At 48.8% G+C, this 118,461-nt stretch overlaps 1 protein-coding gene across 14 annotated transcripts; it reads right to left on the bottom strand.

Annotated features, from left to right (window-relative positions):
• Positions 1–4,987: 4,987 nt before the first annotated feature.
• On the bottom strand, positions 4,988–91,082 carry NLRC5 (NLR family CARD domain containing 5). Of its 14 annotated transcripts, XM_058709204.1 has the most exons (50): positions 90,950–91,082; positions 65,780–65,896; positions 64,413–64,954; positions 62,420–62,726; positions 61,547–61,606; positions 57,456–57,524; positions 54,698–56,372; positions 53,600–53,683; positions 53,370–53,453; positions 51,917–52,000; positions 51,707–51,796; positions 50,906–50,965; positions 49,110–49,170; positions 48,572–48,660; positions 46,693–46,776; positions 45,653–45,742; positions 43,529–43,597; positions 42,679–42,747; positions 41,112–41,195; positions 40,603–40,686; positions 38,993–39,082; positions 38,197–38,241; positions 37,241–37,330; positions 36,242–36,325; positions 32,186–32,269; positions 29,746–29,835; positions 29,496–29,558; positions 26,953–27,039; positions 25,235–25,318; positions 24,490–24,579; positions 24,102–24,167; positions 22,419–22,502; positions 22,255–22,338; positions 18,855–18,941; positions 18,283–18,360; positions 17,398–17,481; positions 16,979–17,062; positions 15,414–15,497; positions 14,700–14,783; positions 12,905–12,988; positions 11,381–11,464; positions 10,894–10,977; positions 10,510–10,593; positions 10,280–10,357; positions 9,468–9,551; positions 9,311–9,382; positions 8,974–9,057; positions 7,219–7,302; positions 6,886–6,969; positions 4,988–6,059 (listed from the first exon to the last, which is right to left on the bottom strand). In XM_058709204.1, exons 4-50 carry the CDS (start codon positions 62,712–62,714, stop codon positions 5,948–5,950), a joined length of 5,607 nt encoding a protein of 1,868 aa, XP_058565187.1. In that variant the 5' UTR covers positions 62,715–62,726; positions 64,413–64,954; positions 65,780–65,896; positions 90,950–91,082; the 3' UTR covers positions 4,988–5,947. The 14 variants fall into 14 exon arrangements, with proteins under 14 accessions (XP_058565187.1, XP_058565174.1, XP_058565176.1 ...); XM_058709191.1 differs by lacking the exon at positions 11,381–11,464 and having other exon boundaries at positions 57,444–57,524; positions 61,514–61,606; XM_058709193.1 differs by lacking the exon at positions 11,381–11,464 and having other exon boundaries at positions 26,953–27,036; positions 57,444–57,524; positions 61,514–61,606.
• Between the last annotated feature and the right edge of the window lie 27,379 nt (positions 91,083–118,461).

Genomic DNA, 118,461 nt, shown 5'->3' with positions numbered 1-118,461 from the left:
AACACCTACCCACGACCCTTCCGTGCGGCCTGAACTTCCACATAATATGGCAGCTGGGTTCCAAGAGTGAGCATCCCAGGGGAACCAGGTGGATGCCTTGTTATCTTTTATAGAACCTAGCCTTGCAAGTCACATCATGTCACTTCTGCCATAGTTACCAGCTCCCTCCATAGACCCGCCTCTCAGTGAGAGGACTGTCACTGTCACATTGTAGGGAGAGCATGTGGGATGGGAGGAATTGTGGTGGCCATCTTTGGAAAATACCGTCTGCCACAGGGAATTGATATGGAGATATATTCATGATGGAGACAGCCCCTCGAGAATCTCATGGCTGACTCCAGTGCCAGGCTTCAGGCAGCGTTATTGCCTGGTGAGATCACTCAGTTCTCTGGGCCTCAGTTTCCTCCTCTGTAAAATGTAAGGATAGACTTGTATTGGCTTCTGGGGATGCTTGTGGGAATTCAGTGAGACCCTTTGTGACTAGCACAGTACCAAGCACGCTTAGACACCAGGGCTGGTGCATTGTTCTGGCTATTTTTAGGTCCCAGGGCTGTGGTCACTGTAATGCAGGGATGCCCCCTTCTCCGGTCAGGATCCCCGGGCTCCCCTGCCCTTTCAGTCAGCCCCAGACACCTCCATCGGACCCAACCTTACACTGAAATATTTGTGTGGGGGTGGGGAACCACAGGAGCAGCTGGGGAAACCGATGCTTCTGTCCTAGGAACTCAACCTGGGGACCCCAGTTGGATTGTTCTCAAGTGAAAGCTCCTTTTTTTGGTGGCCTCCTCCTTAGGGGAAAGGTCACTTTCTGGGCAGCCAGGGCAGGGCTGGAGTTTGTGTGGGATGAACGACAAGGTATGGTTTCCAAGGCCCGGGGGTCAGGGAGGACGCCAGCTCTGGAAGCTGGGAGACACACGGGGTAGGGGTGGGGTGCTTCATCAGGGTGGCTGCGGCGGGAGGGCGGACCAGAGGACCAGCTGTCCCCAGAACTTCCTGAGACCAGCCCTGGGAGGAGCTTTACCAAAGCAGCCACTGTCAGGTCTTTCCCAGGAAGCTCTGGATGTGTCCAGAGGGTGTGTCCAGCTCTGGGCGTGTCCATCTCTGGCTGGGGTCACCACCCTCTGGCCTGGCCTTGGCCATGGGAGGGGGTTGGGAGCACAAGGTAGGCTGCACAGCCCTCCAGACTGGGGTGGGGGTCGTGGCGGGGGGTGCTCTCTGAGGAACACACAGACCTGCAGACCAGTTAAATCCCCAGCCAGGACCACCTCAACTTCCTGCTTGTTCCACGACTGGAATTGAAGCCCCACTGAATACTCCCTGTGTGACCTTGGCAAGTCTCGTTCCTCTCTGGGCTTCCATTTTCTCCTTTGTAAAACAGGGTAGCTTGTTGCTGAGATTACGGCTTTGGGTCTAGAGGACGTCATGGATGGTGGAAACCCTACAGGACAATAACCTGGCAAGGCAGGTGACAGAGGGTTCAAAACCCTCCCCGAGGGAGAGTTAACCATCAGGTCACCTTTGCAGCACTTGTGAAAGTAGGTCTTTGTGCCTTGTCTCAGTTTGCTCATCCTTTCACCGTACAGATGGGGAAACTGGGGCTGCACCTGTGGAACTGAGTCACAAAATTTGGAAGTGGTTAAGGGAGTGGATCCTAGGAGCTTTCATCTCAAGGGAAAAAGCCATTTTTTTTCTTTCTCGGTTTTCTTTGGTAACTATATGAGATCCTGGGTGTTAAATAAACTTATTGTGTTGATCGTTTCACAATGTATGCAAGTCCTTAGCCTACGTGTTCGCACTCATACAGTGCTGTGGCACAGTTGTATCTCACTGAAACAGGAAAGGGGGGAAAAAGTCATGAAACGTAGGTTTGATTCCCGGTGCTACCACTTACTAGCTATGTGCCTTTGGACAAGTCAGGAAAAATCTCTGGGTCTCAGTGTCCTCATCTGGAAAGAGAGGGCCCTTGGGACAAAAGAAGGGGTCCAGGTACAAAGTCTTGTCTTGCCTTCCACACCCACAACTGCACATTAGCATTGTCTGGGGACCTTTCTAAATAGTGTGTGTGTGTGTGTGTGTGTGTGTGTGTGTGTGTGTGTGTGTGTTTTAAGGTGTATTTATTTATTTTGAGAGAGAGAGAGAGAGAGAGAGAGAGAGAGGTAGAAAGGGAGAGAATCCCAAGCAGGCTCCACACTGCTTGGAGCACGGAGCCGGATCAGGGGCTCGAACCCATGAACCATGAGATCATGGTCTGAGCTGAAACCAAGAGTTGGATGTTCAACTGACTGAGTCACCCAGCTGCCCCTAAATACTATACTCTGTTTTTTTAAAAAGGCATTTTAGGGGAGACTGGGGGCCCAATCGGTTGAGGCTCTGACTCTTGGTTTTGGCTGAGGCCATGATCTTGTAGTTCATGGGTTCGAGCCCTGTATCGGGCTCCACGCTGACAGTGGGGAGCCTGCTGGGGATTTTCTCTCTCTCTCTCTCTCTCTCTCTCTCTCTCTCTGCCCCTCCCCTGCTTATGCTTTCTTTCTCTCAAAACAAATAAATAAATTTTTAAAAAGGCATTTAAAAAAAGTTCCCCAAGTGATTCTAATGCACAGACAGGGTTGAGACCCACTCACTGGCTGATAGCCTTGCAAAGCTGAGTGTGGTCCAGCAGTATAGACATCACGTGGGGGCTCTTAGAAATGCAGCATCCTAGGCCCTGCCCAACACCTGCTGAACCAGAATCTGCTTGTTAACAAGATCTCCAGATGATTCGATGCACATTACAGTTTCTGTAACTGTGATTTTATAGTTCAAGAAGTAGTGGCCTGGACAGTGGATTTCAGACGTGTGTGTTTGGGGCCAGGATGGAAGGGGCAACTGGGGAGGATTTGAGGCCTGTAGGGATAGGAAGGGAGATTCTGTGACGCCCATCAGAAAGGTGGATGTTCAATCTGTAAAACCATAGGACAGAGGCCAAGTGACAAAGTAGCAAAATGAGCTTCTCCCAGCCTTGCGGACAGACGAGAGTACTTACCAGCCGGCTCACATTCTTGGGGAGAAAATTCACGTACAGAAATCGGGAGCGAGCTCCATGTTCATTACCCTGCTCACTTGGCCACAGCCTCACTTTTCTTTGAATTGAATTTGTTTCATGCGTGTATTTAAACAGCTTACTTTTTGGAGGAAGGGGGCAGGGAGACTGGACCTCATCGGTGTTGGGTAGAAAACAGTCCAGGCCTCCAGCAAGCAGGTGGCTGCAGAGGAAGATTAATAAAAGGAACGAGGTGCCTGCACACCGCCCGTAGCGGGCCCAGCCAGCTCTGCAGTGCCCAACATACGGTTTATCTCAGGGCAGCTGCTGAAAGTTTCTTGGGGTTTAGAACTTGGCCGGAGCTGAAAGGGAGAGAAGAAGGAAAATGTAAAACGAATAAGCAGCAAATGAAGAGCATCCCTGAGCTCCGGGCTCTCCTGGTGTGCATTTCATCTGGCCTGGAGCTTCTGGTTGGTGCCCTGTTCCTTCCTCAGCCATTACTTCCTGGGAAAGTCACCTTCAGGCTTTGAGGGACTCATACTCCAGTTTTGGGCACAGAGAGAGGACAGTACAAGCACCCCTCCCCCGCTTGGTATGAAGGATCCAGAGTCAACTTGGCATCATTTCCCAGGGAGGAGAGATAGCATTTGGGGTTCCAGTTTTCTGGGTAAACTTGTTAGAACCTCTGCCTGCCCATCCCCTCCCCCATGACCAGGATCATGGCCCCATTCGGTGCCAGGTGTGCCCTGACTCTAGCCCGATAAGAGTGTCCTCGTGTGGGGTGTGGGTGCTTGGCACTTGGCCGGAGGACTTTCTCCTCGTGCTTGGCGGGGGACCGGAGACAACATGGAGAGCGGCAAAGGTCAGGGCTGAGCCACCCAGGTGAACCGCTAGTAGGCAGAGTATCCCAGGATCCTAGGCCAGGTGGGACAGGCCCCTAGCATCACCTCTTAACTTCATTCTGGGTCCAATAGGAAGTAATCTCAGGAATCACCAGTGGGCCAACCTGCCCTCTAGTGGTGCTAAGCTGTAACTGCACCCTGTCTGGCTGCTTTTTCACAATGGGGTGCAGCTCTGGGGGAAGGCGCCCTGTGATCAATTTGTTCAGCCCACAGGCAGGTGACAGAGAGTGGGTGCCGTTCTCCTGTCATTTCAAGCATCTCTTCACCTCGTATATATTCAAACCTAAAAGGAGAAGGGAAATGGCGATAAACCATTACCCACTGCCTATTAGGGATTTTGTATATATACCATGCTTCCTGGATGCCTCCAAAGGTCCTTCCTGGGTGTTGGGGGGCGGGGGTGGTTACTAACCTTTGTCCAGAAATAGTTCTTGTCTTCAAAGACCAGCAGCAAGGAGTCAAGTCACAGTCCATTCCATGCCCATCTGACTTCCAAAGCCATGTTTTTAATGTTCCACCCACCAGTGGACCCCTCTAGGCCAGGAGATTCTAGGCTCTCACAAGGACGGCCAGGCAAGCAGCAAAAGGGAGGGGTGATACATCAGAGAGTGGTGGGGACTGTGGCAAACTGGGAGGTGTGTGTCATATCCAAAGGGCATGGTCATATGACTCCCCGGATTACTCTTGAGTGAGAATGTGGGACCAACACCTAACAAAAGCTGAAAATCTAGATTTTCATGTACAAGTTCCCAATTTTAAATACTGACAATTGATTCTGAAAAGAGTTTAAATATAATGCAGGTCCAACAAAGAATGTTTCTAACACTTCGAGCTTCTATAATACCCGCATAGTACAGCTGAGTCAGGAGAGAGAAGGCAACTTGCCCATGAGCCCGTGACCATATGGAGACAGAGTCTGGAGTTGAGCCCATGTCTCCTGACTCCCAGGCCAGTGCTCCTCTCAGTTCATCTCTCTGTCGTCTGTCCTGCTCTCCAGTCCCTGGGGCAGGGGGTGAACCACTTCTGACCTTGGTGAGTTACCAGGATACATCAGACTCAGGGTAGAGGCTGTTAACACGATCCACATTTATTGGTCAAATTTGGCTTACAGTGTAGCAGGGCCGTCCTTGGAAGCAACAAGAATATTACGTAGCACGTGCAGCCCCTGGGAACTCACCCGGATCCTGCTGAGGTAGTGACTGGACCCAGTGACCTTGCCTGATTATCTTGGTAGTGCCTATCCCCACACCCTTAGACCTGGCTTCTTCCCTTACATAGGTCAGAGTAGGCCTGTCCATTCCCACGGACTGTACCTAGCCCTGGGCCCAAAGTCCTTGGAAGCCAGTGTTTAAGAGGAGGGAGTCATCCCATTCACAAATGGGAAAACTGAGGCTTGAGGCAGGAGGGGACTCATCCAAAAGCCTCAGGGCTGAGTCCTTGGCTTGGTTCTCAGGCCACTGGGCTGATCAGTGCTTGGACACCTCTCCCCATCCCCAGTTCTGGGTGGAGGACATTCCCTAGCTTAGATGCTCTGGAAATGCAATATATAAATACATACTTGCCTTTAAAAAGTAATAAATTAGATTTTGTACCAGCCTGAGGGTATCCAGCCAGCACATATCCTACAATATGAGCAGCTAGCACATGCCATCTATGAGCCACAAATCATATGTCCTGCCACGTGTGGTGCTAGGACCCATGACACTGACCCCGAGGCCACACCGCAAGCTCTATGTAACGCTGCATAGAATTCTGCCATGGGCGACCTGTGTCACCCATCACATCACGACACTCTCATTGTGCGACATGTCCCCGACTGCTCATGAATATGACAAGTGATGCAGGGTAGTCTATTGGCCACACCAGGCTTTGGGCCCTTCTTGAAGACTGTAGCAAGACAAATAGGCCCCGCCCTCCTAGGGCAGCATACAGGGGGACCCAGCTGCGGCTCTTTTCCTGAGCCCTCAGTCCTGGTGGGTGGAAGCTGGCTTCACTTGGCTGTATTCGAAGGACCTTGAGGGGGCCATCAAGTACCCCAAGGGGCTTTCGGCTGCTTGTCAAAGAAAGCAAAGTCCAGCCTGGGCTCCTGCCTCTGCAGACGCCGCACCGTGTCGGGGGGAATGGGGTTGTTCCAGAGGCTGCAGGGCACAGAGGCAGGCACTCAGGTCTAGGAGTGGCTCACTCATTCTCTTGTCTCCATCCCCCGTTTGATCTACAGATGGGGAGACCCAAGCCCACGAGGGGGAGAGCCATGCCCAGGGCTACCTGGCAGAGGCAGGTATTAGACGAGCACGGCCACCCTCGGGAGAGGGTGTCCTCCACACCCACCTCCCGACTTCTCCCACTCGGTCTCCATCTCTGGGCGCTAGCGATCCCAGCCGGGGCCGTGCTCTTATGACACATTTGGGCGAAGAGGGAAAAACTATCTCCTTCAAGACACTCTACTTCCATCATTTGAAACTGTCATAAGATATCGATTTCCATAGCACAAGACACTTCACTACCATTTACTAGAAATTCAAATGTCAACTATATAAATGATGTCCCTTAGTGGCAATGCCCTTGTGCAGTGCACAGCCTCTAAAACTGTATGTGGTGACTCTGATTACATAATTTTAAGTGCTTACTACGTGCTAGGCATTGTGCTCAGTGCTTCATATAATTGTTTAGTCCTCCTAGAAACTTTCTGAGGCAGATACTATCGTTGACCCCATTTTACAGATGGGGAAAACTGAGATGAAGAGAGGTTGAATTACTGACACAAAGTTGCATAATTGGCAAATGGCAGAGCTGGGATTTGATCGAGGTCTGCTTGCTGTCTAATTCCTGGTGGAGTGATGCAAGTCCCCTCTGATAATCCCCAGCCCGGGTCTTGCCCCCTCCCACAGGGAGTCAGTCCCCTTACATTGGAGAGGTTGATGTGGCCTCCCACCCACCATCCCTGCCCCTGTGAGCCCTTGTTACCGAATGACTTGGATGCCAGACCCTTGCGCCAACCCTTCAGCCAAGAGCCAGGCTCCACAAGCTGTGATCCGATTCTTCTCCAGGCTTCCCAACAGACAGCAGAGAGAAGGGAAAGAGAGAAACTGGCATGAGTGTGGGGGATGGGCTTCCCTATATCCCCCCCACCCCAGGCCCAACGGAACCTAACAGACAACAGTGCAGCGGGAAAGCCAAAGGCGGGGACCCAGGGAGAGTGAAAGTCGGCACGGGCTTGGAGCAGGGTGTGCAACTCAGTGAGGGCTTCCTTGCAGGCAGGGGCCTGACCCAGTGCCTCCCAGGAGGTGCCCCTCATACTCCATTCTCTTCAGCCGGCCCATCTGCGGCAGGACCCGGGCCAGCTCAGCAGCCGCCTCGTCCCCGAGCACATTCCAGGACAACCTGCAGGGTAGGGGACCTAAGGTCAGTGGCAGGAGAACAGGGAGGCCAAGGGGTAGAGACAAGGCGGCAGGTGGGGCGGCCTGGCGGCCCATGATGGGGGGGCTGTCACGCAGGTGCCAGAAAGGCCAAGATGGAGTGCTTGTGTGGCCTCCCCAAAGACTTCGGAGCACAGGTAGTCCCTTCCACTCCTGAACCCCGTTTTCCAACTGGTCATGCCTCAAGACCCCAGACAGCTCAGGAGCTGGCTGTGCAGACAACTCAGAGCACACGGTCTGCAGCAATAACGCCAGGGTCCAAACCTCCACCACGCAGGTGCCTCTATCATAATTTTTGCTCTATCCATGCACCTCCTGTATTCTATTTTTCTTAAAGCAGTCCTCACCCCCATCCTGCTTTTTTCACTTCAAGAAATTAATCTTAGGGAATGGTTATCACCACCATCAATGGAAAACCCATGTTCACAACCCTAAATAGGAGGTAGTTATGGGGCGTCTGGGTGGCTCAGTCGGTGAAGTGTCCAACCTCGGCTCTGGTCATGATCTCACAGTTCACGAGTTCGAGCCCCACATCGGTCTCTGTGCTGGCAGCTCAGAGCCTGAAGCCTGTTCAGACTCTGTGACCCCCTCTCTCTCTGCCCCTCCCTGCTCATTCTCTCTCTTTCTCTATCAAAAATAAACATTAAAAAAACAAATACATAAATAAAATAAAAGGAAGGTAGTTATAAGGATAAACACAGTGCAGACAACAGTATTAACTTCCAGCTGGAACCTAGGTTCTTTTTGAGGGTGATGAGCCGGTGGCCTGCCCCCTGCTGGTTAAAAAGGGAGAATCATGAAGAGAAACCGAAGCAGAGAAAATTCCAACACTGGGAAATTTACTCTCCGGCACAGTAATATTTCAAGACCATGACAATGAGGCTAACTGGCTAATCTCTGATTTATCTTTGGTATGAAGTAAGTATCTGCTCCATGGTGATATACAATATTTCTTGACTCATTAAGCAAAAAAATAAATAAATAAGGGAGAATGCCTTAGCACTGATCTGACACTTTGTCTTTAGTGTCATGTAATGAGAAGGATTAAAACCTTTACGATGCAAACCTAAAATCGTCTTAGAATCACTTGTGTCCTGTATTTCAGGAGACAGCATTTTCTCCCATTGTGTGGTCAGGGTCCCAGGCTAGTCCTGGCAGTGTAGTGCTCCCCAAGGTCGGAGAGCTTCTGATTGCCAAGAGCAAGGTGCGCGTGGCCCGCGGGCAGGTCAGGGGCATGCTGGTTTGGGCCATTCTTCACTACGAACCGGTGGTTTGTAAATGAAGGCCCTGTAAACCGGGTGAGGTGTTCGATCCAGCCACCTCCCAAAGGGAAGGTCAGGGGCAAAGAGCCTTTAGAGAGGAGCTGGCCTCCCTCCCTGCCCCACCCAGCCCCACCCCCACCACTCCAGAGGCTGGGAAATGGGCAAGAGAGGCTGAATGAATTTGCCCAACATCATTCACAGCCCACATGTTGAAACTTCCTCCAGAAGAGGTTTAAGCAAGAATGGCCTTCCCCGTTTATAGACGGGGACCGGCCAGGGAGGGAGGGGCCAGCTCTAGGCTGTACAGTGACTGGCAGGCAGGCCAAGCCCCCGATGCCTGCTTTTCCCAGCTTAGGCTTCTTGTAAGTACTCACAGAATTTCTTCCAGGGCCGGGCAGAGAAGCAGGCTGGCAGCGAGGGGCTTGGCAGTGTGGTCGTCAACATCACATGAAACCAGGCTGGGGACAGAGAAGGGGATGGGATGGAGGGTGTCTGAGTCGGGGGCACCTGCAGTCAGCCCGCTTCTGCCCACCTTGCAATCAGAACGGGAGGGAGAGGAGTGGCCAGGGTGCGGGGCAGGGTGGGAGTCTTAGGAAGGTGCCCCTTTTTGCTCCAGACTCCCCTACACCTGAGGCCCCTGTCACTTCAAAGGCCTTCCCAGGTGCCAGAGAAGGGCTCCCCCCACCCGGGTAGTCAGGAGAGGCTACTTACTCTATCCGCCTGAGCAGTGGGAGCCCCTGACAGAATTGTGGGATCCCTCTGGCCAGACTGTTCTCTGCCAAGCTGTAGGGCAGGGAGACACCTGTGAGAGGAGTCCCCAGATCTCCCTGGCCTGTCCCTCTGCCCAGGCTCCATGGTCCCTACTCACCTGACCTCTTCCACATATGGGCATCCGTCCAAGGCCTGGCTCAGGCTCAGCGCCCCCTCTGGGCCCAGACGGCTAGATGGCAGGCTGGAGAAAGGGGAGGAGGTGAGTAGAGCGTGGGGGACCAGTGTGGGAATTGGGAACCTTCCCAGATCCCCCACACTCAGCATTGTTTCAGGCCGCACCATCAGACCTTACATGGTCTCTGGGTGCCTGCCACGCCCCGACCGCCTCCCCATCCCCATCCACACAGGACCTGGGTGGGTATTAAGGGTCCTGGCTTTGGGGTCTGAGATCCCAAGTTCAAGGCCTGGCTCTTTCTTGTGTAAGTAAGGTAAGCTCTCCATGCCTCTCTTGGCTTTAGTTCCCTTGCCTGGAAAATGGAACAACTAGAAACCGCGGCCGCGGGGCTGCTGTGAGGCTCAAACGAGACCGTGGGCACGAACCGAGGTTTTTCTCCTGAGTCACCCTTTGCCGACGCGCCCTCACTCACCCTCACAGGCTGGCTCAGAGCTGAGACTATTACACTTCTTTTGCAGATGAGGAAACCGAGACTCAGAAGGGGTAGTGGCTAGGCCAAGGGCCAGGAAGGGGCTGGTGGCGACCCGGGACTAGGCTAGGTCTCCTGACAGCCCTGCCCCGGACTCCAGAGCCAGGCGAGGAGCGGGCAGGGTGGGGACAAGCAGCCCCAGTACATGTACCACGGTCTGACCTAAGGCAGGGCAGCTGGGCCAGTGGGGGCCTTGGTCCCCCACTGCTCCCAGGGAACCCCTCCCTGCTAGCCCTGCACCAGCCCCAGGCAGAGGGACACTCACTGCAGGATTCTCAGGTGTCGAGGCAGTCCCTGGGCCAGCCCCAGGGCTGTGGCATCCCCCAGGGCATTGCAGCCAAGCCTACAAGAGGAGAGGGATGAGTCTGAGCAGGGGGCTGGTCTGCTCCGGACCCCTGCACTGCCCTGTGCCCACGTGGGGGACACAAAGGCCAGGAGGGCGGTGGGGACGCAGAGGGCAGAGGGCGGAGGGCAGCCACTGGCACTCATACTCACATCAGCTCCTCCAAGTGCCTGCAAAGGGCGAGAGATTCTGCCAACTGCACTCCCCCAGCTGGGCCAATGCCATTTCCTGAGAGGCTGAGGGCGGGGCAGGCGTTAGGCTCTTGGACACCCCATGTCCCCCCACCTGCTTAGGGCCCCAAGAGCCAGCATCCCTGCCACACACCTTCCCAGCCTGATGGGGGCAGAAAGGACCAGAGAGGAACGGGGCCTGGGCCAACTAAAGGTCCCAAAGCTGGCAGGGCCAGGAGGCCACCCAGCCCCACCACTTGCACACTGAGGTCTGGGGGAGGAATGTCAGCCCGAGGCGGGGGCCAGTGTCCACCCCGGCCGTGGTGTGGCCACTGAGGGGCCCTGTCAGCAGGACCAGCCACTCACTCTATCTTCCTGAGCTCCGGCAGCCACGGTAGGACGGCAGCTAAGAGCTGGGCACCGGTGTCTCCAATCTGGTTGTGGCTCAAGCTTGGAGAGAGAACAGGAGATGATCTGGAACCAGCAGCCTGCCACCCATGTCATTTTGTCCGTGCCCCCGCCCCTCCCAGAACAGAAGAGGAGGCTGAAGTCTGGAGAGAGGCCTCAGCTCACACGGAGAGAGTCCCCTCACTCTGTGTTGGGTGAGGACTTCAAACTCCTGTCTTCTGTTTAGAATGTTCTCCCTGATGGCTGACCTGAATCCCTCCGGCTGCAATCCACACTCTCATCCTATCTCGGGGTCTCCTGGTGGTCTTGGCCTGGGGTCATGCAGTGGGGAAGTGGGTGAAGGTCATGGGACTAAGCAGGGAAGCGTGCTCTCAGGGAGCCCCTTGCTTTTATCATCTGACCCTGCCAAAGTGGTCTTGTGTTGGGGGAGGGACAGGCAACTCATTCCAGCTCCTCCAAGCTGGTGGCAGCTCTGAGAGCCTCGGAAAGCGGGTGGCAGCCGACATCACAAACACCGTTCCTGCTCAGACTGGAGAAGCAGAGGCCTTAGTGGGGAGCAGAGGCCTTTGCAGGTGCTGCGCTAAGAACTCTACAGTTTACAAAGCTTTTACACATCCAGGGGCGCCTGGATGGCTCAGTCGGTTAAACAGCTGACTTCAGCTCAGGTCATGATTTCACGGTTCGTGAGTTCGAGCCCCACATCAGGCTCTGCACTGACAGCTCAGAGCCTGGAGCCTGCTTTGGATTCTGTCTCCCTCTCTCTCTGCCCCTTCCCCACTCATGCTCTGTCTCTCTCAGAAATAAATAAAACATTAAAAAAACCCCAAACAAACACAAAGCTTTTACATAACCAGGAACCCATGTGCCCGTCACTAAACCTCATGGGTTGGGGAGGGGGACAGGCGAGGTGGGCATGACTGTACCCAAAGTCCGGATGAGAAAACAGAGGACCAGGGAGGAGCCATGACTGGCCAAAGTCTCCTAGTGACTCCCAGGCAAAGTGGAAATGAAAGCCTGGAGCCCCCCACTCCTGGAAGCAGTGGCCACATTCTCTGGTTGGGTCAAGCTTTGCCTCAGCCTCCGTACCAGGGATCTCCAGCCGGCTGAATGCCAAGTTCACATGGGCTCTGCAATTCAGGCAAATCATTTCTCTAGGGCATAGGTGCTCTAATCTATGCAAATGCTGGGCTTTTCTATAAAGCCAGTTTATTGTCTTTTCTGCACCCTGACCTTGCCCTGCCTCCATGAGGGGGGAGAAGCAAAACGAAACAAAACAGCTGAGGCAGACTGTCTTGGCCCCATGTTGAGTCTTTGAAGATTGTTTTGTTTTCTTTCATTTCACAAAATCAACTTCAGTGAAGTGCCTTTCTAGAAATTAATTTTGGATGGAATGACCTAGTCTCATCTGATATGCTTCCAGAACTCTCTGACCGTGCATTTACCACCCACTCCATACCGCTAGCGTCGGGGGTGGGGACTTGGGTGAAAACAAAGCACTGTTTTGTGCTGTTGCTGGGGTTTGTTCTTAGCCACCACATTTCATATTTTGAAAAAAATCACATGAAAAGGAAGTGTTATATCTGTTAATCAAGGTGGCCAGGGGCCCAAGGCGAGAATGTCAAAGTCACCAGATCTGAGTCTAGACCCTCATTACTCAACGTGTGTGGTCTGTGGCCCCCAGACTTGTATTACTTGGGGGCTTGTCACACTGGGTGAATCTGTGCACATTAAGGGTCGTTCCAGAACTTGGGCCCGACCCCTTCAGGTCACTTCCGTAGCCAGGAGGAAGCTGGTGGCATCCAAAGGCAAGAGGAGCGGGCACCGACCTGGGAGGGCAGCGATGTCCCCAGTAGAGGAGCCACAGAGGGTCCTCAGGAAGTCCCCCTGGTGCTTCCCTGGGTGGGTGGTCCCAGTGGAACTGGGGAGCATGCCCTCCCACTCATTCCCTCGGGCTCACTTGGTCACTCACCGGAGGCTCTGCAGGAGGGTCATGTGTCTCAGTCTTGGAGCGAGCACGGGCAGGATGGAGCCTCCCAGTGGGAGATGGCTGAGGCTGGAAGAGAAGAGGCCAGAGGAGGGCTTGGTATGGCTGGGGTTGGGTCCCAGGGGCAGACTGAGGCCCTGTCCGGTCTGGGGGCTTGAGGCCTTGGTGCTAAGCAATGCCCAGGGACCCCCAAGATAGCCACTTACATCCACAGCGAGTAAACACGTTGTACAAAACGAACCGGCCTGGGAAATCCAAAGGCCGTTTCTCTGCGTGAATTAAGGCCATCCAGGCGACAGTTCTATGTTCCAAATCACACTGGACCCAGACTGTTGACCAGGAATCATAGCAACCACTGTGTACTAGCATACTATTACTGAGCACATACTACAGGCCAAGCACTGAGCTCAGGGCCGTCCTGAGAGGTGGAACTCTTATCACCCCCATTTTACAGATGAGGCACACTGAGGCTCAGAGCATTAGAAAACTTGTTCAAGGCCACACACAGAAAGTAGAAGCCCTGGGAACAGAAGCCAAGGCTACAGGACTCCCATTCCTGGACGCCAACTACCTGTTACCCATGGGATCACACTCCTTAAGGCCCCCTGTCTGGGCAGGAGAGAGGAATAATAATAATAATAGTCAATACTTGTAGAGTGTGAACTCTGTGCCAGGCTCTAAGGACTTAATACGTATTATCTCATTTAATCGTTATAACAACCCACGGAGGTAGGTACAGCTGTTATCTCCAAACTCAAGATGGAGAGAAAAGCACAGAGAAGTTAAGTAATTTGCCCGAGCTCACACAGTCAGAGGTGGAAGCAGGAGGTGTCCTGGTTTGCCCAGATTTATCTTTGTACTTTGCAAATTTCCCTATGCTACGTCGTGGTGTTGAGCTGTTTTTGTTGATTTTAAGGGGCATTCTCTGTGCCTCCCAGACTTGAATGCCTGTTTCCGTCCCCAGATTAGGGAAGTTCTCAGCTATAATTTGTTCAGGTAAAACTTCTGCCCCTTTCTCCCCACTCTTCTTCTTCTGGGATTCCTATGATCCAGATACTGTTTCATTTTATGGAGTCACTAAGGTCTCTAAGTCTCTCTTTGTGATCTAAGAATTTCCTCTCCCTCTTTTTTTCAGCTTCATTGTCCCCCATAATTTTATCTCCTGTATCACCTACTCTCTCCTCTGCTTCCTCAATCCTCATTGTGACTGTATCCAGTCAGTTTTGCATCTCAGTTATAGCATTTTTTTATTTCAGCCTGGCTGGTTTTTGGGTCTTTGATCTCCACAGCAAGGGTTTCTCTGGTGTCTGGATTTGAGGGGGTCTCCAGGATGCGGGACTTTCAGCTCTGGGCAAACCGGGACAGGCGGGTCACCCTACCGAGACTTGAACCCAGGTGGGGTGGCTCCTAACCAGGGTCCGTGCCCCTAATCACTTGGCCACGGATGGAGAGGTGGAAGACATCAGCTGGAGAGCTCAAGGAGAGCTGCCTGTCAGGGAGGAGACCTTGGGAAATGACAGATCTGAAACCAGAAGAGGTGTCTGGGCAGTGAGGATCCCTCCCCTTTGTGGTGTGGGTCAGTTTGAGCGAGTATCTATTTCCAGCGACCAAGCACTTTGATGGCACTCAGAGCCAGGCGAGGAGGTAAAAGGGAGGGCATTCAGCTCACCTGCATCCATCCAGGGATTTCACAGTTTGTGTTCGCAGGAGATGGAGAGGTTCCTGGCCATGCTCCTGACTCCTCCCCACCTTCCCCCCTTAACCATTCACCACCACTTACTCCAGCCTCTTCAGCCAGAACTTGCCCTCGAGGACCCCCATCAGCACTCTGGTGCCCTCCTCGCCAAATTGATTGTTGGACAAGCTGGAAGGGAGCGAGTACGAGGTGAGAGTTAGACGAGCCCCCTGGCTCCTGGAGCTGTCTCATCAGCCCCCTCCGTCTCTCAGTGCCCCCCTGGAGGGCAGCTCTGGGTCTGCAGATCCTAGACCACCGTCTTTGTCCAGGCCCCGCCAGGGCACTAGACACGGCCATCACAGCTGACCCAGCTGAGAAAGGATGCCTTGGATGAGGGCTGCAAAAGGGGAAGCCGGGGACAAGGGACACACACGCACACACACATGCACACACACACACACACACACACACACGTGCAGTGATCCCTTCCGCCCCGGAGCCTTCACTGTACCCTGGTACCCACAGCCACCCCAGGCAGAGAAAGAGGATGACCCCCGTTTTACATTTTACATGAGACAGTCCAAGCCCAGAGAGGCACAGTTGTTTATTTGTCCAGGGTCACCCTGAGTGAGTGGTAAGTTGGGACCAAGGAGACAGTGCTCAGCTCCCCCAGGCCACACCCAGGGTCGCTGGGCTTCATCGGGGAGCAAAGTGATAGGTGGAGTCCCCCACCCACCTTATCAGCGCCTCAACTGTCCTCACCACCCTCAGCTGGGTCACCCCTTCCCCCCACCTCCCACTCCCAGCTCCGCGACTCACTCCAGCTCCTCCAGGTGGAGGCAGTGGCTCAGACCCGATGTCAGGTGGACCAGGCCCTCGGACCTCACACAGCTGCAGGTCAGCCTGTGGGGGTCAAAGGGCAGCAGGTCAGGTAGGGGCTGTGGATCTTGAGAACCCCGAATGCCGGTAGCAGAGAGCAAGGAGGAGGGGTGCGGCGGGGGGGAAGGGGCCCTCCTTCCCTTCATAAACCTCCCTGCCACGGAATCATTAAGCTGAGGTATAGCTTGGAGGCAGGAGCATGGACTAGTTGAGCATTTCCCTAAACCATATCCAGGTAGCAACTTCACAATGTAAGCCACGAAGTCTAGCTAGCTACTATCTTTGACCATGAGCTCTGCCTCTTTAGTTCAACAGCAAAAGCGAGTAGCAAGTAAACGGACACCTTCTCCTTGATGCGTTCAGTTGGATTCAAAGAGAACGAAAAGTTAGAAAAGCTCCATTTCGCAACCATCATACTGACACTTGACCCAGGCAAGAATTATCAATGGAGGTTGAAATCTGTAGATTTCAGATGGAAATGTGAGGAAGGACAGGATGTTTACACAGTCTTAAAGTATCGCCCTACAAGATACAGGTTAAGTAGAAAGGGGAAAACAGTCGCCTTGCAAGGGAAGAAACCTGGCAGCCACCAGCTTAATCAGGTGATCCCAGTTCCCCGTCACCAGTCAGGGGACAAAGAGACAACATGTGCCTCCAGGGAAGAACACAACATCACCTCTGTGATATTTCTGTTCCACGCGCAGAACATAAATCTGAACATGAGGAAACATCAGAGCCAAACGGAAGGACGTTTTACAAAATCACTGGCACGTAAATGTCATGACAATATCATGCGCGACAAAGAAGGCCTAAGGACCCTTCCAGATTGTCAACTAGTGTTGGCAAATAACAACTAAGTGCAGTGCGTGATCCTCGGTGAAATCCAGGACTAGGAAAAAAATGCAACAAACAACATTATGGGGACATTTGGCAAAACGGGCACAAAAACGCTAGTTCTGATAACAAGCATGTGCCAATGTTACATTTCCTGCATTTTACACTTTCACTGGGTCATGGGAGAGCATGTTCTTGTTCTTAGGAGATTCCCTGAAATAGTAAGGGGGGAAGGGGCAGGTTTATGCAACTGCTTCCAAATGGCTCAGAAAAAAGAGAGAGGGAGAGAGGAGAAGAGCAGAGAGGAGGGATGAGGAAGGAGGGATGAGGAAGGAGGGAGGAAGGGAAAAAGAGCAAAGGTGAAAAAATATTGACAAGGGGTGAATTTGGGAAAATGGTATATGGAACCGCTTCTCGGTCTTTTATTAGTTTGCGATTATTTCAAATAGTAAAGAAAAAGAAAAAGAGAAAGCGTTGGAAAGGAAATCGTTCTCTGCCATACGGCCATGTGGATGACCACACACCTTGACTTTCCAGAGCCATGGAGTGGACCCAGCCCCCAGGGTGGGGGCGCAGAGTTAGTTCCTCTGAGCCCAGGGCTGGGGAGGGCGGGAAGTGCGGGGCCAGAGCAAGAGGGTGCAAGGGGGCGCATGAACATCTTGTCTGCATACCGGAATGTCTTCAGCTCAGAGAGGGAAGGCAGGAGGCTCTGCAGCAGCAGGGAGCTGGTGTCGCAGAGGTTCACCTGGGACAAGCTGAAAAGGCGCAAGCATATTCGGGAGGATTTCAGATGGGATGCTCCTCAGGGAACATCCATCACATAGAGATGGGGAGGCCAAGAGGGGGAAAAGAGCCACCCAAGAGTTCCCAGTGGGGGCACCTACGCCACCCTGGAGCTCTCCTCAACGGGCCAAGTATGATTCTCTCCTACTTGGGGAAGCAAGAAGGCCACGGAAAGCAGTGCTGCCCCAGGCTCTGCTCCTCCCCATCACAGACTGGCCAGCCTCTCCCATGTGGCCTGGGGAGGGGGGACTGGGTACGGGGGTGACCAGAGACCTCGGGACCCTAGGAGGTGTTTCAGGGTTCTGACCTGAGCTGCCGCAGCCTGGCACATGTCTCCATCAGCTGCCAGACAAGAAGATTGTGGTGGGTCCCAAGGTCACAATGAGCCAACCTGGAGGTAGATAGGGAGGCAGCAGTTTCTGAACACCTGGGTTACTGTTGGGGACTCAGTCCCTGCCTACATGGAGCTTACCTTTTAGGGATAAATAAATGCTAATGAAATAAAGTCCCACAACTTTCTATTCATTTATGGGAAGTGCTATGAAGGAGAGGTCCAGATGGGGCAGCTGGTATGGCTGTGCAGGTTGTTCACCACACAAGGGGACCCAGCCAAGAAGGTGAGCTGGGGCCGAGTTCCAGCTATGATCTATTTCCCAGAATGTACACATGCAAGGCTGTGCATTCACCTAAAAGGGGTGATGTTTTAGTTTCCAAAATGTGCTGCATGGATTCGGGGTGCTGTGAATCCAAGCATCTGTAGGAGTGGACCACGGGAGAACCTGATTCTTTCTGGGGGTTCAGAGGGGCCTTCCTGAAGCAGTGGTGTTTAAGCTGAGACCTGGAGAATGGGGTGGGGGGCGGGTAGCCAGGTGAATCAGAAGGAAGAGGGTAGGGGGAGAGAGAACATTCTGGTCCAGGAAGAGCCTGTGCAAAGGCCCTGAGGTCAAAGGGAGCGAGGTGGTGTTGGAGGAAGTGAAAGATGGTGGGGGTGACTGGAGCTGAGACTAAGATCTGGGGTGGGGATGGAGAGCATGGAGAGGCAGGTTGGGCCGGCTTTCACTGGCCACCTAGACACTTTGGACATCAAAGGACTCTGAGCGACGCATGAGAAATATTGATCAGAAGCAGCAGGTGCCCCCACCCCTACCCCACCGCCAGCCACTCGTCTGGGGGTCCAGGTACTAGGTCCCACCTGAGGGCCACGGCCTCTGGGTTCTCCTGGCGGGGAAACTCCAGCTGGAGACAGAGTTGCTGCTGGGCCTCGGCAATGCTGAGGAGGGAAGGGGTAGCCAGCGTGAGGGCTGCAGCTGTCTCCCATGGAGGCTGAGCTCCGGACTGAGGCTGCCAATCGACTGACTCTAAGCTCCCAGACCCGGTAGGGACCAGACTCGGGGCAGCGGGACCCCACAGCCTCTGCTCTTAGCTGCCCTGTGTCATCTCTGTGGCCTCCGGTCATAGAGCCACACTGCACGTTACTGTCATCCAGGGGCCGCTACCAGGCAAGCGGCACGGCTCCGGGCTGTGCACCCCCGTGATCCAACGGCTCTTTGCATCCGAGGCTGCCTTCCTCTTTCTGGCACGGTGGCCTCATTACTGCATAAGTCACGACACGTGTGTGTAGCCCCTGCCATCTTGGGGATCCAGAGAATTTGCTAGTGACAGAGCTGTTAGCCCACAGGCCAAGAGATCGATGTCTAGGGTAGGGACGGTCCCAACAGTCTTGAAAAGATGAAGCATTCAGGGCGGCCTCCTCCCTCGACTCACCTGATTTCCGTGATGTTGCCTGAGGCCTGGGTGCAAACTTCCAGCAGGGCGAGGACCCCGGCTTTGCCTACCCATGGTTCCTCCACCCTGTCACAGAAGCAGAAGGAGATGAAGGTCCCCCAGGCTGAGCAGGGGAGGGCGTGGGAGGAGGGCCAAGGAGGCTTTTTGGTTTGACTTATTTAAAAACTATAAAATTACACAACCACGCACAAACATAAAACAGGAAATTAACATCATCCTTGTTCCGACAGTTACTGTAACAATCCTAACAGAAAATATTCTTTTTTAAACAATAGTTTTAGACTTAAGGAAAGGCCTATATAGCATCATGTGGCAAAGATAAGGAAATAAAATTGTATATAAAACATCCCAATTTGTATTTAAAAAAAAGAAGGGGTGCCTGGGTGGCTCAGTTGGTTAAGCATCTGACTTCGGCTCAGGTCACGATCTTGGGGTTCATGAATTCGAGACGAACGTCGGGCTCTGTGCTGACAGCTCAGAGCCTGGAGCCTGCTTCTGATTCTATCTCTGTCTCTTTGTCTCTGTCTCTCTCAAAAACAAATAAACATTAAAAAAATTTTTTTATGTTTATTCATTTTTTTTGAAAGAGAGAGACAGAGCACAAGCAGGGGTGGGGCAGAGAGAGAGGGGGCGGGGGACACAGAATCTGAAGCAGGCTCCAGACTCTGAGCTGTCAGCACAGAGCCCGACATGGGGATCGAACTCACGAACTGTGAGATCATGACCTGACCCGAAGTTGGATGCTCAACCGACTGAGCCACCCAGGTGCCCTAAAATAAATAAACATTTAGAAAAAAAATTTAACAAGGAAAAATATGAGAGGGGAGAAAACATGGAGAGAAACAGAAAGACAGAGATACAAGAAAAATATATTAAATGCTAAGGCTGGTTGTTTAGACGGTAGAATTCTCACAAATGGTTTTTCCCCTTTTTCCTTAGTTTCCAATATTTTCCAGACTTTCTACAATGTGCATGCACTAATTTAGAAGCAGAAAAAAAAAAGAGTTGTTTAAACTATTTCTGCTTTTGAAGTTATGTTGAATTTTTTTTTTCAAAGTACTATTTTTCTTATGTTCATCTGGATTTTCCACAAATCTCTACGAGTATGTGTTATTTTTAGGGAACGGAAAGTTTTCATTTAAAGCATTATTTTGGGTGCTCCAGCAATTCTGGGTATATACCCAAAAGAATTGAAAGCAGAGATACAAAGAGAGATTTGTACACTCATGTTCACAGTGACTAATACAGTCACCGTATTGGCCACAGTCACTGTGGCCAAAAGGTGGAACAGCCCAAGGGTCCACGGACGGATGAATAGATAGATAAACAAGATGTGGTATGTCCCTACAATGGAACGTCAGCCAGCCTTTTAAAGGAAGGAAATTAATGGGGAGCCTGGGTGGCTCTGTCAGTTGACAGTCCTACTTCAGCTCAGGTCATGATCTCGCGGTTCGTGAGTTCGAGCCGCGCGTCGGGCTCTGTGCTGACAGCTCAGGGTCTGGAGCCTGCTTCCGATTCTGCGTCTCCCTCTCTCTCTGGCCCCCACCCCCACTCACGCTGTCTCTCTCTCTCTCTCCCTCAAAAATAAACATTAAAAAAATTTTTTTAATAAAATAAAAGGAAGAAAAGTCTGACATGTGCTACAACATGGATGAACCCTGAGGATCCTGTGCTCAGTGAAATAAGCCAGTCACAAAAAAGATAAATACTGTACAATTCCACTTATAGGAGGGACCTAGAGCAGTCAAATCCATAGATTCAGAAGGTAGAATGGTAGTTCCCCAGGGGCTGGGGAAGGGGGAAATGGGGATTTGTTCAAGGGGCATGAAATTGCAGTTTTTCAACCAAAGAGGTGGGGTTGAACAACAACCTGAATGTACGTAACGCTCCTGAACTGTGCCCTTAAAAATGGTTAAGATGGTAAATTTCACGTTATGCGTATTGTGCCGTAATTAAACAAGGATGTTATTTCGGGGAACAACCAGACTCACACGCCTCATCACTGGCTGTGCTGAGAGGTGCACAGCACTGGCCACGAAGGAAGTTTTTGGACACAAAAATGCAACTGAATCTCACGGAGCCTCTTCTGATGTAACTTCCATTCCAGGAAAGTCAGGGATTTAGAGGAACAAACACAGTGACGTCACAGAGCCGGCAAGGGAGTCTACAGCGCACGGCTGGTTTTGTCCACAGGTCACTGGCATAAAAGAGGAAAGTGGGGAAGGGGATACAGATTAAGAGTCCTAAAAGCCCCCCCATGCCAACACGGACCTTGCCTGGATCCTGGGTCCAACGAGCCAGCTGCCCCATTTGGGGACGATGGGAATTTTCAGACCGGATTGGGTAATCACGACACTAGGAACTGCCACTGACTTTCCTGGATGTCCTAATTCAACCGTGATTATGTACAAAATGTCCTCATATTTAAAGATCCATGGTGAAATATTTAGGAGTAATATTTTTTTTTAATTTTTTTTTTAACGTTTATTTATTTTTGGGACAGAGAGAGACAGAGCATGAACAGGGGAGGGGCAGAGAGCGAGGGAGACACAGAATCAGAAGCAGGCTCCAGGCTCTGAGCCATCAGCCCTGAGCCCGACGCGGGGCTCGAACTCACGGACCGTGAGATAGTGACCTGAGCTGAAGTTGGACGCTTAACCAACTGAGCCACCCAGGCGCCCCAGGAGTAATATTTTATGGGATCTATGGCTTATTTGGAAACACTGTAGCCAGAAAAAACAAAATTAAGATACGAAACAAATATAGAGAACCCTGAACATCTGTCAAGCCCAGGTGATAAGAACATGGGTCTTCAAAATTAGTCTACTTTTTAGTATCTTCAACGCTTTTCTGAAAGTTTTAAAATGATCATAGCAAACATGCACACATGGTATTAGTTATATATTATTATTTTTTAAATGTTTAATGTTTATTTATTTTTGGGAGAGAGAGAACGAGTGCGAGCAGGGGAGGGGCAGAGAGAGAGGGAGACGCAGAATCCGAAGCAGGCTCCAGGCTCCGAGCTGTCAGCACAGAGCCCCACGCGGGGCCTCGACCACGAGATCATGACCTGAGCCGAAATCGGATGCCTAACCAACTGAGCCACCCTGGCACCCTGTTATATATTATTTTTGACCTCAGCCGGGTGTCCTTGGGGGTTTCCTTTTTTTCTTATGTTTCGAAGCATAGGCCCCACCTCAAGGAGGGCGGCTTCTCTGTGTGCTAAGGGGGTTTCTGGGACCACTGTCAGGATCCAAGTGGTGGGGTTTGGGTGCAGGAAATGGCTGGGGCCACAATCCCGGGGGGCCCATCCTCCAGTAGCCACCCTGACCCCATTCACGCCACAGCCCCCTCCCAGGGCCACAAAGGAAGACAATACCTGAGATTGAACAGTCCCACGGGCCACCTCACCAGACTCAGGAGAACAGTCAGCTGCTTCAGGCCCAGGCAGCACTGAGTCAGCCTGGGGACAGAGGTCCATTACTGGGGTGGCTCTCACAGGGAGTCCCTGTCCCTTCACCTCCCTTGTGCCGGGTCACTCACGTGAGCGCTGTCGGCTTCAGGGCCTGGTTCAGGCCGGTGGCCAGCCTGGGCACGTGCTCTGGCCTGAAACTGCACTGGCTCAGCCTGAGGGCAGAGGGGAAGGGGCAGAGCCCAGGTGAGGCCTGTGGGAGCTGTTGTCCTGCTTCTTCCTGTCTGCCCCAGGGTCTATGGGGAGCCCCACCCTGAGTGCAAAGGCCTGGAAGCCAGGCCTCAGAACGGGCCAAAGGGGCAGTTCTTGCTCTGGGAGCTTCCGGTCTCCTGGGAGAGATCACCACCCCCACCCGGACCCCGCCAAGAAGGGGCCGGGAGTGTCACTCATTGAGCCCTGACTATATGCCAAGCTGTGTGCCCGCCTCTGGGTACACCGGGTAGGCTCGCCTTACGTGCAGTATCTCGCGGAATTCCAAGCACATCGTTTACAGGCAAAGAAAACAACTAACCCGGGGCGCACAGCTGGTGAGCGGTGAGGGCAGAATCGGGTTGCAGTCCGGGTCAGCCTGACTCCAGACCCCAGGCCTACCTACCGCCGCAGCCCTACTCCCCAGTACGGCTTTACTCCGGGCTCCCTTGGAGGGAGGAGGCCTGGGACTCTGGCGGGGGGCCCACCCTCCTGGCACTCTGGCCCTGGGTGGCCCAGGGCAGTTCACTCCCAAGGGACAACAACGAGGCTTCCATGAGAGGCTGACATCAGCTGCACGTTAAAGGACAGGGGGAACTTTATCTCAGAAACCACAGGGAAGACAGTGTCAGGCTGAGTGCCCCGTGGGAAGGAAGATTCAGCGGGCCATGTGTGCTCTGAACAAGGAGTGAAGGTCCCGTGGGCTGAATGTGTGGGTGCATGTGTGCTGTGTGTGTGTGTGTGTGTGTGTGTGTGTGTGTGTGTGGTGTGAGTGTGGTGTATATGTGTGTGATATTGGGGGGCGAGGAGGAACACAGTAGGAAGTGGCAGCTAGATCAGACTGTGAGGAAAAGGCCAAGCTGAACAACTTGAACCCTATTCTGGGGACACTGGGAGCCACCAAAGGGCTTGGCACGATGGAAAGGGCACAGTCCGACGTGTGCTGGGAGATCCCTCTGGCTGCTCGGAAGTGAATGGATTGGGGGAGGCCTGGCCAGAGGCCGTGGACCAGTTCAGAGGCCATGATCACAGCTGAAGAAAGACATATAGGGGAAGTGACCCAAGACAGTGGTGGTGAGGCCAAGAGGGAGTGAGCCCAAGGCTACTGGTGGGTAATAACAACTGATAGCCAGGCCCTTTCCGAGCACTTTACGCTTATCAACTCATCTAATCCTCATAATAACCCCAAGGGTCTGTCTTACTATTATTCCCATTTTACAGATGAGGGACTGAAACAGAGAGGTTAAGTCACTTGTTCAAGGTCACCTGGCTGGGATTTGCCTTCAGGTGGCTCCAGAGTCTGAGCTCTTAACCACGATACTCAGAAGCTTCCGGACTTAAGACGTGGCTAAGAGGCGCAAATACAACGCGAAGGCCTGGCCGCAAGGACTGGAGGTGTGGGGGGCCTGGGGGCAGATCTGGGGGAGGCAAACCCAAGCTGTGAGCATGACGCTGGGTGTCTGACGGAGGAAAGGGCCCAGCGAAGGAGGCACGGAGGCTGCCACGGGGTCAGCCCCTTCTTCCCCATTCCCTCCCCTTTATCCTCACCCCAGACCAGGAATTACCGTAATGTCTTCCCGGCCTCCTCCTGTCGGGAGAAGTGGATCCAGAAGCTTTGCTCAGAGCCCAGGCTGCAGAGAGAAGGGTGTGGGAGGCCCAGCATCCTGAGACCCAGACACCAGGGGGTACACCAGGGAAGGGGGCTGGGCCCGCAGGGGGAAGGCAGACCAGAGGTGACCCCCAACCCACTCTGTGAGGGACACTGAAGCCCGGCCTTCTCCATCCTGTGACCTCCCTGGTCCCTATGTCACGCAGGCCTCAGAGGATGGAAACTATGATCCCCCATTCAGTGAATGCTGAAAGGGGCACAAGTTGCCCCAAGTCACACAGAGGGCTGCTAAGCGTGGGCCCTTTGCTTCTCCCCCCCATCAGCAAGTGGCACCAATCTCTTACTTCACGGAGGCCTCCCGGACGCGTGGGCAGGAGGGGAGAGTCTTCACCAGGCACAGAGCACCTTCCACGGAGATGCTGTTGTGACTCAGACTGGAAGAGGAATGAGGCTCAGGATGGGGGCGCACCTCAGGGCAGCCCTGCCCAGCCCCCCTGTCTCCTCTCTTCCAGCTGTCATCTCTGGGAGGAGAGTCCTCAATGTCCAGATGCAGACTCTGAGGTCCAGAGAGAGGCCAGAGGGGCACTATCCCTGGCGGGTCAGACACCGGGCCCTGAGTCCTCAGGAGTTGGGGCTGACACAGGGTCCTTGTGGTCTGAGACAGGGCTGATGAGGCCAGGCCAGCAGCTCCAGCCCCAGGGGCTCAGGGAAACCCAGAGCCCAGCTCAGTTGCCTAGCGACCTGCTGTGTCTGGGCTCCGGCCACCACTCTGTGGGTCACTGGGGTATCGGCTGAGAGTGTGGGTGACTTCCTAGGGGCCCTCCCTGCTGTGGGAACATCTCCAAATCTGTGTCCCGTAGAGTTAGTCAAGGGGAGCTGCAGGGACAGGATGGACCAGAGCCAGGACAGCTGGTGTCCTGCATCAGCTGGTTAGAGACAAACTGTCACTTCCCTGTCCCAAAGTCAGCTTGGGTCACCACGCTTTAGTTACAGCTTCTCCTGGATGCCTGGTGGGGGCTCTCTCTATGGTGGGCAATGAGGGAGAGAGGGGCGGGTGTGGGGCTGTCCCCCAGGCTGTTCATCACTTACTCAAGAGAAGCGGAGATGGGCAACTGAGGCAGACATTCCAGTAGGCACTGGAGCCCGTCATCACCCAGCAGGTTTGCTGAGAGGCTGCGAGAGGCAGGAAGAAGTCGGTGGGGGTCAGACGCGCCCCCTCGGCCGGGGCCTTTCTCTTCACGGTTACTATCACTGCTACCCAACCCACACAGGACTGCTTCCGTGCCAAGGTCACCATCACGCTGTCGCTGTGGCGGGACAGCACCGTGCCCACCTCCATCGCACCATCCTCTCTGGCACCCCCTGCACAATCGCCCAGCACACAACAGCTCCTGCACTGCCCACTACCGCCCCCTGACCAGCACCGCAGGCTGGGGTCACCTCACCTACTGGGGCCCCCGGGCCTCCAGCAGCCTCCCCAGAGTTACAGAAAAACGAACTTGCCTTTACTGTGCCCTTGGCCCACATCAGTTGAGAACCGCAACTTTTGCACAAGAGTAAATTCAGGAAAAAGAAAGATGTTTGGAGGCCGCGTTTACCCAGGAGATTTCTTCTTTTAATTCGGGAATGTAATATCGGAAATTGCACTTGAATACTTTATTTGCCCTCACTGAAGCCTCCTATGGTTTTAGCTACAGTTGCAGGAACAGTATGATCAGCAGGCCTGGAATATCTGATTCTTGTCTTGCATCTTTGAACTCATTTTGTCCCTGATGATGACTCTTTTGAGGCTTGTCTTTTTCGGAGAGACTTTAAAAATTAAAAATCAGTGTGTCTCATAAAGCCACTTGATAAAGTAATCTTTACAATTAGAAAAATTTCCCTCCACAATGAAAAACAGGAAAACTCAAAGCTGTACTGCTGATTTACCTAATATGTGATTTCCACCAGCCCCATTTCTCTTATCAACATCACAATAGGAATTTAAAGTGTGTGTGTGTGTGTGTGTGTGTGTGTGTGTGTGTGTGCGCGCGTGCACATGTGCTTTTAGACAGCTCTCTTTATGTCCCACTGGTCCTAAGCTGGACACCTAGCAGTTGTGAGCAAAGACTGCATCATCCTAGCTATGTGACCTTGGCAAGTCCTTAAATCCTCCCTGAACCTCAGTCCTCTCATCTATAAAATAGGGGACAATAGCACCTAGGGTTTGGGGAGGGTAAAAAGAATACGTAAAGCACGTAGCACAGTGGAGAGAGTGCTCAGGAGGTGTTACCGATTTTAATTTTTCTACCCATCTGGGGGTTGTGCTACTTGGGCACCCAAGACAGGTCATACAGGTGCCACCTCTCAACAATATAAGGGCCCATGAGGCCTCACCCCAGCTGGCTCCCGGACCCTCCTCAGGCTGAGCCATCTGGTACCTTTAACCACTTGCCAGGCAGACCAAAGGATCCTTCGTTTTGGTTCCCATCTGCCAGCAGAACTCCAATGTCTTATCATCGTGAGGCCAAGGGGCTCTTACAGCCCTGTTCTGAAGAGCTCCCCAAATTAGATCAAGGGGCGCAAGCTGAACTAGCTCCACCATGGCAAGAGTAGGGGGTGGAAGAAATAAATGGGTACAGGGAAATTTTATGAACGTGACCCAGGATGCGTCCCAGGCATCCCTGATAGCTGGCCCTGAGAGGTGTTGTGTGCATGAACACACACACACACACACACACACACACACACACACACACACACAGTTTTATTGCCACCCAGGCACGTGCTCCCATGCTCCTCTCCCTCCTCCCCCACCCCCCACTTACTCCAGCTGGTTGAGGTCCTCGCATTTGCTCAGCAACCAACACAGCGGCTCCATATGCTCCCGACTGAGGGCACAGTCCATGAACCTGCTGGAGGAGGGGGAACAAGCCTGAGGAGGGGGGCACTGACTCATCCTGGGTGTGGCCTCCGAGTTCCCACAGGGCCTCACCCAAGGTTGGATTCTCTGGAACTGTCCATCATCCACCACTTCCGCCTGGCTCACAGCAGAGCTCACCTGGCGCTCACAGGCTCCCTCTGGGGAGGTGGCTGTCAGAGCGTGGTCCCTGACGAACCACACCCGCAACACTTGGGAACTTGTCCAGATGCAAATTCTAGGAAACCAGCCCAGACCCACTGAACCAGAAATCGTAGAGGCAAGGATCTCCTGGTGGCTCTGATTGAACCTCAAGTTGGAGAACTACAGCTCTTGGGGTCCTGTTAGTGACCAGATGTGCAGGGTGGGGCGGAGGAGAAGTGGGGGTCGGGGATGTCTGCTCTTGCCTTTGATATTGGAATTTAGGTGAAGAGAACTCAGAGGTACAAACTCCCAGTTATTGAAATAAATAAGAATAAATAAGTCAAGAGGATGAAAAGTATGGCATAGGGAATATAGTTAGTAATGTTGTAATGTTGTATGGTGACAGATGGTGACCGTACTTATCACGGGGAGGACTGCCTAATGTACAGAGTCATTGAATCTCTAGGTGGTACACCTGAAACTAATACAACACTGTAGGTCAACTATACTTTAATTAAAAAATGAATAAATAAATAATGAGACTACACAAAAAGGTAAATGAAGGATCTGTAACCAGCCAGCAACTTAAAAAAAAAAAAAAAAAAGAAAGAAAAAAAAAAGAAAAGAAAAGGAGGAAGCATCTTAAAACGAGAAAGTACCTAAAATCAATATCTCAAATTTTTATCACTGGTCCTGCCCTTCATGATCTTTTCCCTGTTCCTAAATTCCTTATTATAGTATTATTCACTTCCGATTTTTAAATCAGCTCATTCTTTTGACTAGACGCATTTATTATAAAAGGAAACCCTATTATCATTCACTCAAATGGAAACCTTACACGTGGTGCCACAAACAGACCATAAGCACAAGAATGCATGAAATGAGAGCAAAATAGCATCATTAAATTTGAGCCAGAATTTCCTGGACGAGGGCTGTCTCTCTCTCTCTCTTCTTATTAAAAAGGGGGCTCAGCAAACATTAGAGTCAGGCCACCGCCCAAGCTCGACTTCCTCTTGGCCTTAATCACATCAAGAGTCAAAAAGGGAATAGTGACCTCATTGAGGGGCTCGGTGATGATGAACTACTCTGCCAGCTGCCCCGCCCCCTAGAAAACCATCCCATCCTGTCTCTGTTCTACATTTTGGAAACCGCTGACTTAGAAGCTATCAAGGCATTCTAGAAGTCAGGGTCGTGTTGGGCTAGATCAGGACGTGGAAAACTACGGCCCAAGGCCACCTGCGTCTTGCAAGCTAAGAATAATGTTTCCGTTTGCAAATCGTTGAGTAAAAAAACCAAAAGAAGAATATTTCCTGACACAAAATACACGAGATGCAAGTCGCAGGGTCTGTAAACGATAGAGGAGTTTTCTGGCACGCAGGCATGTGCCCTGGTTTACATATTGTCTCCGCTGCTTTCAAGCTACAAAGGCAGGGTCAAGTAGCTGTCGCAGAGATTGTGTGGCCTGCAGAAACCCAAAGTCTTTACAATCTTAACTTTTTACAGGAAAAATCTGTCCATCGCTGGGCTAGGAGCACTGCAGACCTTCTCGGGTTCGAATCCCGACTGCCCCCTACTGCCAACTGACCACAACTGTGAGGCTTACAGGGCAGTAATGTGCAAAAGGCTATAGAATGGCACCCTGCAGATATTCAACGTATCTTGATTCTTCTGTTTATTCTCACTTCACGAGTGGGGAGGCTGGGGCCCACAGGAGAAGGGTCTGGTCCAAGATCTCTCGGTGAGCCAGTGGCATCAGCTACCAGAAACATGATTTCTGCACTTGAAGGCTGTCCTCTTGCCTCGTCATCCTGCCTCCGGTGCAGCACCTCCTCCCTCGTACCCAGGCAATCACAGAGCACTGGTCCAGGAGTCAGCAGGGGAAGGACACTCACATCTGTAAGTGCTTCACGCTTTACACACTGTCTCAGTTAATCCTTGCAAACATCCTGGCAGTTCCTTTGCAGCTGCGGAAGCTGGGCGTCACAGAGGTTAAGGAGCTTGCCCATGGCACCAGGCCCTGTGGAGCTGTGATTTAAAGCCTGGTGGGCAGGTTAGGAAGTACTTTTCCTTGGACCAGGCCCCTGAGCTCTGGTGTAGTCTGACAGGTACTCCTTATTTGCCTTTGATAAAGCTTGGTCCTCTCTGGCCCTCTGCTTCTCTATGTCAGAGGAAACAAGCCTCCTTGCAGGGACCTTTCAAGGGGATGCTCTACAGCTGACAATCTGTATCCAGTTCTGGGCATCCAGGAGGCAGGTCTTCTTGTCCCCAATACCTACCGGCTGCCAGGGCACAATTCCAGGGACTTACCCACAGTACTCGCCTTTCTGCTCCTCGCTAGACCTGAAGCGCAGGGTTGTGTGATACAGGGACCTGGAACGGACAGCACCTGAGTCAGCCACCCTTGGCTACAGCCTCAGGGGGCCTCCTGGGGCGGGCTTCCTTCAGAAGCCAAGCCTCTGACTTGACTTTTACCGTCTCCATCCAACCCCCACACACCTACCAGACCCTAGGCACAACCCTCCAAGACGAGACCCAGTTGTCCTAGGGCAATGCCCACCTGAGATCCACCTTCTGAACCTGCGGGCACAGGCCGAAGAGGTCGGCCAGCATGAGGGGGCTCCTTGGGGACAGCCTTGTCTCACTCAGCCTGGGAAGGAAAGGAGTGGGACCATATGTGAGCAGGTAGGAGCCAAGCAAGAGCGGACAAGGAACCTGGATGGGCTGGAGGGGAAAGAGAAAAAAAGGATGGGGAGGGCTGGCGGGCCAGCAAGGCGATAAGAAAGAAGGCAGGGCCTCAAGAGGGACAAATAGGAGCTTAGAGTCAAGGAGACTTGGGTTTGAGCCCCAGTTCTGCTTTTCGTCTGTGTGTCCTTAGACACATCACTTAACCTCTCTAAGCATCAGCTTCCTTCCCTAGAAAAAAGGACTATTCATAGACCTTCTTCTAGGGTGTCGTGAGGGCCTCATCCTATCAAACTTGTGCACTGCCTGGCACGACACCCAGGCTTGTTTTCTTATTATATTGTTTCTTCCCTCAAGCATGGACCAAACAGGCCAGTCCTGCTGACAGGGAGTGGGAGGTGCTAGGCCCTTCGAGTCGTTTCTCAGTGATTTGGGGCTAATTTGTTGGTGTTGGGGGCTGTCCTGTGGGGTGTTTAGCAGCATCCCAGACCTCTATTCGCTAAACACCATTCGTAGCTCCCCCTCTCACCGCCCGCCTCCCTCTGCCATGACCAACGGAAATATCTCCGTTGCCATATATTCCTGATGGGCAAAATCACCCCTGGCTGTGAACCCCCATCTTCCAGAAAGCGAGATGGCTCCATCTTGCCCTCAGAGGCATCCTTGGTGCTTCCATTTCCCTTGCCCCACAAACTCTTTATCAGCTTGTCGCGTCTGTTCCATTCTCAAGTTCTACCCTGGATCTGCCTACTTCTGCCCTGGCCCCCAATCCCCAGCCCGCACCATCTCCGACCCTGTAGAGCCTCTTCCCTGCTCTCACTTCCACTCTTGTCCTCTAACCCCTTCTCAACCCAGCAGCCAGACTGAACTTTTGAAAACACACATCATTCCTCTGCCTTTCAAGCCCCCTTGGACACAAACCCCCAAGCTCCTCCCCATGGTTCCCAGGCCCTGTGTTGTCTGGTCCAGGTCCCTCTCTCTACCTCCCACCTGGCAACTCTCCCTGCCTGCCCCAGGGTGCTGGCCGCATTGCCCTTCTGGCTGATCCTTGAGCCCACCAAGCTTAATCTTGCCTCAGGGTCTCACATGTGCTCTTCCCTCTACTTGGAATGCTGTTCCCTTCTCTTCACAAGCCCGAATAGTCCCTTTTGTCCTTCAGGCCTAACCTTAGCATCCCTTCTTAGAGGTATTCCCCGACTACCCTCACCATTGCAGACGCTCTTGACCACGTTACCTAGAAAAATGCCTCATCACTGTCTGAATTTGTGCTTTTACTCACTTATTGTCCAGCTCCCTCTACCACAAGGTAAGCAAGCTCCAAGAAGACAAGGACCTAGCCTTTCTTGCCCCCTCTTTGCTGTGTCTCCAGCCCTCCAAACAGTGCCTGGCCCACTATGGATTGAGTAATACAAAGCGTGAGCCCTGGTGAGGGACAAGCTGGCCACCTCATTCCAAAGACGGATGAGAGCTGGGGCCGATGCTGTGTGACTTGGGCATGGAGAGGTCTCTCTCTGGTCTGGAGTCTCCCACCTGTTCATGTCAGCCTGCCACTTTTTGTGTCCAAAGGAGCCCTTCCCATTGTGGGTGCCGTGGGTTGAGCCGCCTCTGGAATGTCACACGTCTCCTCCTTCCCGTCCCTACAGGACTCAGGGATAAGCAAGATCCTGGATGTGAAGCGAGCCGTCTCAGGCATCCCAGAGCCTTGGCGTTAGTACTTATGTTGCTGTTATTAATGGTATGATTTAATTTCCTGTTGTATTTTTCCATCTCAGCTGCAGCTGCCTTCCCCCCTGCTAGAAGAGTATTTAAAGTAAATCCTTTTTAAATTCTAACCAGTCTGAGCCAAAATTAGAAAGTGGAGTTTTAAATACTTTCAAGAATGCTGCTTAAGTTACCCTTTTACGGAGTTAGATGGTGACCTTTAAACATGGGTGGGTGACATATATACAACCCACATCTGTGAAGTCCCTTTCTAGGAGTTGGTGACCTTTTTGTGGGCAAGACATACAAGAGCCCATTTGTCACAGACTTTCCGTTCTTCAAGGCGCCTGTAGAAGAAGGCGTCTTGTTTGAGTCCCGACCCTGCAGGAGGGGTCGGGAAATATTAGTCCCATTTGTCAGATGAGGAACAGCAGGCCCAGAGTGGTCAAATAACTCCCCCGCCCCACCAAGGTTAGCAGGGTATTAGTGACGAGCTCCCGGTTGTGGCAGATAAAATGAAAGAGCCCAAGAGAAAGAGCGGCAGGCAAGGAGGGGGATGGCTTTGGAACCCAAGCCCTCAGGCCAGGCCAGGGCAACGGGGAAACCAGTCTTACTGCAGCAGGCTTAGCTGGGGGAGCCGGGGCAAGTGGTTCAGCAGGGTCTCCAGGCTCTGGTCACTCAGGACCTCACAGGACAACCTGTGAAACAAAGCATCTGAATGAGGTGGGGAGCTGTGGGGAAAGCTAGGAGCACTCCCTCACAGCCAGAGCCTTCCGGAGAGGGGTTCCCCAACGCGCTCCCTCCAAATGCTGGGCCCTTGAGGTATCATTGAGGCGGGAGGAAAAGGAAAGTCACAGAAGTTTGGAAAATGCTGGCTAAGCCAAATCCAATAGTTTCCTTTGCTGCAGGACATCTCAGAGTTTGAATATGCTGCTGTGCATCGTGAATTTCCATGGAGCTCTAACGCTTTCTCCCACATGTTGTGGACTAGCGGGATTATTATTTCGAGGGCCATGAAGATTGGTGCTCGGCGGAAGACACGTGTTAAGAAGAGAATGCCCCCTTAACCCGTGATAAAGTAATAGTGGAAGGTCAGGCCTGCAGCACGTCAGCAAAGGATCTGAGATGCCTGGGTCTCTGTCAAAACCGGACCGAACAGCTGATCATTGTCAGGATAATTTGTCGCCACCAGGTCCGCTTAGGGGAAATGCTAGGTACCCACCCTTCGGGGTCTGCTCTGGCTACAGGACTCGGGCAAACAGGGTGTCTAAGTGCCCTGGGATTTACATAGCCTCCCCAGGTCTATGTCTGTCCCTTCTCTCCTCTGTCCCTGTTCCTTTGTGCCCTGCAGACCGCTTTTTCCTCTCACTGGGCCCTCCAGGGGCCTGGCCCAAGCCGCTGCATTATTTGCTGGTTGGGAGCTACCATGGGAGAGGCAGCCTCTGATTCTGGAGCTGGAGCCTCAGGGCCAAACCTCTGCCAGGGTCCAGGCACCTCTACACCCTCTGTCCCAGGATAGGGCCAAGGGCTCCAAGCATTGGCGGAATAGGGGGTCTTCACAAAAGGCGGGTCCATCTGCAACCCCCGCCCCCCGCCCACCACACATGGTTTCTCACCAGGACCCAAATACATGGTGTTGTGGCTTCTGGTTGGGCCGATGTGGACTTTACACACTTTTTTTTTTTTAGGCAATAGAAATGTTACCCATCACAACATCTCACATGGAATACTGAAATGTTCACAAAGTAGACGTAAGGTGGTAGAATCTGGGGAGGGGGCCGGAACCCATCACCTTCCCTGGCATCCAAATTGCTGGAGTTCGGCATTAAGTACCTTGATAACAATATTCTCATACGTGGTCCCAGCACTCTACAGCTGGCAAAGCGCTTTCATGCTATAATCTCATTTTTCCAGCCACAGCTGGGGGGTGGGGGTGCTTAGACCCTCATCTGTGCTCAGACCACTGCCTGAGATAGTTTACATTGTCTCCCACTATGGCGGGTGAGCCTCAGCAGGCAGTGATGTCCAGCCACGCTTTGCTCCCTCCAGGGCCTGGTCCGGTGCCTGGTATACAGCAGGTGCTTAACAGTGAAATAATGGAAGGGTGCTTTTTGCAGTACTGGCCGCAGTGCTATAAAAAACACCACCAGCAGCAGCCTGGATGTCTGTCTAGACTCTAGAGAGGGGTGGTTGAATCGCCTGTGGCATATCCAAACTGTGGAGGGTTAATATTAAAAGGCATAAGTGTAAAAAATAGAAGGTACAGATATACAAATGTTACATAAAAACGCATTAGAAACGATCAGGATGATTAAAAATTCATGGGCTACTCCATGATTTTAATATGCCATATAGTAATGTTAATATTTTAGGTCTGATAATGGTTTTATGGTTATACAAAAAAATAAACAGTACTCACTTTTCAGTTTCGCATACTGAAATAACTACAGATGCAGTTGTAAGGTGTCTGGGAATCGCTTCGAAATAACGTCTGTGCGCGTATGTGTGTTGGGGCCGTGACGTGATAATTATTGAGGCAGGTGGAAGGGACTGAGGGCCCACTACAATATTCGCTCTACTTTTTTTTTTTTTTTGAGAGAGAGAGGGCGCTAGTGAGTGAGGGGCGGGGAGGGGGGGGAGAGAGAGAGAGAGAGAGAGAGAATCCCATGAGGGGCAGAGGAGGTGGCTGGAGAGACAAAGAGAAACGGGGCTCACCAAAAGCCAGGGCTGGACTTACCCGACACAGGGCTCAAACTGTCAAACTGTGAGATCATGACCTGAGCCAAAGTCAGATACTTAACAACTGAGCCACCCAGGTGTCCCTTATTCATTCTATTTTTATATATGTTTGAAAGTCCCCATTACAGAAGTGTGTGTGTGTGTGTGTGTGTGTGTGTGTGTTTAATAAAAAAGTAACTTCACAGTAGGGAAATCAGACAAATGGTATCTCGGCCAGGCGGTCAAGGTCAACATCAACAGTGCTAAGTCAAGTCCATAGCACGCACCTCTGAGACACGACAAGAAGGATGCTTCACTTCTGTGGTCTTCTTCCCCCCAAACCCATAACCCGAGTTCATCCGTGAGAAAAACATCAGACAAAACCAAATTGAGGGGCATTTCACAAACCATGTCACCAGTACTCCTCAAGGCTGTCAAAGTCATGAAAAATGAAGACTAAGAAACTGTCACAGACCAGATAGACTAAGGACATTGACTAACTGCATTGTGGGATCTTGGACAGGATTCTGGATCAGAGAAAGGGCCTTCGTAGAAAACTGGTGACATCCCAATCAAGCCTGGGGTGCAGTTAACAGTCCTGTAGCAAGGTTGATTTCTCAGTTGTGACAAATGTACCATGACAAGTGATATAAACAGCAGGGGCAGTGGGTGGAGGAATTCTCTGGACCAGCTTTGCAACTCTTCTGGAAATCAAGTCTTAAGCTATTCTAAAATAAATGGTTTATTAAAATGTTTACTGGCGGGGCGCCTGGGCGGCTCGGTCGGTTGAGTGACCGACTTCGGTTCAGGTCATGATCTCACGGTTTGTGAGTTTGAGCCCCGTGTCAAACTGACCACTCAGAGCCTGGAGCCTGCTTCAGATTCTGTGTCTCCCTCTCCCTCTGCCCCTCCCCCACTCATGCTCTGTCTCTCTCTGTCTCAGAAATAAATAAACATTAAAAAAATTTTTTTTTAAAAGTTTACTGGCTCCATATTCCAGGAAAGCCACGATGTACTGTCACGAGACAAAAGCTCATCGCAGAGACGTTACACGGTAAGATCCTGTGTCGGTTAACAATGTCAAAACCCCCTTGTTCTGTGTCCATAAGCATTTGCACACGGAGAAAGGCATGGAAAGACGGATACCAGGTGATGAACATGGATGAGCCTGCTGCGAGGGTCAGAGATGGGGGTGGGAAAGTAGGAACAGAGACCGTAGTGAGTGGGAGAATCATGTCAGTGAAGCTGTCGAATGCAGTGGGTCTGTGACCGCAGATAGGTAACAACGGAACATGCACACGGATGAGGAGTGGAGGGTCCCGGGGACAAAGGACAGCCCTGACTAGATGAGGAGAGGGGTGTATTTAGGTGAGGCAGGCTTGTCTTGGATTTCTTTACTTTAAGGTAATTACTGTCAGAAGATGACAACGATGAGGACCAAAGGAAAGGCCGAGCATCTCTGCAGATGACAAAGCTGAGGCACAGGGAGTTAGAGCCATTTGCCCAAAGTCACCCAGCCTGGAGGTGGCTGGGCCGGGACTCCTTTGATTCTAAGGTCCAGTCTCTGGTCACAGACCCCAGTGTTCTGGGGTGGGTGAGCTGCTAACTGGGAGAGGGAGGCCCAGAGGAGGGGCCTTCAGAGGTGATCTGCTTTAGCCATGGAGGCAGCCCGGGGGGTGGTCAGGGCTCCAGGGATGGAGGGAGCAGATCGGGGCTCCCAGGAGCCCGGGGTTGAGCAGATGGGGAAAGGGAAGCGGCCTCTCCCAGGAGGAGGGGCAAGGTGCCCTGTGGGACACAAGGAGCCTTCTACCAATAGGTCAGGGGCAGGCAGGGCTACAGGGTCTGGTGGGAAGGGACCAGCAAGGACTCACCTCTAGCCAGGATACCCCCACCCCCACCCACGGGGCAGATGCCCACATGGTGTCCTCTAGGGCTGCGTCCTCCTTACTTACTTGACTTCCAGAGGCCCCGGGCACTTCTCCAGAGTCTCACAGAGGTGGGTGAGGCTCAGGGGCTCCAGCAGACACTGCCGGAGGCTGAAAGGGAGCAGTGGGTGGGGCAGGCGTCAGAGAGGACCCAGGGCCCTTCTGCAGCCCCAGGGCCCTCCCCTTCTCCCTCTGCCCCTCCTCCTCCACCTCTAGGCTGCAGGACCCTTCCCTTTCAGGGCATGCTCTGCACTCCAAGTGTCCCCTATAGCCCGATCCCCACCACTCAGTGACAGTAAAGGACCCCAAGTGCCTAGCTGCCCTTGCTCAGTTCCAAGGCCTCCCCACTGCCACTGTTCTTGCCTGAGTCCAGGCCACCACTGTCACTTGCCTGGACCACTTTAATACCCTCGAACTCCCCTCTGGCCTCCATGTAATCCTTCTCCACCTGCCAGTATCTTATCTCTTAAATGCAAATCTGACCATGCCTCTCAGGAGCTTAAGTCCCCTGTGGCTCCCTATTACTCTTATGCTAAAAGCAAAAGGCCTTTTCCATGGCCTCACTTGCCTTCGCTCACCTCCACTTGCCCTGTATATGTCCCAGCCACACTGACATGCTCCCCAAGAACCAAGCTTTCCCTCCTCAGGGCTTTTGCCCAAGTTGACCCATCTGCCTGGGACACCCCTCCCCACTCTTCCACTGGATAACCCTGTTTGGGCCCCAGCTGAGGTGGCTCTCTTCCTCGGTGAGGAAAGCAAGGCCCAGAGAGGGGAGGGGCCCAGCCATGGTCACACAGCCCCCCGAGGCAGAGCTGGGAAGTCTTCTGAGAAAACAACAATGTGGTGTCTTTTCTCAAGGGAGAAGTCTGGGCCCAGCAGCCCCCCTCACCAGCCTTCATACTGGCCCTCTTTCTCTTCCCTCAAACTCCCTCTCCCCCAGCCCTAGCTCCCTTTAGCCTTTTCTCACTCCCTGACCCTTCACCCCTATCATGGTTACCCCCAAATAAGAAGTGGGTAAGACAGTACCAGATGCTCCTGGGGATGCAGCGCTGATCAAACGCGGAGAACCGGGCTCCCGCTGGGAACTCTGGCAAAGGTCCACCAGCCAACTGATCCCTTGGGGTGGGGAGACCGTTTTGAGAGGGAAGTTCAAATCGTGCACATTGGAAGAAAGACTCAGAAGTCAGGGCTGCAGGGGGCCTAGGGACAACCAAGGCCCGCACTGCACAGATGGGGAAACTGAGGCCCATGAAAGGGAGACCAGAGTGAGAAAAGCCAGCAGCTTACACATGGTCCAGGTGGCAGCACCTGACTAGGTCAGGGGGAGCCAGGAGGGAGCCCCTCCTCTCTCTGATAACCAGTGCGGCATTCACAGACTTCACCTTCCTGTGCCTCCATTCTTTAGGCTTCAAGAACCCAGAGTCCCCAGAAACGGAGACCTGGGCCCAGGACGTACGACCACCCGGGCCCACATCAGGCCGCCCCGGGGCTTGCCAACCTCCCACGAGAGCCCAGGGTGCCCGGCCCCACGAGGGGGCAGCCAGAAATATCTGCGCAGAACCAACTGTCGTTCCTTGTTTACTGCAAAGGTGGGGAGACTTTGTCGAGCACCAACGGTTCTTGGCTTCTCAAATGCCATACTCACACAAGGTCAGAAGTCTGCAGAAATCTGCAAATGTCTCCAGGGACGAAGCCTCGCTGCCCTCCCTCCCCCTCGGCAGCCCTGTGCCAACGCCTGCTCTGGGCTGTAACACCACCACCGTGGCCTCCCTCCCCAACCGCACTGCCTCCTTCCAAGAGAGACCTCAGCGGCCGATGACCACAAACCTACAGACACAGGGGTACAGGCGCAGAAGTGGTGCCACACCTGCGTGGGTTCTCTAGGGCTAAAGGCATGGGGCTGGGGTGGGGGGCACCCGGAAGAAATGGGGACCGGGGGGGAGAGGGGGGCCCACACTACCCCCGGAGCTCTCCCTCCTCACCTGCCTCTTCTGTCACCTCTCAGGACGACGTGCTGGCTCTCAGAGCTGCAGAGAGAGAGGAGGCATCAGTCTGACTGAGACCAGGCGGCCTGGTCAAGGAGCGCCTGGAGAGAGGTCCACTTTTTCAGCAAATACGACGATATGTATACTAAGCATAACTACACTGATTAGGGCACATCCAAGGTGCACCACTGACACGACTCCCTTTTATTCTCGCAGTGCCGCTGTGAGGTAAGGAGGGATTCTTACCTCTCTTTGACAGATGAGGGAACAGGTATGGAGAGGCTCAGCGACGTGCTCAAATCTGCACAGCATGTAAGTGGTGAGCCTGGATTTGCACCTGATCTGTCTGTGCTCACACCTCCCGCTCTTGGAAGGGGAAAGGGGAGGACTGGGCAGACCTCACTGAAACCACGGCTCCTCTGCATGGCCTGGCTGGGTGACTTCCCTCCTATATTTTCATCAGCTCCAGAGACCCCACGAGTGAGCGCTCAGTGGCCACCAGGGAGCTCCCAGTTTCCGTAAAAGTCTCCCAGGATAATCCAGAGAGTGAGCAAGGGAGAGCTGATGGATTGTGTCCCATGGCAAATTTGGAGAGATGTGACAGTCCCAGGGCGACATTCATTCATCCGTCCGTTCACTCATTCAGCAGACATCTAGCACATGCTCACTGGACCTGGGACCCTGCAGGGCCCCGAGGAAGCTGCACTGTGATCGTGACAGACAAGGAAGTGCGGTGGGAGCTGATGGCCTGTGCGGTCAGAGGGCGGAGCGGGGGGCCCAGAGGCACACTCACTTGACTTCCAGGTGGAAAAGCCACTGCAGAGTTGAGAAGCACTGGGTCAAAATGAACACCGAATCCAGGGACAAGCCGTTCTCACTGAGGCTGGAGAATCATAGGGGTGACGTTAACAGAGCTCACCCAAGACTCAAAACCTCCCTGTTTGTGGTGAGAACCCAGGGCAGGGGAGAGCTGTCCCTGAGTCCAGACGACAGAGCTCACTGAACCCCAAACGGTCGGAGGGTGCCTCTTCTAACTCCCTATTGTACAGATGGGGAAACTGAGGCCTAGAGAGCGGCAAGGTCTTGCCCAAGGTTATGAGACATGTCAGTGACAAAGCTGAGAATACAAGTCTGGTTCCCTGGGTCTGTGATAAATCTGGGGAGTGCTTTCAGGCCGGAGTTGTGCCTCAATTTCCCCACCTGGTAAAAGAAGGGCGGTGCCCAGTGCCAAATGAAAATGCAGGGGTTCCTGTTCAAAAGGCAGGAGCAAAGCTTTTCCTTTCTTTTGGGTCTGTCAATCTGTCACGGTGTTTTTCTATCTGCCGTTTAACGTCGCACTCCTCTGGCACGGGTACTGGTAGGTGAGTGCGGACTCTCATGGGTCTGGGGTCAGAGTATTTCACAGTATGGAGGAGGTCACATGGAAATTTGCGCCCATCTACATATAATTTGCCTGCAGTGGTGAGGCCTACCTCCCCACCCACATGCAGGCCCAGAACAGGAACAGAGGCCACCTCTTCTTCCCAGATCCCACAGCAAGACAGCAGGGAGGGCCCTCAGGCCACAGCACTCATTCTAAAGTTGTAGACAAAACCAAAGCCAGCCCCTCTTATAGTTTAGGTGTTAACTGGGAACCAGGGGCCCAGAGAGGTGAGGTAACTTGCCTCAGGTCACACAGAGAACTAATAGTTGTGAGCTCTCCCCAGGGGCTCCTCTCACTGTAGCCCAGAAGAGCTCAGGAGGAGGAGATGGGTATGTGGGAGCCTAAAGCACAGGGGTCTTTTAGCATCCAGAAACTCTAGTCTGTTGCAGGCAAAGTCCTGGGGCTCCTGGCCTCTTTCTAGGGCATCCCTCCCATACTGAACATCTTCCCTCTTTCTGCTCTCCAGCTTCCCTGGGCACCCTGCTTGGGTATCCTGTCTGCCACAAATCCTCCCTGCCTACCAGCTTGTTCCCTGTCAACAGCCCCTCCCTACACCCCAGGGCCAGCATGGCCGCCAGTCATTAGGCTAACTAATCATTAGGTGACACTTCAGCCATGCTCGACCAGGTGACCTGGGCCTCCCAGAGAGGCTGTGCAGAGACACAAAGACAGGTTCAAGAAACAGAACCTTAAGTCAGCAGCTGGATCACTGAGTCACAGAGGCCAGTCTCTGTTAATGAGAGTCACAGCGTAAGTACCCTTTTTGAGCACTTACCATGTGCCACGGACTGGACTAGGTTACTGACTTTCATTTTCTGATTTAATCTTTACAATAACGCAGGAGGGAATGAGATGGGACACAGAACACACCCCCCACACACACACTCTCTCACTCTCTCTCTCTCTTTCTCTCTCTCTCCCTCCCTCTCTCCTTCTGATGAGGACAAGCCTCAAGAGGCTTTGCCTAGTTAGCTACTCACTTCAAGGACTGTAGAGTGCCCAACCCTGGGAGCAGCTGAGCCAGCTGGGCCGCGCCTTCGTCCCCCAGAGCGTTGCCTGAGAAGCTGGGAGGGCAGAGGGGAGAAGAGGTTAATGCAGGATCGGATTGGGGCTGGTAGGAGCTTTGTCTCTCCACTCCGGTCACTCAGTCACTTAGCTTCTCCTGAAACTGGGACACCACCCTGAGCTGCCAGGCCGGATCTCAGAAGGTCCCACATGGGTCAGCTGCAGTTTCCCCCAGGGCTCCTATCCTGAGGTCTGTGATGCTGGGGAGTCAAGAATGGACTTCAGAGGGGGTCGTATGTGGGGACCTGTATTTTAGGGGGAAGGGGTAACCCCTCGCCAGATTCTCTAAGGGGTTCCTGATTGCAGGAAGGAAAGACTGCCGATCTGAATCTTAAAGAATCAAAACAAAACCCAGCACACTGACACCCACTGCCTGATGGGCCCCTCAGGCCCCTCCCCCCCCCTTCCAACAGCAAGCACTCACTCAAGGTGACTGAGGCGACAGCTTCCTCCCAGTGCCCTGCAGAGCTGTGCTAGGTGCTTGGCTTGCAAGCCACAGTGTGTCAGCCTGCAGAGGGGGAAGCATAGCCCTGCGGTGTCTGCCTCTTTGAACAGAGGTAACAGTGGCCACCACCCCCACACACATAGGAGAGGCTTTCAGGAGAGGGACGGGGACGCATCTGGGATCCAGACAGAGGGACCAGCGCACACCACACACCTCAGACATGCCACACATGCGGCATCTGCCGCATAAGGCAGTAGAAAGCCAGAGACAGTAAGAGACACAGGGAGGCAAGCAGACTAAGATGGAGAGACACTAAGATGAGAGACAGAGGAAACAGATGCAGAGATACACGTGCACACGCACCTACACACCCATGCACATGCAGGCATGTGCACACACACATGCATACACATGCACACGCACACACATGCACACACGCACGCACATGCACACACAAGTATGCACACACGCACATGTATGCACACACGCACACATGCATACACATGCACACACATGTACAAACATGCACATACACACACAAACATGTGCGTGCACACACATGCACGCGCACACACATGCATACACATGCACACGCGCACACGTGCGCATTGCATTACAAACATGCACACATGTGCACGCACACACACATGCATACCCATGCACATGGACACACACATGTGTGTACACGCACACACACGCACACACGTGTACACACGCATGCACATGCACACATGCATGCACACGCATATGCATGCACACGTACATACGCATGCACACGCACACACATATGCACACACATGCACGTGCATGTACAAACGTGCACGCAAACATGTGCATGCACGCACATGCACATGCACACACGTGCATACACATGCATGTACACACACGCACACATACGTACACACATGCATATGCACGCATGCATATGCACACATGCATATGCACGCACAAACATGCACATACACGCAACATGTGCATGCACACACATGCACGCGCGCGCATATGCACACATATGCACATGCATGCACACGCACATATGCAGGTGCACATACACACACAGTGCCAGGAGAGAACAGACAGACAATGAAAGAAAAGGCAGCAAAGACAGAGAAACAGGAAATATAAGAGAAACAAGAAGCAACAGAGACAGGGAGAATCAGATGGACCTAGAATAAGAGAGAAGTCCAGAAGAATATTGACAGGAGCCCTGTGGGGGCTGAGTTAAGTCCCAGGATGAGGAAGGAAGGGGCCACATGTCCCCATTCTCTCCATCCAGAGTCCCCGCAACTCATCAGCTGCTGGAGGTCAGGGGAGCTAAGAGGAGTGGGGGCTCCCAGGGAGGGAAGGTAACTGAGGGGCTGCCTCGTGAGCCCTGGGTGGGATGGACTGGGCAGGGGAGGTGGGCAGGGAAGCCAGGCCACAACTCCTGGATACAACAGGTCGTGTCTTCCAGGGAGCACCTGAGGCCAGAGGCCTGGGGACAGGCTTCGAGCGGAGGAAGGGATGAGCCTCGAGCCACAGCCAGGCCTGCAGGCCAGCACCGTACCTGATCCTTGTGGAGTGCGGGGGCAGCTCGCAGGGCATCTGCCGCATAAGGCCGTCATGGAGTGCAGCCCTGGAGGGACACACACCAAGGCCAGGCTGAGCAAACTCCTCAGCCACTATCTCCAAGCCCACCCTCAGCCTCACCTCCCGCCATTCAGTCTCTACATGAGGCCCGGGGACAGCCAGACCTCGGTTCCACTTGGGCTTCTTGGCTTCCAGGCTGCGTGACGTGGGACAAATCACGTAGCCTTTCGCTGGGACAACGCATGAACTGCCTGAATGTGCTGCTTGCTGCATGCACATCATAGTAAGTGCTCAGCTAACCTTGGCTGTTAGTATCATTAATCTCAACAACATCATTAGTGCCTTCAGAGAAGTCAGCCTAGAGCTCAGACCTTACATAAGACATTGTAGGAGACACTGAGGGGCCAAGAGCTGAGCCTCTGCCCGTATGTTGGGCTGGGATAATCCAGGCACCTTGTAGGCGGCAAACTTCCTCTAAGGGGCCCTCATGCCAGAGGGAGCCAGAAGTTCTGACCAAAATCAGAGCTATAGACCAAGCAATCCGCAGTCCTTGGGTTTAGGCTGAAGGACCCCACGCTCTGGTGCTCTGCTGTGTGGCTATCCCATCCCCACCCCAGTACACCATTCTGTGTCACGGGGCAAAGGGGAGGCAGTCTGTCCTTTGACACTCCCTCTCAGGGCTGCCTCCCTTGCTGAGTCTGTCGGCTTCTTAATCCTTCATGAATCTGTCAAGGTGCCCTGGCAGCTGAGTGGTGTTGTCCAGCTGTGGAGGCCAGGGAGGATCCGGCCCTGGCTAAGGATGTGGCCAGGGTGAGGCTGGGCCCTACCTCTCCTGGATCCCTCCCTGTTCCTCCTGCTCCGGGGCAAACGTGAGGACCACCGTTTTGCGCAGCAGGCTGCAGAGAGAAGAGAGAAGGGGACAAGAGGCTTACAGGGGGTCCTTGTGTCATTTTATAACCTCGCCTAGAGGGACCTAGAAGGTGTCACCTCCCACCTGTAGCTGCAGCTATTTGCTGTCACTTCCTGAGTTTCTGGGCTTCTGAAGTCTTTCTACAACAGAGATTTTGCAAACTGATTAAGCCCCATTTCCTGACAAATCCTTCAAAGAAAGCCTCAGTTCTGCTTTCTCTCTGGTGTGGGCCTCAGGTTGAAACCCTCCTCCCTCTACTATGTTTTCAGAGCATGCTCGGTCGAGGGCACTCACCCCAGCACAGCGGGGTCACTGCCAGGTCCGGGACAGGCACCGACATTCCACCCGAGGCTGTAACTTACAGCAGGAGCATCCCTAACCTCACCTGTATAAACTACAAGCTAAATACACATTTCTCATTGCAGAGGTCATACTTCTTCTGAGTGGAGAACTTACAAACTTTACTAAAGTAGGAAAGAAATAAAGAAAACCACCAACCATCTTTTCTACCTATCAATGACCGCTGATAATACTTGGGAGTGGGTTCTCCAAGTCTTTTGTTTTTTTGTTTGTCTGTTTTATTATTTTTTTTAAGTTTATTTATTTTGAGAGCGCAAGCAGGGGAGGGACAGAGAGAAAGAGAGAGAGAGAGACAGAGAGAGAGAGAGAGAGACAGAGAGAGAGAGAGAGAGAGAGAATCCCAAGCAGGCTCCACACTGTCAGCACAGAGCCTGACACAGGGCTCAAACCCATAAACCATGAGATCATGACGTGAGCTGAAACCAAGAGTCAGACGCTTAACCCACTAAGCCACCCAGGAGCCCCCCCCTTTTTTATATGCAATTAATGTTCCTTATTTTTTGCCTTTTTTTTTTTTTAAATGAGACTAACTTACAGAATCTCTTTTGAAAGCTCAGTTTTTAAAGGCACAGGTGAAGCCAAGGTGACAAAATATTGATCATTATTGGTGGGAGCTGGGGTGTTCATGGCATCATTCCTTCTACCTTTTGAGTATGTTTGAAAAGCCTTACTGTAAAAGCAATGAATCAAAATTTTTGTTTATTTAATATGCCACAGTCAGCTCTCCATGCTATAATTGTACCTATTTTTCATTGAGTTTTTCTCTCTGAAGATAACTTAGTTTACTTACCTAATATTCAACTGTTACACATTTAAAGTACATTCATTTTTTTCCTATATAACCAATGCTGAGGTGAACATCCCTGCATCTAAATGTGTTTGTACCAGCAATATGATTTCTTTACTATAAATTTCTAGCAATAAAGAGCGTCATTTGGAATGAGCTAAGGATCCCTTATCAGATCATTATATACAGTGAACCAAGGTCTCTTAATCTCTCGTTTGGGTTAATTGGCGTCTCTCTCCTCCTCAAAGGAGGGACCACCCTACTCAGTGAAGAGCCCTTCTGGGTGGGGACTGTGTTGACTGTGTTAGCATCTGTCCTCAGCTCCTAAGACTGAATACTGAGACTTACAGAAATAAGGTTGGGCCATGTCTTGGGTCAAGTTCCCTAGAAGCAGAGCCTGAGCCTATGAATGGGGCAGTGGCTCAAGTGTCACCTGATGATCACTTGTATACGTGATGTACTAAGGGCCTGCTCTCAGGAGGAACTGGGAAGGGAAGGGAAGCAGAACAGAGCAAGTCCTCAGCCTGATCCCACAGGGAGCTCTGGAGCGTGAATGGCACCAAAAGTTTGTCCCACCTGAGGCCAGAGGGCTGGAGAGTGATATCTCTGCCTCTGTCATTGGCCACTCCTGGCTGGGGGAATTGGGAGGGTTACCTCCCAGGCATCGCTGGCTCCTATCAGCCCAGGATAGTTTCCCGGAGAAGGTATAAGCTGTGAGTAGCCAACACCCAGAGGAGCTGGGAAAAGAGCGTTTAGGCGCGGCAGCACATTCTACAGGTCCCAAAGGCCTGGGACCAGAAAGAATTCTAAGGACTGAGAGAGGATGATGGGAGAGTCCCAGAGCTCTAGGCTGGAGGTAGGAGTGGGTAACAGTGGTCCACTCTGAGTTCCTACCTGATGTGTAACTCTGCGAGGGTCTGGCACATGCTCACTGCGCTCAGGACACCATACACCCCATCCACAGACAGCCCGTTGTCGCTGAGGCTGTGGAGAGGAGGGACAAGGTGGCAATCAGCCGGCAGCTGAAGTCCTCAGCCCTAGACCACTCTGGTCCCCTCCTCCTGGCACAGTAGGCTTGCTGACTGCCACGCTTGGGATGTCCCGGATCCTTAACCAGGGTGTCTCAAAGGATTCTGGCCCATGTGGATGATCCAAGAATTGCCTGAGCCCCCTGCCCCACTCAGAGAATAAGGTTCTACAGCTTGAGCGATAAACACTGACTCATTATTTTCACCTCTCTGGGCCTGTTTCCTGGTCTGTAAAATAACCACCATTTTAATCCCATTTTACAAGTGGAGAAACTGAGGCCCAGAGACATTAAATTCTGTTAAAGCTACTAAGCGACAGAGCCAGGAATGAAATCCAAAGCCGCGGCCCCAAACCACTGTTTCCCTTTCACTCACTTTTAACCCACACTTGAGGCTAAGACCCCAACACATCCCAGCCAAACACCACCCTATGCCATACCACATAATACCACAGCATACCAACAGCCTACTACTCGTTCTGTCCACCCCACCGCCCCAACAACCCACCCCTTTCCCTCAGCACCATCCCCCCACCCAACACACCTCTCTCCACTCCGGTACCCCACCACCCATCCACCCGGTGCAATACCCCACCCCACCCCACCCCACCCCACCCACCCCAGGGCTGTCGTAAGGACAAAGTGAATGCAAGCCACTGATATACAAGGAATACGGTCTACACAGGCAAGGAGTTTTAAGAACTGGAACGAAGACAGTGGCTCATGCCAGACAAAGGCAAGTCAAGGCCAAACCACTCCAGTTTTGCTGGTACTGGGGAGAGAGTAGGCATGGCCAGTGCGGCAGACCTACGTCTGGTGACTGTGGGCACACGGACCCAGGTGGGAGGGACCAGCGGGGGCTCTCCGGGGCCCTCCCTGCTACCCCACGGTGAGGCGGGCAACTCACTCCAGATTCCTGGTGATGTCCAGCTGGGCTGCAGCCTCTGCCATCAGCCGACAGCCTTCATTGTCCAGCTGGTTCCCTGAGAGGCTGAGACAGAGGGGCCTGATGCTCTGTGCTGCTAAGGCGGGGTCCCCCCAGCCTCTGCATGCACGCCGTCCCTCCTTGACTTCAGCCAAAGCATCACTCTGGTAAGTGAGCCTTAATAATAATGGGTGCTACAAGACTGTGCACTACATGTCCAGCATCATCCCAGCTGCTTCTACGATTATTGGGTATTTAATCCTCGTAACCGCCCTGTGAAACAGGCCCCATTATTATCCTCACCTTACTAAGCAGCAAACCAAGGTACAGAGTGGTTAAAACACCTCCTGAAAGGGGGACCTGGGATTTGAACCCAGGCAGCCTGATTCCAAGGCCTTGCCCTCAGCTGTTTCTTTACGCTTCAATCTGCATAACTGCTTCTTGTGATAAACTCCTTAGTCATACGGGCATCAGATCTACTCTGGGGATCAGGGAAGTTTCCCTGATGTTTGAACGACTTGCTTGAAAAAACCAGGAGCTCGGTAGGTAAGGGGGGGGCGAGAGATGGGGGAAAGGTGATCCCGGTACTGGGCACAACTCATTCAAAGGCCCTGTGGCGTAGCACACAGGAGGACCTGAAAGGGGGACAGTATGTCAGGATCGATGATTTCAGTGGCAGGGCAGGGTCAGCTGGGGCTTGGGGGGCTGGAGGCAGCGTTCTGGATCACACAGGATTTTAGCGTCCGGGCTTTATCCTGAGCAGCGGGAGGGAGTGAAGGGGGCAGGCAGCAGTGGAGTGCAGTTCACTCTCTACCCGGTGGAGGTGGCCAGTGTGGAAGCAGGGGACCCAGTGAGGAGGCTGATGGGGTCATCCAGGTGAGGAATGAGAGCGGTTCAGACTGGAGAGGTAGATGAGAAGAGGGTGGTTTTGAGAGCTACGTGAGGGGTAGGTGGACTTGGCACGGACTGGCTATGGGGGGAGGGGAAGGGAGCTGAGAGGTGTTTGGTCTGTGTAGCCAGGTGGGTGATGGGGTCATACTGCAGGTGAGAGCACTGGGGGAGGGGCAAGCTTGGTGACAGCCAGGTGGGTGGAAGCATGCGAGTTTGGTAAAAACACCTAATCCTGTCTTGGTTCTCCCAGTAGGACCAAGTCAAGGCTCAAGCTTTGGTCACCAAGGCCCTCACCTGTCCATCTTTCCCTGGGGTGGGGCCACTCACCTCAAAACACATTATGGCATTCCATCACTCCACCCTCGTGCCCGTTTGATTTCCTGGAATGGTCTTGGCAGGGGTCCTCTCCGGATGACACGACAGGACCTCTACCAATCCCCAAGCCCTACTCTCAAGGAGCTGGACATGAGTGGAATTTCTCCAGCCCCAAAGGAGAAGGTGGTCTCACTCTACTCTGGGTGAGGGAAGACAGGGTGAGGGCACCTGAGAGTTGTGGTCCAGTAGACAGGTGCGATGAGGCTTCTGCTCTGCAGGTCTCGATGACACTGATTATGGGGACGAGGCCAGTGGGAGTCATTGTCTGAGCTTGAACCCTGGCCTGGACTCTTCCTAGCTGTGTGACCTTGTGCAAACTTACCTCTGTGTGGCTTAACTTCTTCTTCTATGAAATGTGTGTAGTAAACAGCACTTATGTCAAAGAGATGGGGAGATTAAATACGAGGATGTTTGTAAAAAAGCCTGGCCAGAGCAAATGCTAAATAGTGGTAGCTGTTATGATATCTGCGTCCCCCAAATTCTTAATGAGGCAACACGCCCTTCCTCACACCATGCTCACACACACAGTAGAGGCCCTTCAGACCCTGCCCTGCCCGCCACCCTTCTCCGCCCCAGAACTTCCCATGATACTCACTCCACTTTGTCCAGGTGGGGGCCTTCCTGGAGCTGGGCTATGAGTTCCTGCACATCATGGACCCTGAGCTGACACTGCTGAAGCCTGAGGTCAGGGTGGAGGCAGAGGGGCTCAGGGCAAGAAGCTACACCATGCCTCCTCCAGCTCCAAGGACCACTGCCAGGTGTGGGAGCCAGGAGGCAGACAGACCTGGGGTCTCATCCTGGCCCTGCTTCTTGGTAGCTGGGAAATCTTGGACAAGGTACTTAACCTCAGTCTCCTCCTCTATAAAATGGGAAGAATAAAGCGTACTTTGCAGGGTTTTCAAACGAATTACAATGAGGTAAAGTGCCCAGCAAGGTCTCATTAAATTATAATAATTATTGTTGTTATAACAGATGCTCCTTGTTCAAGCCAGGATGGGTTATTCATGTGCTTTCTCTGCTCCATGCCTTTATCCTTTATCCTCCTTGCCCCTGCTACACCTCTCCTGGGAAGGCACCTCCTTTCATATTATATCCCTCCCCTTAAGGCAATGGAGCCCACAGAGGTACCTGAGTGCCAGGCTTCTGCTCTGAGCCTCTTTCCTCTGGCTGGCATTTCCCTGTAGGTCTGATGCCCTGCAAAGAGCAAATCCAACACTGGCCTTGGCTTAAGAGTCTAAGACCTGATGAGCCAAACCTCTTATTTTAGGTTCTAGGGGCTGAAGACCCTGCAGCATGACCCAAAGTGAATGAGTAACAAAGACAGTTGTTTGAAGGTGCTGAAGGTGTTATTCAGCAGAGCAAGGAGAGCAAAAGGTTGGAGGTCAAATAGGCTTTATTCAAATTCTGGCTCTGCCTTATATATAGCAGTGTGGCCTTGGGCAAGTCACTTCACCTATCTGAGCTTCCACTGTTCTTTTCCAAAATGGGATGACAATATCTAACACAGAGTGATTGAAGGATTAAATGAGATGATGCACGGTCAAGTGCCCCGCATAAGCACAAAATTGAAGCTTAGTAAAAAGAAGCTGCTATTTCAATGTTGACGCTTTCCATTTGTATATGTGCTACCTATAGTTCAGAAGGTTGGGAGCATGGACTGTGTGTGGGTCCAGGTTGTGGGGGCCAGGGCACACCCAGGCTCTCTCTCACTGGGCCAGGGGAGGGTTGGAGGCTGCCGAGAAGCTGGAACATTATTAGCTACGTTTTCACAGACCTCTAGATTGGCATTGTCCAAAAGAACTTTACACGATGATGAGGATGTTTTATATCTGTGCCACCTGCTGCGGGAGACACTAGCCTCCCATGGTCATTGAGTACCTGAAATGCGGCTAATGTGACTGATAAATTTAAAGGTTCACTTTACTTCATTTTAATTAATATACATCTGAATCGCCACATGTGGCTAGTGGCTACCATATTGGGCATCACGGCTATACAGTTGGAGGAGAAAAAGACATTGGTCCTACCGGATCATTGTATGGGCGAGGAAACTGAAGCTCAGAGAAAAGACTTGCCCAAGGACATACAACATCATCTGTCTGTGTGTCTCAGCCAGGAAGGGGTATGAAGAAGCCTAGATGTAATGTTCTTTCATGGAAAGGCAATTTCCCTTTCTTCACCCATGCAGGGCTAGCCAAGCTGGAATCCACACACAGCTGGAATAGCCAGCACCTGAGTGTCACCTGGATGTCAGCAGTATTTTAAGTACATTAAATGCGTTAATTCATTCAATCCTCAGAGTAACTCTGAGATGTAGGTATCATCGTCTTCTCTTTTTAAAATTTATTAATTTATTAATTTATTATTTATTTATTTTGAGAGAGAGAGAGAGAGCACACAAAAGCATGGGGGAGGGACAGAGGGAGACAGAGAGAGAGAGAGAGAGAGAGAGAGAGAGAGAGAGAGAGAGAGAATCTTAAGCAGGCTCCACACTCTGTGTGGAGCCCGACATGGGGCTTGATCCCATGACCCTGGGATCATGACCTGAGCAGAAATCAAGAGGCAGACACTCATGTGACTGAACTACCCAGGCCCCCTTTTTTTAGATGGAAGAGTTTTCCAGGGTGTTCTCCACATACTAATGCCAACCTAACAGTATATTCATGCCTTCCCTAAGGGCCTGCCTTGCTCCGAGACTTCTGGGGATGCTCCCTCATCACAGGGGCCAGATGTGGTCCAGATATGCTAGAGGAAGTTAAAGTTCTTTGCCAACTCTGAGAAGTAAGTCATTTCTCAGGGCAGCCATAGCAAGAAGCAGCCCCACATTCCAACTCTTCATGTGCTCTCTTGCCCGCCTTTCCCTGCAACTGCTTGAGCCCAGACTGCTCTTAAGAATGAGCCCAGACTCACCCCCTTTCTACGTTCTTACCCTTGAAGTTCTGCAGCTGTCTCCGTGGGCGGGGAAAGAAGGAAGATGAGGTCCGCCTCCCTGCAAGAGTCAGATACCGAGCCATGAAACCAGTGGACTGGAAACCAGCACATCACCCCCTGCCTGCACACCCCTTGCTGTTCCAAACATCTAGAAAAAGTTGATTTTGTAATCAACAGAGAAACAACTGGTAAAAGTGCCCCAAATCAGAAATTAAAATTGTGACTATGCTATTGCTTGATGAATACTTAGTGTTTTTAAAGTCAGGAAAGCAATTTTTACAGAGATGGCTTTTTTTTTTCCCAGAGAAGACTTTTAAAAATTAGGAATGCAAAGAGTTTTTATGGGAGTTACAGTATTTTAGGTTTGCATGGCACTTAACCTACTCCGTAATCCAAACAGGTAACCCTAGTTCAGCACCATGGAGAGCAACATGCGGCTAATTATCCCTTGGGCTAGGCCTATGCTTTCTAGATCCATTGATCCATTCCTTCAACCATCTGTCCATCCATTCATCTATCCATCCATTATTCTACTCATTCAACCATCCGTCCATCCGTCCTTCTGTCCGTCCATCCATCCATCCATCCATCTGTCCATCCATCCATACTTCTATCCATCCACTATATACTGAGTACCAGGTGCCATATCTGAACTAGGCTCTGGAGATACCGATATGAATAAAACAAATTCAGGTGCCCACACATGTAGGTCTTGCAGACTAGGTGCTCCTTTTCCCACCCACTACCTTCCCCTCCCCTTCTCTCAAGACCCTGAGGCCCAGATTCCATTCCTGCTCACCTGACCTGCAGCATCCTGACAGCAGGGCTTGTGATTGCTACCTTTGTCAAGCAGAGTAAGGTTGATATGGAGACACTGTTGCGGCTCAGGCTGCAAGATTGTGGCAAGGGTGTCAGGAGTGAACTCTGTATCCCATGGGCTCCTGAAGAGACTTTCTTCGCTCTCCAGGGAGGAGGGTGACTCAGGCAAAGGGGTGGAAAGACTGCTTACTCAAGCTTCTGGAGCCGCGGCAAACAAAGAAGCACCTCCACAATGTTCAGCAACACCCCGTCCTTGAGCTGGTTGTCCTGAAAACTGCAGGGAGACCAAGGCCCAGCCCCTCAGCCATGGAGTTGGGGGATTTGGGAGCCCCAGTTGACAGGTGATATGGCTGCCCTTATGCAGGAGACACAAGTCATAGGCCCACAAGGTGTTGGTGGCCTGCTCCACAGTATCCAGTAAGCCCAGCTAAGTGGAAAGGCCCTCTGCCAGCCTCACTTCTGTCCCTATTCAGCCCCAAAGGGGAGCTCCTGCCTAGGCCCAAGAGATCCAGATAATGGGGCTGTGAAGGCCTCATGAAGTGGAATGAGGACACCCAGCACCCTGCTCTCAGGGCTATGTCTGGGATGTGCCTGAGGCTGGAGTTTATTAGGGCCTCTCAGCTCCTAGGTGATGAGCAGAGTCTAGACTGGATAAAGGAGATGCTGCCTCCATCCCCAGCTCTGGCCTTGACCCCTAGTCCGAGCACATTCTTTCCAGGCTCACAGACTCCATCTGTCAAATGGAGTCCACAACCCAGCCTTGCCTGAGTTCCTAGCTGGAGGGACAGAAGTGTGAGGGTACCTTTGTGCATGATTGCTCTGGTCAGTGCAAAGGTTTGGAAATGTGAATTGTTAGCGCTGTTTTTCCTGATTATTGAGAGTGACCTTAATCTTTTCTCCTATCACCTAGTGATCCCACATAAAGGCACTCAGCTGTGGGGAATAGGAGCTGAGGTCCTACACTCCACTCAACAACCAGTACAACCTAGTGCCAGGCTGCATCTCTCTGGATGAATGGATGCCTTTTCTAAGTCTCATAAAGGTGCCATATAAGCTAGTGATGGTTCTGCCAATGAACTGCTGAGAAGGTTCCCTGGCTCCACCCCTCCCAGGTTACTCATCACAAACACAGGGCAGGAGTATATTTGTGCTCATGTGCTTAGTTAGTGTGTAATTGCATCTAAGTGTGTATGTGGATCTAAGTGTGCATGCATGTGTGCACACCTATGAATGTGCAGGTCAGGAGAGCAGGAGAGTGCAAGTGTGAATACATATGTGTACGAGTGTGAAGGTATGTGTGTGTTTCATGCACTTACTTGTATCCACAGTGCCCAACACCTGCCTACACGCTGCTATCCCTTCTCTCAGGGTCACGGAAAGAGGGCCTCAAAATTCAAGCTCCTTAAAGATGGAGCAAAATATTAGATGAGGGAAGCAGTGCTCTAGGGTCTTTGGGAGCCTTGTGTCTGGATCCAGCCCCACACAGTTCTTGGATCTATGCCTCCCCTTTCCGGGTCCCATTGAAAAACAACTGGCCAGATCCTGATGAATACGCAGGATTCATCACAGGCTCCAGGGGGTGCACAGGGACCTGGGAAGTGACTTGTCCCCATAGCCAGCAGGTCTTCCTGGAGATCACTCACCTGACCTCCTCCAGCTGTGGACAGAGGGGCAAAGCCTGCACCAGGCGGCCGATGCCTTGGGCAGTGATCTTACTTCCCGCTAACCTACAGGATAAGCAAAGAGGGTGGGAAGGAACAGAGATGGGAAAGGGGGTAGGCCAGGAATCGGCCCTGTGCAGGGTTGAAGGGAGAGGGGAGAGTTCCAGGCATCTCTGGCTGAGGATTCCTCTTGGACCCAAGCCCTGGCTCACCCCAGCTTCTTCAGGCTCCCCATTGTCGGCAGGCTCCTGGAGAGGGCTTCTGCAAAGGCGTCCCCACACTTCCTGCTCTTAAAGCTGCCACGGGAAGAGGCAAGATGGCAGAGGATCAGCGCGGAACAGGGCTTAGAGGCCATCACCCACCCTCTCCTCTGACTGATGGAACTGAATACAGTTATGTTAATAGTGGTAGCAGTAGTTGCTGTTCGTAGTAGTAACAAATACATATTATGGCAGACACTGCTAACTGTCCATTGAAACCCATTCTCCACTGATAGAGCTCTAATTGGGAACGTGGTTTCCCAGTCAGAGATGGCATTTCCAGCCTCCCTTGCAGCTCAGGGTGGCTATATGACTATGTTGTCACCACTGGAATGTGAGTGGCAAGAATGTGCTCTGTGTCCACGTGTGTGGGCTTTAATACGCTGGGTGTATTGAGTATATGCTCCCCTTCCCTTCCCCTAAGCCAGAACACGGATATGCCCATGACCCGGCTTTGACCATGCAGATTCAGACGCCCAAGGAGACGATGGAGAGACAGTGGGAGGGATCTGGGTCCCTGCAGGACCACACAGAGCTGAGCCATCTCACTGACCTGGACCACTGACCTCTGAGTCTCCCGTGACAGTGAAACAAAATTCAACATTATTTAACCCACTGTATTCGGGGGGAAGGGTTCTCTGTTATGAGCCTCACCTTTTCTCCAGCTACTACTACACATACTGAGCCTCCACCATGAGCCAGGCACTGGCTAAGGAGGGTCTTCCCCGTATTCTCTTACCCCCTCTCCCAACCACCCCACGCAGTTGGTATTACCACGCATTCATTTTAGGGAGGAAGAAACTCAGGCCGAGAGGTTAAGTAGCCTGCCAGAAGTCAAACCACCTCTGGACGCGGAGGCTCCAGCTCACGACTGAGAGGGAGGGGGAGACTAAAAGCCTAGCAACCGTGGCAAAAGGAGGGCCAACTGGACCCTAAGGTCTTGGCGAGGCATGGAGCTTCCCCACCGGCTCTCAGGCTAAGCGGTAGTTCAGACTATCTGTTCTGATGTTTGAGATTCGTACCCAGCCTCCCTCAGCAAGAACAGCTCACCTGAGATTCTCTACCTGCTTACAGCCTGCCAGGGCCTCAGGGCAGTGGGGCTCCAGGGGGCAGCCTTCAAAATCCAGCTGGATGGGGGCATTCCTGTGCCCCAGGATGTTGTTCAGGGAAGCCAGGTCAGCAGAGGTCAGTGGGAAATTATGGAAGGACAGGTGACAGGGGAGGCTTTGGGCCACGAGGCTGGCCAGCTCAGGCTCCTGGGTCTCACCCACGCAGTGACAGAGTGCCACAACCTTCGGTCCCGTGAGCCTGCGGGTGGCCAACCTCCTCAAGGCCTGCATCACCTCAGCCTGCCTGGCACCCACCCACACCTCGTCCCTCTGTGCCACGTGGCTGAGGAAGGGACAGCAGGCGCGGGACGCCAGCCCAGCCAGGAAGGTGGGGAGGTGGTCTAAGAGGCCCAGCCTAGCTTTGGTCCGCAGCACCCAGCGAGAACTGAGGGTGACATAGTGGGCAAGTGCATTTTTGTCCACCTCGGGGCTGGCCATCAGGTGCAAGGCGGCAAAAAACTCCTGCAGGCTGAGGTGGGTGAAGGCATAGCCAGTCTCCTGGTGCCCAGGGCCTGTGCAGATGCAGAAGGAGGTCAGCAAGCCGAGGGCAGCCCCAAAGGCCATCATGGGGGGAGGGATGTCTCCTACAGAGAAGATAACCTTCCCGGTCTCCAGACCCCTCAGGGCCACCTCACTGAGGCCCAGCAGGGACTCGGGAAGCGGGTGCCCACGGGGGCCGAGGGTAGATACCAGCTGCACATAGTTCTGAGTCACGGTGGGCAGAAGGGCCGCAGATTGGCCTGGAGAGCTGCTTGGGAGCAGATGGTAGAGGCAGAGGCAGGTGACTTGGCATACTGCGGGCACCGCGCACATGCTCTGGAGATGTCTGTTTTCCCTCAGCTCTGCCAGGGCTGCCTCCTGCCACGGCTGGTTACTGAAGAAGTGGCCCACGTACTCCTCCACCCGCGGCCTGTCAAAGCCCCACATGTGGACCGTGGCCGCCTCCGTGGGCAGACAGTCGGGCAGCTTCCCGGGACGGGAGGTGGCCAATACCCAGCAGCCAGGCAGGAGGGTCCCTTTGCAGAGCCCGGAGAAGAGGGCAAGGGCTGGACTTGGGGCCTCAGGACCTGCAGTGTCCTTGCTGGAGTGGGGGTGGAGGGCCTGGTCCAGTCCGTCAAAGATCAGCAGGACTCCTTTAGCATTCTCCTCCAGGTACTGGAAGACCAAGTCGGGGCCCGCCTCGGGGCTCAGGTACAGATCAAAAAGAAGCTGGGGCAGCGTCAGGAACTCTGTGATCAGGTTGAGCTGGCGGAATTCAAAAAGGAACAGGGCCTGGAAGCGGTCCAGCTGGCCGTCAGCCCACTTCTGGCAGAGCCGGTGGGCCAGTGTGGTCTTGCCCATGCCCGCCTTCCCCAGGAGCACCGTCACCCTCGGACCCTTGTCGGCCTTGGTGTTGAAGAGGTCCAGGATGCTCGCCTCAGTGCCATCTTCGGCCTTGGGGTCCCCCAGGATGGCCCCCTCCTGAGTGTTGAAGGGTGCTGTGGCCCGGCTCCACTGCAGGATTGGCGGGATATAGGCCTGGTGGAAGGCAAGGGGTTGCCCTGGCCGGCGCGTCCTGCTGCCATAGCGCTGCTGGGCAGAACTCCTCAGCAGCTGCAGGTACCTCTTGGCCAGCTCTGCAAGGGGCAGGGAGAGGCATGAAGGCTGGAGCTCCCCACCCCCGGGTCCCCTCACCCCAGTACCGGCAGTTGGGAGCCTGTGGCCTCGGCTGTGTATATATAGGTGTGGGAGGGCTGGCAAGAGCGCACGGGGGCTGTTGTACCAACCAAATCCCTAGAAGGAACTGGTTCTACAGAAGCACAGGTTCTGTAGAGTGGCCTTTGGGCCATTTAAATAGGGAAGTCCGACCGGGGAAGCATGGATCGTGGTTCTGTTTGTTCTGCAACAGTATACATGTAAAGCTTTCAATGAGATGGGGAGGAAAAGTGGAGCACTCCCTTTGCAGCATCTTCTTGGAACAGACTGTGTATCTCAGTAGCCCGTTCCTCTCCCTAATATTTCGGGGCTGCAATGCCCAGGGGTGAGCGCTAGTAACCTGTAGGCCCAAGCGCTGACCAGTTGGAATTGGAGCTGGGCCCTTACTGCGCGAGGTACTAACTTTTTAATTGCTGGATCACTGGGAGATCTTGGGTGGCCCAGGGGAAGGACTGGAGCCACTGTCAGGGGATACTGGGGATAACTGGTTGTGAACAAGGACCCTTCTGGACAACTGGTGGAGAAAAGAGAGCAGTTCTGTCTTTTCCACTCCCTCTGGCCTAGCTGGTCCTCAGCCGTCCCCAGGCCTCGCGGTGGTGCTGGGGTCTCCCTGGTATCCTGCCTATCTCTAAACTGGCCACTGAGGGTCCAAGTCTGAGGTCATGCTGGTCACCTCCCTGAAGCTCCCTCAATCCTGAGGAAATGGTGTCCCCGTAAGAGCCCAGATGATGAAGTTGCAATCTACTGGGAGTGCTTCAAGCTCCTTCAGCTGCACCATCTCTGGAGAAGGCCCTGTGGCCTCCTGTGGGGGAGGTCCTCCTTGCCAGACCCAGCCTCTCCTCTGCCCACCCAAGACCTCCAGTCCATATCTACCGGAAGCTTGGAAAACAAGAGTCACCGGGCCCTTGGAGGCTTGTCAACAGGGCACAGAGTCCAGGATCTGTGCCCTAGCCCCAAGGTAATCCAATCCTTACGTCTGGGTCTCTCCTCACCTTCGTACCCACCTAGCTGCTGCTTCCTACACTGCTTCGGGCGGGGTGAGGACCCACAGCTCTGATGAGGCCGCTTGAGGCCTGGAAAGAATGAAAGAAGGGTAAGGGATGACGTTTGGGAGCCTGGGCTGAGGGGGCACCAAGCACCTTTGGGGAGCTCCAGTCCACAAATACGTAGCAGGCAGACAAGTGTCTCCACACCCAGGGACTGAGCGACGGGCAAAGGCTGCACCAACACCAGCTTCTGTTTGCAGAAGTGGGTCTCAGGCCTGTGTTAGAGGCCTGGAGGCTCTGGGCTGGGGATCTCCCAGGCTGCAGGGAGCTGGGCCCACAGCCAGCAGCCTTGGGAACACGTGGCCCCAAGCACTGCATGGCTTGGGAAAGACCCAGGTCTGTCGAGGCCACTGCTGGTTAGAAAAGTGGAGTTTCCAATGGGCCAGGCCTGTGCCCTCTCTCTTGTGCCCGTGTGTTTTATCGCCCTCATTTCACATCTTCCACATTTGGTTTAATGCTTCCCTTAATGGTTTCACGAATTCCTGTCAGGTTATGGATTGTCAACAGTCACTTAATGCCTTTCTAAAGAGATTGGGAAGGAAGAAAGGGAGAAGGAAAACAAGAAGGAAAGGGAGCAAGAACGGAGGGGAGGAAGAAGGGAAAGAGGACTTAGGGAAGAATTTGAAGAAGTAATGTGGGATATTCCTACAGCCAGGCATTAGTGACCAATCAGAGCAGCCCTGACAGGTCCCTTGCGTTGCCAGGTGTTAACTTAAAATTTTTTTTATTATTTATTTATTTCAAAAGATTTTATTTATTTGTTTGTTTATATTTGAGAGAGAGAGAGAGAGAGAGAGAGAGAGCTAGCTCATGCATGCACAAGAGTGCAGGAGAGGGACAGAGAGAGAGGGAAAAAAATCTTAATCAGGCTCCACGCTCAGTGTGCACGGGCTGAATCCCAGGACCGTGAGATCATGACCTGAGCCAAAATCAAGAGTGGGACACTCAAAAAAAAAAAAAACAAAAAAAAGAAGAGTTGGACCCTCAATGACTGAGCCACCCAGGCACTCCCTGGTTGACTTTTTATAGGTGCTGGCTTACAGGAGACTCAGGGATCCCAAAGAGGAACTGGAACCTGTTTGAGAGTATTTTAATATTCCAATAAGTCCTCTATTTAAAAAAAATGTTTATATATTTATTTTGAGAAAGACAGAGCGTGTGCCCATAAGTGGGGGAGGGGCAGAGAAATGGAGAGACAGAATTCCAAGCAAGTTCCACGCCGTCAATGCAGAGCCCGATGCGGGGCCTGATCCCATGACTGTGAGATCACGACCTGAGCTGAAATCAAGAGTCAGGCACATAATCGACTGAGCCACCTAGGCTCCCCAAGTTCTCTATTAATAAGGGACTCACTGGCTAAATATCAATCGGGCTTGGTCATAGCCATGTGATAGTTATGCCAGTTCAATGATTTAAGCCAGAAGGGACAGGGACCAGGACAAATAGTTTTGATCTGCTGGGGAGCTGGGATTATGGAGTGGCTGTTCTGTTAAAGCCTGTTGATGTTAATGCCAAGCACAGCTATAAGTTCAAAGCCCATACTTCTACAGAAATAAAAGGCATCTAAATTGGAAAGGAAGAAGTAAAACATGTTTATGGATGAGAAGATCTTATATGTAGAAAGCCTTAAAAACTCCACAAAAAAGTTTTTTAGAATAAATGAATTCAGCAAAGTAGCCGGATACAAAGTCATCACACAAAAATGAGTTGCATTTCTACACATAAGGAACCACCTAAAAAGGAAATTACAAAAGCATCAAAAGAATAAAATGGTTAAAAATTAACCTCCAACAGGTGGAAAACCTGTACGATGAAAAGGAGAAAACATTGTTGAAAGAAATTAAAGAAGGCATAAATAAATGGAAATATACCCCAGGCTCACTGGAAGACTATTATTAAGATGGCAATCTTACCCCAAATGATCTATAGATTCAGTGAAATTCCCATCAAATCCCAATAACCTTTTCTGCAGAAATAGGAAAACGTATCCTAAACTTCATATGGAATCTCAAGGGACCCCAAAGAGCCAAAACACTCCTGAAAAAAGTAGAACCTTGTTGGAGGACTCACATTTCCTGATTTCAAAACTTACAAGCAAGCTACGCAATCAAAACAGTGTGGCACTGGCATAAAAACAGACATGACAGTCCAGAAATAAACCTTCACTTATATGGTCACATAATTTTTGACAAGGGTGCCACGTCCATTTAATGGGGAAAGGACAATCTTTCCAACAAACGGTGCTGGGGAAACTTGACATCCACATGCAAAACAATGAAGTTGGACCCTTACCTAACATCATATACAAAAATTAACTCAAAGCGGATCAAGGACTGAGATATAAGATCTCAAGCAATAAAACTCTTAGAAGAAAACATAAAACAAAAGCTTCACGACATTGGATTTGGCAATGATTTCTCAGATATGGCACCGAGGCACAGGTAACACAAGAAAAAAACAGACAAACCAGGCTTCATGAAAGTGAAAAACATTTTGTGCATCAAAAGACACTATCCACAGAGTAAAAAGAGAACCTACAGAATGAAAGGTATCTGTGAAACCTGTATCTGAAAAGGGATTAACATTCAGAATATATAGAGACCCCCTAAACTCAACAACAACAAAACAAACAAGGCAATTAAAACCACGGAACAAAGAACTTGGAGACTGATCTATAAAGACGACACACAAATGGCCGACATCACCAATCGTTAGGGAAATGGAAAGCAAAACTACCGTGAGATGGGTACCACCTCACACCCATCACAATAGCTACTGTAAAAAACAAGCAAACCAGGAAACCACAAGGGTCGGCAAGGATGTGGAGAAATTGGAACCCCTGTGTACTGTCAGTGGGCATGCAAAATGGTGTTGCCAATGTGGGAACAGTGTGGAAGTTCCTCAAAGTATTCAAAATAGAGTTACCATATGACCCTGGATTCTGAATATATACTCAGAAAGAACTGAAAGCAGGATTTTGAAGAAATATTTGTTTACCCACGTTCACAACAGCATTATTCACAATGGCCCAACTGTGGAAGCAACCCCAGTGTTTATCGGTGGCTGGATGGGTAAGTCAAGTGTGGTATACACATACAATGGAATGTTATTCAGCCTTACAAAGGAAGGAAATTCTGCCACAACATGTAGGAGGAGCCTTGAGAACATTATGCTAAGTGAAATGAGCCAGTCACAAAATGATTCCATTTACAAGAGGTACTTAGAGTAGTGAAAATCATAAAGACAGAGAGTAAAAGGGCCCAGGGGCTGGAGAAGAGGGGAATGGGGAGTTAGTGTTTAATGGGGCTAGAGTATCAGTTTTCCAAGACAGAAAGAATTCTGGAGATGGGTAGTGGAGACAGTCCCACAATAATGAGAGTGTACTTAATACCACTGAACTGTGTGCTTAAAAATGGTTAAGATAGAAGTTTCATGTTATGTGCATTTTACCACAGTTTTAAAAAAGAAAGGTTTGGAGAATAGAGTGAATAAATCCATAAAGAAAGGTTTGGAGAATAGAGTGAATAAATCCTGAGGTGGTCACCATTTAACTGCTGACCCCCCACCCACATCCCTGCCGCACTCCATCAAAAAATCAGTCAGAGGTTCCAGGGTGTGGACAGTAGTCCGTGGGTCAGCATCATGCCCAAGGTATCTAAATGAGGAGGAGGCCTGAGTCTGTGGGTTTGGAATATGAGGCCCTGAGGCTTAGGGACAGGGAAGTGAGAACACACTTCTCCTAGTGAAATGAGACATGATTCTGGCAGGTGCCCAGGAGCTGTCAACTTCAGACTCCCTCGGGAGGTTCCAGCTTAGATCCCCTGGGAACAGGTTATATCAGAACAGGCCAAAGCCTTAACAGGTGCAGAGGGGGAGGAGGCGGGACTAGGAGCCAGGGGGAGGGGCGGGGGTACAGGCGAATGTGTTAGAGGGTGGAGGAGGCTGGTTTAAGGGAAGCAGCTGGCTGGCCACCACCATCCTCCTCCGGGTTTGAGGTGGGGACTTAGCATGCTTACCACCCCCTCCTGCTCCACAACCCCAGCTGTCACCGTGGTGGAGCTGAGATTCAGGTTGGCTTTCTTCACCAGTTTCCAGCTGGCTGGGGAACCCTGAAAGAGAAGGGGAGAGTGCCACATGGTCTAGGGATGCAGCGGATGCCCTAGGACCAGCTCTCAGGGCTCATCCCTCAGGGCAGGTCCCCAGCAGGGGAGCAATAAAGTGGACGCTCCACAATCTGTGGGGGACACAACTGGTGAAGGCAGTTGCCGGCAGAAATGTGTATGTATGTGCAGGTCTGTGCACGGATAGGTATGTGCTTATGCTTGTGTGTATGCATGTTTGTGCACAGGTGTGTGTGATCATACACCTGCATGCGCACTGTGAACCCCCCTGCATATCCTACGCTCTGTCGTGTGCTAAGTTCTTCTATGAGTTCTCACTTCCTCCCCAGGAACATTGTTGGCCCTCAATGTTTTGTTTCCGCACGACGCTGTGTAAGTAGAAGGTGCCAAGAAACACCCACAGAACTGAACAGCGTTCAATGCACCTGCCCACCTGTAGAGGTCAAAGGGCTCTCCCCGCCACTGCTCCTGACTGTGCTGAAGAAAGAAACGTCTTGAGCATTACGGGCTATTTGGAATTTCTTGCTTAGAAGTAGGTACTGGTCCTTTCTCTCCTTGCATCCAGCCTTTCTAGGCAACTGGGGTGAAGCAGGGTGGAAGAAGGGATCTTCCAGGTCCCCAGCTGATATGGTGAAAATAGGGAATTTACTCTGGAAAGTGCTCAGAAACATAGAATTTTGTTCCTGGCTTGACCATGTCGTCTTTGTGTAACTTGGGTGGGTCCCAGCCTTCCCCTGGCCTCCCTGGCTCCCATGGCAGGGGGCTGGCTGGCTGCTTTGTGCCTCTTATGTCTGCCCTTACCGTCTCCATGGCCCCAAGTGCTCAGCAGCGGCACCTCCAGGTCCAGCGGCACGTCAAGTTCCATGCACACACAGTGGATGAACGCCTGCCAAGTGGCCTGACCTTGAGTGTACAGTCTGTTGAGCTGTAGCATGACACCCTGCGTGGCATCCTCGGCCTTGCTCCTGGAGCTCAGGTCCATCTTGGGGAGGAAGAACTTCACCTTGGCATTTAGCCATTGTGGGTCTTTGCTAAGCAGCCTCACAAGCAAGCTCCACAGGTTCTTGGTGCCCAGCTGGAGGCTAACGGGGTCCATGAGGAGCTGGCCCTGCAGGGATAGGGTAGGCAGGTGAACTGTGGAGCAGAAAAGTTGGGGGAGAGGTGAATTGGAGGACAGGTGAGCTGGGGGGCAGGTGAGATTGGAGGACAGGTGAGCGGGGGTGGGGGGGCAGGTGAGTTGGAGGACAGGTGACCTGGGAGGCAGGTGAATAGGAGGACAATTCAGCTGCAAGGAAGCCAAAGAGGGTAGTCAAGAACCACCTCCCATATCTGGGGGGCAGTAAATAGGCAGACAAGTGGCTTCTTCACGGAGTCTCAATGCCTGTGCCCAGGGATTGGTCCCAGAGAACAGTTTGCTTCTTTTCCTCATCCCCCAATTATCTGTGCCCGTGTCCTGGCTCTGCAATGGTCCAGTTTATCTCCTGCAGATGGTTCCCGAGGAAGCTTTATTTTTTCTTGTTTCCATGGACCTGTTTGTGCTGCTCTCTGTCTGAGCTAAGCTCATGGCAGAGACAACTAGTTGTCCTCCCAAATCTGTTCTCCCCTTCTTCCTTAGGACCAGAACCCCTGAATATTTCCTGGTCATCTGGAATAGACTTTATTTCCCAGCCTTCCTTGCATTTAGAATTAGCCATCTTACTAAGTTTTGGCCAATGGGATATAGATGGAAGTGTTGTACATCTTTCTGTTTCTTCCTATTGCTTGGAATGTCAGCATGATGGCTGAACTTTGGGCAGCCATATTGGATCATGAGGTGGAAGCCAGTGCAGAGAAGGTGTAAGGTAAGCCTTTCCACCTGTCCTGAATTTCTCTTACATGACAAGGAAATACATGTCTATTTAAAGCACTATTTTTTAGGGCTTTTTGCTACTCAGTGAAATCGAATCCAATCTAACACAAACCATCGCTCTCTCTCTAAGCAACTTCTCCTTTTCTAAACTGGCACTCTCAACCTACTGGTAGGAATACCAATATAAGGCCAGGGGCACTTACATAGCAAAGCTTAAAAAATATGCAGTCCCGGGGCGCCTGGGTGGCGCAGTCGGTTAAGCGTCCGACTTCAGCCAGGTCACGATCTCGCGGTCCGTGAGTTCGAGCCCCGCGTCAGGCTCTGGGCTGATGGCTCGGAGCCTGGAGCCTGTTTCCGATTCTGTGTCTCCCTCTCTCTCTGCCCCTCCCCCGTTCATGCTCTGTCTCTCTCTGTCCCAAAAATAAAAAATAAAAAAAAAAAAAAAAAAAAAACGTTGAAAAAAAAAATATGCAGTCCCTTTGATTCGGCAAGTCTGTTCCTAGCACTCTAACCTTAGGATATCATTATAGGTGTGCATAAAATTTTTAATTGCAAAGCTGTTCACCTCAAGACTTTTTATATGCATAAAATTTGAAACAACATTAGTTGTTAACTAATTAGTTAACTAATTGGTGGTCCATGATATAGTGGAAAATGCTGTAACATTTCCAGATGAACTTTCTGGCATTATTTCCTTAACAACAGTAGCAAACACTTAGAAAGCACATACTATGTTCCAAGTGCTTTATGTGTCTCATATAATCCCCACATCTGTGGAGACCCCACTTCTGAGAAGAGTGGGAGGCTCACCCAAGAGCAGCCTTAGCAACTCCCAAAGGCTGGGGCACAGGACTATGTATCCTAAGGTTCAGAGGGCAGCTGTTCCCTTGAGTCCCACCCACCAGAGGCCTTTGGGCACGTGTCCCCAGTCTCCTCTGGTCATACCTTGGCAACTGGACTGATGGCAATAGATCCTCTCTCAGACACAGAGCTTCAGAATTCATGAAACATGCTCACATCCATGGGGCAGGCAGGGATCACCATCCCCACTGAACAGACGGGAAGACTGAGGCCAAGGAGGGGAAAGGATGTACCCAAAGTCATACTGAAAGTCCATGGCAGAGCCAGGCTCAGAATTGAGATTTATCACCTGTCAGGTCAGTACATTTCTGAGGCCTTGGAGCCCTAGATGGCACCAGACAAGTCCCCGGACTTTGTGTGATCTTGGTAAGAGGATATGGTTATGGCCTAGGACGCAGCTTCTTTTCCGGGCTACAGTGTTCAAAGTCCATCATGTCCATAAAGAAATCAGCCAGGACAACAAGGTGTCAGGCGGAAGGGAGGTGCGCCTGGACGGTATCATTTCTGTGGAAGTCCTTTCATCTTCAAATGTGTCTTCCTGCCGGTCTGACACAACGCCTTTATTTCTACCATTAGTGTTCGATCCCCTCGGGGTACAGCATCAAGCTCTTTAAGGGTAACCATCCCTGGGAGAAAGAGCACATTACATTATGATTGGTCACTGAGATTTCTATGAAAATAGCCTTGGAGACAGAGGATTATAGTAGAAAGATCTTCAGCCCCAAAGTTAGGAGACGAGCATTCTTGACCCGGCTCTGTATCTAATTCTCTGTGGTCAGCATTAGGGCCGTTCACAGATATTCTCTTTCTCCTCTCTAGGCCCTTGGAAGGATTGCACTTCCCTGCTCTCTTGACATCAGGTATGGCCACAAAACTTGCTTTGGCCAATGAAATATGCTAAAGAATGACACATGTCATGTCTGTGCAGAAGTTTTAAGAGCCAGTGCGTGATTCACCATGCTCTCTCTTTCCCTCTACCACAGGGACCAGCAGTATTCCAGATCTTGGGTGCTCCTTTAGCCTGGGTCCAGCAAGAGGATTATGTGGAACAGAGGTCCCAGTTGATTGACGATAGACAAGAAGTAGGATCAGGAAGTAAGCTTTTGTTGTCATAAGCCACCAGGACATTGGTGGTTGTTTGTTATTGGCCTATCCTAGCTGATACACTCATAGCATAGCCTTGAGCAAGTCTATTCTCTATCTGGGCCTCAGTCACATCATCTATAAGGTGGGTAAATCAGATGCCGTCTCAAGGCCCTTCCTGATTTTCTGTGTCTCATGACTTTCACTCTCAAGCTGAATGGTGGCTAACGGTAGGCTTGTTGTATCAGGGGCAGCCCAGAGAGGTAAACCTGGGTAATATGGGTAGGGAGCAGCTGGTAGGGAGTAGTAGGGGAGTGAGGGAGTGGGTGGGAGGGTAAGAGAGGGGGCAAAGGGTAGAGGTCACCTACTTGGCTTCCCGGTTCATCCTAGACGTTCGAGAGTGTCCGCAGAGATGGTCTCATGAGTACCTGGGCCAAGTCTTGTGCTATGAGCTGATTTTCAGGTTGTTTCCATAGGGCAGGCTGCTAAAGAGAGGAGACAGGGTGCTCTCCTCAATGTTCCAGATCCCAAGAGGAATGTTGTTTGGAAGGCACCAGCCCTTACCCCTCCTCTGGAGACACCTCTGAGGTAGGTGTTCGATCCAGAAGAGTCCCCTTGCCCTCATGCACCGATCTTGTTCTTCCCCAACCATGGCTCCTTTTGTCCCTAGATTGTGTGTAGCCCGACCCTCTCTGGCATCACCTCCTACCACATGTGGCCCAGAGGATGCCCCTCTTCCTCCTCCAACTTGGACATTCACCTCACAGTGACTTGTGGCATCAGAGTGTGCCCTTCAAATCCAGCAGACTTATGACAGCCAATTCATTTGGACGAAAAGGAAGAATCCTCACGACAGATGCCAATTTCCTTTCCCAGTAAAACTCCCAAAAGGGTATGATTTGCGGTTTTCTTTCTTATTACATTTGATGTACTTTTTTAGGCGGTCGCGAGTAAACCTTCCTCTTCATGAGAAAAGCCAGAGGCACGGCCCGCTGCCTCAGCAGGAACACAATGAAATGACACTCTGGCACACATGCTTAAGAGACGCTGCCTAACAATAGAGGATGGGAAGAAGAAAGGTGGCTGAGAAGTACGTGGAAGAAAGCAAGCAAGGCAGATGAGTGTGTGCCCTGACAGTGTGTCTATGAAGTGAGGACTGTAACTTACCAAGCCCCAGGGCTTTAGGTAAACCCACATAAATATGGTGCCCTCTCACATAACAAAGGTAAGTAACAGAGGGGCGCCTGGGTGGCTGAGTCAGTTGAGCTTCCGACTTCAGCTCATGTCATGAGCTCACGGGTTCGTGAGTTTGAGCCCTGCATGGGGCTCCCTGCTGTCGACAGAGCCTGCTTTGGAGCCTGGGTCCCCCCCACCCCTGCACCCCTGCCTCTATCCCTCCTCTGCTCATTCTGTCTCTCTCTCAAAAATAAATAAACTTAAAAAAATCTTTGAAAAAAAAAGGTAACTAGACAGGTTTGTGTTCCCCCCCACACCCCATTTATATGTTAAAGCCCAAATTCCAAGTGTGACTGTATTTGGAAGCAGGGCCTTTGGTTCTTGGGTCATGAGGACGGAGCCCTCATGATGGGTTCAGAGAGCTTCCAAGAAGAGGCAGGGGAAAGCCTGCTTCCTCTCTGGTCCCTGCCACACGAGGATACAAGGAGAGGGTGGCCATCTACAAAGAAAGAGTGGCTTCACCAGATACTGGATCTGCTGGCACCTTGATCTTGGGACTTCCCAGTCTCCAGAGCCATGAGAAATAAATGTGTGTCGTGTAAGCCACCCAGCCTGGGATGTTCGGTTACGGCAGCCCGAAATGACTAAGACAAACATGCCTGTGACCAGAGAGAGTAAAAGAAAAAAAAAACCCTCTAAGTAAATATGTAGATTTAAGGCAGAACCACTTAAATTACAGCAGGATACTTTGGCTAGCTTGATAAAATTACAATAACAGTCATTTAGAGAAAAAAGGGCAGACAACGACAAGTGTTCATATGCCTTAAATATTTCATAATAAGTATTTCATAATAAACATATTAGATAAAACAAGAAAAAAATGAAGGCAATTATATCAAAGACTATTTGTTGGGAGAGGCAGGCAATAATGGGGAGGCTTCCAACCATCGTAAAACATCTTATAAAGCACCGATCATTAACACTTTATGGAACGGTATTAAAAATAGAAAAAAACTGGCCACAGGAATGGAATCAAATTAGCTCCACACTCACTTAAAACTCACCAGCGAATCGATGGTATTAAGAGAAGACATATGGAAAAACACACAGTATTAACACACACGGTAATGCAAGTGGTTTAAATTTAAGGAATTATTTTTTAAATTAAGTAATTAAGTTAAAATGCTCTGTATGGAAACCAGCTGCCATTTCACATACCCCCTCCCCCCGAATGGCCATAACGAACGAAAGGACCATACAAGCGTCTGTGAGGATAAGGAGACCTGGGAAGTTTATATGCTGCTGGCGGGGACGTGAAATGGAGCACATGCACTTTTTGGAAAAGTGTGGCAGGTCCTTAAAATGTTACCCCCGAGAGTTACCACATAACCCAGCAATTCCACTCCCAGATCTCCCTCCAGCAGACACAAAAACAGACGTTTGCACAAAAACGTGCGAACAAATGTTTGTTATCCGTAACAGCCCAACAGCGGAAGCCATGCAAATGTCCAAAAGCTTACAAACGGAGAAGCAAAATATAGTACATCTACACAGTGCAATGTGATTCGGCAATGAAAAGGAGCAAAGTACGGACACATGCTACGAGGAGGAACCATAAAAATGTTACGCCAAGGGAAAAAAGCTCTAAAGTATATCCTTATAAATAAATTCAAATGTGTGTGTATTTGCATACACAGAGACCCACTCTAGGCCTATACAACAAACTGGTGACAGGACTATGTCCGGGGAGGGGACGTGGAGAACACAGGCAAAGGAGAACCCTTTACGCTGTACTCTTTCGGACCACTTTGACATTCAAACTTTAAAAACAATATTTTTTAATGTTTATGTTTGAGAGAGACAGAGTGTGAGCAGGGGAGAGAGGGGCAGAGAGAGAGAGAGTGGGAGACGCAGAATCCAAAGCAGGCTCCAGGGTCTGAGCTGTCAGCACAGAGCCCGATGTGGGGCTCGAACTCATGAACCTGAGCTGAAGTCAGACACTTAACTGACTGAGCCACCCAGGTGCCCCTCAAACTTTTTAATAGGCACATTTTTACAAACAAACAAACAAACAAACAAACAAACCAACCCGTAAAGACATTTACATTAAAAATGAGAGTAGACATTTCCCCAATGTGTAAGGAAGATAAATACATGGTGATAAATGGGCCAAGAAATTATCAGTGTTGGCTCATAGAAATGGCAGTTCCCTCCATTATGTTAAATAATAAAACTAAAATAGAGGTAGGAAGGCAAGCAAAAAGGATAAACACGTGCATTAAGTATGACAGAGAGAGGCTAAACATTCAAATCAAAAAGTAATTCATACATATGGAGGACATATTTTCTTCTACATGTTAGTTGAACGTTTGCATGTGTGTTATGGGGACCAAACGCCACGTTCGATGGAAAGAACTAAACATTCAGCACAAAGAATACAGGCTCAGTGCCAGGCAAGGGCCTTTCGGCCTCAGCGGTTTCAATTCTCACAACTACGCCTCTTGGATGTCCTGTATGCATTTTAAAATGTCCCCCGCTCCCAATGGCAATCCTGGCCTCCCTGTCCCCCTCCCAAACTGCGTGCACCACCACCGTCCCCAGGTCAGTGAAGGGCGGCCTCCTGTTTCTTCGAGCTCAGGCCAAAGATGGGAACCTGGCACCACCATTTCTCACCTGGATTCCTGCACCAGCAGACCTGGTGCCTCTCCTCCCTGCCCCAACATCCTCCATGGAGGGCCTGGGTATCACTGTCACACTGTGACCCAAGGCAGGTGCCTCCGGCACACAGAGCCGCCCCCCTGACCCCAAGTGAAAGCCAAAGTCCTTTTCAACGCTGTTCAAATTGTTTGAATGGTTAAAAAAAAAAATCAAACTTGACAACTTAAAATTTTCATTTGACACTTATTTTTTATTAACTTTTGGCACTTCATGTTTTGTGAGAAAACTGCATTTTGCCAAGAATGTTCAAACTTTAATAGAGCACACAGTTGCAGATGATATCTTCCTATACTTAGAAATCTTGCATCTTTCACATTTAATTTAGTTTACTTTGCTTTGTCTTTTTCTCCTTATTAGATGGGCCAGCAGCTGCTATCTCTTATGTTTAAAAAGAGAAAACACACTTTCATGTTCATTTATTAATTCTGTAGAATTTTTCCTTTTTTCCTTTTATAATTTTTTAATCTCCTGACTTATCTTCCCTGATTTACTGAGAGTGTTCCTTGTTAAGCTTATGAGTCAGTTTATTGTTTAAATCAGTTCTAGTCTTTTAATTTTAAAAAAAATAATAAGAGAGAACACTTTTGGCAAATTTCCATAAATTTATGTCAAGTTTATATCAAATTTATATCACGTTACTAGTAGATTATAATTTTAAACTGAGTCATTTAATAGAGGGGTGAGATATTTTTTAAACCTTTGCCATTTTTTTTTTTTTTTTACTGTACCGTGCAAAGAATAAGTTCTATGCAATTTCTGCTTTAGGGAAATATGTTGAAATTTTCCTTTTTTGCTTGGCATATGACAAATTTTAAAATATTCCATGACATTTAAAAAGTTATTCTTTTTCAATAAATATGGATTTCTGTCCCTCGAATTATGCCAAAATAAAGTCTAAATGAGGCCAAAATTTAAATGTAAGAAGTTAAACCATAAAGGTACTAGGAGACTACAAGTATTCAATTTATAACAACTCATGAAGCTCTTGTTGAATTTTCTGCATTTTTTCCTATGTGCTAGATTTGACAACAAAGAACTTAAAAATTTTTAAGTGCTGGAGAAACACATGCTTTTGGAAAAGCCCATCAACATAATTTCGGAGTAGAGAGGGTCTAGGGTCTGACACCATAAAAGAAAAATGGAATGAAATTGATCAGATACAAATTAGAATTTTTGTATTGCCAAAGAACATGGCAAATAAAGTGAAAAGAGAAATGAAAACCTGGAAAAAATATCTGCAAGTTATCAAAGATTGAATGTTTTTAATATATCAAGAGTTACCGCAAATCAGTAAGAAAAAAGTCCAATGCAGCTGACAGAACAGTGGGCAAAGAACACGAACAGTTTGCCATAAAGGAAATACAAATAGCTCTTGAGCATTTATGAGAAGATGTTTGACTTCACAGGAAATGAAAGAGATACATGTTAAAGCTACAACAGACATACCATTTTCTAGCTCTTAGATGGTCAAACTATAGAGCTGGCAAGGTTGTGAATTAACAGGCATTTTGATGCACTGCTAGTGGGAGCATGTACGAATACAACTTTATCTATGGAAACTTCAAATGTCACATAACCATACCTAGCAATTCTATGCTCAGGCACTTATCTCGCAGATACATTCGTAACATGCAAAATAACTTATGTTCGGGAATACTTAATGTGCTCTTGTTTATAACCGTAAAAGTTTGGAAAAAAAAAAACAACAACCCTAACTGACCATTGAAAAGAAACTGGTTAAACTGTGGCACATCCATACAACAATGCAGTTCCACGCAGCCATTAAGAGGGAAGAGGCTGAGGGATGTGGGATGACACGGAACAGCGTTCATATCACGCGTGCACATTCCTGTGGCCAGAGCTATCTCTAACACTCAGCTCTGGTCTGGCCTCGTTTCTGTCTGAACCTCCTATCAGCGTCCCAACACCTCTCAGATAAAGTCACAGCATGTTAATATGCCTGCCCCAGAGTAGGTACACGTCAGGCCACCAGGAAAGGTTCAAAGTATGAATAAATAAATGGTCCCTCCCCACCTGGTTGCTGGCCACCTCCTGGCCCTCTCACTCACCTGCCGCCCTGCCCATGGGCAGCGCTCACAGCCCCACCTCTCCATCTTCCTGCTTGGATCACATGACTTCCTCTCCCTGCGGTGCCCCTTCCTGTCTCTTCTCACCTGTGCAACTCCTCCTCCTGCTCTCTTCTCCAGAAAGTCTTCCTGTCTGCCCTCCGAGACCTTGTCATGCCCCCGCCCCCTGCCACTGGCCTTCACCCCTTAGCGCTCTCTTCTTTCTCCTCCACAGCAGATCTTGTGCCCTGTCATTTTCTCTTGGCCCACCTGCTTCCCTCTGCGTGTTGGTGATACCTTGAGGGCAGGGGCAGTGCCCGATTCCAGATAAGAGCAGACACCTTGCACCAGGGCCCTGGATCTGAGTCTCTACTAGTTGCCAGTTATATGGCTTTGATAAGGTTACTTCAGTCTCTTGCTGCCTCAGTTTCTCCATCTGTAAAATGGGGATGTTGTAGATCAGGCTTCTAGAAGCAGAGCTCAAGACAAGAGGGGCTCCTGCAAAAGTTATGTATTGAGAGGGTAAGGGAAGTCTTGCTTCAGCCTAACACGTGGGGTGGGACGGGGTGGGGGGAGCTCTGGAATGTGAACGATGCCACAGAGTCTGTCCTGTTAAGAGGCAAGGAGGCTGGGTCATTACACCCCCATATCAGTCAGTCATTGGCTATGGGTCATACCCATGGTGTGGGGTAGGGAGGCATCTCTGTATGAAGTAATTCCTGTTAGCCAATGGCAACCCTTCCAGAAGGGTGCTGATGTTGGTGGCCTGGGACCACAGTGGATGGGGGATGGGTGCACTGGCTGGCTAGGGGCAAAGCAGGTGAGTGAGAGGGAACATGAACAGTGTCTGTGATGGGCGTCCTAATATCTACCAGGCAAGGTTGTTGGGAGATGAAGCAGGCAAAATCCCTGACATGGCTTCCGGCCCACTAGACAGGCTCGAGACATGTTAGCTATGATTACAACTGCGTTGTTGTTGTTTCCTCCATAGTCCCAGCCCATAGCAAGGGTCCAAAGAAGGAAGGGAGGGATAGCAAAGAGGACACAGCTTGAGTCCGAAGCTTCTGAGCCATGTTCCTTTGGCTTCTTCCCTCTTCCTGACTCCCCAGGCATGGATTATGGGGGAGCACCCAGAAGGCTGGGTAGAAAAGGGAAACGGGGGGCTGACGGGTCCACTGGCTTGTTGGGTCCCGTCTCCTTGTCTCTACCAGGGGGTCTCCCACCTGCCTTCCCTGTTCCCGGGGCTGGTGGGAAGGGTCAGGCCAAGAAGAAGGGCCCGTGGGAGGCCAGAAGCCTCGTCCACACAGCACCGGCAGGCCTGGGTTCTGCCCCTGGGCCTGGGTGGGAGAAGAGAGGACAGAAGGGGGAGGCTGAGGGTGGCCAGTGAGGAGAGAGGGACAGAGGTAAAAAAGGGTTTGGGTTTAACCTCAGCCCCAGAAAGGCCGTGGTTGGTGGGGTCATATGAAAGGCACCCTCTGTCAGGACAGAAACCTTAGACACTTGGACAGAAATATCCCGCAAGTGAGAAAGAAAAATGCCGCTGAAGTTGGCTTCTCAGGACTGAGTGGACAGTCAGGCCTGGGGACCCTGGGATGGACCCGACCCACAGAGGCCCTCAAGCCCTCTCAGAATGCCCAATGCCAAGCCCTGAAAGAAGTAACGAGATCTGGGCCTCTGCCTTCCCTGAAGGGTGGCTGGTTACAGTCTAAGGCTTCAGAGGATGTCTGAGCCTGGGTGCATGACCCAATGACCCAGACTGACCCAGTGGGCTCTTTCTAGAAGGCCGATGCAGCCCCACCCTAGGAATGGCCCTCTTTTCACTGGAGGGTTCCCTGGGGGGACACCTTCAGAAAGATGTTAGCAGAAGGGGCACCCAGGTGGCTCAGTCAGTTGGGCATCTGACTTAGGCTCAGGTCATGATCTTGAAGTTCATGAGTTTGAGCCCTGCAGCGGGCTCTGTGCTGACAGCTCAGAGCCTGGAGCCTGCTTTGGATTCTGTGTCTCCCTCTCTCTCTGCCCCTCCCCGACTTGCGTGCGCGCACTTGCTTTCTCTCTCTCTCAGAAATAAACATTAAAATAAAGAAAGAAAGATGTTGGCAGCCATTTCCTCCCTCAACCACAAAAGCCAGTGGAGCAGACAAGAGGGGTCCTTGACACAGGACCCCTGTGGGGGGATGAGGATGTGGGGGTGACTGTTCCTTTGAAAACCACCCTTCATTATCCTCACAATGTCAGGCTCCTCCAGGACTTAAACTCAGTTACAGGCCTTTATTGATGCAGAAACTGAGGCTCCCAGCAGTGAGGGGATCTGCCCAGGCCACTTCTAGAGAGCCAGCAGTTGAACAAAGGTCTCCTGGCCTTGCAGCCCCTCTAGGGGGTGGGGTGCACGCGTGGGGGGTGGGGAGGGATCCAGAGAGGGTGGAGCAGCCCAAGCCTACACCCTGGCCCTCAGGCCTGGGTGGTACCTGTCCCAAATCCAATGAGGCCTCTCTCTTCTCCTCACTGCAAACTGGGGAATCTGGGTCCCAGCCCGTATCACTAGGCTTTAAGTCACCTCCTTCACCCCCACCACCTTCCTGCTCAAAAGGCTTGAGCTCTCCTCTGGGATCGGGGTGCCCTAGAGCCAGCAGGGGACCAGGTAGTGGCCTTGCCTCTCCTACTCAGCCCTGGTAGCTTGGGCCCAGCACCCACATGAAGTGGCTGGTGACGCTTCCATGAGGCTTTTACCCAACATGTTCCTGGGCCTCCAGAAGGCTCTCCTGGGATCTGTCAGGTCACGTCAGGAGTTCACAAATTTGTTTGCACGTTAGAATAATGGGGGGGGGGGGGGCTTTCAAAAATTCCAAAGGGCCACACCCTGGGCCAATAATAGCATTGTCTCTAGGGGTGGAACATCAGCATTGGTACTTCTGGAAGCTCCCCATGTGATTCTCATGTGCTGACAAGCTTGGGAACTAATATTCTAGGCACGATGACACCAGTTCTCCACTCCCAGCTGGGGGAGACTGGTTCTGTGTTCCCTTGCACTTGGCACCCTGCTTCTCCAGTAAACCAGACCCAAGTGAGTCTTGCCCTCTGAAAGGTTGGGGACAGGAAAGCCACCAAGACAGCCATATTTAGACAAAACCCTGTGGGTATCCCCCAATGACTAACACTTCCGCCTCCAGCCTGTTCCTTGGCAGGCTCTGTGGCTCTCCCAGCTGCTCTCACACAGGCCCAGGCTCAGCACAGTTCCACCAAACTGGAAAGGAAGCCAAGGTCTGGAAATCCCCTCTTTGTCTCCAACCATCCTTTGGTGAGAATCCCAAAGGAATTTAGTTTCGGGATTTCTGCAGGACAAAGTCAGTCAGAGAAGGGGAAATACCATAGGATCTCACTCACACATGGAGTTAAAAAAAAAACAAAAACAAAAAAAACCTAGCCAGCCAACCAACCAACCAACCAACCAACCAAAAGATCCAGAGAACAGATTAGTTGCCAAGGAGTGCTGGCGGGGGTGGGCAAAATGGGTGAAGGAAATCAAAAGGTACCGACTTTTGGTTATAAAATAAACACATCATGAGGATATAATACACAGCAGGATGACTACAGTTCATAATATTCTACTGCATATTTGAAAATCATTAAGAGACCGATCTTCAAAGTCCTCAACACAAGAAAAAAATTTTTCTGTAACTATGGGTAGGGATGGATGTCACTTACTGTGGACATCATTTTGCAATATATATCAATATTGAATCATTAAGTTGTCCACCTGAAACTAATATAATGTCCTATGTTAATTATACCTCAGTGAAAAACGGACAATTTTTAAATAAATGGGTGAAATAAGACCTATCCAGAGACTTTTTACTAACTGAAGCACCATACTACCTTCAACGAATGGTCTTCTTTCCAAAGGAAATTCCCATTTCCATAGATCTTTATTATTTTTCTGCTTACAAAAAATAACCAGTCACTTAAGAAGTCCTAAACATTGCAAAAATAAAACTTAAAGTTTATATCTCAAGATTTCACCCATTAGGGAGAGGCATACAATTTCTATGACTCTTTACCCATAGTGGAGGACATTTTTGCCTGATCCGAGAATCAGAAGAATGTCACTTCTTTAAAACTTTTCTAAAAATCATCTCCCATTTAACTTTATTTCTAAACTATGGCTCACCATGAACAGAAGATAACCCTCAAAAAAAAAAAAAATGGTGCTGTTGAACTAGAAGAAGTTACCACCTGCCCAGGGCTCTGACCTGGGGCCTGGACTCCCGTTGCTGAAAAGGAGACCAGGAGTGTGAGAAGCACTAATTCAGCACCAACGGAGACTTTCTCCTTGACTAATCAGGAAGGATTAATGAGAACTGAAAAGATGACAATGTTCTCACTTTATGATTCAATTTGCATGAAAGCCCTGACTGCACACCTCCTAAAATAATCGTGTTGACTCCTACTGGATATGTCTCTTCTTTGGGGCAACACTGACCTGTCCATTTCAAGAGGAGGATGCTGAGGCCCAGCAATACTCAGGACACCCTTAAGAACTCAGGGAAAAGACTACCACAAAGACACATAAGTAGCAAATTATTTCTCTTTACAAGATCCAAATGCCTCAGAGGACCAGCTTCCCAGGGTTTGAATGCTCCCTCCATTTTGCCATGAGGAGCGGAAAGAATCACCAAGGCAAAGGACTGATGGGGATTGGGTGACGGTACAGGCTCTATCCCTCCACCAAGGACATGGGTGTTGGGGCATCATGCAATTTCCCAGCTGCCTGCAGCCTCTACATTTGCACAGGAGAGAAATTTAGAAACAAACAATTTAAAAATAAAGGTCAAGGAGAGGATTCTGGAAGAAGGCAGAGTGGGAAGCACCAGGAGTCTCTCTCCCCACCTAGACAACAATTGCACGGGCACAATCTGTCTGATGGAATTGTTGGGGAGCTCTGAAGTCTTTGAAGAAGACTACCCGCTTCCAGGGGAAGGCCTGGGTGGCAAATTGTGGTTAATTTTGGTCAATTCCAGCTCTCAGCACAGTAGCGGCTCTCCATACCCCATACCTGGTCACATGGCAGACAGCTGTGCATATGTTCCTGAAGCAGCCTGCACACAGCCTAGAAGAATCAGGGTGAGTAAAAAGGACCTTGTCCTCCAAATATTGGAGATTTGTGCTCTGATTGCTGATTATTGCTTCTGATCACAGGTGCAGGAAAAAAAAAGGCAGGTAGTCATTGTTGTTGTACCTCCCCTCATTGTTGCAAAATCCTCTCCCTCCAGTTAAACTGTTAGGAGATTTAAAGGGCTAGACCCCTTTGATCCCACCACTATTTTTCCCTTCTCCCCTTTCTGGAGCTAGACATTAAAGACTAGGACACAGAATCTGTACATAAGGAGAAAATTAGAAAGTGACCACATATGCCCAAGGAAACCTCAGCAAAAACACAGGAAGACATTAGATTTACACCTCAGACTGCTCGTCAGCACAAAGACAACACACACACACACACACACACACACAAATGATAACCAAAAACAGTAACAAAAATCCCAGAAAACTCTGGGGAAAGGAGAGAATCTGATTTCCAGAGACACCACATTATTATACTCAAATGTCCAGTGTTCAACCAAAAAAATCACAAACCATACGAAGAAACGGGAAAGTATGACTCATTCAAGGGGGAAAAAAAACACCAACAGACTCTCCCTGAGAAAGACTTCATGGCAGATATCTCAGACAATGATTTTAAAACAACTGTCTTAAAGGGAGCCTGGCTGGCTCAGTCAGTGGAACATGCAACTCTTGATCTTGGGGTTGTTGGTTCCAGCCTCACACTGGGTGAGGAGATTGCTTAAAAATAAAATCTTTAAAAAACTGTCTTAAATGCTCAAAGAACTAAAGGAATAGGCGCAGAAATTCAAGAAAGCGATATGCGAACAAAATGAAAAAAAAAAATCAATAAAGAGATAAAAAGAAACCAAAAAGAAATTCTGAAACTGACAAGTACAATTAGTGAAATGGAAAATTCACTAGAGGGATTCAAAGGCAGATCTGAACAGGCAGAAGAATCAGTAAACTTAAAGACAGGGCAACGGAAATTATCGAAGCTGATGAACAAAAAGAAAAAAGATTGAAAAAAAGGAAACAGAGCCTAAGGGACCTGCACATCATTAAGTGGACCAGCATGCACACTGCGGGAGTCCCAGAGGTGAAGAGGGGGAAAAAAAGAGGGGCAGAGAGAATATTTGAAGAAATAATGGCGGAACACTTCCCTAATTGGATGAGAGGCATGAATATAAACATTCAAGAAGTGCAACAAACTCCAAGTAAGGTGAACTCAAAGGAATCCAACCAAGACACATGATAATCATATTTTCAAAAGCCAAAACCAAAAGTGGATCTTGAAAGCTGCAAGAAAGAAGCAAACCATCACATACAAGGGATTCTCAATAAAATTATGTGTAGATTTCTCATCAGAAACTTGGGAGGCTAGAAGACAGTGGGCAGATATGTTCAAAGTGATACAAGAAAAAAAAAACCCTATTAACGAAAAAACCCTGCATCTGGCAAAACTGTCCTTTGGAAGTGAGGGAGAAATCATGACATTCCCAGATAAACAAAAGTTGAGGGCATTTATGACCACTAGACCTGCCTTACAAGAAATGCTCAAGGAAGTCCTGCAGATGCTACACATTATTCTGAAGCTGTATGGAGAAACAAAGGTAAATACATAGGCAATTATAAAATCTAGTATTGTAATGATGGTTTGCAATTGCACTTTTTGCTTTCTACAGGATTTAAGAGTCTAGTATATTTAAAGGAAAACAATGACTGGTGTAAAAGCTAGTATCATTGTAACTTTGGTTGGAAACTCTAAATCTTGTTTTCTACATAATTTAGGAAATGAATATATTTAAAGGAATTAGTAGTCTATGTTTTGGGGTACACAATGTATAAGGTTGTAATTTTGTGACATCAACAACCAAAAGGAGTAGGGACAGAGCTGTAAAGAAACAGAGTTTCTGTATGCTACTGAAGTTAAGCTACTATAAAATCAAATTAGAATGTTGTAACTTCAGGATGTTAAATGTCATTCTCATGGCAACCACAAAGAATAAAGCTATAGAATATAGACAAAAGGAATTAAGAAAAAATTTAACATTTCACTACAAAATATTAACTAAACACAAAAGAAGACAATGCAAGAAGTGAGGGACAAAAAAGCTGTAGAGCATATTAAGAACAAATAGTACAATGACATTGAAATAAGTCCCTCTTTGTCAGTAATCATGTTAAATGTAAATGGATTAACTCTCTAAACAAAACACAGAGATTGGCAGAATGGATAAAAACACATGATTCAATTATATGCTGTCTACAAGAGACTTACTTGAGATACAAAGACAAAAACAGATTGAAAGTAAAAAAATGGAAAAAGATATTCTATGCAAATAATAACCAAAAGAGAGTAGGAATGGTGATATTAATATTACAGAAAATAGACTTTAAAACAAAAATGGTTATAAGGGACAAAGAAGGACATTATATAATAATAAAAGCTTCAACACAGCCAGGAGATGTAACAATTGTAAACATTACATGCCTAACGACAGACCACCAAAATGGAGAAATAGACAGTTTTACGGTAATATTTGGAGATGATAATGCCCAACTCACAATAATGGACAGAACAACCAGAAGAAGAGACATAAGGAAATAGAGGACTTAAGCATACAATCAACCAACTGGACAGACATATATAGGACACTCAGCCCAACAACAGCATACACATTCTTCTTAAGTGCACAAGCAACATTTCCCAGGATAGACCATATTTTAGGCCACACATTAAGTCTCAGTAGATTTTATTTTTAAAGTTTATTTATTTTGAGAGAGAGTGTGTGGGTGTGTGAGCAGGAGAGGGGTAGAGGGAGTGTGTGTGTGTGTGTGTGTGTGTGTGTGTGTGTGTGTGTGAGAAAGAGAGAATCCCAAGTAGGCTCCGAGCTGTCAGAGTGGAGCCCAAAATGGGGCTTGATCTCATGAATCATGAGATCAGGACCTGAGCTGAAACCAAGGGCCAGACACTTAAACAGACTGAGCTACCTAGGCGCCCCAAGTCTTGATAGATTTTAAAAGATAGATATCACACAAAGTATCTTCTCTGACCATGAGATGAAGAGAAATCAGTAACAAAGAAAAGTGGAAAATTCACAAAATTGTCAAAATTAAACCACACACTTTTTTTTAAGTTTATTTACTATAAGAGAGAGCGAGAACGGGAGGAGGGAGGAGGGGATGAGGGGTTGAGAGAGACGGAGAGAGAGAATCCCAAGCAGGCTCCACACTTGGATGCTCAACCAACTGAACCACTGAGACTCCCCTAAACCACACACTTAACCAACAGAGCAAATAGGAAATCACAAAAGAGATTAGAAAATACTTAGAAATAAATGAAATAAAAAAACATAACATACCAAAATGTGTGGGATCCAGTGAAGGCAGTGTTAAATAAATGCTTAGATTAAAATACAAGAAAGGTCTCATATCAACAGATTAACTTTATAATTTGAGGAACTAGAAAAAGAACAAACTGAAACCAAAACCAGCAGAGAAGGGGAAATAATAAATATTAGAGCAGAAGTATAGGAAATAGAGAACAGAAAAACAATAGAGACAAATCAATGAAACCAAAGTCGGCTCTTAAAAAAGATCAACAACACTGACAAACTTTTAGAAAGATAAAGAAAAAAAGAGAGAAGATTCAATTTACTAAAATCATAACTGAAAGTGGTAGCATTACTACCAATTCTACAGAAATAATAAGGATTATAAGAGAGTACTATGAACAGTTATATTTCAACAAATTGGGAAACCTAGATAAAATGGAGAAATTTCTAGAAACACACAACCTACCAAGACTAACTCATGAATAATAGAAAATCTGAATAGACCTGTAATCTCCTAATAAGGAGATTAAATCAGAAATCCAAAGTCTCCTAACAAAGAAAAGCCCTGGACCTGATGGTTTCACTGGTGAATTCTATCACACCTTTAAAGAACTAATACCAATTCTTCTCAAACTTTTCCAAAAATTGCAGAGGAGGATACACTTCCTAACATACTTATGAGGTCAGCATAACCCTGATACCAAAGCCAGGATACAGACACTATAAGAAATCTACAGACTAATATTCCTTATGAACATTAATGTGAAAATACTCAAAATAATAGCAAGACAAATGCGAAGCCTATTAAAAGGATTATACACCATGACCAAGTGGGATTCATTCCTGGAATGCAAGGATGATTTACCATCTGAAAACTGATCAATGGAATACACCACATCAACAAAAGGAAGAAAAAACCCCCACATAATCATCTCGATCGATGCAGAAATGCATTTGACAAAATTCAACATGGTTTCATTATTTTTTTTAAAACTCAACAAACTAAGGGGGTACCTGGGTGGCTCAGTCGGTTGAGCATCCAGCTTTGGCTCAGGTCATGATCTCGTAATCTGTGGATTCAAGCCCCACATTGGGCTCTGTGCTGACAGCTCAGAGCCTGGAACCTGTTTCGGATTCTGTGTCTCCCTCTCTGCTCCTCTCCTCCCCTCCCCCGCCTCAAAAATAAATAAATACTAAAAAATTTTAAAACTCAAAAAATAATAAAAAGCATGATAAAAGCCATAATACAAATAAAATAATAATAATAATAAAAGGCATGAATGAAAAACTTCACATAATAAAATCCATGAATGAAAAACTCACAGGAAACATTATATTCAGTGGTGGAAGATTAAAAGCTTTTCCTCTAAAATAAGGAACAGACAAGGGTGTCTGTTTTCCCCACTTCTATTCAATATAGTAGTGGAATTTTTAGCCAGTGAAATTAAGTAAGAAAAAGAAACAAAATGCATCTAAATCAGAAAGGAAGAAGTGAAATTATCTGTTTGCAGATGATATACAATATTCTTGCATGTAGAAAATCCTAGACTGCACAGAAAAACCATTAGAACTAATGCATGAATTCGGCAAAGTCACAGGATATAAAGTCAACACACAAAAGTCAGTTGCATTTCTAGTCACAAACGATGTAGAATCTGAAAAGGAAATTACAAAAATGATTCCATGTACAATTGCATCAAAAATAATAAAATACTTAAAAATTAACATACGAGGTGAAAACCATGTACAATGAAAACTACAAAACATTACCAAAAGAAATTAGAAGCACAAATGAATGGAAACACATTGTAGGTTCATGGAATGGAAGACTTCATAACGTTAAAATGTCAATATTATCCAAAGCAATCTACAGATTCAAGAAAATTCCCACCAGAACCCCAATGATGTGATTTGCAGAAACAGAAAAACCCATCTTAAAATGGAATCTCATATGGAATCTCAAGGGACCCCAAATAGCCAAAATAAAAAAAAATCCTGAAAAAGAAGGTCTCATAATTTCTGATTTCAAAACTTACTACAAACTAAATCAAAACAATGTGGTATTGACATAAAAATAGACATATAATTGACTCTTGAATAAGATGGGTTTGAACTGCATGGGTCCATTTCTACAAGAATTTTTTTTGATAAATACAAAAGTTATCAATTTACAGTACAGTACAGTACTGTAAATATATTTTCTCTTCCTCATGATTTTCTTAACATTTGTTTTCTCTAGCTTACTTTATCATACGAATATAGTATAGAATACATATAACATACAAAATATGTGTTAATCGACTGCTTATGCTATTGGGAAAGCTTCTGGTCAACAGTTTGCCATCAGTAGGTGGGGAGTCAAAAAGTTATACACGGATTTTTGACTGCCCAGAGGTCAGCACCCCTAACCCCCACATTGTTCAAGGGTTAACTGTATAGACTAATGGAATAGAATAGAAGGCCCAGAAATAAACGTTGGCATATACGGCCAAATGAGTTTTTACAAAGGTGTCAGGTCCATTCAATGGGGAAAGGGAAGTCTTCAAAAAATGGTGCTGGGGAAACTGGACATCTACACGCAAAAGGATGAAATTGGACCCTTACTTTATGCCACATACAAAATTAACTCAAAATGGGTCAAGGGCCTAACTACAGGACTCAAAACAGTAAGACTCTTAGAAGAAAACATAGGACTAAAGCTGAACCACCATGGATTTGGCAATGATTTCTTGGATATGATCCCAAAAGCACAGGTAACCAAATATATATCTTAGACTTCACAAAATTTTACTTTTGGACTTCATGAAAATTTTAAAACTTCCGTGCATCAAAAGACACTAGCCCCAGAGTAAAAAGGCAACCCACAGAATGGGAGAAACTATTTGAAAAACATATATTTGATAAGGGATTTATCATCAGAATATATACAGAATGCCTAAAATTCAATAACAAAACTAAATGCCTGGAATTGAACAACAAAAACAATTCAAAATTGGGCAAAGGACTTGAAGAGATGTTCCTCCAAAAAAGGCCTATGAATGGCCAGTAAGTGCCATCAGGGAAAGGCAAATCAAAACTATAGACACAGATCCCACCTCACACCTCACACCCATTAGGATGGCTACTATCAAAAAAAAAAAACAAAAAACACAAAACTGAAAACAACACGTGCTGGCGAAGACGTAGAGAAATTGGAATGCCTGAGCACTGCTACAGCCACTGTGGAAAACAGGATGGTGATTCCCCCAAAAAACTAAGAACAGAATTACCATATGACCCAGCAATTCTGCTTCTGAGCATACACCCAAAAGAACTGAATGCAGAGTCTCAAAGAGATATTTGTACACCCATGATCACAGCAGCATTATCTGCAACAGCTAAAACATGGAAGCAACCCGAGTGTCCATCAATGGAGGAACGGACAAGCCAAATGTGGCATATTCGTACAGAGGAATACTATTCAGCTTTAAAAACGAAGGAAATCCTGCAATATACAATATGGCTAACCCTTGAGGATATTATGCTAGGTGAAATAAGCCAGTCACAAAAAGACAAATACTGTATGACTGCACTTATATGAGGTACATCGAGTTTCAAATCCCTAGAGACAGAAGGTAGAGTGGTGACGCTGGGGACCGGGGAGGGGTTGCTGGAGAGTTACTGGGCAATGGGCATAGAGTTTTGGTTTTACAAAATGAAGAGTTCTGGGGGTGGATGGGGGTGATGGCTGCACAACAGCGTGAATAGACATAACACCACTGAATATTTTAAGTGGTTAAAATTGTTAAGATGGCAAATTTTATGTTATGTGTATTTTAACTTCATAAAGTCCATATATTCCTTTAGAAGTCCACCCTGAGGGGCATCTGGGTGGCTCAGTCAGTTAAGCAGCAGACTCTTGATTTCTGCTCAGGTCATGATCTCGCAGTTCATGGGGTCGAACCCCACATCGGGCTCCACGCTGACAGTGCTCAGAGCCTGCTTCTGATTTTCTCTCTTCCTCTCTCTCTCTCTCTCTGCCCCTCCCCCCAGAGCACTTGCTCTCTCTCCAAATAAATAAGTAAACTTAAAAAAAAAAAAAAGTCCATGTTGAGAACATAGCCTAAGGAAATAATCCAGAATGTGAAAAGCTCTAGCTGCCAGGATGGTCATCACAGCGCTGGATGTCAGACACCTTTCCGGATACAGATGCACTGGCTCAGACACCAAGCCACCTGGAATACTGTGGCCTCGGGAAGATTAGGGTGTGTCCAGGTCTCCCCGCAGGGGAGGGGATGGGAGGCTGTAGTCATGAGGTCGCCTCCAGTGCAGGTCCAGCCTTTTGTTAAATTACACGCAAAAAATTCACTCACAAGAAGCACTGTGAGCACAGAGGACTTTAAACTTCTCCTCTTTCTCCTCCCCTCCCTTTCTCCCTCCCCTCTTCCTCCTCCTTTCTGCTCTTTGCTACAGCTTCTGCCTGGTTCCCTCTTCCTCCAGACACCATAATGGTTCATGGCTCCCTGCCTCACTCCCCCCAATTGTCCCAGGTGCCCTTCATGAGAAGGCCACGCCTGGCGTCTCCACACACAACCTTTCCTGCGCCCTCCGCCTACCCCCTCGCCTACCTAGTCTTTCTTTACCACGGTCACCGCCTCTCCACAACCGCACATCTCCGTGCAATTGTTCGCTGCCTTTTTTCTGTTGGCACATCAGTGAGACTTTGTCGTGTTGTCGGCTGTAACCGAGTGCCCAGCACAGGACCTGACATGTTACAGAAACTTGTGCTGAGTGGGCAATTGATCGCTGGGCGGAGCCAGGCGGGAATCTGTGCTGGTGGTACCCCCCTTACGTGGAGAAGGGGGCATCACCCCACCAAAAATGCCCTCTGGCCATCCTACCCCCAAGAAGTTTCTGGGGGGTCTCCTCCCTGGGTGGCCCAGCCTCTCTCCCTCTCCTCCCTTCTCTTAGGAGCAAATACAGTACCCACCCCTAGTACCCCCACCCCACTCACATGTTCCATGCAGAGTCTGTCCCATCCCCCACACCCTGGTCCTTGCTGACCACTTTGTACCCAGGCCCCACTCTCTCCAATCCTATCAAGGTATTTTCCCCAAAATACTTCCCTTCCTGAGAGGAATCTGGGGCGGGGGCGGGAGGGGGGCTGTGGAAAGAATTAAAATGTCACATTTTTGGGGGCGCCTGGGTGGCTCAGTCGGTTGAGCGTCCGACTTCGGCTCAGATCATGATCTCACGGTTCGTGAGTTTGAGCCCCGCGTCAGGCTCTGGGCTGACAGCTCAGGGCCTCGAGCCTGCTTCGAATTCTGTGTCTCCCTCTCTCTCTCCTCCTCCCCTGCTCATGCTCTGTCTCTCTCTCTCTCCTTCAAAAATAAATTTTAAAACATTAAAAAAAATTTTAAATGTCACATTTTGTTTTTCATATAAAAGAAAGGAAACAGTCCACATGTAGTAGAAGAAAACAAGACCAATGCTTAAAAAAGTGGATATGCTTCCGCCATTCTATGGACAACTATGTGGCCACTTATCCAGTATGTTCATATTACAGACAACAAGCCAATTTCCTTAATATGTACAGTGGTTTTATTTACAGCTAAGTAGGAAAAAGACCAACAACCCAGTGGAAACTGGACAAAGGGTACGAAGAGGCAGATGATGGAAAAAGAACTACAAATGACACTTAAATATTTGAAAAGATAAGAGAAACTGGGGGAAAGACACCATTATTCATCTCGCAGGTCTGCAAATATGGAAAAGTTTGATAACACGTGTGTTTGGGGGGCGGGGTGTGGGAAGCAGGTCCCCTCACGCATAGCTGCTGGGAGTGAACATTAGTCCAACACGTAAGGAGGGTAATTTGCCATATTCATTAAAGCTCAAACTGCATATTCCCTTTGGCCTTGCAAATGTTGCATATGTGAGAATACGCACACATGATGACTGAACAGAGATATTCACTACAGCACTGTTAGGGACAGCAAGAGACAGGAAACACCCTAGATGCCCAATAACGGTTAGATTAATTGTGGAACAACCATAACAGAGAAATACTATTTAGCCGCTAAGAAGAAAAAAGCAGATATTTTTGTTTTGTGGTGATGTGGGAAGATTTCCAAATTACATTACATTTTTAAAAATATAAAGGGGCACCTGGGGGGTTCAGTCGGTTGAGCATCCGACTTCGGCCCAAGGCATGATCTCACAGTCTGAGTTTGAGCCCTGCATTGGGGTCACTGACGTCAGCACAGAACCTGCTTTGGATCCCCTGTCCCCTCTCTCTCTGCCCTTTCCCTGCTTGTGCTCTCTCTCAAAAGTAAATAAAACATTTTTTAAACCCCCCCCCCAAAACAAAAAAGATAAAAAACACTATCTAGAGCATACCACTATTTGTGAGAAGGGGGAGAAAATATATATATTTGTATATATACAATATATGTGTGTGTGTATACATACATACACACACATATATATACACATTTACACACACACACATATATCTATATATCTATATATATATAGATAGATATAGATATAGATATAGATATAGATATATAAAGGCCCACTTGAAGTATCTTTGGAAGGAGACATAAGAACCTAATAACATTGGTTGCCTTCAGGAAAGTAACCAGGTGGCTGGGAGAAAGAGGAGGGAGGGAGAGTTACTTTCCATTATATACCTATTTGTAGGTTTTATATTATTTTACTATATGAATGTATTAGCTACTAAAAAATGAAATAATTTAAAAAATGAGATAGGATGTACTTTTCCTGTAACATATAATTCCGTTGTAGTTTAAAAGGTATAATTCCAGGGGCACTTGGATGGCTCACTTGGTTGAGCATTTGACTCTTGATTTCAGTTCAGGTCATGATCCCAGGGTCATGAGATAGAGCCCTGCATCAGGCTCTGTGCTGGGCATGGAACCTGTTAAGATTCTCCTCTCTCTCTCTCTTTCTCTCTTTCTCTCTCCTCCTCTGTCCCTCTCCCCCACTCATGCTTTTTCTCACTCTTTCTCATAAAAACATTTAAAAAGTATATGTATATTTTTACATATGAGTCTATTTAAAAATATGAATATACACACATAGAAAAAAGACTGGAAGTAACCAAAGGGAAAACAGAGACGATCTGAGGTCAAGCCAATGTTCTCTCAAGGCTCTTTGAAGTTCTCCTTTGCCAAACATCAGAGCATCTCAGCGAGAAGGGCTGTATAAAACCTTTCTGGGGAAGACTCCTGAGTCTGAAAATTTACCAGAAGACTCTGGAGTGACCCAAAGGATGGAGCAGGAGTCCCATCACAGAGAGTCAGGCTGGAAGCAGCATAAATGAGTGAACTCACATTTCCCCAGGCCTCTCATCCCCCTATCCCAGGAAAATGACTGGTTTCATGCCTTGGCCCACTAGGGAGAAAGGATGTCCACAGAGCAGAAGAAGAGTCTGGGGTCAGAGATAGCCAGAACTAAGATCATACCTACCTCCACCCTCCAGATTCACAGAGAGCTAAAGACCACTTAGGGCTTCCCAAAGGAACAGAAGGGGGGTCCGTGCCAACTTCACCCAGCTCTAAAGGACCCAAGTACCCCAGACAGCATGCAGGTTACACAAGGACGCCTGTTTTACAGGTAACAAGTCCCACATATAACCAAGCGCTTGTCTGCCTCACCGCTTTTGCAATGGTTTTAAGTACAGTGTGTGGGAGAGACATGTTCTCCAGGGTGACCAGAGGGACCCAAAATCTTCCCTTCTCTAGAAATCCTACACCCACAGCCAAAGTGATCAATTTTTCAATTCTTTGTTTCTTCGCAAATCATCTGGGCCTTTTCCTTGCAGACTAGATTTCAGCCAAGGTAGACGACCTGTGGGCTACCAGCAACACAAACATAGACCTGGCAAAGGACGCCAGTAGTTTGTGTCCTTAGAACACCTACAACAAGTTTTTACGGGGCGCCTGGGTGGTTCGGTTGGTTGAGTGTCTGACCTTGGCTCAGGTGGTGATCTCGCGGTTCATGAAGTTGAGCCCCACATCGGGCTCTCTGCGGTCAGCGCAGAGCCTGCTTCAGATCCTCTGCCCCCACCTGCCTCTTCCCCACCTGCACCCTCTCTCTCAAAAATAAGTAACATTTAAAAAAAAGTCTTTACAAAGTATTGGCACTTGTATCAATTTGCTTAACCCTCAGTCGGCTCTGTGTGGAAGGCAGAAGAGAGGTTTGGGGATGATGAATTTTCTTCCTAGCTCGGCTAGACTTGTAACAAAGTATCCTCCAGGGGAAGAGCCTTCCTTGCCTTTTCTGGCTTCTGAAGGTGGCTGGCAATCCTTGGGGCTCCTTGCCTTATAGATACATCATTCTGACTTCTGCATCTGTTGTCACATGGCTGTCACCTCACTGTGTGCTGACCTCTTCTCTTATAGGGACACCAGTCATAGCGAATTAAGGGCCCACTTACTCTGGTATGACCTCATCTAACCAATGGCATCTGCTACGACCTTATCTCTAAATAAAGTCACATTCAGAAATACTGGGCGGGGGGGGGGCAGTTAGGACTTCAACATATCTTTTTCAGGGACACAACTCAATCCATAACAGACAGGAATAAACATACTAAGGAGTTCTGTGGAATTTTCCTCAGCAGGGCGGTGTAGGTGCAGAGACTACTTGGCCTGCCAAACATCCAGTCACCTCTGCAACTTTTTTTTTTTTAATTGTGAAACACTTCCAGAGACTTTCTCCTCTGCTCGTCCACCTTCATCAAGGACCCATGGCACTCCGCATGCTTGTGTGGTGCTTTTGAGGTTTGACCACGCCCTGGGGCAGGTCTCATCTCATCTAACCATGAAGCACCCTCTGCAGGACACATTATCATCCCCATTTCACAGATAAGAAACTGAGCTTCTGAGAGATCTTAGTTCATGGTCACCCCGCAGATACAAGGTGCTGAGAGCCCTGGTCTGCCCGCCTACCCCGCCAGGTACCCAGCTGCGTGCCATGCTATGGAGACAAGGCAGGTGGCCATGATCAATGGCCAGTTGGCACTAGAGTTCAGCCATGTTTGAGGAAGGCATACTGGAGAGAGGCTTGGATGCACCCTAAAATAATCAGCTTTCCCTTCTGCTGTGTTCTCCAGTGGGGGACCCAGCCAAGTGCCTTTCTGGGCTCATTGCTTCTTAGAAGGAAAAGCAATTTGGAGGGATGAGGCTCTCGGTACAGGCCTGGGGTACATCCCACATCCCACCACCCCCAGGTTTGGGAGACTAGGAAGTGCTGATTTTCAAACTGTGTTTTTTTAATGTTTATTTATTTATTTTTGAGACAGAAAGAGAGAGAGAGAGAGAGAGCACGCGTGCAAGCTGGGGAGGGGGCAGACAGAGAGGGAGACACAGAATCCGAAGCAGGGTCCAGGCTCTGAGCTGTCAGCACAGAGCCTGACATGGGGCTCGAACTCACAAACCGTGAGATCGGGGCCTGAGCCGACTGAGCCACCCAGGTGTCCCTTCAAACTGTTTTTTAAGTCTCCAAACCCCCAATCTTTTAAAAAGGAAATGTAAGGATCCCCAACTTATAGGTAGGGATCTCTCCCATACCTCCCCAAACGGCCACCTCAGCAAACTCCATGTCCTGACTTCCTGAGTGAGAAAAATGTCTAAAAACCACATAAAGTGCAAAAAAGCAGATAACAAAATGTTCCTATGTCTTCACTTACTATGGGGTTAAAATGTTCATTAGAAATAGGCGGGAAATTTGACATGAAGAAATTACTGTTAAAATGCTTACAGTCTTCAGATGGTGTGGTTATTATTTTTAAGATTCCTTATCTTTTAGTACATTCTGAGATATTTCGGTTGAAATGCTGTGATGTCTGTTTGAAATTTGTTTCAAAATGAGGTGTGGTAGGGGCGCCTGAGTGGCTCTGCGGGTTGAGCAAGCCACTCTCGGTTTCCACTTCGGTCATAATGATCTCAGGGTTTCAGGCAGAGCCCCATGCTCAGCGGGGGGAGCTTGCTTGAGTCTCTCTCTCTCTCCCTCTCCCCCACCCCTTCTCCCTCACTCTCTCTTTCTCTCTAAACTAAAAAGATAAATGATGAGGTGTGGTAGAGACGAAAATGGGCTGCAGAAGGTTGGCGTGGTGGTTACATGAGGCTTCTCATCTGGCTCAACCCAACTGTGTTCCCTCTATTCTGTAAGTGTGGCATGGTAACAAAAAAGCATTTTTCGGCTAAAAAGACTGAATTGTGAGTAATGAGCAGCGTGGCTTCTGTAATTCTTCTTAAAAGAAATTATAATCGAAGTACAGTCGGCATAGAATGTCATATTAGTTTCAGGTGTACGACCTGGATATTCCACCATTCTGTACACCCGTAGCTGCCCTTTGTCACCATTACAATACACGTTACTTTTCATCTGCGTGAGTTATTTTGTAACTGAAAATTTGTACCGCTTTCCTGTAAAACACTTCAGTGAAGTATGACTGACACAGAAAAAGCTGTGTGTATTTAATGTATACAACTTGATGAGGTTGCAAGAAAATACACACCTGTGAGATCATCACCACAATCCATGCCATAAACCCACCATCACCTCCAAAAGTTTCCTCTCGCCCTCTATTAATGTGTGTGTGTGTGTGTGTGTGTGTGTGTGTGTGTGTGTGTGTGTGAACTATAGGCTGTATGCTGTACAGAAGGTCTCTAGGACTTACTTATCTTGTGTATCCAAAGCAAACTTTTGGTACCTCTTAATTACCTTTATGTATTTCGTCCACCCCCCCCCACCCATATCCCACATCTTTAATTCTTTTTTTTTTTTTTTTAATTCTTTAAAAAGCAATTAAAAGTTAAAGTTCCAGGAGGTGATAGGGGCGTTGGGAGGGTGCGGAGAAAGGCGAGCGCAGCCGCGTCCCCCGGGGGGGGGGGGGGGGGGGACCCCGACCTGCCTTCCTCTGCGGCTCGCACCCAATGCCCCAAACTTCTCCGGGCGGCAGGCGGAGCGCCGCCCGGCCCCGGGCGCCCCATCTGTCCACCCGTCCGTCAGTCCTTCCACCCGGCCAGCCGGCGACCTTCGGGGTCTCCCGCCCAGCGCCCCGGGGCACCGCCACCTCCCCGCGCCGCCCACCCGGCCTGCGCCGCGGCCCCCGGGCGCGCTCGCTACTCACCGGCTGCGCTCCTTCCCCAGCGCGCTGCGCACGAAACTGAAAGCCAGCGCGGAGAGCTGCGGGGCAGTGCCGGGAGCCGGAGGCCGCTGCCGGGAAATCACGTGGACCCGAGGTGCGGAGACCACGCGCGCGCCGGCTGGGCGGGGGCGCACCGCCGTTCCTGCGCGCCGCCGGCGGGGCGGCGGGACCCGGGCACACCCCCGAGGGGCGCGGCGGGCGCTCGCCGCTTCCGTGGAGGCGAAACTGAGGCAGAGCCGCGCGCGCGCGCGCGAAGGGGTCAGAGCGCTGCAGGAGGACCCCGGGATGAGTTCGACTGTCCGCTCTCCTGGGACGCTGAGGAGGCGGGGACGGGGTGGGAAAGAGGAGATGGTGGCGGCGCGCGAGGAGATGGAGCCCACCCGGCCTGGCTCCTGTCCCTCCATGAAAGGAGGGAGAAGGGAATAACGGCGACAATTGGTCTTATGAACTGAGCCTTTGGCTTTCTGACACGGTGCCGAACACTATCTAGGAATTTCGCTAATCCTCAAAAGAACCCTAAAGCGTAGATGCGAGCGTGACCCCGTTTTACAGATGCGCAAACTGAGGTCGAGCGGAGAGAGGTGAAGGACTCTGCCCCCAGTGGCACAGGCAGAGACTGGAAGAGAAAGGAACCAGGAGCACTGGGCGGACAGAAAGATGAGCCCCAGGAGGGGCTCAGCAGCAGTCCTGAACGGGGCGACGGCAGTGGGGAGAGCGGTCCGACTCCCCTTCCAAAGCTCCACTAACAACCTCCTGGCTTTTTGCACCCCTCCCGGGACAGGGAGCTCCCTTTCTCCTGCAGGGAATACATCCATCCCTGGGTTCCACCCACGCCCGGGTGACAGCCCTGCAGCCAAGCAGCCTTCCTCTCATCACTTTTGTCCCCCTGCCTCCCAGGCCACGTGTGTGAGGGTGTGAACATGGGGGTACGGCAAGGTGGTGGTCATGAGCACAGCCACATCAGTGCCAGGCACCCCTGGATTTATGCCCTTCTCTCCAACTACTGGCCAAATACCTTTACTCAGGGCTCAAGGACTGTGAAACCACCTTGACCCTGCGAGAAGGACTGCCTGACAGTCCCGAGGAGTGCTCCTGGTCAACTTAGTGAGCCTGACCCTTGCTTTGGGCCCCAAGATAAAGAGAAAGCAGCCCAAGAGAGCACTGGAGGGGACAGAGCAGGGGTCGGAAGGAACCTGACTCAGGAGATGGTGGCCTCCTGACAAATCTTCCCAAACCTGAAGGGGCATCCCCCTGCCAAGCGCCATATCAGCCCTTGCCTCCTAGCCATCAAGATACAGGCCAGCCCCCTCTGGCACCCTCATGATGTGGACCCTGAGCTCATCTCTCTCCCTCTGCTCTTTGTTCTCTGTACTACGTCGGCCTCCATGAAGTTTCCTGAGTCTGTCATGATTCCTTCTTCCCCAGGGACTTTGCACATGCCAGCGTCTTGCTTTTTTTTCCCCCCATCCCATTCGGCCAACGTAGCAGGAGGGATTTTCTTCATGCATCTTTCCTGGAGCCTTAGTGCCTCCCAAGACCGGGATGATAGAAACCTTTCGTACTACAGCCTGAGGGTGGGAAGAGACCTCTGATCATAATAAGGTGGTCCAGCTGAAAATATGCTTATGAGAGATTTCTCTTCCATGTTAACATCTGATTTACTTTTTAGGGGCTCCGTCCTCCTCTCTTTTACCAGAAAGCAGACCTCTGTGAGGGTCCCTTGCCCCCCCTGCCATCTTCAGGATCTGAAGCCCCTTGTGCCCCCATAGGTCCTGTCCAGCACTGGAACCACATGGAACAGAGGAGTGACAACTCACGCGGGAAGCTGGTCAGGAGAGGAAACGGCACCTTTGATGGTGGGTAGGCAAAGAGGCTGAAAGGAGCCAGCGCTGTGGGGGAGGGGAGAGAGGGTCTGAGAAACGCTCTCTGCTGACCAAGGGGAAGGCTAGGAGACCCAGCCAGGGCCATTCCAGCTTCCACTCTTTCCTCTCTCCCAAAGCCACATGGGCAAGCAGATATTCACAAGAAAAGCAAAGCCAGCGCACGTATCCTGTGGGGAAGGGAGCAGAAAGCTGTCAGGGCCTTCTCGGGGCCTTCCCCTAGGCACGCCCCAGTAATGGTGTCTGAGACTCCGCCGTGAGCGTCACCTCATATGGATGCATATCCTACAATGTCGGAGAATTTGGAGAGCATCAAATCCAATGCCCCCATTTTATAGGAAGGGAAACTGAGGCTCAGGGCTGGGCTTGCACCGGGTCCCAGCCTTCCAGCCCACAGCTCTTTCTGTCACACCAGGTTGCCAGTAGGGGACCTGTGCCCTTAAAGTGGGTCGAGCCACCCTGTGTGATGGCAGAGGTAATATTCTCCGGGTCAACCCAGAAACAGGGTTCCATGCTCTGGCTGGGCCAATAGCGTGCAAGGCCACCAGTAGGAAGAGGTGACTTGAAGGAAGGGAACCGGGGGCTCCTAGTGGCTAGGGGGTCAGAGGCATTTGCAGCTCTGTCTGAGGAGAGCCTAAAAGGTGAATGAGTGCCTCCCCATGAGGTTCGCGTCCCCCAACAGCTCTGGACAGAGTTGAAGCTGCTGTGCCCGTCAAGAGAGCCACTGTGAGTGCTCCCTGGGCACTCACGTGACCAATGTGGCGGGGGACCCTACGGCCTGGGCAGGCATCCATCTGTATGGCTGTGATGAAGTCCATCCCAACCCACATCTCTCGTCTTGCTCCCCACCTCGTGTGGTACCTCTCCTGAGAGAGGCCCCAGGGTGGCTTCTGACTGTCCACAGAGGGGAATCCAAGGCCCAGGGAACAGCCTGCTGGCCATTGCTCTCCTGCCCCCTTCAGCCCCCTTAAGCCATACCACCAGGATCCCCTTCCCAACAGACACTCAGGGAGAATGGCGGGTCCCGGAAAGAGACAAGGGAAGGATCCTGGGGTCTTATTTCCTTTGGTCCTGTTTCCTGATTTTCTTTAGGGTCTTCTGTCTGCTTTCTTTAAGACATAAGGTACTTGAGGGGCGCTTGGGTGGCTCAGTCAGTTGAGCACCCAACTCTTCATTTTGGCTCTCACAGTTCATGAGTTCAAGCCCCGCATTGGACTCGGTGCTGACAGCTCAGAGGCTGCTTGGGATTCTTTCCCTCCCTCTCTCTGCCCCTCCCCCAAGTGCATGTGCTCTCTCTCTCTCTCTCTCTCTCTCTTTCTCAAACTAAATAAATAAACATTAAAAAAACCCAAAAGACGTAAGCTACTATAGGGCTTAGCTCTCCCCGTCTACCCAAGACCATTTCCCTCTTTCAAGTTGGAAACAGTCTTCGATATAACTCTGAAGTCAAAAAGAGATGAGAATTTGGCCCTCCGTTGGACACTCATGCCCCAGAAAAGAAACTCTGGGAATAATTCCAAGTGCTTCTGTCTAATATTTGAGGCCCTTCTTAAGAGAGCCCTTTTGAGTGCTCTCTTGAGATCTGCCTCCAGCCTCCACTCCTTTGCTCAGGTGGTCCTTTCCTCCCACCCTGCCCTCCCTCTGGTCTTTATGGTGATTCTTCCTCCTAATTAGGAGTCAAGGTAGAAGGGGGCACCTGGCTGACTCAGACGGTAGAGTGTATGACTTGACTCGTGATTTCAAGCCCCATGTTGGGGCCGAGCTTACTTACAACAACAACAAAAAAGTCTAGGTAGGATCTTGTCAGGTCATAAGTCCTGGAGGGAAGGGACCATATTTCCCCACCAATATCTGTGCCTGTCCCCAGGGGGGGCTGGGGAGAGATCTGGGGAGTCAACCACCCCCTCCTCTCTCTCTCTCTACAGCACATACCAGGAATCCCAGAGGCTTAGGAAGAGCTTCTTGTTGGAAAGTTGTTTTTGGTAAGTGTTGTCAGAGTATACTGAACTTTTCAGATTCCTAAATAACAAACACACAAACAAACAAAAAAGTAAATAAAATAATACAAAACCTTAAGAGGTGTTCAAAAGGCTAGCTGCAATGTGCTATCCTGGATTGGATCCCAGGACAGAAAGGGGTATCAGTGGAAAAAGTCTGGAGTTTGGTTAACAGCAATGTACCAACATTAATCTCTAAGTTATGACAAGAATACAAAGGTTAGGAATGACTGTGGGGGGCAGTACGCTTTTCTCTTTTTCCCATGATGTATCTGCATTCCTTTCGTCTTCAGCATTTGTGCATTACGAAATATTGAAGATACACATAGTCCTTAGGCTCGATTCCTTATCTACAACGACAAAAGCAAGTGAGCTCTGAAAACTGCACATTTTTTCCTTCAGTCTGTCAGTAGACCCGGCCATTTGGATAGGGGGCTATCTATAGTATTGATCTCACTTCTCGTGATGTGGAGAGAGACCAGTGTGTGTGACTGTGGGGCGCCACCCCACATCCCATAGGGGGTGTCCTGCCGTGTATCCAAGGCACACACAAGGTGCTACCTTTCTGAAATCCGCAAGATTTTGAATGTGGAAGTTCATGTGGTCTTAATGACCATGAACAGGGGGTTGTGGATCTGTGTGACAAACCCCCCATGTTCTACCTCCAAGCCTAAGAATGAAATGTTACTAAAATGGCTGAAACCCCATGTGTACCCCTCCATAACTTGTGTCATATGGTTTTGATTATCAGGAAGATGCCCATGTTTTTAAAAGCAGTCAATTGCAACAGGGGTGGTGAGAAGAATTTGGAGGTTTTGGAGGCCCCTCTGTGGGCTGAGTCCCCTATTTCCCCACCTCGCCCCATACCCTCCTCACCTCTTCTAAAGCATAAGCCACCAAGAGTTACCTGCTTGGGCATGGGAGGAGTTATACTATCACAAAGGAACTGCCCATGACCTTGTTCTGACAAGCAGTCTTGGGCATCCCAGAGCAGTGGACATTTACTTGAGGATGGATGGTGGGGAAACCCGGGAAAAGCTGTAGGAGACATAAGGGGTTCCACGGCCAGGGCAGGGACCTGTCAGAACAGCTGTGGTCACTTCCCCCAGAGATGGGAAGAATGCGTTGATATGGGGTCCCCATGGCTGGGAAAAGAGGAAGCAGCCTGGGGCAGGGGCTGGGGTCTAGGCTTGGCTCTGTGGCTTGAGTCAGAGGCCCCACTCCATCACTAATTTGCCCCTGCTGACCTTTGCCCTCTATGGCCCCTGGCGCCCTCATCTATATGACAGTGAAGCAATCCCTTGCCTTGTCCACCTGTCAGGGCTTGGAAAGGATGCCTTTACTTAGCCTTCTGTGACCCATCTTCTTCTGCAAAGTGAGGATAGTAATAGTAGCTACCTCATAGGGTTGTTGCAAGGATAAAATGAGATAATCCACATAGCTTAGAACAGGATCCCTGAGCAGTATTTTAAAGGAGAAATGCACCAAGCTGTGGTTTGAGGACCCTGAAGAAGAGATCTGACCTAGTGTGTGTGTGTGTGCGGGGGGGGGGGGGGCTTTTCCTGAGGATGAGGAGGAATCAGATGGGGGAAGAGAGAGAGAAAGCATTCAGGGTAGAGATAATAGCATGTGCAAAGGCCCTTTGTGTGGGGGGAGCATAAAGCATGGCTAATGCAGGGGATGGGGTTGGGGAGTGTGGCCTCAAGTGGCCTGGGAAGGTCAGCAGGATCTCCAGTTTACAGACTGTTGGGCTAGGCTCTGGGAGACCTCTCTCCTCAACAAACAATTGAAATAATGGCTACATTACAACAAAAGGTTTTATTGAATATGCAACTCAAAAGAAAGAAAGGGATAATCCCAGGCACTAGAGATGAACTAGGAACTGAGAGCTAACACTAAGTAAAGTAGCCCAGAGAAACAAATTTGAAGATGTGGGTTCAAACCACACTGGCCTGGGGTTTAACACCCTCAGAGGGAAAGAAGTGAGATGAAGAGGTGGAATAAATAAATGATAATAATATCATAATAGGAGGGGAGTTTAACACCCCACTGAGAGCAACGGACAGATCATCTAAGCAGAAAACCAACAAAGAAATGATGGCTTTAAATGACACATTGGAGTGGATGGACTTAACAGATACATTCAGAACATTTCATCCTAAAGCCGCAGAATACACATTCTTCTCCAGTGCACATGGAATGTTCTCCAGAATAGACCATACTGGGACACAAATCAGCCCTCAGCAAGTACAAAAAGATCGAGATCATACCGTGCATATTTTTAGACCACAACACTATGAAACTTGAAATCAACCACAAGAAGAAATTTGGAAAGACCATGAGCACTTGGAGATTAAAGGACATCCTACTAAAGAATGAATGGGTTAACCAAGAAATTAAAGAGGAAATTAGAAATTCATGGAAGCCAATGAAAAGATTAACACGACAGTCCAACACCTCTCGTATGCAGCGAAGGCGGTCATAAGAGGGAAGTATATAGCAATCCAGGCCTTCCTAAAGAAGGAAGAAAGATCTCAGATATACAACCTAACCTTACACCTTAAGGAGCTGGAAAAAGAACAGCAAATAAAGCCTCAAACCAGCAGAACATGGGAAATAATACAGATTAGAACAGAAATCAATGATATCAAAATAAAAAAACAAACAGTAGAACAGATCAATGAAACCAGGAGCTGGTTCTTTGAAAGAATTAACAGGATTGATAATTCCCTAGCCAGATTTATCAAAAAGAAGAAGGAAAGGACCCAAATTAATAAAGTCACAAATGAAAGAGAAGAGATCATGCAGAAACACAAACAATAATAATAGAATATTATGAGTAATTACATGCCAGCAAATCAGGCAACCTAGAAGAAATGGAAGAATTCCCAGAAACATATGAACTACCAAAACTGAAACAGAAAGTAGAAAATTCAAACAGACCCATAAACAGGAAGGAAATTGAATCAGTAATCAAAAATCTCCCAAAAACCAGGAGTCCAGGGCCAGATGGCTTCCCAGAGGAATTCTATCAATTATTTATTTATTTATAAATAAATAATTTCCCTAATGAACATGGATGCAAAAATTCTCAACAAGATACTAGCCAACCGCATCCAACAATACATTAAAAGAATTATTCACCATGATCAACTGGGATTTATTCCTGGGCTGCAGGGCTATTTCAATATCTGCAAATCAATCATGTCATACATCACATTAACAAAAGAAAGGATAAGAACCACATGATCCTCTCAATAGATGCAGAAAAAAGCATTTGACAAAATACAGCATCCTTTCTTGATAAAAATCCTCAAGAAAGCAGGGATAGAAGTAGGGAAACCTCAAGACCATAAAGGCCATATATGAAAGACCCACAGCTAATATTGTCATTAATGGGGAAAAACTGAGAGCTTTCCCCCTAAGGTCAGGAACACGGCAAGGATGTCCACTCTCACCACTGTGTTCAACATAGTACTGGAAGTCCTAGCCTCAGCAATCAGACAACAAAAAGAAATAAAAGGCATCCAAATCAGAAAGGAAGAAGTCAAACCCTCACTGTTTGCAGATGACATGCTATTCTACATGGAAAACCCAAAAGATTCCACCAAAAAACTGCTAGAACTGATCCACGAATTCAGCAAAGTCACAGGATATGAAACCAAGGTACAGAAATCGGTTGCATTTCTACACACCAATAATGAAACAGCAGAAAGAGAAATCAAGGAATCGATCCCAATTACAATTGCACCAAAACCCATAAAATACCTAGGAATAAACCCAAGCAAAAAGGTGAAAAATCTATACACTGAAAACTATAAAAACTTATGAAGGAAACTGAAGACACAAAAACATGGAAAAACATTCCATGCTCATGGGTAGGAAGAACAAATATTGTTAGAATGTTGATACTACCCAAAGCAATCTACATATTCAATGCAATTCCTATCGAAATAACATCAGCATTCTTCACAGAGCTAGAACAAACAATTCTAAAATTTGTATGAAACCAGAAAAGACCCCAAATAGCCAAAGTAATGTTGAAAGAGAAAACCAAAGCAGGAGGCATCACCATCCAGCTGTGTTACAAAGCTGTGTTACAAAGCTGTAATCATCAAGACAGTATGGTCACTGGCACAAAAAAAGACACGTGGTTCAATGGAACAGAATAGAGAACCCAGAAATGGACCCATAAGTGTATGGCCAACTAATATTTGACAAACCAGCAAAGACTATCCAATGGAAAAAAGACAGTCTCTTCAGCAAATGGTGCTGGGAAAACTGGACAGCAACATGCAGAAGAATGAACCTGGACCACTTTCTTACACCATACACACAAATAAACTCGAAATGGATGAAAAACTTAAACATAAGACAGGAAGCCATCAAAATCCTAGAGGAGAAAGAAAGCAAAAACCTCTTTGACCTTGGCTGCAGCAACTCCTTACTAGACATGTCTCCAGAGACAAAGGAAACAAAAGCATAAACGAACTATTGGGACCTCATCAAGGTCAAAACTTCTGTACAGCAAAGAAAACAATCAACAAAACTAAAAGTCACTCAACGGAATGGGAGAAGGCATTTGCAAATGACATATCAGATAAAGGTTTAGTATGCAAAATCTCTAAAGAAGTTACCGAATTCAACACCCCAAAACCAAATAATGCAGTGTAGAAATGGGCAAAAGACATGAACAGACACTTTTCCAAAGAAGACATCCAGATGGCTAACAGACACATGAGAAAATGGTCAACATCACTCATCATCAGGGAACTACAGATCAAAACCACAATGAGATACCACCTCACACCTGTCAGAATGGCTAAAATGAACAACTCAGGAAACGATAGATATTGACAAGGATATGGAGAAAGGGAAAGATTTTTGCATTGCTGGCGGGACTGCAAACTGGTGCAGCCAACTCTGGAAAGGAATATGGAGGTTCCTTAAAAACTTAAAAATAGGCCTCCCCTATGACCCAGCAACTGCTCTACTAGGTATTTAGCCAAAGCATACAAAAATGTTGATTTGAAGGGGTACATGCACCCCAATGTTTTAGCAGCACTATCAACAATAGCCAAAGTATGGAAAGAGTGCAAATGTCCATCAACTGACAAATGGATAAAGAATATGTGGTTTATATATACAATGCAATATTACTCGGTGATCAAAAAGAATGAAATCTTGGAGCTCCTGGGTGGCTCTGTCAGTTAAGTGTCTGACTTCACTCAGGTCATGCAATCTCACAGTTTGTGTGTTCAAGCCCCACATTGGACTCTGTGCTCTGACAGCTTATAACCTGGAGCCTACTTCAGATTCTGTGTCTCCCTTTCTCTCTGCCCCTCCCCTGCTTGTGCTCTGTCTCTCTGTCTCTCTCTCTCTCTCAAAAATAAACATTAAAAAAATTTTAAAAAAAAGAACGAAATCTTGCCATTTGCAACAATGTGGATAGAAGTAGAATGTATTATGCTAAGCGAAATAAGTCAGCCAGAGAAAGATAAATATCATATGACTTTGGTCGTATGTAGAATTTAAGAAATACAACAGATGAACACAGGGGAAGGGAAGGAAAAATAAGATAAAAATAGAGAGGGGGCAAACCATAAGAGACTCTTAAATATAGAGAACAAATTGAGGGTCTCTGGAAGAGTGCTGGGTGGGCGGATGGCCTAAATGGGTGATGGGAATTAAGGAGGGCTCTTGTTGGGATAAGCACTGAGTTTATATGTAAGTGATGAATCACTAAATTCTACTCCTGAAACCATTATTACACTATATGTTAATTAACATGGATTTAAATTAAATTTAAAAAATAAAAATAAGAGAGGTGGAATGAAGGCATCTCCCCTCAGTGAAAAAAAGAAAGAAAAAAAAAAACTAATAAGGAAGCCACAAGGAGTGTTAGGTGGGTCTGGGTGTGGGTATAAATTTAAAACTCAAGCTCATGCACATGAAGCAATAAAGTGTGTATTTATACTGCCAGCAGGGTGCAGGACTTCCTGAACTGAGTAAGTAACCTGGAAACACATCCAGACTAATGACTAATGCAAACTTTGAGGTTCCAGGCAGGAATAAGTGCAAAACCACCCTTGAAGGAAATGTGGGTAATCCAGAGAGCATGCTGTCCACAAGACACCCAAATTCCACTCAAGATGAGCTTCCAAGTAAATGAAAACTTCAAGCCATATAAGGAAGCCATCTACCACAAGAGAGAGCTAGCAAAACACAATCAGTAAGAAGATAAGCACCCCAATGATCTGATGCAATAGAACAACCTGGACGAAACTACAAAGGAACTAGTTTTTCACTGATGAAGGAAACAGAACCATAATGAAATCGTAGGACTTCAGGGGTTAAAAAAAAAAAAAAGAACAGTTAGATTGGAAAATGAACTCAATGGAAATTTCTAGAAATAAAAATTATTGATAATAAAATGAAAAACTCAGTGAATAAGTAAATGGATTAGACACAGCTATAAAAAGTGAGAGAATTGAAAGAAGTATCTAAGGAAATGATCCAGAATTTAGCAGAGAGCTCATAAATAAACGTTAATTACAGCTGATCAGCTAAGAGGCATGTGGGATGGGATGAGAGGGCCCAACATACATCTAATGGAAATTCGAGAAGTTATGGGCCAATAGAACAGGGAGAGGCAGTAACTGGAGAGACAGTGACTAAGAAATTTCCAGAGCTGATGAAAGACATTGACTCCAAAATTGAACAATTATGCTGGGTCCAAAGCAACTAGGTTGAGAGGCAGACAGGGGCCAGATATTGTAGGACCCTGGAGCCCATGCAGAGAAATTTGCCTACATCCTAAGACTCTCTTTATTCTTGTTGAGTTTTTGGCATGCAAGTGAATGATCAGTTTTGCTTCTTGAAGCTGCTGTGGGGAAGAGATTGTAGGGGATGCCACAATGCAGGAAGACATCAGGATGCAGAAGGCTATAGATGGATCCCCATAAGAGATCATGGTAGCCTGACCTAGGGAGGAGATGGAGACAGAGAAAAGTGGGTAGGCTAGAAATATTGAGGACATAAGATGGACAGGAGTCAGTGAAGGGAATGAGCGAGAAGAGCAGGTCAAGGGCTGCATGCAAGGGAAAGAGAGACATTCCTAGAACTGAACTCAAGGGCTGGAAGGGGTTGGTCTGCAGGACCATGCTCTGTTAGAACAGAAGAACAACAGCAAGTTGGGTGTGTGTGTTACAGGAAACAGGAAGATGAGGGAGAGGTTCTGTTGACAACACTGCCCAGCAATCTGGAAAGTAGGGCACAAGGCTGATTGCAGGGAGAGAGCTGGGAGATAGATAGGAGGGGGAAACTGCAAATTTCAGGATGGTGGAGAAGGATCAAAGATATTGTGGCAGGTGGGGAGGAGGGTTGACCAGAAAGCTGAGGGAGGCCTTACTCAGGGCAAAGGTCTATTGGAGGTAAGCAGTCATGGATTCTCAGTGGAACCTCACACTGGGGAGTGGATTATGGACACCACTGCCACTGGGCAGAGCAGGCATAACTTGTGATCTCTAAGGAGCCTATGACCTTCAAGGAGCTTGCCTGAGGTCGACTTTGGAATTGGGAGTAACCGATAGTCACATCCTATTGCTGGGACCCTCTGAACCTGGGTTTGGTCATGGGGTTGCAGCTCTACCACCCTCGCCCCCGACTAGGCCTTATGGCTTGAGTAATGCCCATCCAGCAGGGGCATGGAGCAGAGTCTTTGGGGGCATCATGGCTGGGCTCAAACCCCACTCTGGCACTTACTAACAGCTGTCCTGCATGTAAATGAAGAACATAAAAGTGCTTTGCCCATGGGATTTTCGTGAGCACTGAATGAAGCGATGCATAAAGCATCTAGCTCTGTGCCTCACACCTAGAAGGAACTTAGAGTTAGTTATTATAATGGTTGTCATTGCTATTGGCTCTAGGGGGTGCGGTGCTCCTGAAAAAAAAAAACAAACGCAAGACTGGGTGTGCATGAGATAAAACCCAAGCAGGTGAGGAGGCAGGCCTTGGGTCTCCAGTGGGCATGAGGTGCATGATCAAAGGTGGGTCTCGGCAAGGTCGTCTGGGTAACAAAGACCAGAGGGCAGAGACTGGAGGCAGGGAGACGGGAGGCCATTGGGACACACTCAGACTCTCGGACCCTTTGACTCACCCAAGCCCTCACCATGGGCCTGATCTCAGCCTGCAGAATACAACACAATGAAAATAGCTATTGCTACTGTGTGTCGGGCACTGCCCTGAGGGTTTGTGGGCATTTCCCACATTGATCCTCACAACGTCATGAGGTGGTTACTACTGTTGTACCCATAGAACACAGATGGCAATGGCTCAGAGAGCTTATGTGACCTCCAGAGAACTGGGATTTGATCCTGGGTCTGTCCCAGCCCAAATTCTGTATGTGAAGCCACTGTGATCTCATGTGCCCAGCAGCGAGAATCCAGATATCCTTGGTGTTCTCCCTCTCTATTCTGTTCTATTCTTTTTTTTTTTTTTTTTTTTTTGCGAGAGTGATATAAAGAATTCTCATTGTACCCATCATCCAGCTTCATCTAATGTCAGTCATGGCCAATCATATATTAACTCTATTCCACCCATGTCTGTTTTGGCTAACAATTATATATTAATGAGATTTACTCTATGGCAATCTGGTCTTACTGCATTATTGATGATTTATTAAGGGCAATCTTTCTTTTAACTTCTACGGGCACGTTTGCCATCTCTGACCTCTTGTGACATAGGTCTAAGTTGGCTTTATCTGCATTTTACAGAAGGGAAAATTGAAGACCAAGGTTCCACAGGGAATGAAGGACTGGATCTGGGACACCCGCACTCCAAACCCTGGCATCTGGTGCTTTCCTCCTGCAAAGTATGTGCGTTCCGGCATCACCAGCACCCCCTCGTGGCTGCAAGACGTTTGCACCGCTCCAACACCAGCTTCTCTGGGTAAATCTCATTCCACTGTGGTGAGCTTATTTCAGAGCAGGTTGAGGAGGAGGAGGAAGTTGCTTTTAGGACAAAGATAAGGTTTCTGAACAGTGTCTTCCCCACCCTTTGGGCCTCAGACGCACAGACACGGACTCAGGCTCAAGCTTTGTGCTCAGACCTGCGCTTGAGCCTGAGACTACTGCTGTCTCCATGTGACCTCCAAGCTACTTGACCTCTGTGAGTTCCTGTCTCCTTGTTTGGTTAGCAGGGCTATTAACAGGACGTGATGAGGATAAAATGAAATCTGATTTGTAAAGGTGCCTGGCCCATTGCATGCTTCAGCACTTATGGAGTCAGGAGACCCATTTTGCTAGGCGATGTCATTACCCTGCCTTCCTTTACCAAAAATAAGACCCTCATCTGCCTAAGGCAGTGGAAAAGGGCTCTTTCAAGGCCTGAATCTTACTGGGGTTGCTGAAGTATATCCCCAGTATATCCAATCTATCCCCAAAGGGCATGTAAGGTTGGGGTAGATTGAAGAAGCATGGCCAGGGGGTGGGCGGGGGTATCAGGCTTCTGCCCGTGGAACCAAGTTAGGTGGGGAGGCCTGAGTTCTCTCTGTGGGCTGGGGGAAAGTATCAGGCTACTCCCACGACCCCAGTGTCCAGCTTGTTCACATGCCCCAGGCCTGACTTACTCAAACAGATCATATTTGACTTGGCCAAGCATCATAATGACCTCTCACCCTTGTTATCTGCGTAGCTGGCTCTCTGGGCCACCTTAGTGGTCTCCTGGTTCACTAGAAGAGAGGGTAGGGGTGAAGGGCTACAGGCCCAGGCGCAGCCCCCTACAGGCACCCGCAGCCTTGGCCAAGGCTCAGCCTCTTTGGGATGAGGAGTTGGGCTGCGCTGCCTTCCTGTGTAAGTCAGATGACTGTGCTGAAGGGACACAGAGACAGCCCTGACCCCTAACCCTGGCCAGAGATCCCGGTCATCTGATAGCTTCTCAGTCCCACACACAGTAGCCCTATGACCCCAAACGGCAGCTCCTGAACCAAGCCGTGGTAAGTCTAGCCTCACCCAGACCAAGCTGGGACACCTCCTCCCCCCAGTACAAGCTGAGTGTACAGTCCTGGGCCTCAAATTTCTGGTACCCTCTGTGTTAGAGATCATCACCTTTGGGCCCCCTATGCCCTAACTGTATTGAGCAAGAGGCTGAGGCCCAGAGAGGGAAGAGGAACTTCCTGGAAAAGTCACACAGCAGTCAGTGAGAGGGCCTCCCCACCCTGGGCTCTTTCGTCACCCCTAACTGGGGCGTTCAGGCCTTGGGACATTGACCCGTCCTCTCCCCAGAACTTCTGCCCTCCTTGGAGTCTCCCAAACCCTGTCCATCACCAACAGCCTGTCTCTGGGGGCAGGCTGAAGCCAGGGGTCCTCCTGGAATGCAGCTTCATGACCCCTTGCTGGCACCCTTCAAGTTTTTCTTGTTGTTACAGCTGTCCGGAATCAGAATTTTTCTGGGTGTCTGGACCACTCCTGCACCTGGGCTCCCATACTCTTGGCTTCCATACAGGAGGGGAGCACGTCTGAGTGAGTGCCTCCTGTGCCCAGGCTTGTACCGAACACTAACCATCACAGTGGCCCCCAGGAGCCCTACAGATGGGTGAACACAGGGCAGGAGAAGCCAGCACTCACCTGGCACCTCACAGGGGCAGGTCAGAAGGTCTGGGGAGCCTGGGTCCAGGGGATAGGAGGCCTGGGGACACACTGAGAGAGTGGTGTGCAGGCCTGCCTCACATCCTAAGCTAGTAACAGGAACCAGGCTCATAACGGTCCTGGCTCCCGTGGCCAAGGTCTCTGCCTTTATGGCTGGTTGCTGCCCTACCCACTATAGGACTCCTTCCTTGACCACCCACCTTGCCCTGCCCTCCCGGATGAATTCTCACCGTATCTGCCACCGGACACAGCACTGTTGACCTTGATGAGCTCTTGTGCCATAACATTTTAAAAGATTGATCATATCAATTTTTAAAATATAAAATGGGTGCCTGCATGGCCAAGATGATACAGGGAAAAGGAAATCAAGCCACCCGATAGTCCTTCCATCCTAAAGCAGTCCTGTTTTGTGTGAGGGGTGGGGAGCGGGGGACAGAGGCTTTCCCCTAGCAGGTCTTTTCTGCTTCCACACACTCACTGGACAAATACTTACTGAGCATCTACTCAATAAATGGCCCCAGGCAGGGATGCAGAGGTGGGAGAAGAAGAGAGCTGCTCGCCCTTCCTCTCACGGTTCCACATTCCAGTGGGAGACACAGACATGGTCTTGGGCTCCTGTTCTGTGGCCTTGACTCCACTGTCACAACCAGAAGGCCATGTGACTATCTGCTGAATAATAATGTCCACTGTTCATTGAGCTCTCTCCTGGGCCTGCTAGACCGTGAGCTCCTTGAGCCAGGATCGTGGGTGCATTGGATCCTCACGTAGTAGCTGCTTGGCACGTAGCAGGCGCACGATAAATGCTTGTTGGGTGAAGACTGAAACAGCAGAGCTGTGCTGAGCTCTTCACCCGCCTTATTCCACTGTCATGATCACTCTGTCAGCAGCCACTGTCTGTAATCTCCAGTTCCTAGGCGGGGGTCTGAGCCCAGAGAGGTACAGCAAGCTGTTCTAGACGATGCAGCTGGTGGCCTTGAGAGCCAGGACTTAGACGGCAAGGCCATACTCTGTGCAAGGCCCCAAACCCGAGTGAGGGTCGGGTGAGGGCATGCACTGGCGTCAGGGGTGTGATCTAGCCACACCCTGACTCAGTTGCTGTGTCACCATAGGTTGGTCACTAGCTCTCTCTGAGCCTCAGTTTTCTCATCTGTAAGATGGGAAAGTATTGATTGCTGCCCTTTGCATTCAAAGAGATAAAGAGAGTAGGACCCATAAAGCATCCTACATGTAGGCTTTCTCCTGATTTGCACACAATACCTCCGAGCGGGTGGCGCTGAAAACAGGGGCTGCCTCTGGGAGGAATTGGGTGTTTGGGAGAAAGGACAGGGATGCTTTTGTGCCTTTGGAATTTTGACTCATGTGAATGTGTTATTTTTAAAAACATTACAACATCCAGCATTTTACCCACAGCTGGAGCCAAGTATTCCCTTTGGCAAAAGACCAGCGGTCAGTTCCTCTTCCTCAGAGCTCCTGGGCAGGAATCCAGGCCTACAGGGATACGGCAGGACCTCTTGGGTGGGTCCTTCCCGAGGCCCATGTCATACTCCCGCTCACAGAGCAGGGTGAGCCTCGCTGATTCCCAAGGCCCAGCCAGGGAGGCCTGTTTCTCCTGGGGCACCCACCTGGCCCTCGGGGGTTCACACCCACAGTCATTGCGGGGCTCCCCTTAGCTGAGCTGGTGTGTGCCCACTGGCCTCGCCAGGGCAAGGATTGGAGGGCATTGGTTTTGCCAGGCCTCCTGACACCCCCATCTGGATGGGGAAGCCCTGTTAACGGCTTCCCAAAGAGCAGGAGAACTTCCTGGCAGGCTGCTGTCCTGGCTGATGTTTCCGTTCTGCTCCTGGGGCCGTGGAGGGCAATGAATGTGAGTGCCCCTGGCTGGGGTACTGGTGGTCAGTGGCAGTGCCTGCCAAGGAGCAGGAGGCATGTCCCTCTGCTGGTGCAGCGGGTGCTGGGACCTGGCACAGGAGTGTGAGAGGTCATGGGATCAAGGTTAAAAAGCAAAAAAGTAACAAATAAATAAATAAATACATAGATAGATAGATAGATAGATAGATAAAACCAAACAAAACCCAGAAATGCCTATCCCTGCATCTTAGACCCTTAAAATGTCGTCGGCACCACCATCATCCCATCAGCTATATTTTTGAGTGACGCACTTTTTGCCTTCTCTCATTTGATCCTTGTTCTTCCTCTTTTTGTTGTGGTAAAAGACACACACCTTAAAATTCATTATTTTAAAGAGAGTACAGCTCAACGGCATTCAGCGCATCCACAATACAACCATCAAATTCCAGAACATTTGCATCATACCCACTAAGCCCTCCTCCTTCAGCCCTCCCACCCCCACCACCCCCCGAACCACAGATCTCCTTTCTGTCTCCATGGATTTGCCTCTTCTGGGCATTTTATATAAATGCAATCGTGCAATATGATGATTGCGTAAGTACAAATGCCGGCCTTTGCGCCTGGCTTTTCGTAAGAAGTGTAATGCTTTCTTGGACCCCGTTGTAGCATGCATTGGTGCTTGGTTCCGTCATGTGGCTGGAGAGTGTCCCATTGCATGGCTAGACCACGCTGTGTTCAATCCTCATCCATCACAGACTCTTGGCTGGTTTCCTATCTCATTCAATCTTCATACCCACTCCCTGAGGTACCTTGGTTGCTCCTGCTTCATCACAGCTCAAAAAATGGAGCAGAGAGAAGTTAACATGCCTCAGGTCAGGATTTGAACTCAGAGCTGGGCTCCAGAGTGGGAAGTCCAGTTAATGGGACACGCTGCCCCTTTGTTCCTTGATGCCCAGAATCTGAGAATCATGGAAACACAGGACAAGGACTTTCAGAGCATGACAGCTCCCACGACCCTCCTGGTGTGGCTCCTGGGGAAGGGGCTCCCTGGGGTGGGGAGGGCCAATGACATTTTGAGGTCATGATCCCATGACCTCTCACACTCCTATGCCAGGTCCCAGCTTAGCAGAATACATTCTACTTCCATCCATGTTGTTGCAAATGGCAAGGTTTCATTCCCTTTGATTGCCGAGTAATACTCCATTGTACATGTATATACCACATCTTCTCTATCCATTCATCTGTCGATGGACATTTGGGCTCTTTCCATACTTTGGCTCTTGTGGATAGTGCTGCTATAAACATGGGGGTGCATGTACCCCTTTTAAAGAGCACTCCTTTAACCTTTTGATAAATACCTAGCAGTGCATTTATCCAAAATTTTATCCAAATTGATCCAATTTATCCAATTGCTGGGTCATAGGGTAGTTCTATTTTTAAATTTTTAAGGAACCTCCATACTCTTTTCCAGGGTGGTTGCACCAGTTTGCAGTCCTACCAGCAATGCAAAAATCTTTCCCTTTCTCCATATCCTTGTCAATATCTATCGTTTCCTGAGTTGTTCATTTTAGCCATTCTGACAGGTGTGAGGTGGTATCTCATTGTGGTTTTGATCTGTAGTTCCCTGATGATGAGTGATGTTGACCATTTTCTCATGTGTCTGTTAGCCATCTGGATGTCTTCTTTGGAAAAGTGTCTGTTCGTGTCTTTTGCCCATTTCTACATGCATTATTTGGTTTTGGGGTGTTGAATTTGGTAACTTCTTTAGAGATTTTGCATACTAAACCTTTATCTGATATGTCATTTGCAAATGCCTTCTCCCATTCCGTTGAGTGACTTTTAGTTTTGTTGATTGTTTTCTTTGCTGTACAGAAGTTTTGATCTTGATGAGGTCCCAATAGTTCGTTTGTGCTTTTGTTTCCTTTGCCTTTGTTTCTTTTGCTTTTGTTTCCTTCCTTTTGTTTCCTTTGTCTCTGGAGACATGTCTAGTAAGGAGTTGCTGCAGCCAAGGTCAAAGAGGTTTTTGCTTTCTTTCTCCTCTAGGATTTTGATGGCTTCCTGTCTTATGTTTAAGTTTTTCATCCATTTCGAGTTTATTTGTGTGTATGGTGTAAGAAAGTGGTCCAGGTTCATTCTTCTACATGTTGCTGTCCAGTTTTCCCAGCACCATTTGCTGAAGAGACTGTCTTTTTTCCATTGGATAGTCTTTGCTGGTTTGTCAAATATTAGTTGGCCATACACTTATGGGTCCATTTCTGGGTTCTCTATTCTGTTCCATTGAACCACGTGTCTTTTTTTGTGCCAGTGACCATACTGTCTTGATGATTACAGCTTTGTAACACAGCTTTGTAACACAGCTGGATGGTGATGCCTCCTGCTTTGGTTTTCTCTTTCAACATTACTTTGGCTATTTGGGGTCTTTTCTGGTTTCATACAAATTTTAGAATTGTTTGCTCTAGCTCTGTGAAGAATGCTGATGTTATTTTGAGAGGAATTGCATTGAATATGTAGATTGCTTTGGGTAGTATCACCATTCTAACAATATTTGTTCTTCCTACCCATGAGCATGGAATGTTTTTCCATGTTTTTGTGTCTTCAGTTTCCTTCATAAGTTTTTATAGTTTTCAGTGTATAGATTTTTCACCTTTTTGCTTAGGTTTATTCCTAGGTATTTTATGGGTTTTGGTGCAATTGTAATTGGGATCGATTCCTTGATTTCTCTTTCTGCTGTTTCATTATTGGTGTGTAGAAATGCAACCGATTTCTGTACCTTGGTTTCATATCCTGTGACTTTGCTGAATTCGTGGATCAGTTCTAGCAGTTTTTTGGTGGAATCTTTTGGGTTTTCCATGTAGAATAGCATGTCATCTGCAAACAGTGAGGGTTTGACTTCTTCCTTTCTGATTTGGATGCCTTTTATTTCTTTTTGTTATCTGATTGCTGAGGCTAGGACTTCCAGTACTATGTCGAACACAGTGGTGAGAGTGGACATCCTTGCCGTGTTCCTGACCTTAGGGGGAAAGCTCTCAGTTTTTCCCCATTAATGACAATATTAGCTGTGGGTCTTTCATATATGGCCTTTATGGTCTTGAGGTTTCCCTACTTCTATCCCTACTTTCTTGAGGATTTTTATCAAGAAAGGATGCTGTATTTTGTCAAATGCTTTTTTCTGCATCTATTGAGAGGATCATGTGGTTCTTATCCTTTCTTTTGTTAATGTGATGTATGACATGATTGATTTGCAGATATTGAAATAGCCCTGCAGCCCAGGAATAAATCCCAGTTGATCATGGTGAATAATTCTTTTAATGTATTGTTGGATGCGGTTGGCTAGTATCTTGTTGAGAATTTTTGCATCCATGTTCATCAGGGAAATTGGTCTTTTGTTCTCCTTTTTGGTGCAGTCTTTGATTTTGGAATCAAGATAATGCTGGCCTCATAGAATGAGTCTGGTAGTTTTCCTTCCATTTCTATTTTTTGGAACAGATTCAAAAGAATAGGTATTAACTCTTCTTTAAATGTTTGGTAGAATTCCCTTGGAAAGTTATCCAGCACTGGACTCTTGTTTTTTGGGAGATTTATGATTACTAATTCAATGGCTTTCAGTTATGGTCTGTTCAAATTTTCTACTTCTTCCTGTTTCAGTTTTGGTACTTCATATGTTTCTAGGAATTTGTCCATTTCTTCTAGATTGCCTGACTTGTTGGAAAATAACTGGTCATAATATTCTCTTATTATTGTTTGTATTTCTGCAGTGTTGGATGTGATCTCTTCTCTTTCATTCTTGGTTTTATTTATATGGTGCCTTTCCTTCTTTTTAATAAATCTGGCTAGGGGGTTATCAATTTTGTTAGTTTTTTTCAAAGAACCATCTCGTTGTTTCATTGATCTGTTCTACTGTGTTTTTTAAAATTTAAATATATTTTTTTTTTGAGAGACACAGAGACAGAGCATGAGCATGGGAGGGGCAGAGAAAGAGAGGGAGACACAGAATCTGAAGCAGGCTCCAGGCTTATAGCTGTCAGCACAGAGCCTGACATAGGGCTTGAACTCACAAACTGCAAGATCATGTCCTGAGCTGAAGTAGGACGCTCAACTGACTGAGTCACCCAGGCACCCCTGTTCTATTATTTTTTTTATTTCAATATCATTGATTTCTTCTCTAATATTTATTATTTCCCATCTTCTGCTCGTTTGGGGCTATATTTGCTGTTCTTTTTCCAGCTCGTTAAGGTATACGGTTAGGTTGTTTATCTGAGACCTTTCTTCCTTCTTTAGGAAGGCCTGGATTGCTATATATTTTCCTGTTATGACCCCCTTTGCTGTATCCCAGAGGTTTTGGGATGTCATGTTATCATTTTCATTGGCTTCCATGTACTTTTTAATTCCCTCTTTAATTTCCTGGCTAGCCCATTCATTCTTTAGTAGGATGGTCTTTACTTTCCAAGTATTCATGGTGTTTCCAAATATTTTCTTTTGGTTGATTTTGAGTTTCATAGTATTGTGGTCTGAAAATATGCATGGTATAATCTCAATCTTTTTGTACTTGTTGAGGGCTGATTTTTACCCCACTATGTGATCTATTCTGGCAAACGTTCCATGCGCACTGGAAAAGAATGTGTATTCCGCTGCTCTAGAATGAAATGTTCTGAATATATCTGTTAAGTCCATCCAGTCCAGTGTGTCATTGAAAGTCATTGTTTCCTTACTGATTTTCTGCTTAGGTGATCTGTCCATTGTTGTAAGTGGGGTGTTGACATTCCCTACTATTATGGTATTATTATCAATGAGTTTCTTTATGTTTGTGATTCACTGATTTATATATTTGCGTGTTTCACGTTGGGGGCAAAAATGTTTACAATTGTTAGATCTTCTTGATGGATAGACCCCTTAATTGTGATATAATGCCCTTCTTCATCTCCTGTTACAGTCTTTATTTTAAAGTCTAGATTGTCTGATATAAGTATGGCTACCCCAGCTTTCTTTTGTTGACCATTAGCATGATAGATGTTCTCCATCTCCTTACTTTCAATCTAAAGGTGTCTTTAGGTCTAAAGTGGGTCTCTTGTAAACAGTGTATAGATGGGTCTTGTTTTCCTATCCATTCTGATACCCCATGTCTTTTGATTGAAGCATTTAGTACATTGACATTTAAAGTGGGTACTGAAAGATATGAATTTATTGCCATTGTGTTGCCTGTAGAATTGGAGTTTCTGGTGGTGTTCCCTGGTCCTTTCTAATCTTTGTTGCTTTTGGTATTTTTTTGTTTTGTTTCATCTTTTCTCCCCTCAGAGAGTTCCCCTTAACATTTCTTGCATGGCTGGTTTAGTGGTCATGAACTCCTTTAGTTTTTGTTTGTCTGGGAAACTCTTTATCTCTCCTTCTCTTTTGAATGACAGCCTTGCTGGATAAAGAATTCTTGGGTGCATGTTTTTCCAATTCTTCACGGAATATATCCTGCCACTCCTTTCTGGACTGCCAAGTTTCTGTGGATAAGTCTGCTGTGAACCTGATCTGTCTTCCCTTATAGGTTAAGGGCTTTTTTTTCCCCTTGCTGCTTTCACAATTATTGTCTGTGTATTTTGTGAATTTGACTATGATATGCCTTATTGATGGTCAGTTTTTGTTGAATCTAGTGGAAGTTCTCTGTGTTTCTTGGATTGTGATATCTGTGTCTTTACCCAGATTAGGAAATTTTTCTGCTGTAATTTGCGCATAAAACTTCTACTCCTGGGCGCCTGGGTGGCTCAGTTGGTTGAGCGACCGACTTCAGCTCAGGTCACGATCTCACGGTTTGTGAGTTCGAGCCCCGCGTCAGGCTCTGGGCTGATGGCTCAGAGCCTGGAGCCTGCTTCCGATTCTGTGTCTCCCTCTCTCTCTGCCCCTCCCCCATTCATGCTCTGTCTCTCTCTGTCTCAAAAATAAATAAACATTAAAAACAAACAAACAAAAAAAAACTTCTACTCCTTTTTCTCTCTCTTCATCTTCTGGGACTCCTATGACTCAGATGTTATTCCTTTTTAATAAGTCACTGAGTTCTCTAATTCTTGTATCATGGTCTTTTGCCTTAGTTTTCTTCTTTTTTTTTCTGCTTCATTATTCTCCATAATTTTGTCTTCTATATTGCTGATTCACTTCTCTGCTTCATCCATCCTTAATGCTGTGGCATCTATTCACGGTTGCGTCTCGATCATAGCATTTTTAATTTCATCCTGACTAGATCTTACTTCTTTTATCTCCGCAGAGGGGATTCTATGCTTTTTTTCCACCCCAGCTAGTATTCTTGTTATCATGGTTCTAAGTTCTAGTTCAGACATCTTGCTTATAGCTGTGTTGATTAAGCCCTTGGCTGTCATTCCTTCCTGTTCTTTCTTTTGGGTGAATTCCTTTGTTTTGTCATTTTGGAGGAAGAAAAAATAACTAATAAAATTTAAAATTAAAATTAAAAAATTAAAAACAACACAAAAAATAAAATAAAGGAAGCTAGAACTTAGGTGTGTTTTGGTCTGGTTGTTGAAAGAAGCTTAATAGAAAAGAGAAAAAAAGGGAAAGAAAAGAAAAAAAACAAAGTTTAAAAGTTAAAAAATGTATATAATGATTAAAAAGAATACAATGAAGGAAGTGAAATAGAATAAGAAAATTTACCAAAAAAATAAAAAACATAGTAAAAATAATTTAAAAAAATTTTTTAAATGAAAATAACAATAAAATTTTCTCTTTCTGTATTCAAGAAAAAGAAAAGAGAGAAGGGGGAAAAAAGCCAAATAGATGGACCAGCAAACAGAATGAAACCCAAATAAAGTTACATCCAGTTTTCCCTAGAAGTCAAACTATGAAGCATTCTATAATCCGTACACTAAGCAGATGGAGAGACTTGTGGCAGTCCTCTAGGCATGTGCTGGGAAGGCACAGTTGGCCGGGATTTGGTGTAACGACTCTGTTCTCCACTAGGGGCGCTGCTTAGCCTACTGGGGTAGATCAGTGTGGCACCCATGTACATGCATGTGTATGCACATGAACAGGAGAGGTGAAAATGGTTTCAGCCAGCTTTCTAGTCTCTGGCACAGGTATTCTGCGCCCCCACTGACCTGCAATCAAGCATCCCTCCTTTATCTTAGGCTTCCGTCCACTCCCTCCTTCAACACTGTCCATGTCCAAGCCATCAGCCTGCCAGGCAGCACCTCCCTCCAAAATTATATCTCAGATGGGGCTGTGTTTCCAAACCCCTCACTTCAGAGAACCCTGTGGCTTGGACCCTCTCTGACTCTCTGGGTCAGGGTCTCTCTGAGCAATGGCCAGATGCCAGCTTGCCCCAGAGGATGTTTGTGCAACTGCACTGCAGCAGAGGTTCAGAGATTGTGGCCAGGTGCTGTCTTGCCCTAGAAAAAGTCTATGCAGTCGCCCAATGGCAGAGGTTCAGAGATTGTAGCAAATCACAATATATAGCCAGTGCCAGGTTTCACCGCACTCTGGTGTCTTTGTTCTAATACCAGCAAACATGGCTGTTCTCAGTATGAAATTGTTGAATGTTGACTGTAGGGTATATGTGTCTGCCTGCATGTTCTTCAGCCGCTGAGTGGACAGGGAACCACAAGCACCTTCATGCTCAGGTACGCACAAATACAATGGGCATCAAAGAGTTTGCCCCCGTGCCTAGGCCACTGAGACTGCTGTGAGCAAAGCTACTCTTGGATGTCACCGAGTCAGAGACAGCATTCCCTACCCTCCTCCCCAGGTTCCTACGCCATTTATAGCCCACGACTTCTAGCCTAACACCTTCCTTCCTTCTCCTTTTTTATGGCCATGCAACATTCCATCGTGTGTGTGTATATATATATATATATATATATATATATATATATATATATATACACATATATATATCTCACATCTACTTTTTTTAAATGTTTATTTTATTTTATTAAAAAATTTTTTTAATCTTTATTTTTGACAGAGAGAGAGAGAGAGAGTCAGTGTGAGCAAGGGAGGAACAGAGAGAGAGGGAGACACAGGCTCCAGGCTCTGAGCTGCCAGCACAGAGCCCGATGCGGGGCTTGAACTCAGCAACCGCAAGTTCATAACCTGAGCTGAAGTTGGAGGCCCCAATAACTGAGCCACTCCAGGTGCCCCTATGTTTATTTTATTTTTGAGAGAGAGAGAGAGCATGAGTAGGGGAGGGGCAGAGAGAGAGGGGGACAGAGGATTTGAAGTAGGCTCCGCACTGACAGCAGCGAGCCTGATGCAGGGCTCGAACTCACAAACCATGAGATCATGACCTGAGCTGAAGTCGAACACTCAACTGAGCCAACATATGCCACATCTTCTTAATCCACTCATCTGTTGATGGACACTTGGGTTGCTTCCATATTTGGCTATTATGACAATGCTGCAATAAACGTAAGAGTCCATCTATCTTTTCAAGTTAGTGTTATTATATTCCCTGGGTAAATATCCAGTAATGGAATTACTGAATCACATGGTAATTCTCTTTTTAATTGTTTTGAGAAGCTGCATGCTAACATAGTGGGGTCTTTTGAGTTCTGCGTGATTTTTTTTAGGACAAAATGAGCTTTCCACCTTGCTGTGATAGATTCACGTCACTCAGACCAAGGCTGGGACTAGGGTGAGGCAAAGGATACACTCATCTTGGGCACAAAATCTAAGAAGCCAGAAAAATTAAGTAGTCAAGATAAAGATTTTAACGAAATGCTTTTAGAAATCAGACTTAGGGAATCAAAGAGATATTTGTACACACATGTTCATAGCAGCATTATTTACAACAGCCAAAAGGGGGGAGCAACTCAGGTGTCCATCAGTGGATGAATGGATAAACAAAATGTGGCATACGTGTACAATGGGATATTATTCAGCCTTGAAAAGGAAGGAAACTCCGACACCTGCCACAACACGGATGAGCCCTGAAGACGCTGTACAAAGTGAAATAAGCCAGTCATAAAAGGACAAATATTATCGTATGCTCTCCCTTACATGAGGTTTCTAGAATAGTCAAATCCATAGAGACAGAAAGTGGAATGGTGGCCGCTGGGGGTTAAGGGAGAGGGGAATGGGGAGTTAGTGTTTAATAGGGACAGAGTTTCAGTTGGTGAAGATGAAAAGTTCTGGAGATGGATGGTGGTGACGGTCCCACGACCATGTGAATGTACTGAATGCCCCCAAACCGCATACTCAGAAATGGTTAAAATCGGAAATATAGGTTATGTATATTTGATCACAATTTTAAAAATCAAAATTAATACAAAAGATCCATAATGAATACAGTGTCAAAACTTCAAGGAAAGACTAGGTCAGTATTACTGATTTCTCCCTTGTGTCTCAGGCTCCAACATGGCTTTGTCAAAGTCTATCCTGTGGTAGAGAAGGCGACAGCCCTTTTCCCCCAACCTGTTCCTTTAACCACTCAGTGCTGCCTAAAATCACATCTTCAGAGGATACATCTAGGGGGAGAAATTTATGGCAAAACTGGACCCAGAACCCAGGTCAAAAATTCCCATTCTAATAGGGGGATTCCATTGACTTTGCCATTTAGTCAAGTACACAATAGTAAGAACTAGCTAATAAATTTCCTTCCTAAGAGTAAGCATTCATCATGAAGAAAGGAAGAAGTATGTAGGCATTAGGTAGGAGGAAAATAAACTTAGGATGGGGAGACTGAGGCAACAGTGAGAACCGACTTTATCATTTGTCCCAGTGTGGGCGACTCTGACCAAGGATTTGGCATGGCAGGACCTGTACCCCAGCCCTGGAGGGAGCGTGGATTAAAAGCAGCTGTGGCCTGAGCAGAGTCATGGCCCTGTGGCCTGGCCCCCTAATTCTCTTGGGGAGGGTCCCAGCCTGGGAGATGGAGGGTGGTCATGACGACCCCTCCCAGAAATGTTCGGCCTCACTTCCCGGGAGAGAGCTGGTGGAGGCCTCTACATTCACAAGAGAGGCAGGACAAGGGGTCAGCTGGTTTGGGCAGGAAGGCCTCACCTAGGTTGCACGGACTGAGCTGCCCCTTCACTGGAAGGACATGAGGCGCCCAAGGCCTCCTGTTAGCACCAAGGGCTGAGGCAGAGACTGGCATTCTTGTTGCAGGTCAAGGGCCTGGGGAAATGCACTCTTGAGGACACAGCCCTGGCCATTGTCACGGCTCAACTCCAGTGGGATCTCAGGCTTGGAGCACCTCAAACTCCAAGAGATGGCTTCACGGAGTAGAGAGGAGACCTGACCTACCCATAGGAGTCAACTGTTAAATGTTTAGGAATTTTGCAAGCCAGTTATTAAATGCAGCTATTATTAGAAATTAAATGACGTAAGTGATATTAAAAACAAACTTAACTCAAAACATCACTTCCGAATTATTTCACTTGGGGTTACTGGCATCCGCTGGATCTGTAGAGCGGCCGTAACTATAGGGTGCCATGCTACTGTGCGTCTCTTGCCAACTTTGCATTCTGTGACATCATGTTGGGAGCTTGAACTTGGCCATGGTCAGAGTACTTACGCCCCAGAAGTTAGCAAAGGCTACTATATACCAGGCTTTCCACTCTGCCTGATCACAAGAACTGATTTTTAGGCTTCTGCCAGCACGCCACTGACTGGGAGCCCGAAATCTAGTCCACTGGCTCCACCAACCCGCCCATGGCTTCCTCCACCTCCCCCAGACCTCCCTTCCCAGCTCCGATGGCACCTCTTCCAGGAAGCCTCCCTGAGTTCTTAGCCTGAGCTCCCAAATTCTTTCTCACCTCTTCTGTCCTCACATAGTCAGTTTTGTACTTCAGCCTGGCCTTTTCTCCTCCTTAGACACTGTTTTATTTAATTATATATTTTTCTTTTTTTTTTTAATTTTTTTAACGTGTATTCATTATTGAGAGATAGAGACTGAGCATGAGCTGGGGAGGGGCAGAGAGAGGGGGAGACACAGAACCCGGAGCAGGCTCCAGGCTCCAAGCCATCAGCACACAGCCCGACGTGGGGCTCGAACTCACGAACCGTGAGATCATGACCTGAGCTGAAGTCGGATGCCCAACCGACTGAGCCACTCAGGCGCCCCGTAATTATATATTTTTCTTTATTATAAATAGATTTTGTGCTCATTAGAAAACATAAATCAGACAAGCAAA

This window comes from Neofelis nebulosa, chromosome 17 (assembly GCF_028018385.1).
Source record: "Neofelis nebulosa isolate mNeoNeb1 chromosome 17, mNeoNeb1.pri, whole genome shotgun sequence".
Taxonomy (NCBI): Eukaryota; Metazoa; Chordata; class Mammalia; order Carnivora; family Felidae; genus Neofelis; species Neofelis nebulosa.
This window is presented reverse-complemented; position numbering and strand designations above follow the sequence as displayed.

Bases quoted from the DNA above. Each gene is read 5' to 3' on its own strand.
- NLRC5 (XM_058709204.1), bottom strand. From the start codon at position 62,714: ATGGACCCCGTTAGCCTCCAGCTGGGCACCAAGAACCTGTGGAGCTTG. The intron at 10,594-10,893 runs GTGAGTGGCTGG...CCCCGCCCTCAG, and splicing joins CCGGAGCTCAGGAAGATAGA to CCTCTCAGGAAATGGCATTG. The intron at 10,358-10,509 runs GTGAGTATGAGT...CTCCTCTTGTAG, and splicing joins AGGCACTTGGAGGAGCTGAT to GCTTGGCTGCAATGCCCTGG.